The sequence below is a fragment of the Cyprinodon tularosa genome, unplaced genomic scaffold, assembly GCF_016077235.1.
Source record: "Cyprinodon tularosa strain WSP-4 unplaced genomic scaffold, ASM1607723v1 ctg185, whole genome shotgun sequence".
In the NCBI taxonomy this organism is placed as follows: domain Eukaryota; kingdom Metazoa; phylum Chordata; class Actinopteri; order Cyprinodontiformes; family Cyprinodontidae; genus Cyprinodon; species Cyprinodon tularosa.
Window position 1 is genome coordinate 556,149 of NW_024038643.1, and position 121,146 is coordinate 677,294.

Consider the following 121,146-nt stretch of genomic DNA (forward strand, 5'->3'; position numbering starts at 1 on the left):
TTGGGTTCAGGGGCTGGCAGTGGGGAGATTAAGCCTCCCCCCATATCTTTTGACCAAGCCCCCACAGGTCCCCCAGAACGGGTAACCCTTGTGGAGGTGCTGGGCATAGGAGAATAAGCCGGTGGATTCTCAACTTTAGGAGCTGGCAAGACTGGGGCTGAAGCAGAAGCAGCAGCAGCACCAAGTTCATTTGGGTCTTGCTGTAAAGCAGCTTGTGCAGCTGCTTGTGCTTGCTGTAATAATGCTGAATATGGACCTACAGGTAAATCATCTTTACGATGGGTATGTGCAAGGGTATGGGTTCTTTTATTGTGGTTCTGCAGGCTCCTGTATCACACAAAATTTAACAGGAGTGCCCTGGATCATCAGAACTTTTTCTGGTCTATATTTTTCTTTTAAAAAACAAATCTTCTAGGTTTAAGACATCCATATTTTCACCCTCTATCTCTCTAATAGAAAATGGTTGCTCATCTAGTCATGCTGAGCTTCCTGCATTTTGTGGGTTGCTTCGACAATCTCTAGCCATGTGGCCTCCTTTCCCACATGACCAACACGCTCTGGAATTATCAGTTGAGCGTGATCCAAAACCTCTTCCCCTTCCACGGCCTCTGCCTCGGCCCCTACCTCTGGACTGCTGATAAAACACAGTGTCCTCTTCCTCCTGATAAAACACAGTGGATTCTTTATTGTGATTCTTTTTACCTTTTATGACTTTTCTCTGCATGCAGGGCGTGATTTATATACTTTTGGAGTGTTGCACCACTCATCTCTATGTGGTGACGATTTACCCATTCTTGAATTACACATTCTTCCACATCCTTCTTTGGAGAGGGAATTCCTTCTACTGCTTTTCTTTGTCTCTCCTCTCTCTCTCTCTTAACTCTACGCTTTCCCTCTTCTCTCTGTCCTGCTAATTTCATCCAGACCATGGTTTGCATGTAACCTTCTTTTGCCATCAAAGTGTCTTTATTTTTGCTTTTTGTTTTTATTTTTTGTTGCAATTCTTTAATGTTTGCGGTGCTCAATTTGCCATTAAAACCGTAGTTTTTTATCCAGTAACACAACGGCTCTACCGCCGATGGGTCATCATTTTCGACTGCTTTCCAATCTTTACACTGGAGTTTCTCTAATAACTTCTGTTTTTCTTTACTTTGCCCTTTTCCCATTTTGAACTAAATTTGGGCCCAGTGGGTTTTCAACACCTGTCGTGTTCTAAACACTGGGGCTTCAGACAAGATGGTGATCAACTACTTTTTGTGGTAAAACTCACTTCAACCTTTACAGGTGGAGTTTTCTTGTCTACAAACATCCACAAAAGCTCACCATTTAACCCTTGTCTTTTTGGTATGAAATACAGATATCTAGTGATATCTATATTTCCTTTCGCACACACACTCACATACACACTGCGCAGTTAACTTTTACTTTATTTTAAACACAGAGGACGCCGCCATCCTACGCAGAATTTAACTAGTTTACAACTCGGGGAGCCTGCCCTTACAAACTAGGGGAGCCTGCCCTCCCGCGGACTTTAACTGTTTTAAAATTTCTATTTTACCTGATAGAGTCTAGAATTGTCAGGGTTTTAGTACAAAAGGGAATCTCGTTATCCCACACTGAGAGGACTTCGCTGTCCTTCACTTCTATCTTTTTTTTTTTTATATTATTATATTTTTATAAATTTTTTATATTTTTATATATTTTTCTTCCAATAATTCACTCACTCCTTATTAAAAGAAAAACTACTCACAATTCTCTGCGTCCTCGAAATGCTTCAACCGTCGGACCCCAGCTTGTAAGGGAGAGACCAGTCCCGTAAAGGGTCTGTTTGCTGCAGCCGCAGGCTTATCTGGATCTCACTCACCTGCTGGGGGTCGTCGGGTATCTTGCAATCCGGCTCGAAGGACCAATTAATGTTAGGTTTAAACACCAAACATTTTATTCAGTAACCTGTACAAAGAAAGACACAGAGAATTTAGTATGATTTACTTGCAAGGAGAGTGATCAGAGACTGTTCAATTACAATTCTCCAAACCACTCTGAAACAGTCTCCGCTTCTACCAAGCTTTTATTAAGGAACGCCCTGGCTACAATGTGGTTCCGACTGCTTAAAGGGAGGAGGGGGTGAAACCCAGTCGGAACCAGAAGTCTGCATAACATCATACAGTATCATAAGATAAGGAGAGCTTTCACTCCTTTCTCCGGTGTTAGTGCGTGCAGTTCCCCGTGTTCTTTTCCTTGAACCGGCTGACCTTCAGCAGCCAGCTCTCACAATCAGCACTCCGTCTGCACAGACTTAAAACATTAGTACAGAGCAAGCAAGTAAAATATTTCAACACTCTTTATGATATAAGTAAAATAAGGATAACAAAATGTGTGAGTATAATAATATGATCACAGTGTGTAAGCATAATAATATGATTAAAGTAGAATAACTCATGTGTAATTAATCCAACATCCGTCTTTTCTAGAGGTATCAGTTTCATGTTTTTTTTATTTTTATCATTCTGTTGACGCATGGTTAAAAGCAATGTCTGACTTTCATTTGTTCATTTTCTTTAATTAAACTAGGGGTACCTAAAATGTTATCCCCGTGTATTTTTTTCATACTCCAATAGCTTAGAATGTTTAACAAATTAAATAAACAGGAGGGGGTGAATTCCAGAGTGCTGGAGCAGAGCGAGAGAAAGCTCTGAGGTGGAGAGGAGGAACAATATGGTGAGTAGAACAGGAAGATGAGACTTTAAGTATTGAACAGCATTAAATTATGATAATTTAGCCCCATCTGCAAAAGTAAAGTTCTATAGTAATCACGTTAATCAAATCTTAAATGGTACAGATCTGAAACTTCAAAAACAAAAATTTTTTTTTGGCAGTCCATTCAAAAATTTCTGAACAAAAAGCGGATTCTCAGGACATTTTGAACAAGGAAATTCACGTGCCCTTTATTTCCCCCTATGAGTTTGGCATCAGCTTGGTTTGGGTACGCTTGTTTCTGAGATAGGAACAGTCCCTACCTTAATATAGAAATCTTCCATAAAAAAGCCAACAGTTCAAACACAGGAAGAATAATTCATTATAGAGATTCTGTCTTGACACAGGACAGAAGGACCCAGTATTCAAATCAAGACAGATAATTCAAAGAGTTTATTTAAAATTCAGATCGGGCTGTGGATCCACGGTATCAGCGGCTAAGGCAGGGCACCGCCCATCACTGGAATCTCTGTTTGGAGAAAAACTCAGATAAGCTAACATGACCATCTGACAGAGGATGATTATCCTTTTAAGTGACTAACCTGGTTTAACAGTTCAGTCCATCTCCAGAAAACGATGTAGAATCCAGCTGTGGGCGGTCAACGAGGCTGTCCAGGTTTCAGTCTATCTTAGACAATGACTCACATCCTCTCCACAACACACTGGTCCAGCAGACGAGCTCCTTCAGCAGAAGACTCCTCCTACCCAGATGCTCCACAGAGCGCCACAGGAAATCATTCCTACCTGTGGTCATCAACCTATATAACGCCTCCCTCAAGTGATTCAGCCCCCCCCCCCCCCGTCCGTAATTGACATTTATGCACTATTTTTGCACGCCACGTATCACTTTACTTGGATTTATTCACTTTAATTGGACTTTTCACTTTATTTGGATTTAGTTTTTACATATACATAGATATACATACAGATATATGTACAGAAGAGCTATATGAGTATATATATTTTATCTCTTTTTATTCTTATTTTTTATCTTATTATATTGTATAGTTGGATGTGTGTATATATCATGTAAAACTGTAACTAGAGCGTGTAACAAAAGTAATTTCCCTCTGGGAATATTAAAGTATTTCTGATTCTGATTCTGATTCTGAGATGCAGCGGGGACCGCCCAGAGTGTCCCGGATGCTGCAACCCCGGACAATAAGCCGGAGTCTGATCAGGGAAACAGACCAGAACAGGGAGGCTCAGAGGTCCAGGAGTCCGAAGCTTGATCAGGAATACCGATCGGAACAGGAACAAGGAGATAGTTCAGCCAGAATGTTCAAATGGGACCTGGCAGGCTTAGTGGTCGAGATGCATAACAGGACAGGATATCAGGAACACTACAGAACGCTAAAAAAAAAAAAACGCTTTCTCCTCTGGCCCCTGAGAACAAGCAGTAGAACAGGAGCATCAATAATCTGGCCACGATGGCTGGGACTGAGCTGTATAAATGGAAGCAGCAGAAGGTGGATTACATGAACAATAATGAACAACCGGGCCGAGTTAGACAGGTGAATGGAGTGAGCGCTATAGGCCAGCCGTCAGTGCCAAGATCATGACAGATTCAATGTGGAGTATAAAGGTGCATCCTCATAATTATTAAGATTTTTGGGTTTCTCTTTTGTCTGTTTAAAAAAAAATATTTTTATAAATTTAATTCTGTATGAGTTGCTGTGTGTAGTTGATACCAATTTAATGTGTTCTCTTTTGTACATTTGGATTGAATTCCTTATATCTACTTACCCCCTTGGTTAAGTATTACCTTGTTCACTAAGTATCTAAATGTATGCCCACTGTTTTTGATTCTGTCATCTGATTTTTAGAAATGTACATGTTTTGCTCGGTCATTCATAAAAAAGCCAGAAAGAATGACCACATCAGATAGAATGCCCTTTATTAGCAATGAATTAAAAAAGGACGCGGATGTCGGAGTCTGAGTGAGACCCTGGTCTCCTTAGAGGGCCTTCTTCTGCTTCATATTATCCTCTGCCTAACACTCCTGCTTCCTATCGCTGTCTCTACACTCCACTCAGTATTTAAAGGAATAGTACACCCAAAACATGATTAGCCTTCATTTTCTACTCACCCCCATGCTGAACAACACTCTGGAGTACTTTTTTGATATCTCAAATGCATCTGGAGATCTGGAAGGCTTCTTGCTGTCTGCTGACATTCAAATAATGGAGGTCTATGGTGTCCGAGACAGAAAGGTCCATAAAAGTCCACAAAAAACGTGTCAATATTCCTCCATACTGCTCGTCCAATGTATTCCAAGTGTCCTGAGTGGGTAGCATCCAGAATTTACTAGAAACGAAGTCATTTAGAAAATTTTTATAGAGCATAAACAGTAGTGTATAGGATTTCCTGAAAGCGCGCGCCTGCGAGCTCACAACGCTACAGAAACCGCGGCAGATCAAACCCGATGAAAGTGCGCATTCAGCTCGGCAAAGAACTCATGCTCTTCCTCAACACTGAAGTCCTCAGACATTTTTCTTTCGTTGTTTCTTTCTTTGCACAGGTAAACAGCACATTTTCTCTTCTACGCTTGCATTATCGGCAGAGCAGACGCTGAATACGCACTTTCATCTGGTTTGGTCTGCTGGCTTCCGTAGCGTCGTGAGCGCGCAGGCGCGCGCTTTCAGGAAATCCTATACACTACTGTTTATGCTCTAAAAACATTCTAAATGACTTCGTTTAGAGTAAATTCTGGACGCTACCCACTCAGGACACTTGGAATACATTGGACGAGCAGTATGGAGGAATATTGACACGTTTTTTGGGGACTTTTATGGACCTTTCTGCCTCGGGCACCGTAGACCTCCATTATTTGAATGTCAGCAGACAGCAAGAAGCCTCCCAGATCTCCAGATGCATTTGAGATATCAAAAAAGTACTCCAGAGTGTTGTTCAGCATGGGGGTGAGTAGAAAATGAAGGCTAATCATGTTTTGGGTGTACTATTCCTTTAAGCCCAGTGATCATTATTCTCTACTGGATCCTCACATCATACTACCCATAACTTTCCATTGCACCCCCTGCTAGTTATCTATGACTGCCACTGGGTAATGTCCTGTTTTCCTTTTGGTTTCCTTCCTTCCTTCCTTCCTTCCTTCCTTCCTTCCTTCCTTCCTTCCTTCCTTCCTTCCTTCCTTCCTTCCTTCCTTCCTTCCTTCCTTCCTTCCTTCCTTCCTTCCTTCCTTCCTTCCTTCAAATCAAGTAAATTGCAGAACTTTTCCTTTAAATAATCATCATGTGCATAAAAGGGTCAGAAAATGGTTTAACATAAAGTAAGGAAAAATTTAAATAGTTTGATGCAACTGGAGTTGATAAAAAAGACAGCTGATTAGGACCAGTGATTATCTTGCAGCAACACATTGTTTTTTCTAATTTACATTTTCACCAAGTAAATAAGAAGCTCTTTATTCTTATATTAATATGCAGAACATGTTTTCTTTATTGGGAGAATCCTTTAGGAGCTCCTTCATGCAGCCATCTAGCCTTTGCGTCATTGCAGCCCACTTGAACATCCCTCAGCAACAATGGGACTCATTGTGGCTCCTCTCACAGAGACATGGACCTTCTTGCAACATGTTTTGAACACAGCACTAAGGCTGTTAATTGAGGCACATAGGGAGGGGTGTGTGAACACAGGAAGAATGGGGTAGAGGGAAAGCCAAATGACAGCAAAAAGGTGGGATATGAGGAAGAGGGAGGGTGTTGGTGAGAAGAAGGGAGGGAGGATGGATGTAAGTTGACAGGATGGAAAACTGAAAATAAACCTCTTTTTAATGTCAGTTCCTGATTTTTTTTTTATTTTAAAATAGAAGTAGAGCATTTCTGAACCAAGTATCCTGGAAACTGCTTTTCTGTTCTGGTTACACCGAATGTACAGGGAAAAACTCAAAAAAAAAAAAAAAGCAACCAGGAAAGCAGATGAGTCGTTAGGATGGTAAAATGGAGGGGGAGATGCAGGAATAGTTAAAACATCTATCACTATACAGCAATAGGAGAAACGAATCTAGGTCAGGTGGGAGTAAAAAACCAATGAGATTTAGTCATTATAGTATCCAGGGATGTCAGGATGCTGTGGTTCAAAAGGCAAAAACAGGGTCTTCCGCTCAATATATTGGCATTATTAAAAAAAGGCTTCAGGTCATCTAACAAGTGCTGTGGCTCAAAGGGGCTTTTATCCTGGAGAGCACAGGGGGAGATAACTAGACAGGCTCAGCTCGGCACAGTAAGTGGTAGCAGTAGCTGAAGTATTCAACAAAAAACAATAGACTCCAGCAGCCTTAATCATGATTATTTTAGTTTCATTCAATATCAAAAAGGAAATTCATACAGTGTGCATAAGAACTAAACCTGTTGATTTTGATTACTAGAACTATTATGGTGTTGAAAACCCTAATTTCTGCTGCTCAGAGCATTTGAATGTGTTATTGTCAGGTTATGATCTTTGCAGATGAAAACAAAACTAGACCTAAGATTGTCAACAACAGGGATAGTTACGGCTTTGAGATGGTTTTCAAGCAGATTAAATTAATAAACCTAATTGCAATTTAACACAGGCTAAAGGGTGGCACAGTTTGTTGCAACAAGAAGGTCCTGGGTTTGATTCCTGGCATAGGGTCTTTCGGGATGGAGTTTGCATGTTCTCCCTGTTTATACAGCAGCAAAAAATCTGATTGCTATATCTAAATTGCCTTTAGGTGTGAGATAAGTGGCAAAAGATGGACGGGCAGATAGATGGATGGAATCTAACATGTATGGAGAAGGACCCTAAATGTAGGTAGGGATGATAAATGTAGTAATGATCTAAGAATAATAATAAAAACCAAAAGGAAAACAGGACATAAACCACAGGCAGTCATAGATAATTAACAGGAGGTGAGAGAAATGAGCTGCCCAGGGTCAGGAAGCTTGAAATCATTGCACTAACCTAAAGTAGCCTTCTATGTGTCCTAAACTCGTTTGAGATTAATCCAAGTGGAAACCTGTCATCTCAAAGAATTATCAAAATATTAGACAGACTCAAAAACCAAAAAACTTTTCCTGAAAGGTGGACTGACATCAGAATAAACTGTAAATTATTAAGAATGAGATGTCACTCAATGTTACGTGTGTGCAGGCAGAGGGGTCAACGATTTTGGCAAATACCATTTATGGTGTAAGCACCGGTTTATATGCATAATCAGTGACAGAGGAAGGAGACTGTTGTTTCTATTTCTCTCCTCTAAAGAAAACATGAATTCAACAACCACCTTGCAAAAAAGGCTGAGGGGAGAAGCGAGGAAGGGAGTGACAAATCGGCTGCCATCACAAAGCCCAGGCTACAATGGAACAGGCTGAGAACAAATAATGAATAAATAAAGTTGTCTGAAATTGAAAGAGGAGAGCAATTTGTGAAACAGCAGCTCTCTCCCTCTGCGTTTGTGTGTGTGTGTTTGAGCGGCCTTGTGCTTCTCTGTAAGACTAACAACTCTAAGAGGAGCTGAGCGCAGAAACAAAGCAACCACAGCCGGTTTTTCTGAAAACAATGAGCACCGATTAAATGCAAGAGACTGACAAACATCATCAAATATAGGGAGCGTGACTCATCTTCGCTCTCCCTAAAAATATACATTCATGCTGCTGCTCAGCTTGAGGTGAGGATCAGTGGGAGATTAGGTTCAGGGCAGAGTGAATCCAGCTCGGTATCAACAAGAGTCTCACTTTGGCGGCTCCTCTTCTCTCCAGAGGGGATGACGTATCGGAGCTGAGGTGGAAAATACAAAAGAAGGCTACAGGCTAATGGAGTTAGCAGCATGAGGTCAGATTGAATGTCATGACACATTAGGGAGAGACGGAAGGTGTTGATTGGGGTTGCAAGCATGTGTATGATTCTTGATATAATGCTTTAATATTTTTTATTTCCCTCTGGGTAAGTTAATCCCTGAAAACAATCTTATGTAACAGTTCAAGAACTGGACAAATTGAGACCCCATCGGCTCTGCCACATTGACTATCCACCAATTGTAATAATGAACACTTTAATAGAATTAAGAAAAAATGCATCTTATTTTCTCCCCTCTTTAGATACATTTACTTAGGTTGTAATCTTTGTGCAAGTCTCTCCATGTAGCATAAGTCATTTACTTTACAACCTCAGACCAAGGCCGAGACAATTTACGCTCCTTCTTGACTGACGGCTCAGTCATGGGAGAACAAGAGGTGTGGGCGGCTTGAAAGGAGAGAAATGAAAGTGAATCAATGCGATACAACCCGGGGTTGGGAAAAGGTGGAATGAGAATGTGAGTCGAGGGAGAGGGGAGGAGGGGGGATGCTGGGATAGATTTTGACTGAGATTCATGGCTCTTTGTAAAGGGGAACGATTCATCAGTCATCAGCTTCAGGTTGGATCACTGGGTTTAAAGTGAGCCGAGGGGCGCTTTAAGGAAAATGTAGGTGTTCCAGATATATATATATATATATATATCAATAGTTGTTCCCCCATGCAGGGTTGACGACAGTTATAGGTAAGTAACTTTAACAAGTCATAGCATGAAAAAAGAAATAATAAACAGCAAAAAATAATACATATATACACGGCCACTAAATAAGGCTAAATATTTGTCTTGTTACCATAAAAACATGACATACTGCTAGACCAGACTCTTAAGCAAGCGACAACTGCGGACACAGAGGCAGATTTAACAGTTTATTTCCTAGTTAAATGGAGAAGAGCTCAGTCAACTTAGACAAAAACAGGGAGAGAGAGTCTGAGTTCTGGATCCTTATCCAGAGGATTGTCCTGTGTTGGATTGAGGGTGGACAGGCAGGCTGATTGTTCCTGTATGGGCTCCCCAGAGAGGAGACAGTTCCAGAGCAGCAAGGAGGTGGAGGAAACGGACCTGATCCTGGTGAGCGTCTGATCTGGTTCTGTGGAGAACGAAAGCAAGGAGAGATTAGAGGAGACTCTGGGAGCTTAGTTCACTAGCAGAGCTTGACCTGTTTTACCACTGAGAGAGCGAACCAACTGGCAGCATGCTCCAGGAAACTGCTCCAATATAAAGGCCACCACTGATTGTCATCAAGGAGTAACAGCTGGAACCCATCAAGCCTGCCAACCTGAAATTAAGGAGAAACACAAAGACCTAACAGTACCCCCCCCTTCAACGGACGCCGCCTGGCGGACGACCTGAAGATGAGGCTGCTGAACACTCAAAGTCATTGATGAGGGAGGGATCCAAAATGAAGGAGCTCAGAACCCAGGACCGCTCCTCAGGACCATATCCCTCCCAGTCCACCAAGTACTTCCTACCCCGCCCACGAGGCCGCACATCTACAATGCGCCTAACTGTGTAGGCTGGGTGACCATCGATGATACGGGCAGGGGGTGGAGCTCTGGAAGAGGACACAGGGGACTTGAGAGGTAGGGCTTGATCAGGGAAACATGAAACACAGGATGCACTCTGAGGTGGGAAGGCAACTTGAGGCGAACAGCAGATGGACTAAGAACTGACTCAATGATGAATGGACCAAGGAATCTGGGGGACAATTTGCGGGTGTATGATTTAAATGGGAAGTGTTTTGAAGACAACCAAATCCTTTGACCAGGTGTGTAGATAGGAGCCGGGACTCTTTTGCGATCAGCAAGACGCTTATTTTGGGCAGATGTCCTGTGAAGAGCAGCCTTAGTCTGATTCCAGATTCTTTGGCAGTTCCGCATATGGTGTTTGACAGAAGGGATGATCTTATCTGGGAAAGTGTTGGGTAGAAGTGAAGGCTGGAAACCCTGAGATGCCTGAAAGGGAGACAGACCTGAGGCTGATGATATATGAGTGTTATGGGCAAATTCCACCCAGGGTAGGTGTGCACTCCATGAGGTGGGGTTGGAAGCACAAACACACACGAAGGATATTTTCCAGCTCTTGATTAAGGCGTTCACACTGTCCATTAGATTGGGGGTGAAAACCAGAAGACAGGCAAGGACGTGCACCAAGAGCTGAACAGAAGTTTCTCCAGACCTGGGAGATGAATTGGGGTCCTCTGTCAGAGACAATTTCTGTTGGGATTCCATGAAGGCGGAAGACGTGATAGAAGAGAAGCCTAGCTGTTTCTAATGCTGAGGGGAGTTTGGAGAGTGCAACTAGATGACAAGCCTTAGAAAAACGGTCAACGATGCTGAGAATAACCCTTTTATTTTTGGATGTGGGGAGACCAGTAACAAAGTCGAGGGAGATGTGGGACCAGGGCCGACTGGGGATGGACAACGGTTGCAGGAGACCAGAGGGAGGACGATGGGACGTCTTGTTTCTAGCACAGGTTGAACAAGCAGAGACATATTCAATAACATCCTTATTCAGGGATGGCCACCAGAAATATCGACGAAGAAGACCAATAGTGCGACTTACTCCAGGATGGCAGGAGAATTGTGAAGAGTGTGCCCAATGGATGGTGCGAGCACGAATGGAGGTGGGAACATACCGACGGTTAGGTGGGCCTCCGCCTGGGTCTGGTTCAGAGATCTGTGCCTCCTGGATAGCCCCTTCCAGATCCCAGGTGAGGGAACCAATGGTACATGTGGAGGGAAGAATGGGCTCAGAATACTCTGGGGGGTCATCAGGAGAGTAAAGTCTGGAGAGAGCATCTGGCTTGGTGTTTCTGGAACCTGGACGATAGGTGATATTAAGATTGAAACGGGAGAAGAAAAGGGACCAACGATACTGTCTTGGGTTAAGGCGCTTGGCAGACTGAAGATATGCCAGGTTCTTATGGTCTGTCAAAATGATTACTGGAAGTTCAGTACCTTCTAGCCAGTGCCTCCACTCCTCGAGAGCTAACTTAATGGCCAAGAGTTCTCTGTCTCCGATGTCGTAGTTCACCTCAGCAGGAGTAAACCTTTTAGAAAAGAAGGCACAGGGGTGAAGCTTGTTATCCTTGGGGAACCGCTGTGAAAGGACTGCCCCAACGCCAGTATTTGACGCATCAACTTCAACAGTGAACTGAGCAGAAGGATCAGGGTGAATGAGAATGGGTGCTTCCACAAACCTCAGCTTGAGTTCTTTGAAAGCGGAGGCAGCTTCAGGAGTCCATAGGAAGTGTCTCTTGGTAGAGGTCAGAGCAGTGAGGGGCGCAGCGACAATACTGAAGTTCCGTATAAAACGTCGGTAGAAGTTAGTGAACCCCAGGAAACGTTGAAGTTGCTTCCTGGTGTTCGGGACTGGCCACTCCTCAACAGCCTTGGTCTTAGCTGGGTCCGTCTTCACCTGTCCACCCTCAAAAACATAACCCAAGAAAGGGATAGATGAGACATGGAACACACACTTTTCAGCCTTGACAAACAGACGGTTCTCCAAAAGTCTTTGGAGAACCAATCTGACATGTAGCCGATGTTCGTCCAGGCTATTGGAGAAGATTAAAATGTCATCAATGTAAACAAAAACAAAAATATTCAGAAAATCACGAAGGATATCGTTCACCAGGTTCTGAAAAGTGGCAGGGGCATTGCAGAGTCCAAAAGGCATGACCAGGTATTCGAAATGGCCAATATGGGTTTTAAATGCGGTCTTCCATTCATCCCCCTCTCTGATACGAACCAGATGATAAGCGTTGCGCAGATCCAGCTTTGAGAAGATGGAGGCTTGGTGAACTGGTTCGAAAGCTGAGGACAAGAGGGGGAGAGAGTATTTATTCTTGATTGTGATCTGATTGAGCCCTCTGTAGTCTATACAGGGGCGGAGAGTGCCGTCCTTCTTGGAGACAAAGAAAAAACCAGCACCAAGGGGAGATGAGGAGGGGCGAATGATACCTGCATTAAGGGAGTCATTGTTCCATTGCCTGCCTCTCCGGTCTGGAGAGATTAAACAAACGCCCAGAGGGGAGAGGAGCCCCTGGGAGGAGATCAATGCAACAGTCATATGGACGATGGGGAGGCAGAGACTGTGCTAGATCTTTACTGAACACCAGCTGTAGATCATGGTAATCCTGTGGGACATTGGTGAGGTCTGGTTTATGGGTGGCTAAAACAACAACAGAGGCTGGAGTGGTTTTAGCAGATTGGAGACATTGGTTGAGACAGTATGGACTCCAAGAATCAATGCGGGCCTTGGACCAGTTTATGTGAGGATTATGCTTACAGAGCCAGGGAAACCCTAGAACCAAGGGAGCTCCCTTAGTAGGAAAAACAAAACACTGAATTAGTTCCTGATGGTTGCCTGAAACGTGGAGGAAGACTGGATCAGTCTGGTGAGTAATAAGGGCCATAGGACTGCCATCCAAAGCAGCCACCCTCAAAGGAAGTGGTAGTGTTTTGACTGGTATTTGAAGTTGGTCAACTAGCGAGGGGTGTATAAGGTTCTGTTCTGAACCCGAGTCCACCAATGCTTGGAAGGAGTGAGTACAACCCTGGACATAGAGAATAGCAGGGAGGGTTAAGTGGAGATTGTTTGTCTCCTTGGATCTGCCCGCCAGAACTCCCAGATTTACTGGCGGGCATAGTCTTTTGGGCGAACTGGGCAGGAGGAGATGTAATGTTGGGATGATCCACAATAAAGGCAGCAACCTGATGTCAGGCGGCGGTGGCGCTCTTCTGAGCTTAGCCTAGCTCTTCCCAATTGCAGGGGCTCAGGCTGATTCAGATTGGGGGAAACAGATGGCTCAGGTCTGGCAGGAGGCTGTCTGCTGGCAGTTAAGGATGGACGAGAATTAGAGGGCCAGTACCTCTCTCTAATTCTATGGTCCAATCTGATGGCGAGATTTATCAATTCATCTAGAGAATCTGGTTCGTCACGGCATGCCAGCTCATCTTTGAGCTTCTCATTTAATGAGTGTAAAAAGGCACCCTTAAGGGCTGGTTCATTCCAACCTGACTCTGTTGCAAGGGTCCGGAAGTCGATAGCAAAGTCTGCCACAGATCTGCTCCCCTGTTTCAGGCTCCAGAGCTTCTTTGAGGCAGACTCTTCACTGACCTTGGGGCAAAAAGTTTGTTTGAACAGGTCAAGAAACTCTTGGTAGGAGTAATCTGTAAGAGTACTCTGATCTATTACAGACTCTGCCCATTTAAGAGCCCTATCTCTTAGTAACCCAACTATGTAGGATATTTTGCTGACATCATCTGTGAATGAACGTGGTGAGCGGTTAAAAACCAAGGTGCATTGAAGCAAAAACCCCTTACATTTCTCCAACTCTCCTGAGAAATAATCGGGGGTGGGCGTGATGGCGTCACGGTGCACCGGCAGGGGAGAGGAAACCGGAAGAGGATCAGAAGTAGCAGCAGCACTAACCTGGGGAAGCTTGTCATGTAATCCTTGGATCTGTCTGGACAGCTGCTCAAGGTGTTGGCACATCATATTAATAGTCTGATCGTGCTTACCCAGGAGGACTCCTTGTTCAGAGAGCGCGGTCCGTAGCTGCGCTGCAGAGTCGGATAGGCCAGTTGGTTCTGACATACTGCTAGACCAGACTCTTAAGCAAGCGACAACTGCGGACACAGAGGCAGATTTAACAGTTTATTTCCTAGTTAAATGGAGAAGAGCTCAGTCAACTTAGACAAAAACAGGGAGAGAGAGTCTGAGTCCTGGATCCTTATCCAGAGGATTGTCCTGTGTTGGATTGAGGGTGGACAGGCAGGCTGATTGTTCCTGTATGGGCTCCCCAGAGAGGAGACAGTTCCAGAGCAGCAAGGAGGTGGAGGAAACGGACCTGATCCTGGTGAGCGTCTGATCTGGTTCTGTGGAGAACGAAAGCAAGGAGAGATTAGAGGAGACTCTGGGAGCTTAGTTCACTAGCAGAGCTTGACCTGTTTTACCACTGAGAGAGCGGAACCAACTGGCAGCATGCTCCAGGAAACTGCTCCAATATAAAGGCCACCACTGATTGTCATCAAGGAGTAACAGCTGGAACCCATCAAGCCTGCCAACCTGAAATTAAGGAGAAACACAAAGACCTAACAAAACAATGACAAAGGTTGTTAAAAGAAAAGAAATACATATCAAAAAGCTCGGTGTGAATGGTCTGTAGGAGAATGACATATCAGGGGTCATCAAGTCTTGTCAAATATTCTATGCCAACATCACAAATAGACTTTGACTAAAATTGAGCTTTTTAGATGTGGTTGGTAGTTAAATAATGAAGGAATACAATGAAGCTCCTCACACCTATTATTAGATAGAGACTGTTAATAGCAGCCCAGGCTCTTTAAAATAGTAGAATAACATAAATTCAACAGAGTACTAGTACAGATTATATGAATCAGCAGGTTGCTCAAGCTGTTGGAACGTCACTTAAGAGCCCTCTCTCTCTCTATAACCAAATTTTATAGAAGAAGACTGAGGTAGTTCTTTCCTAAAAACAGAGCAGACAAATATACCGTTTGCAGAATTAGGAAATGTAATGTTTTTATTTTTATTTTAAGAAGAGATTATTACTGTAATCTGAGACTCATTATTTTTAATGATGCTTTTACGAAGAGTGCCAATAACTGGGGCTGGAAATTGTGATCCAGCAGCACCACCTGCAGTCTTACCCCAGGTAGTTTCCCATTGTTTTGCACTTTTGTGCAGAAAGATCAGGTTTATTTATCTTATTTCTACTATATGTTAGATTTGGCAAATTTAAAAATGTGCTAAGGTTATTTAAGTGAAGTCATAGAAATGGTTAAGATATAAAAGAGTCCAACTAAAATCACCTTATTTGTGCTCAAACATGTACAAAAAAAGCCATACTTGAAAGAATCCCATTTCAACTCAGTCTGAGCTTCGAGGTAAGAGATTTTTTAATAGTAAGAAAACGTCTGGACATGCAAGTTTCTTAAGGAAGCACCAGGACCTTCTCCTACTGAGTTCTCTGTAACATTTTCTAGCCACCATTACAAAGCTTGCTTAACATGAGCAGCAGGTGAGTTTTAAAATTTTTATCTCCCTGTAAACAGGGAGATGAAAGTTTCTGGTAAATGAGTTTTAAAAGATGAGGTCAGGAAAATAAGGCTGTTGGTTTGAATCTGTATTTTTTGAAAAATATAAAATATTTGTCTGGAAAAAATACATTGGATGGCATAATTTTTTCTGTGTCACACATACATTAAATATTTGTCTTAAACTGATGTAATATGTAATGAAAAGAATCAGACATATTTAGATCGGACCTTGAACCAATCGAGTAACTTATTTTCCTTATTTTCTTCCTAGACTAGGTGTGTTAGTTTTTCAGGTACTGCCTGCCGGAGCAGTCCATTCACATTCAGATCTTTTATTCCCAAAAAAAGCGCTCTGCTCTACAATCATCTCAAAACTAGATTTGCAACTATTGATTGTGAACTTTTTCCACACGGTTTTCTTCCACAAAACTTTCAAATCAGAAATACCTTTTTGACCCCAAAGGCAATTTCAATGTTTCTGGATAAAGTTTTTATTCTAATGAATACTTTGTGTGGTTTACTGTTTTTGTCTTCATACTCCGACTGCAATGAAGCAGTAATACATGTAATATGAGCTCCAGCGAAATTATTCCACATAATACAACGATATACTTATACATAGGCCAACATTTCTTCATGAACAGCATATTTATTGCTCTTATGTATCGTTTTAGCTGTATGCCACCATAACAATTGACTGATCTTAATGGGTTCTACTTTTTGAATGAATAGTAATTAATCAAGTGGGAATGCTTATGCATTCCCACTTATTGTTGTTCACTTTTAATTTTTCTGACTCTAACTAGTCCCACAGTTTTCAACCGATTTCAACCATTTTGGTATCAAAACGTTCAGCTCGTTCAGGAGAATTCTGCTATGTCTTTTGGTTAAGATATTTTTTGTAGTTTTCGCGATATTCAGCTTTTTCTGCGTTTTTTTGGCCCCATTGAAATGCATGTAAAACTTCAAAAATTCCACTAAATCTTCAGCTACTTTGCCCTTTAACTACTTCAGCATACTTTCAGCTAGAAACACCATTCAACTTTTAAAATGTATCTGTATCTTTCTGCTATTACTGTTTAACTCGGCTTTCAGCTAACTTTTACAGTTTTGCTTCAGTGAAGCTTCAAACTTTTAAACAATTTTTACAAATTTTCAAATTTATAATGGAAGTCTATGGACGGAATGTTCAGCTGCTAGAGTGTGCCACTCTAGCGTTTTCAAACATTTCACTCATGCCGAACAGCTTCAACTCACTCGCTCATTTTTTACTCTATCTAGATAAATTTTACATCAAAACGTAGGGATTTTTGTCAGGATTCAGGAAATGTAACCCTCATCTGTGTGGCATTTACGGTTTTCCGACAGTTTAACCCAGACCACGAAGAAGTCCACACTTCCCCAATAGAAATCCAATGAGAGATCTCTGAAAATCCGAAATGAAAATTCAAAAAAACAGACTTCTTCGTATCGCTCCCATTCGGGAACCGTTCGACGTAGCAACACGAGCCTTGTGGAAGTTGTTCCTCAGAGCTTCCTAGCACTCACATTGAAGGAAGTGTGTCGATATCTTTTATCGTTTAGCTAGGAAAAAGGTTTGTTCGGGGGTAACAAATCTGTCCGAACCCCAAAATCAAGATTTTGACAATTATACACTTTTTTACATTGTCACCACGCCTAGACGAAATATTGTAGAAATATGAAAGTTACACCAGTTGTAGTCCAAAGATGGCTGACACTCACGGTGAAAGAATTTTTTGAATACCTAATACGGTTTTGGCTCACCGCTCGTTTGTTCGGAGGGAAAGTTTTGCTTTTGAGAGTTCTGCTCTACCGTTGTGCTGCATGGTATTCAATGAGACCAGCAGGATTTCTCAAACCTTTTTATTCCTCCTTCCCATTAAGGTTGTGAATGAGCTACATCTATGAAAGTTACCCCAATTGGAGACAAAGGATAGCTGTCGCTTAGACTGAAAGAATTTTTTAGATACCATTTACGGTTTGTCTTCAGCACTCGTTTGTTCGGAGCTGATAATCCCATTCAAAAAAGCCTGAGAACTAAGGAACGAAAGTGATGCGCATGTCTCTCTGTCACTGACAGGCTCGTTAACGTCGTCAAGGTAACCGTGTTTCAAAGAGATTTTACCTCCACCACTTTAAACAGCACATTTTAATCTAATGGAGGGAGACAACACTGATTTAACATTAGGAAGTGGATACAATATGACTACTGGCCATGACCCTTCCCTTCACACGCAACCCTGATAGACTTTCAAAATAAGACTCCGGGGACCCTTCAAAATAAAAGCCCCTACATTAAACTCATATTTTTTTCCCAGCATATGGCTCAACATTATGACCCAAACTCAACCACTTTTTTTAAAAATGAGACTCTAGGGGTTTTTCAAAACACACCCCACAGCAAATTTCAAAATAAAAGCCTCCCATTGCCACTTCATCTACTGCCCTAATAACAGGGGAAAGAATGATTTAATGATTGGAAAGTCATCAAGTATCACTGCTGGGTCTGACCCTTTTCTCAACACACTACTGCTAGACTTTCAAAATAAGACTCCAGTGACCCTACAAAATAAAAGCCTCTATATTATACACGCATATTAATTGATGCAAATGGATCAGCATTATGACCCAAACTCTACCAGTTTGTTTCTATTAGACTCTAGGGACCTTTTCAAAACATACCCCGGAGTGAAGTTCACAATAAAAGTCTCCCATTTACGCTCTAATACAGCATCTATTCACCCAATGACATGAAAAACCAGTGATTTCATATTTAGAAATGGATTCTATATAACTGCTGGGCATGACCCTTCCCTTGACACACATCCATGATAGACTTTCAAAATAAGACTAAAGGGACTCTACAAAATAAAAGCCTCTTCCTTACACACACTCATTCATTGTGCCGTGTGGCTTGTAGCTATGACCCAAATTCAACCAATTTCTTCAAATTACACTACCAAGGCCTGTTGACCACAGACCTCAGAGCATATTTCTTAACCAGGTTCTAAGATTTACACTGAGATACAGCATCTGCTAACCTCATAACATGCAGCCTAAGCCTGCCAACGGTGCTTTCATCACTGCAGCGGCTCGTAACATGCAGGTTAGTTTTTTTTTTATAAATTCAGCTCCTTAAGTGGTATTAACTCTCTTTCTATAAGCTTCTCTCTCTGTCCTTCCTCTGCTTCTCATGGTCAGTCTTGCACATAGGTTTGTATATTTTCAATCCTCTAAGGATGACACTGTTTTCTTTATGCTGATCAACCAACACATTTTAAATCATTTCAAATTGTTGTGCCAAGTCTTGACATTTCCACAATTTCAAAATTTTGATACTTATTCAATACCATCTTCCTCAACATTTTACTTCCCATCCTTGAGCTACTCATATTTTCTTCAACCAGATAAGATTCAATTTTTTCTTTGTAATTTCTTTTCTGATTCAGCTAATTTTATATTGTTCAGCCTATGCTGTGAACCTTGGCTTAATTTTGCTCTTTTTCTGGACAGGAATTAAGCTTTTCTGTTTGCTGCTAATTCATAACATGCCTGACATGTTTCTGGGCAGTAGGTGGCCCCACTTCAAAATTTCTTTAGAAATTTTTCTAGAAACTTGATAGACATTATATTAAGACCCTTCTAGTGCACATATTAATGACATTTTTGATATTATGTATGGTTTGGCTGTGCAGCTTTTAAGATGAGTTTCTTTCTGCCATTTTAGTGCCAAATAATTCTACCCTACAAAAATCTTCAGATGATTCAATTGTTTTCTGCAGTTTGAAGTTTCTGATGACTTCCTATCACATTTTCATATGTTCTGCAGTTAATTTCAGCTTTATTCATTCAGCAAAAGCATTCCCACTTGCTGTTTCTCCGAAACAGCTTTTTCTAGTTAATAATAGTAATTATTATTAAATTATTTCTTTGACTTCATGACTATTTATTAAGATGTAACTGTAGAAATCAGTAAGAAAAAAAAAAAACTGAGTGACTCTACATGATTTTGCACCAAACACAAATTCTAAGTTTGAGCACAAAAACTACAATACCTACAATAAATCACTAAATAGTTTTAATCAATTTATTCTTTATTCATGTCAAAAATCCTCAGGCTCATCTTGAACATGTACAAAATAACACGTGGTTACAAAAATCATTCACAGGGTTCCCAATAAATAACGGGTAAAAAGCGAACAAGCAGACACATTCCCATCAAGCCAGGCAGACGGCCACAGCTCTTTCCAGTCACTTGCACTTGTACGTGAGCTGTTTGCGATGGTAGTGGATCCATGCGGGCGCAACAACAAGTCCAGTCAGGTAGCCGATGATGGCGCCCAGACTGCAGGAAACAGGCCAAACCTGCAGAACATGGGCAGAGAACTGTTCAACCTCACCTTTAAGTGTTAGAAACACCCTGATGTTGTTCTTAGAAACATGTTGAAACAAGAGTGAATCTCAGTACATAATATTTCTTTTTTTTTTTTCTTTTGTGTATTTTTTTCTGCAATAATAGAAACAGTTTAGCAGATTCCTTTAAAGAAGAAAACTACAACATAAAAGAAAACTATGGCATGTATATAGTAGAAACATTTAAATGACAAACCCCCACTTAAACTGTTTTTAATCATATCACATATTTCTCTGTTATTGTTAACCTGTATTTCTTAAATACTCTTTGCAGCATGGAGCTTCTTTCTATACAAATCTTTAACTTTTTCAATTTTGTCCCAGTACAGCTATTCATATATATTAGGGTTTTGTTTTGTGTGACAGAGCAGGACAAAGTAGATCATTATGATGAAAGGATGGTGGAAGATAACTGGCTCTAGATTAGTCAGATTGGATAGAGTGTGTCTGCAGACAGCATTTTTCCTATCTGCAGGGTCTGTAAGTCTGATTTAATTTTTCACTTTGACTAGAACATTCTGACACATGAACATGCTTTGATCCAACTCTTTCTATTGCAGCCTCTGGCTGAATGTTTAACGCTGTTTAAGGCTGCAGGAAGGTGCATTATGTTTCACATGAAGGGTGGGGCTTTGACCACCGTGCACTACATGACTGTTTCAATGCTATAAAAAGAACAATGCTTTTTTTTTCACACTTTTTCAGAAATTTTAAATTTGAAAGAATCTAACTAGTTGTCCGGTCAGCAGATTTTCATACCTGATTCAAAGTAGCATTATGCTACGTTCAGAACGCAAGCAGCAGAAGCAGCAAAAATGCACTTGCTGCTTCTTTTTTGATGTTTGAACAAGTTTAGCTCTGGCACATGGCTGAAGCATCTTTGCTGCTCTAGCTGCGCTGTCGAAAAGTGAGTCTGATGCATGTTGGGCGGAGCTAACCTATCCTTTCTTTGCCTGTAACAATGGCGGATGAAATCGATGGGAGTCGCTTGGCTAATTTTAATAAAAGCAAGCACTGGAAGTGGCAAAAAAGATTCTGCTGCTTCATTTTTTATGCTTGTCCACATTAAGGTCAGACGTCCAGTAAAGTGTGTCCAGATCCGTCTGATGTTTCTGCTGCTCCTGTGTCATATGGCCTGCCTTCAGATATTATTTCGCTGTCGGAGCTGCTCAGACCCGTACACTGGCGGTCTGAGGCGTCCCTGGAACTCCCGTTTAACTGCAGCCTCTGACCCAGTTGCCTCTCCGCAGTTTTTCGCTACTGTTCGAGCTGGAAGGCTTTTTTTTACGTATTGCAAAAACAATCCAGAAATAAGTAAAAAATGGCTTAAATTAAGTAAATTTAGCCTTAATTTGAGTAGATAAATAAGATGATTTGCCAATGGAATGAGTATTTTTACTCTTAAAATAAGATAGTTAGATAATATTTACTTGAAATAAGAGGATAAAATAGTTTTTTCTTATTTTAAAAGGAAATTGTCTTGTTCCATTGGCAAAGTGTCTTACTTACCTCCTCAAATCAAGGAAAAACACACTTATTTTAAGAAAAAATAACTTATTGAGATTTCTATTTTTTGCAGTACATAATCTAAACTGCAGGCACCAGAATAATAAAATCTAACATATTTTGCTGGCAGGTTTTGACATTTTAAGTTAATTTAGGAGTTTATAAACCATTTCAGTGGACTGATCACAGCGATCTGCATCAGTGGCGCTGTGTCTGTCTCCCTGGCAGCTCCCAGATCAGCTTCTCTGATTGATTGATGTGGTGCATCGAGCACCATAAATCTATTTTTTCCGACTCCAGCAGCTGCTGAAGCTTGTCGCGCACGTCAAATGCTCAGAAGATCTTGAGGTGCTCGTCCTTCTTCTCAGAAGGTACTAGAGGACCTGTTGATGCACATCAACCATTGACTCTGCATGTAAACTACCTGCTTCTGCACCGTGCGGTCTGAACGTAGCATTAGGCAACTTGGCTGCCTCTCTGATTGATGCTTAGTTGAATGTTCATGTTCAGTAGGTTGTTGGCCGAGCATTTTTCGGAATGTTGTTTTAGCTGCTTCTTATTCACTTTATAGGCGTCTTTATCAGACTTCCAGATACTAATGAAGCAGTTTTATTGAAAAAGAAACGGATTGCTAAAACAAACCCAATTGGACCACGCTTCTGCTGAGACGCAGATGAGCTCAGGTTTGTTGCCAGAATAACTTTGGCATACAGTCCAATGTTTAACTTAATGTGTTCAACAAGCCCCCATTGTGACGGGGCCGCCTTTTACAGCTGCTTTTTGTATCTCTGCTTCTGTCTCCTTGAACCCCAGTCGGCCTCGGCAGATGGCCGCTCACACTGAGCCTGGTTCTGCTGGAGGTTTCTTCCTGTTAAAAGGGAGTTTTTCCTCTCCACTGTCGCTACAAGCATGCTTAGTGTGGGGGATTGTATTTGAGTCAATGAGTCAATGCAATCAACTGGTTTTCCTTAGATAGAAAACTTTGTATCGATTTGACTGTATGATCTGGTTGAACTGTAAAGTGCCTTGAGATGACATGTGTTGTGAATTTGGCGCTATATAAATAAACTGAATTGAATTGAATTGAATTGTCACTGGTAGGTTGTAACAGAAGCTATTGATGATGTTCTGAATTTGTTATTAAATATCCCTACTCAAGGTTTGTCTTTTTAAAAGACGCAAAATTCATTAAGATACAACTTTACAATCTTGAGCCTTTTCAAAAGAGGATGGTTTCACTCTTGTTTATTCTTTTCCTAATTATTCTTCCTGAATTAAATGGACATAAACTGTTTTTGATTTGGTTTTAAAAGCCATAGCACTTACATCAGAGAAATATTAGAAGCTCACAATAACAATGCATAGTCTGAATTGTTTTCCACTGACCTGCCATGGCCTGTCCCAGTCTAATGGGATTGGGAAAGCTCCCACCCAGGCTCCAATTAGGGTGCAGGCCACTGTTATCTGCAAACACGTGTCCCAAACAGACATAGCTCTGGAGAGAGACACAAAAAGGGAAAAAATAATGTAACAGTGATATCTAAAAGAGAGAGAATAGAGAAAAAGGTTTGAGAGCCCACCCATATCGACTGAACACTCGTATCCAGGCTTGAACGTTGGGGCCGAGAACACAGAGACACCTCAGTGTGGTCAGAGAGCTTAGAAGGACAGCCAGCGAAAAGGTCTCCAAAGCAGATCTGGAAAAACAAATCCAGTCAGATGCATAATATGGCAGCAAAGGCAGGAGAGAGACAGCCATTATACAACAATATGGTGCAATAGAAATATTAATGGGAACCGAAATGCATCAATGTTTTATTGGTTTGATTGAATCTCAGCATGCAAAAAGAGAGCCACAATCATCCTCCGCTGCCCTGTTTCACTGTTGCTCCCGTAATGCAAGTTCACAGCCGACACCATCTACTCACTCAATCAGCGGGGCTCCGTAGAGAACAACAACCGTGTGGAAGAACAGGCAAGACAGGAAGAAGTAGACACATGAACGGAACAACCTCGACAGCTGCAAAAAGAAAATACAGAAAGGTCAGATTAAAATAAATCCTACAATTTGCATTAAAAAAGGTTTTCTTTTATCAGTTCCTTATAGCAGACTACCACCCAGTAAACATATTACAGCTTTTTGTGATCTTCTTGCGTACAGTTCACATGCAAAATGCAATTTGTAAGGAAAACTAGCACTGCACATTGTCAGCCGTAGTAAGTAGTTACATTTACTTGAGTAACTTTTGGAGAAAATGTACTTTAAGTAGTTTTTCTGCATCATATTTTTTACTTTTACTTGAGTAAAAATATGATGAAGTACCACTACTCTTACTTGGGTAAAATGTCTGGCTACTCTACCCGTCATAAGTAACTTCACTCCATAAAGACAATGCTTGATTTAAACAGAAATTCAACCAGAGAGACAAACACCTGCAATTAGTGGCAAAATGAGACTTCAGTTTTGTAATCCAGTTTCTTTGTTTTAATGTCATTTTTTATTTGCTGATCCTGCCGTTTAATTTGAAGGTCAAAAGGAAATACAGCAAACAGTTTACTGACTAATGTTACAGGAAGTAACTTGCCATATTCTTTTTTATGGCAAAACATATTGTTTGTGTGTGTGTGTGTGTGTGTGTATATATATATATATATATATATATATATATACGCTTAATGGTAATTAATTGATTATTGAAATAACTAAACTAATCTAGTAATCAATTAATCGTCCACTGGAGTATACAGGTGCTGGTCATAAAATTAGAATATCATGAAAAAGTAGATTGATTTCAGTAATTCAATTTAAAAAGTGAAACTTGTATATTATATTCATACATTACATACAAACTCATATATTTCAGATGTTTATTTTGTTTAATTTTGATGATTACAAATGACAACAAATGAAAATCTCAAATTCATCATATCAGAAAATTAGAATATTACTGAAGACCAATAAAAACAAAGGATTTATAGAAATGTTGGCCAACTGAAAAGTATGAACATGAAAAGTATGAGCATGTACAGCACTCAGTATTTAGTTGGGCCTCCTTTGGCCTGTATTACTGCAGCAATGCGGCGTGGCATGGAGTCGATCAGTCTGTGGCACTGCTCAGGTGTTATGATAGCCCAGGTTGCTCTAATAGTGGCTTTTAGCTCTTCTGAATTGTTGGGTCTGGTGTATTGCATCTTCTTCTTCACAATACCCCATAGATTTTCTATGGGGTTAAGGTCAGGAGAGTTTGCTGGCCAATTAAGAACAGGGATACCATGGTCCTTCAACCAGGTACTGGTAGCTTTGGCACTGTGTGCAGGTGCCAAGTCCTGTTGGAAAATGAAATCTGCATCTCCAAAAAGTTGGTCAGCTGCAGGAAGCATGAAGTGCTCTAAAACTTCCTGGTATGTGGCTGCGTTGACCCTGGACCTCAGAAAACACAATGGACCAACACCAGCAGATGACATGGCACCCCAAACCATCACTGACTGTGGAAACTTTACACTGGACTTCAAGCAACGTGGATGAAGTGCCTCTCTTCTTTTCCTCCAGACTCTGGGACCTTGATTTCCAAAGGAAATGCAAAATTTACTTTCATCAGAGAACATGACTTTGGACCACTCACCAGCAGTCCAGTCCTGTTTCTCTTTAGCCCAGGCAAGACGCTTCTGACGCTGTCTGTGGTTCAAGAGTGGCTTGACACAAGGAATGCGACAGCAGAAACCCATGTCTTTCATACGTCTGTGTGTGGTGGTTCTTGAAGCACTCACTCCAGCTGCAGTCCACTCTTTGTGAATCTCCCCCACATTTTTGAATGGGTTTTGTTTCACAATTCTCTCCAGGGTGCGGTTATCTCTCTTGCTTGTACACTTTTTTCGACCACATCTTTTCCTTCCCTTCGCCTCTCTATTAATGTGCTTGGACACTGAGCTCTGTGAACAGCCAGCCTCTTTAGCGATGACCTTTTGTGTCTTGCCCTCCTTGTGCAAGGTGTCGATGGTCGTCTTTTGGACAACTGTCAAGTCAGCAGTCTTCCCCATGATTGTGTAGCCTATAGAACTAGACTGAAAGACCATTTAAAGGCTTTTGCAGGTGGTTTGAGTTAATTAGCTGATTAGAGTGTGGCACCAGGGGCCATCAATTTTGAACCTTTTCACAATATTCTAATTTTCTGATATGATGAATTTGAGATTTTCATTTGTTGTCATTTGTAATCATCAAAATTAAACAAAATAAACATCTGAAATATATGAGTTTGTATGTAATGTATGAATATAATATACAAGTTTCACTTTTTAAATGGAATTACTGAAATCAATCTACTTTTTCATGATATTCTAATTTTATGACCAGCACCTGTATACTCTAAAGCAAACTGATTGCGAGATCGAGCGGGGACCCCCTAATTATATATATTGTATGAAATTGTGTTTTATCAAACTGGTCCTATAGTCACTCTATTACATATGCAGTCATGTAATGAAAGTAATTTCTCCCTGGGATTATTAAAGCATTTCTGAATCTGATTCCTGGTTGATGGGACAGGTGTTGTGAATGAAACGGTGCCCAGGTTTGAAAGAGCTCCTGTGTGTCGCTGAATGTATGCATTGATGACTGAAAGACATCTTCTGCTTTCATTTATCTGTTTACTACAGTGTGTTGAATTCATGTTAATGTGTATTTAAAGACATTTTAATTAGTGCAAAAAATTGCAGGAGGGAATATAAAAAAAGTAATCAACCAAGACTTTCGCGACCCCCATGCAGTACCTCTGCGGACCCCCTAAAGGTCGCGGACCCCCTGTTGAAGACCTCTGCCCTAAAGCATGTCTTTAGCTGGCAGGGCGTCCCATTTAGAGGATTAATTATACCAAAATTGTAAAAGGTATAGAAACATTTTGCATTGAAGATTAAATTTTTTTTTCATTTGTCAATATGCTCCATCTAAAACTTACCTGTTTTAATTCTGTAAAAAAACGTTTTTTGAGAAACCTTTGGGAATCTGATTATTAATCGCTGAATCAAAGAAATAATCCACAGATTATTCGATTTGCAAAATAAGTTAGTTTTCAAATGTTGTTGTTTTGTAGGAATGTTTTTCTGCTTTTATCCCATAAATTCCACATCATCTGTGTTTTTTTATACAGCGACTAAAAGAGTCGATTTTATCTTAAAAGAAAAGTTTTTAGTAGGAAAAACTATTTAGTGAAGTTTCTTGGAGACCTAGCCTCTGTTTACCTTCTAAGACTTTTTAATAATGCATTAAACATGTTTAAGCACATATATACAGACCGATATTCATCTGAAAAAAAGTACTTTGGACCACCGAGCAACAGCCCAGTGCTGCTTCTCTGTAGCCCAGGTCAGGCGCCTCTGCCGCTGTTTCTGGTTCAAATATGGCTTGACCTGGGGAATGCTGCACCTGTAGCCCATTTCCTGCACACACCTGTGCACGGTGGTTCTGGAGGTTTCTACTCCAGACTCAGTCCACTGCTTCCGCAGGTCCACCCAAGGTCTGGAATCGGCCCTTCTTCAGGGTCCGGTCACCTCTTCTCGTTGTGCAGCATTTTCTGCCACATTTTCCTTCTCACAGAGGTGCCTTGATGCAGCACTCTGGGAACAGCCTATTGGATCTGAAATATCTGTCTGTGTCATACCCTCTTGCTTAAGGTGGGCAATGATTGTCTTCTGGGTTTTTTCTATGATTGGGGTTTTGAGTAATGAACCAGGCAGGGAGTTTTAAAGGCCTCAGGAATCTTTTGCAGGTGTTTATAGTTAATGTGTTGATTCAGATGATTAGGTGCATAGCTCGTTTAGAGACCTTTTTCATTTTGTGAGACAGGAATTTTGGCTTTTCATGATGTTATATGCCAAAATCATCCGTATTAAGACAATAAAAGACCTGAAATATTTCAGTTAGTGTGCAACTAATCTAAAATTCAAGTGTTCAAGTTTTATCATTACATTATGGAAAATATTTAACTTTATCACAATATGCCAATATTTTGAGAAGGACCTGTAATTAGGGAGCCATTTTCTACATTGAAGGGTTATAACTAAAAGCCACACTTTTCAGATTTGTCATTAAAAGCGTTTTTTTTCTTCTAAATTCAAATTTATGAGCCCCTTATAGCAGTATATATAAATATATAGACTTTTAATTTGTACATATTTCTAATACTTATATGCAGTTACAAATAAAGAAAGAAGCTATACATGAGCACCTACTAACTATACATTTATCTTTTTTTCTCCTCTCTTGGGTCCACAGGCAGCTACCTTGTATCCCAGTGTGTGCTTCTTTGTGGGCGCAGTGGCGCCGAGCAGCCAGAACACTGTCCCGCTGACAGCAGCCACAGCTGCAGACACCGAGTAGAGCCACAGCAGGTGGGTCCCATACACCGAGAAGCCGGGGACCAGCACCGTGGGGAGGACGGTGGCCATGAACACCGAGCCGGCGATGATGGCGTGAGTGGACGCCATGGCTCTGATTTCGTGGTCCCACATGACGAAAACTTCGGATTTCTACAGCAGGGTGGCGATACGATCCAGGAAAATCAAATAAAATGGCTGAAAAGTCAAAGAATATCGGATTTGGACGAATCCATGAATGGGTTTCCTCACTGCGTTTCCGTAAACAGTGAGACTCCTTCTTCGTAGAGATTATTTCCCGGTTGGCAGAAAACAGAAAAATGCACATTACCGCCCCCTACCGGTTGATTGACTTATTTTTTCCCCCCCAAAATATCTTTATTGAAATTTTAACAATTAAGACAAACCGCTTGAACATTTAACAAAGAATGCCAGTTATAATAGTAGTTTGGTTCAAGTCACAATGAAATACACAACACAGAACAAAAACAACAAAATGTCTTCCACATTCTTAGTTCCAATGTAACCCATCGCATAATCTACACCTCATCCATATACTGAAATAATTACTTCAGCAGTGCATGTCCTCTAACAGAGTTTTCTTTGGGAACCGCAGTGAGCAGAATCTTCAGTCATTTGCGCCGTCTTCCAAGAAGTTCAGATGTTGGACATACCTAATAAAGGGATTCCATATGGATTCAAACAGATTCTGTTTACCCTTTAATACATATGTAATCTTTTCCAGAGGGAGGGTAGATGCCATCTGCTGCAACCACAGTTTTATAGTCGGTCTATGGGACTTCCCCCAGAAAAGTGATATACATCTTTTTGCATTAAGCAGACCTAAGTTTATAAAAATTAATTTGTTTTTAGTGTAATTATGTTTGTCTGGGCTTAGTCCAAACACAAACAGCTTCGGATCCATAATTATTTGTTTGGAAATAATTTCCTCAATTGCATCTTTTACCTCTTTCCAAAACAATATAATATTCCTACAGTACCACACACAATGAATCCAAGTTCCTCTATCCACTGTACACTTTGGACATACATCAGGTATTTCCCCATTATATCTGTTGAGGTCCACTGGTGTTACATAGACCCGCATTAACCATTTAAATTGGATCATTTTCAGTGCAGTGTTGATAGAGCTGGTATGGGCCAATTTGCATGCTGTTTGCCACTCTTCCCCAGATAACTCTAACTGTAAATCACCCTTCCAAGCATTAAGTCTGTCATGAGATCCCTCAGATATTTGCAACATCAGTGAGTGATAGAACTCTGATATAATACCTGCCTTTAAACTATCCCTTGTTAACATTTTTTCCAAAGCTGATTTGGCAGGTTTAGCCAGCACATTATTTTGACTCGTTCTTATAAAGTTTCTGAGTTGAAGGTATTTAAAGAAATGTTTCTTATCTAGATGGAATTTTTGTTGTAGATCCTGAAAACTCATTAGTATGTCTGAGTCTGATACATAAAAATCCCGAATCATCTGGAGTCCTTTGTTTTTCCATGCTTTAAAGGTTGAGTCAGCTCTACCGGGTACAAAGAATTGGTTACCCCACACTGGGCTGAACAGAGACAAGCAGTGTGGCTCATTAATTAATTTTTTTACATCTCTCCATACGCTTATCATGTTTTTAAGAAATGGATTTTTAGTATGTTTCAAAAGCTTTGATACTGAATCTGAATAGAAGTATGAGGGGAGAGTCACTTTTAAATCTTGAGTCTCCATGTCAACCCAGTGCGGCGACTGATCACTGTAATAAAACATCATAGATCTCAACTGCACAGCATAGTAGTACAAGTGAAAATTTGGGCAATTCAAGCCCCCACGGTCATAAGGGAGATATAGTAAAGACAGACGGAGTCTGGATTTTCTGTTATTCCACAAAAAACGTAACATCCTCTTCTTTATTTGGGAGAAGAATTCAGGAGGAGGTGGAAGAGCAACATTCGGAAATATGTAAAGTAACTTGGGCAGTATATTCATTTTAATTGTATTTATTCTCCCAATCATAGACATTGGTAGAGACATCCATCTTTCAAATGAATTGTCTACTTCATTTAATATGAGATTGTAGTTGGTCGCAGCTACCCATTCCAAATCTGGTGAGATGTGTATCCCCAAATATTTAAATTCATTTACCATCTTAAACTGTAATACACCTAATGATGGGTTAATTTTTTCATTTGCATTTAATAAAAGAATTGAAGATTTGGTTCTGTTTATCTTATATCCAGATATACCACTAAATTATTTAATTATTTCCAAAATAATTTGTATTGACTGATTTAATTTTGATATGAAAAGGATCACATCGTCCGCGAACAAGGAAATCCTATGTTCTGTAGGTTCGACAGTGATTCCACTAAGATGTGGGTGTGAGCGAATAGCAATGGCAAATGGTTCTATTGCCAGAGTGAATAATAAAGGTGACAATGGGCAACCCTGTCTGCAGCCCCTGTTGATCTTTATTGATCTAGATATATTCTTGTTAGTTATTATTTCAGCTGAGGGATTGTTGTATAATATTTTCACCCATTTTACAAAATTATTACGACAGTCAAATTTTTCCATAACTTGAAAAAGATATTCCCAGTGAACCCTATCAAATGCCTTTTCGGCATCTAGTGATAAAAGAGCTGAGTCTGAGGTACCTCTATTTGATTGACTTATTTAATCATATTTTTTTTCTTGCTACATTCATAGTTTAAAATCTGTAATCAATAATTTTGGAATCTTACTTCAAAATTTTTTATAATAGTTATTTTTCCTTGTATGTTTTCTTCTATAATCTCTTTCCTTCTTTTTATTTCATATAGGGCTTGGTCGTCGTGACGTCACCACTTTGCGTGGTCGCCATGTTGACGGCGCACTTTACGGCTTCCTTAGATTATTACCTGTGACTAACGCGTACTGTACTCCCTCTCAGCCGTGTTTTATTTCGTTTAATTTCACCGTAACTTGATTTCAACCATGGTAAACCGTTGCAGTATTGTGGGCTGTAACAGCGCATCACATGATCGCCGAGGGAAAAACCTACAAAATGGGATAACTTTCCACGCTTTCCTGCCTGGAGGCGCAAACACGGAGACCAAGTTTCACAGATAACAAAGAGTCGTCGGCTAGCTTGGATCGCGGCTGTAAGACGACAGAACATAACTTTCCACAGTATCCCGATGTCAATGCGAGTGTGTTCCCTGCATTTTCATTCTGGTAAGTTAAAGATGCACGGTTTTATTTTATAGCCTACAGTATTTCCTTCCTTCATCCGTGGCACCACATACATGCATGAACGCGCGCCCAGAGACTGTTGATATAGCATTTTCATCCTCGTTGGTTGATGTAGCATTTGATATAGCATTTCATCCTCTTTGGTAGAACACACTGCCAGTTCCTACAAGGACAGGGACATCACTCTCCATGTTCAAAAAAACCCCTGAGGTTGACAGCTGTCATAGCACCACTTACAAATTTTGCTGATCCTAGCGCTTACCAGCCGTCTTGTAATGTAATGTAATCATATAATCAGGGCCGGATTTAGGAGGATGGGGGCCCCTGGGCTGGAGTCAGCATGGGGGCCCCTGGGCTAGAGTCAGCATGGGGGCCCCTGGGCTGGAGTCAGCATGGGGGCCCCTGGGCTAGAGTCAAAAAAAAAAAAAAAAAAAAAAAAAAAAATATATATATATATATATAGTATGTGTTTGTTTTGTTTTAGAGGATGAGCAGAAAATGACCGAACAGTAAGTTTTGACAACTTACAACTTTAATAAGCCAGTTGTCACAAACTACAAACAACTCTGGAGGAAATAAATGTAAAAAAAAAAGTACTTCTCTGCCAGTCAGACAGAACATGGATATAAACAATATAAAAGAGATCAGGCATACTGTAGTTTTCAGAAAATATCCTGACCCAGGTAAGTCCAAAGTGCTGTCAAGTCCAAAGCAGAGGTGGACATGAACATGAACAATTTTCATCTTCTAGACCAAGGTTTTTACAGAGAAATTTTGAAAAATATGAAGAACCAAATACAGATTTCCATTTATTAATGACACTTTTGCATTTAACTTCTTTGTAGGAACTCGAACCACAAACACGACCTACATTTACTCAAACGCAAACCAAATAAGAAAACAATACTAAACCTTGAAAAGTTTGAAACTTTGTGCATGTGCATTATAAGACAGGCTCAATCTTTGTTTTGTATCTACAATCATTTAAATTTTTACTTTAATTTAGCAGATAAACTTTAAAAAAGACCAAGTTTGTTTTCAAATTATTTTACAGCCCCAAAGTTCTTTTGAGATAATTTTAACCCTCATGTCAGAAAGTTTGGACACCACTGCCCTAACCAGTAACACCAAGCCCTTTCAGTAATGAGTGAAAGGGTTATCAGACATTTAAGCTTAGTCTGATATGAAATTTGAAAAGTTGCCCACTTTTCTGGATTTTTTTACTGCAAATTCCTTGACAAGATCACTGAAGTCCAGCTTTCTCACTAGATCACTCTCAATAGACATGAGAGTCAAATGGTTCAGTCTTTCTTGTCCCATTGTGGATCTGAGTCTATTTTTAACTATTTTAAGCTTGGAGAATGATCGCTCACCACTTGCATTTGTGACAGGAAATGTCAGGTAAAGCCTGAAAGCAATATCCACATTTGGGAAGATGTCCTGCAGTTTCTTTTCCCTAATGAATTGTAAAAGCAATCGAGCAGATGTGATGCCTTTATCACGAATAAAATCTTTAAACTGGACAATTTCTTCCACAAAGTCCATCTCCAAGTCAGCTGAATATTTACTTTGGAGATGAGATGCTTTGTTTCTTAGCTCTGGAACAGTAACACCAGAAATATTGTTCAGGAAGCCAAAAGTGTTGTTGAGGTTATCATATGCAATATACCTGCGATTGATTTCAGAAAGCAATCTGTCAACAACCACCAAAAAAACACTGGTGGAGAACTTTTGTTGAGCTGATAAGTCAACCTCTGAGGTGGCGCTCTCTCCAAAAAATGGTTTTGGAGTCTTTGATCTTCGACCAGTAACTCTGTAAGCTTGTGAAACTGTTGGAGACAACTTCTTTGCTTGAGACTCAAACCTATCAAATTGATCTCTCAGACCTCCAATGTAGTCCCGCAAGGATCCCACCAAATCCACAGCTGTACACAAGTCCAGTTCCACAGACTGCAAAGCTGCACTTGCTTTTTCAAAGCGCTGTAAAATGCTATGCCAAAATGTACACATAAAAGCTGTTTCAAGCTTGTCCATTTTTTTATCAAGTGATCTTGCTTCATTTCTTATTGCTGCATTTTGGTTTGTGTCATTTACAATATTCTTCAATGATTTTTGAATGTTTGCATAGTTAATATGCACTGCCTGTGTGGCATCTGCATGTGCAGCCCATCTAGTGTTCGAAAGGGACTTCAATGTTTCAATGAGCTTGTTTGCATTAGGCTGCAGTCCATCTGTTACCACCTTCCACCTTGCTGTCGACTTGGAGCAAAAATTAAATAAGTTTTGCACAAACTGGGAAAAATCAGCTGTCTCAAAACAGCAGTTAACACTATTAACTCCAACCAAATTCAGGGTATGTGCAGCACATGGAACCCATTCAACTAGTGGGTTGAGTTCTTTTATACGTGCTTGTAGTCCTTTATATACTCCTGACATGTTGGCAGCATTATCATAGCATTGCCCCCTGCAGTTTGCGATATCAATCCCCATCTCTTCCAAAACCTTAAGTACAGACGCACATAAAGCTTCCCCAGTATGACTTTCAATTGGTAGAAACTTCAGAAAGCGTTCCTGCGAGTGTCCTTCAGGTGACACATATCTTAACACAAATGTTAACTGATCAACATGTGCCACATCTGGCGTGGAGTCAACAGAGACTGAGAAGTATTTTGCCATTTTTACTTCACTCACTATTTCTGATAGAACACGATCACCCATCAGCTGAATAAATTCCTCACATGTTTGGGAAGAAAGATATGAGGGTTTCCCTGAACCTGCATTTCCATATTTCTCTATGTGAGACTTCAGAAAAGGATCAAACTCGCTGATTAACTCCAGTATTCCCAGATAATTCCCATTATCAGTTCTTCCAAATTTGTCACTGGCTCCTCTCAGAGCCAGTCCCCTCTCTGCTAAAAACTTGACAACAGACACAACTCTTCTCAACACTTCAGTCCAATATGAACACTCAGATTCAAATTGTTTCTGCAGTTCTGTGTCTATCCTCCCACTGGCTGCTGCAAGTGAAACATATGTCAGCATAGCTTTTCTATGATGTTCGCTGTTTTCGTGCTCTCTCATGCGTTCAGTCGCGTGCTTCCAGTCACTGAAACCAGTTTCAAAGTTTGACTGAGTATTAGCATTGGTGAAAATGCGGCATGCAAAACAAAACGCAGCTCCGGTGGATGGAGAGTAAAGCAGCCACGGTCTTTCGATGTACTCACCATTTAACATCTTGCGTTTAAAGTGAGATTTGGAGAAGTGACGCTTTTGATGCTTGTACACCCGTTCTGATGCTTGAAAGCCAACATTCATATTTTGACAGCTCTCCGGTCCTCGCTCAGCCCAGTAAGCTCGCACGGACTCGTCAATTTCCCCCCAATGCGCCGGATCGGTACTGTACGGATCCACAGTCGTCTTTCCATCTGCGGAAGAAGATCCCGCTTCCACCAACTCTGACTCCACAGACGCCAGTCCAGCCACCGACTCAGTCACGGTTAAAGATTCTGGCGGGATCTTAGTGCCGGTGTTATAGCTAAGGGTTTGAGGAGCGGGGGATAATGATGTTTCTGCTCCATCTCCGCTAACAGGTTTAAAAAACCCTGTCAGTTTAGGCATTTTGTTTGTCGCCTCTTTGGTGCGATGCTCTTTTTCCTTTCTCTTCTTTCTTTTCTGCGCTCCGCTGTCATATTTTCTGTTGTCCGCCATTGTAAAATAATATTCCCTTGGCCTTGGCGCTCTTCCTCCCCAATGCGTAAGATGCGTCAAAAGTGGACCAATAACAAGCAAGCATTCATGATTGACGTTTGTCAGAACAAATTGGAACATTTTTAATCTGTGCTGTCAAAACCATCGTAGTCATTGATTAAATTCTGACACTATCCATTCACAAAAATATAAAACATCCTTCGGGGCCCCCGAAATGCCGGGGCCCCGGGCTGCAGCCCCGGTAAGCCCCTGCTAAAATCCGGCCCAGCATATAATACAATATAATAATGTGTATATTGAGGATCATTGATAACATTATTGTTCTATTTGTTTTCAACACTGCTGCTGTGGATAATAATTTTAAATTGTGTCACCAGGAAAACCAGCAAATGAAATGTACACCTCGCATCCGGATTGGGCACCATCACTACACTTGGGCCACACTGAGATAAAGGCCACACAGACTGCACGCTATGAGAGACAGGAAAAGAGAAAACGGCAAAGGACTGACAGTACACCTGGGATGGATGAGACAGCTATTGATGACCTTGTTCCACCCGGTAAGCCTTACAGAGCCAGCAGATTCAACACCGTATGTTGCTTCTGTGGCTTTTTCAGCTGCATGATGCACATTTAGCTAAAAGATGTCCTTATTTTATCCATAGTGGAGACACCAGCTGAGGATGGAGCTGAGCAGGTTCTGTCAGCGCCGGCGTGCTGAAATCAACCGGCTGCTGGAGGAGAACAAGACCCTGAAACGTGAGCTTGGCCAGAGAAAAATGGATGAAGATTTCCTGAAGGAAGACACCGTCAAAGTGAAATACTACACTGGACTTCCACACCTTAAAGTCAACCACTTTATTCTGGTGTTTATGAATTACTGTATTAAAGAAAAGATTGATGCTCAATATGGAATTGACAATTTCTTTGTATCAACAATACACTCTAAGCAAACATTTAACAAGTGGGTTGTTTTTTAGCCATAGGTGTGTTTTGCATCCATACCCAAAAGCAAGAGGTCTCAAACGATCAGATCCTTTTCAGTGTTTATTTGCAAGTAGTGAAACTTGAGAACACAGTGTAGCGCAGAACAGTGCAGTGCAGTTTGAATGCTTGTAGGTAAATGGTTACAAATAAAAAATGGACGCAATGAAAATGCAGTGCAATTACTTACAATAACATAGTATGTATTTATACAAAATGTTCAATCCTATTAAGTCGGTCTTAATGAAACATCAATGGAGAAATGGAAAGTGGAGGTATTGCAAATTATTATTATACAAATTGTAGTTATAGTAAACATTAACAGTTAAACACTGTTAGTGCAAATTCTTATATAAGTATTTATAATATGCATTACTTAAATTGTATAAATAAAGGCTGCGATGCAATATTTCATGATATACAATAATATAATCTATAATTGTATAATAATATAACAACGTGCAATAATATGCAAATATAACAATACAATGTAATAATAAAAAATACTATGCTTTTTATAAAAAATGTCTATGATGACCCATGGCTTCAGGGGAGTCTCATTAATGCGCTGAGAGTGCAAGACCTGAGGAGAAAAAAAATAGACATAAATTATGCAGGTAAGGACACCATTATATTTCATTCTATGCAGGAAAGCAAACGTTAACCTCAACCCCTCATGCATGTGTATACATATATAAATCACAGTTATACAACAGTAAAGTATAACAACCACGCTGTTATATTGTTATATCACTTAAAAGAAAAAGAAATGAAATGAGCACAGGACATTTAAACCTGCATAATGCCTCTGACTGAATGATTTAAGCTCAAAGTTACCCGTTACAGTGTTTTATGAGGTCAGATTTAATAACCCGCAGTCAATACTGCACTCATTTTTCTAAATAGTTCACTTTGAAAGACTCTGATTCAAACTAGGAGTTAACTTGAATGGCCACAGCACTGCACTATTGTTTATTTTTTTATATTTTGCGGATCTTTGACTATTTAATCTGTTCCTTAAAATTTTATTAATAACAATGTTCAATATATGATTTTCAACAAAATACAGATGTAACACCTATCCAGTTTCTGAATGATGATAAAAAATCTTGTTTCTACCAGCAGCTGGGGGAGACTAGATTAGAAGATGGTTCAGAAAACCTGACAGGACACATTTTTTTCTAACACTAAGAATCAAACAAATGCTGATTTCTATTTCAGCAAATTATTCTTAAAATTTTTTTAAATAATTTGAATAAATGTTTTGATAAAGATTTGAGATTCCTTTCACTGAATGAATGGTCACAAAGCTAGTGTTAAGCTTGAAGTAAATCAAATGGAATGCCCCCCTCCCTTTAAGTTCTTTCTGCAGCCGGGTCTGGCTAACGTTCATGTTGATCCTACATCTGCAGCAGGAAAAGGCTCAGATACGTGAGAAACCCGGAGGGTTGGCAGTTACCGTTACAAACTACACCTTTGAAACACATAGCAGCTAGTTAAAAGAACATTACATGCGTCAGTGGTTGTCAGCACTAGCGGTTAGAAGTTGCTAAACTAGCAGTTGTCAGAGCTCGTCTGAACACAGCTTACCTTGGTGCGTATCACTGTGTTCCCAGTGTTTGCTGGCTTTATGAGCTGCAGCTCCTGAACCCATCCATTGGTGAACTGCACATGAGACTCCAAGGACTTGTAGCTTCTGTATTGTTCTGAGGTATATGCGCTTACTCCACAAACAAGGTAGCCGAAGACGTCCGAGAAGGAGAACAGTGGCAACAACTCGTCGTCGGTGCTCCACTCATTATTTGGAACCTCTTACGGATCCAAATTATTTATGATGCTGATTTTGTCAACATACCGGTCCCTGGCTTCTCTATTAAGTGTATCCCGGTAAATTCCGGATCCTTTTTGGGACTTCAACATCGTTCTTCTCTTCTGCTTTTCCTCGTGCAAATACGTTATGTCGGCGCTATGAAATTGTTAGCGTAGCCGTCAACATGGCAACCACGTCCCAGAATGCAAAGCGGATCCCGAGCCCTATTCCCATAGATATCCATAATAAAGGCCTTTATTATGGATATCTATGCCTATTCCCACACATTATAATCAAATACGGAGGCGTTCAACAGGGGGTCCGTGACCCCTAGAGGGTCCTTAGAGGTACTGCATGGGGGTCGCCAAAGTTTTGGTTGATTTGACTTTTTTTATATATATTTCCCCTCTGCAATTTTTTTCCCACTAATTGAACCTGTGATCATCAATCTCTATAACGCCTCCCTCGAGTGATTCAGACAGACCCCCTCTGTAATTGACATTTATGCACTATTTTTGCACGTCACTATCACTTTACTTGGATTTAGTTTTACATATGCATATATATATATATATATATATATATATATATATATATATATATATATATATATCCTAATTTCATTGGAATCTTTAAAGTTTTACATTTTTTCTATTGTAAACGTTACAAGGTGCAAAACAAGGAAAGCGAAAATGGTACATGTACCATAAACAGGGTACAAGAGACAATAAAGATACGTTCTCAGAGTAAAAAAAAAAACACCTGCTACAATAAGATTCAAAACAATAAAAACAAAGGGCAATCTCAAATTAAATCAAATTGTTCCAACATTGCTGATAATTTGATCCATACTTAGTTTTAACCAGTCTCAGAGACCTAGAATATACACTATATTGCCAAAAGTATTTGCTCACCCATCCAAATTATTGGAATCAGGTGTTCCAATCACTTCCATGGCCACAGGTGTATAAATTCAAGCACCTAGGCATGCAGACTGTTTTTACAAACATTTGTGAAAGAATGGGTCGCTCTCAGGAGCTCAGTGAATTCCAGCGTGGAACTGTGATAGGATGCCACCTGTGCAACAAATCCAGTCGTGAAATTTCCTCGCTCCTAAATATTCCACAGTCAACTGTCAGCTGTATTATAAGAAAATGGAAGTGTTTGGGAACGACAGCAACTCAGCCACGAAGTGGTAGGCCACGTAAACTGACGGAGCGGGGTCAGCGGATGCTGACGCGCATAGTGCGAAGAGGTCGCCAACTTTCTGCAGAGTCAATCACTACAGACCTCCAAACTTCATGTGGCCTTCAGATTAGCTCAAGAACAGTGCGCAGAGAGCTTCATGGAATGGGTTTTCATGGTCGAGCAGCTGCATCCAAGCCATACATCACCAAGTGCAATGCAAAGCGTCGGATGCGGTGGTGTAAAGCACGCCGCCACTGGACTCTAGAGCAGTGGAGACGCGTTCTCTGGAGTGACGAATCGCGCTTCTCCATCTGGCAATCTGATGGACGGGTCTGGGTTTGGCGGTTGCCAGGAGAACGGTACTTGTCTGACTGCATTGTGCCAAGTGTAAAGTTTGGTGGAGGGGGGATTATGGTGTGGGGTTGTTTTTCAGGAGCTGGGCTTGGCCCCTTAGTTCCAGTGAAAGGAACTCTGAATGCTTCAGCATACCAAGACATTTTGGACAATTCCATGCTCCCAACTTTGTGGGAACAGTTTGGAGCTGGCCCCTTCCTCTTCCAACATGACTGTGCACCAGTGCACAAAGCAAGGTCCATAAAGACATGGATGACAGAGTCTGGTGTGGATGAACTTGACTGGCCTGCACAGAGTCCTGACCTCAACCCGATAGAACACCTTTGGGATGAATTAGAGCGGAGACTGAGAGCCAGGCCTTCTCGTCCAACATCAGTGTGCGACCTCACAAATGCGCTTCTGGAAGAATGGTCAAAAATTCCCATAAACACACTCCTAAACCTTGTGGACAGCCTTCCCAGAAGAGTTGAAGCTGTTCTAGCTGCAAAGGGTGGACCGACGTCATATTGAACCCTATGGATTAGGAACGGGATGTCACTTAAGCTCATATGTGAGTCAAGGCAGGTGAGCAAATACTTTTGGCAATATAGTGTAAGTCAAAACCATTTTTCCAATGACAAAAAGTGGGTATCGTTTTAAAATACCCACATCTGTGAATAAAATTTTTCCTATCAATCTAAGAAAGTTTCCTAAATGGAAAGCAAATTCTCTTTGCTTTCTAAACCAAATGATGTAGTTGTGCAAAATGTTTCAGAGTGATGTCAAAAACTCTTTATTTGGATATATTTAGTTAATTATGTTGAATTGCACCTCTTCACCCTTATATCACTAGTTCCTGTTTTAATAATATGCTCTGTTGAAAAGTGTTTTAAAATGTTAAGATGTTAAAATCGTCTTTAATAGTAAATTGATCGTATAGTTAATGAATATATGGATAGGTTAGAAAAGGTAATAAACCTGATAAATAAAAGGGACAGAAGGAGGATTTAGTTTATTAAATTAAGAAGAAAAAAGAAGTTTAGGATATTAAAAAATAATATCCTAAACTGCCAAAATAATAAATTAGGATATAAAGTTAAATATATATGCTAGAATACCGTCATTTTGTTTCACAATGCGTACCAGTAGGTGGCGGTAATGCGCATTAAAATTGTTGCCAAACGCCATTATAGAAGAATCTACCATAATATGAAAGGCGAAGAAGAAGACCGTAACGTGTTGGCGCGTGTTTTGAAGCTGCTTGTGGAGAGATGTCCTGGGCCGTGAGTAGTGAGGAAACAGGAAGCGATTCTTGTGGGATGGAAGATGGAAATAGTGACAATGAAGGTTGGAAGATAGCAACATCAAAAAATGAGAAAAAGCGGAAAAAACAGAGATCAGTTAAAGGGGAATCTAGTTCAGAACAATCCAGTGATGAGCAATCCATACATTCCACAGCACAACGAAATGAATTCAAAGTCATATTCAAAGTCGTTAATCAGGCAGACTCTTTTACAAATTGGAATCCGGTTCACTTAACAAAAACCATCAATAAACTTGTTGGAGAAGTCAGAGGTGCCAGAATTCTGTACAGTGGAGACCTGCTAATTAACTGCAGAGACAGCGCCCAGCAAGGCAAAGCAATACGAATCAACAAAATTGACGGGATAAGAGTTCAGTGCAGCTTAATGGAGAACAAAAAGATCAGCAGGGGAGTCATTGGAGGAGTTCCTCTAAATATTTCTGAAAAAGAGATTCTGGAAAACATAAGCGGTGCAAAAGTAAAAGAAGTAAAACGGTTAAAAACAACAAGAAACGGAGAAAGATCTGACAGTTTATCAGTATTAATTAAATTTGAAGAAGAGCAATTACCAAGCAAAGTATTCATCGGTTACATCAGCTATAATGTTAAAATCTACAATCCTCCACCACTGAGATGTTTCAAATGCCAAAAATTCGGTCACATTGCAGCAGTTTGTAAAGGGAAACGGAGGTGTGGAAGGTGTGCAGGAGAACACGAATATGGTAAATGTGGAAAAGAAGCTAAAATAAAATGCTGTAATTGTGGTGGAGAACATACTGCTGCTTATCGCGGTTGTGAAGCAAGCAAAAGGTCTGAGGAAATAAAAAAAATGAAATTTGAGCTCGGAATAACCTATGCTGAAGCTGCAAAAAGGTTCCCATCTCAGTCAGAAAAACCCAAACCTACAGTTCAACACACGGCAAATTTCAGACCTCTAGAGAAATCTCCAAAAATTGATGAAGACTCACTAATTGTTAAAAAGACAAATTTTGTTCTTTTCATGGTGGAAGTGATTAATTGTACTGCACAGACAACAAAAAAAACTGAAAAAATCAAAATAATAGTGAAGGCTGCAGAAAAATATCTGGACATTAAAGATTTGAACTGGGAGATGGTTGGAAGCATGATGGGAGGACCGATGGGACCATCAGAAACTGGCAAAGTTACGATGACCTAGAGTTAAATTAAAATTATATGGGCAAATGTGATTTAGTATTATGTTGGTTTATGTTACACAGGTTTTTTTTTTTTTTTTTTGGGGTGAATCGTTTCCTGTTTTCTTGCTTTACTCCATATCAGTTGGTGGCGGTAATGCACATTTCACAAGTTTGCCAACCGCCATAAAATCTCATAAGAAGAAGAAGAAGAAGACCGTAACGTCACCGCAGCACCGGAAGTTTTTGTTAGCAGAGGAAGATAAAAGCTACCAAGAGTTTTCTTTCTGTATTTACAGTTAATACATCGGAGACATGGTTTGTGAAAAATGTAGGTTTATTTTACTCATCTATTTTTGATCTTGTATATATTTGATGCTAACGATGGTTAGTTCTGTCAACGAAGCTTATGTCAAGGCCGAGACCCGTTATGTAAAGCTAATATTCAGTTTTATTCTTTTTTAGAGACGTTTTGACTGCTTTCCCGTTCGTTTTATTTGATATATTTCGGGGTTTTCAGGTGAGAAGAAGCTTGGCAGAGTGATCACTCCGGACACCTGGAAGGATGGAGCCCGGAACACAACAGGTGAACCTTCAACATGGAAAAATAATAACAGAAAAAGTTTATTTTTCCTGTAAATAGAAGAAAAACATAACAGGAGCATAAACTGAATTTTACAAGAGTTATTTGGATAGAATAAGCTGTTTAAATACCTCTCAATTGTCACAACCTTGAAATGACTGGAAGCAGTAAAGTTGACTCAAGAATAGAATAGAATAGAAACTGCCTTTATTGTCCCCTAATGGGGAAATTCTGTTGTTTACAGCAGCAAAAAGATGATAGAAAAAATGAATTAAAATCATAATAATGAAGAATTAAAAGATAAAAAAAATTTAATACTGTACTGTATAGTGTTTTAACAATATAAATATTGTGCACCTGGGGAATAAATAACCATGAAACAGCTATGGACATTTGTACAATAATGGAAATTTGAAAATAGCAGCTACATCAAGGATGTGCAAAATGACAGCAGCATGTTATTTAACTGACTAAGGTAGAAAGTATCTTTATTTAGATAAGAATTACCCTTTAGGTCTGTAGATTCTGAATAAGAAACATAGCGGTGATGCCATCATACTGTGAGACCTTTTGTTTTTATATAAAGAGACTGGTTAGAGTTTAGGGGAAGGTAGGTGGAGCAGTTTAAATGTAAAGCTTTAAAGTTTAATCTCTGTGTTTGCATCATATGTTTTGTTTATTCTGATTTAACTATACCAGCTCTGATTTGCATTTTATTCACTGACAACATTCTGCAGCATTAGATATTTGTGACAAATGAGCCTCTCTCTCGTTCTTTGTCATGTTTTTTATTTTGTCTAGAAAGTGGAGGGCGCAAGTTAAATGAAAACAAGATGCTGACATCTAAAAAAGCCAGGTTAGTATTACGAGATAAATGATTTAAAAAAATGAAAATTACGGCATCTCAACCTTCAAAACACTATTGCATTTGGGTTTGGATTGTTTTTTGTTGTTGTTTTTTTCAGGTTTGACCCTTACAGCAAGACGGGCTTTGCTATCTGCAGGATCTGCAAGAGCTCAGTTCATCAGCCTGGATCTCACTACTGCCAGGGCTGCGCTTACAAGAAAGGTATTTTCTATAATTCCTCCATATTTTGCCACTTATCCTTCAGGGTCATGGGGAAAAGACCCACGCAGAAAGACCCTAGGCCAGTAATCAAACCCAGGAACTTCTTGCAACCCCCTTTTAATTCATTGTGCAGTGCTGGATAAAATTTCCACTTGGCAGACTGCAGATAAATGTGTTTCTTTTCTTCTTACGTTTGAAACGAAAAAGAGAAACGCAATACTGAGCCAAATTGTGCGAAGAGGGAAATTGACATAACGTTGCATTTGCTTAGGTGATTGGCTTCATTTTATGTAGAATTGATTCTTGAAGGGGTACAGCTGAAAAGTGTTTGTTTTACCTGAACTAAATAACCCTTTGAATCATTTTCCAGAGTTATTACCTGAAGTTGCAGATCTGAAAGGTCAAGTAAATAATTTCCTGATATTTGTTTTCTTTTTTCCTGGCTCCAACCAAATTAGTAACTTCAAGTCATGTAAAAATGTAATCGATTTGTCCACACTTGCAATCTTTAAAGAGCCAACTATTTCAAGAAAGGCCAGGCAATAAAACTAAGACTGTAGAAACCTGATCAATATCGGTAGAAAATAAATAAGAATATCCGATCATTTCACTAAACCCTGATCAAGAAACATGCAGGAATGTAGGACGTCAGGAAGTATTTAGCCTCCTAACCTCTCTGGACCAAGCTAAGCGAGGTTGGCTGACCTCTTTTCAAAGTATAAAGTTATGTTGAATAGTTTGACATTTAAATTCTGCCTTATTCTCCTGGTTCTTTTTTTGTTTAAATCAACAATTATTAATATCCACTGATATAAAAGGCTTTTATTTTGATACATTATCAGCCACATTGCACTAATTTAATAGGTAACATTTCTTTTTTATAGATGCATGACAGGTTGCCTGACTGAGCAGCAGGTTATGCTTTTTTTGTGTGTTTTCTATCATCCCTGGTTCAGGGGTGCCTCTAAAGATTGCAACAGCTGTGGCCTACGTGCTTATAGGGTAAAATCCTGCACTGTAAATAAACAAAAGATGCTCAAACTGAATCCAGGGCTGTTCTGATTGGTCTGTTTAAATGGTGTGTGTTGGCTGCTGCCAGCTCTGTAAAGTATTTGAGTTGAGTGATGAAATGCAAACAGCGGTACATCTCAAAGCGGGGCCAAATTACGTTGCAGTTTCTAAGTACAATGTATACAAATGAAGAGCGGGTCTAAGTACATTCATATTTTGGGTCTAAGTAAGTCGTATTTTTAGAATTTGTGTTATAGCTCTGTCACCTTCCCCCCAAAAATCTGTTTTTTTTTTTGTTTTCTGCCCCCTATGTGCACTATTTTGAATATAAATCAGTAGATGCGTTTAAAATAAAAAACATTTCCAGCTCTTCCTACTGTGTAGAGAAAAAAACATTTATCAAAAAACAAATGCTTCTGTTACCCCACATCAACATTTACACCCACTTTCTACAACTCCAGCTAGAAAATAGAGTAATCTACAGACATGCTCACAGTTTTACCATTTCCTCAACCACAAAAATATACTTTTTGGGCTACTTTTATCTGCTTTAACAACAGATAACATAAGCTTTTTGTTAATGTCTTAACTTCTCTGGGTCACCGGCGCATTGTTTTGTTTATTTACATCAAACACAGCAGTATACTTGAGAATAACACCAGTTAAACTTTTATCAAATTAGACATGTAATACATCTTAAGAAAGCTTAGATTCTCCACATTTCAACTGCCAAGTTGAATAAAAAATTAAAGAAACCATGAGCTCCAAAGCACAATTAATAAGATATAGCAGCATGTTAAATATGAATTTTTAAAGTAAAGCTTTGTCGTCATACTTTGAAGCGATCCTGAGGTCGTACTATAAATCCAATCTTAGATTGTTTATATTCCATTTGTCTGTAAAGGTCTACGGATAAAAAGTAATCCAGCATACATTCCATGAGGAGAAAATCATTGTGATCAGAGAAGTTCGATCCCTATAGCTAATGCTAACCGTCTTGCTAATTCCCCTAGCTTCCACAAACTTTTCCGGTTGATTTTTGGTATGTTTGTTTTCCTCACCTTCTAACATAAATATAAAATTGTCCCTGTCAATTACATTTTGAGATATGACGCCAAGACAGTCTTTGCAGCGTCAAAGCATTCCCTCTCAGCAGCCATCTTTACGCGTGTTCCCCTTATATTATTCCTCATAAAGTCCGACTGCTATTAAGTCCACATGCAATGTTTGGCTCTATAACCAATAAAATTGGCTAATTTGGCTAATTTGAATTATGCATCCCGGACATATATAGCGGCACATTAGTGACTGGATCGTTGCACACTATTAGATAATTAGATGGAAAGTTAGAAAAATGAAAAAAATATTTGCTTCAAAAAGGTTTTGTGGCCTTCAAAATGCTCCAGTGGGATTGTTGGGGTAAAATTGTTGTGTTAAAGCAATAAGCACAATTTGGCATTATCTGGCGCATTTGCAGAGGTTTGGAGATGCTGGTGAAACCAGAGGTTAAAAGTCCCGTAGCTGTTGACCCGTCATACCTAAAGATCTGAAATTTTCAGCAGTTGTTGATGTTAACACGATGTAGAATGTAAATGTAAAACAAAGACACATATCTATTTTCAAACATGTCTTTGTTACTGCTATTCAAATAAACCCTATAATTTTCTAGAATTAAAAAACCCAATTATGAGTCATGTTTTAACTGCTGTAGTTTAGGCTGTGTTTTAGTCACACTATTTTAATTTATATTTTTAGAAGCTAAAAGGTGTTAGCTTTCAAATGGTGCAAAATGCACAAAATTTGAGCTTACAGTTCCTTAGTTATTTGCTTTTCTATTTGGCTATGCAAAAAGGCGAGGATTACTTAAAACTAGGTGGATGTTAAGAAAAAAAATGGAGGGTAAATGATAAGTAAAAATCTAGTACATGGTTTACAAATACATGTCATACTCTTCACTTTTTAACTTCTAGAAAAAAAAACTGAACACCATGTCTCATTTCCCTTCTTTTTCTCAGTCATCTACAGCTTTATGATTACCTTTTTTCATCTATTATGTGGGGGAAAAATCACAAAGCTTTAAATATTCACCACAATCTATGGCAATAATAATAACAGGTTTAATCTGTTTTTCCCTTTTTATCTGCAGGAATCTGTGCGATGTGTGGAAAGAAGGTTCTGGAAACCAAGAACTACAAGCAGACGTCAGTGTGATGCGTTGCTGGTTTGCATGAGTGCAGGAAGAGAAAAAATAGACTGAGAAAGAGGCATCAGAAGTGACACCGTTCTCTTTATTTCGGATTATTGTATCACATCACTGGAAATGTTCCATTCACATGCAGACAGCGCCAGCTCCAAACAGATCACCTGACTCTAAAATAATGGATGCTGAAGATTTTTGTCCGATTTGTAAATCCAGTACCTAAACTAACTTTTCTTCCTTTTTTAGTTTTATGTGCATGTAATATATTGTGTTAAACTTGAGTGAAATAAAGTTGCCAGTTTGGCAAAATGGTTTGTTTCCCTCCAGCCATAACGGAGTATAATTTTAGCCTCTTACGCAAGCAAAGACAAATTTCCTCTTTGTGTCGTAATAATTGGTTTACTCTGATATAATCATATTTTGAAACTGCCTGCCTCAATGTCAGCTGTGACCCTTCTCAATCCCCAACATGGAGGTTGTAGTTCATAGCGTTCCCTCTTTGATATTTAAAGGGCTAACTCTGCCTCAGGCCTAGGAATACATGGACACACTAATATTTTAATGTTTCAAGGTTTGTCATGTTTTTACGAGCATGGTCAAGGCTCTACCGAAGATGGGTAATATAATGTACAGTGTAGCAATGTGTGATTAATGTTACTAAAACATTTAAGCTCATTTGCAATAACAAGGTTTCTACACAGTAGTGAATTGAATTAACTCACATTCAGTTAATTAAAAGGTAGTAAAATTTCACTATATTCTGACTTTTCCACTAATGCTGACTTGTTTCAAGTTCATGTATAAAAATGATAACTATATACAGCAGGACCTGAGCTGATGCTGATTAAAATTTATTGTTTCCAATGGATGATCTGCTTTTCTCAATGTGAGGCGTTGAAATCACATAATATATAGAAACTAGAGCCATTTTGCTTCTTGCCTCTTATTGTAAAAGTTAAATAATTTGAACCGCAATTATTTGATGAAACTGATTGTCTTAAAAACCTCTATTTTATTAACTAAGACTTTTAAGTTGAATAGAATAATCCAGTTAAGTACATCTAATATTTTTGTTATAGCATCATGGGTATATATTAATGAACCGTTTTATTCTGTCCTTATAATTCAGGCATAAGATTTCTGTATTCAATTGAATTTCTTATATAGAGCTCAATTAAGTTAATTGGATTTATTACTACTTAGCCTCTAACAACAGCAGCACTTCAAATTTTTTTTAAATCATAATGTAAGATATACAGGTGCTGGTCATAAAATTAGAATATCATGAAAAAGTAGATTGATTTCAGTAATTCCATTTAAAAAGTGAAACTTGTATATTATATTCATACATTACATACAAACTCATATATTTCAGATGTTTATTTTGTTTAATTTTGATGATTACAAATGACAACAAATGAAAATCTCAAATTCATCATATCAGAAAATTAGAATATTACTGAAGACCAATAAAAACAAAGGATTTATAGAAATGTTGGCCAACTGAAAAGTATGAACATGAAAAGTATGAGCATGTACAGCACTCAGTATTTAGTTGGGCCTCCTTTGGCCTGTATTACTGCAGCAATGCGGCGTGGCATGGAGTCGATCAGTCTGTGGCACTGCTCAGGTGTTATGATAGCCCAGGTTGCTCTAATAGTGGCTTTTAGCTCTTCTGAATTGTTGGGTCTGGTGTATTGCATCTTCTTCTTCACAATACCCCATAGATTTTCTATGGGGTTAAGGTCAGGAGAGTTTGCTGGCCAATTAAGAACAGGGATACCATGGTCCTTCAACCAGGTACTGGTAGCTTTGGCACTGTGTGCAGGTGCCAAGTCCTGTTGGAAAATGAAATCTGCATCTCCAAAAAGTTGGGCCAGCTGCAGGAAGCATGAAGTGCTCTAAAACTTCCTGGTATGTGGCTGCGTTGACCCTGGACCTCAGAAAACACAATGGACCAACACCAGCAGATGACATGGCACCCCAAACCATCACTGACTGTGGAAACTTTACACTGGACTTCAAGCAACGTGGATGAAGTGCCTCTCTTCTTTTCCTCCAGACTCTGGGACCTTGATTTCCAAAGGAAATGCAAAATTTACTTTCATCAGAGAACATGACTTTGGACCACTCACCAGCAGTCCAGTCCTGTTTCTCTTTAGCCCAGGCAAGACGCTTCTGACGCTGTCTGTGGTTCAAGAGTGGCTTGACACAAGGAATGCGACAGCAGAAACCCATGTCTTTCATACGTCTGTGTGTGGTGATTCTTGAAGCACTCACTCCAGCTGCAGTCCACTCTTTGTGAATCTCCCCCACATTTTTGAAGGGGTTTTGTTTCACAATCCTCTCCAGGGTGCGGTTATCTCTCTTGCTTGTACACTTTTTTCGACCACATCTTTTCCTTCCCTTCGCCTCTCTATTAATGTGCTTGGACACTGAGCTCTGTGAACAGCCAGCCTCTTTAGCGATGACCTTTTGTGTCTTGCCCTCCTTGTGCAAGGTGTCGATGGTCGTCTTTTGGACAACTGTCAAGTCAGCAGTCTTCCCCATGATTGTGTAGCCTATAGAACTAGACTGAAAGACCATTTAAAGGCTTTTGCAGGTGGTTTGAGTTAATTAGCTGATTAGAGTGTGGCACCAGGGGCCATCAATTTTGAACCTTTTCACAATATTCTAATTTTCTGATATGATGAATTTGAGATTTTCATTTGTTGTCATTTGTAATCATCAAAATTAAACAAAATAAACATCTGAAATATATGAGTTTGTATGTAATGTATGAATATAATATACAAGTTTCACTTTTTAAATGGAATTACTGAAATCAATCTACTTTTTCATGATATTCTAATTTTATGACCAGCACCTGTATATTCCATTAATCTTTTCTGGTACTATTAAAGATTATCTGAAAGGGCACAAGTTAAACAATCCTCATTAAACCTAATTGCAATCTCACATATGGTGTTGCAACGCTAACCACACCTACTGTCAACTAATCAACTAACAATGGCGTCTAATGTCATTTGCAGAAGTACTTCATTAAAATTAAGTTGTTCCATTGTATGTTCCCTTAAATTATGTTCGATTGATACACCATTAATTCAGACTAATCCGTAGAGTTAAATCTACTAAACAAGAACACATTAGACTACGTCAACACATTTAAGTTAGCAGAGTTTTTCAAAATAATAACTCTTAAGTAGCCTGATAAACCAGACTAAATGTGAGATAAAATGTGTAATTTCGTATGCAAAAATGATTTTGGCCGCTGGGGCTAGTTTACAAGGCTAAGTCTTAAGTACTCAGTTCAGTTAATACTTTAAATGTTTGGGTTTACAGTGCTTGATGACCAGACATACAAAGCCTCGATTTAGCCAGTTATGGAGAATATTCGAGAGGCTTTTGGCAAAACATGCAGAAAAACTATAAATGTTACTATAAAAAGAGTTCTTTTGATCAAATCACACCTTGGTTGCAAAGCAGTATTACTAGTAACAGACTGCAGACCTTTCTGGCACCAACTGAGTGCTCAGAGCTGAGGTTTTCTGGTGCCTGAACATGGCAGCCAAACATTTAAACTGTTCTACTATTAGTAGTGGTATTAAACTTTACATTGAGATCTCTGTATTAACCCTAACACAAAACTAATAGATGAATAAAACCAATTCGTCGGTTAAGTTTACTTTTTAACACCACCTTTCTTTTCTCTGATGGTAAATGCTTAACTGGGAGAAGGTTTCACACGTTTTACCTAGAAATAGTGCAGCATCCAAAAGAAGAATTTACTTATGAAAATAAATATTAAAACAAAATAAAGTGATTTATTATAAACGTTATAATGGAGAAAAACTATCTTGAAGATGCCACTGATTCTTTTAAAGGGTGGTGTCATTATTCTAGAGTTATGTCCAAAAGCTGAGCCTGTTTTTCAAAAGGCACCAAAAGAGAAGAAGAAAATAATAATTGAAATTTATTTTTCTGACATTGGAGAAATGTATCTCTGCATTTAACCCATCCCCTTTGGGAGCAGTGGGCTGCCATTGTCTGGCACCCGGGGAGCAATCAGGGGTTAAGAGTTTTGCTCAGGAACCCAGAGCGCAGGCTGTGGGGATCATACGGTTACTTTCAACCTTCTCAGAGCACAATCGCACTGCATTTACTACTAGGCCAACACTCCCACTGAGGGTTTTTCTATGGTGGTGGTAGTGTCATGCTGTGGAGATTATTTCATCAGCAGTAACAGAAGCCAATTAGGTCTATGAATAGATGTATGGATGTAACTACAAGACAAACTCTAAGAAATCCTGTTAGAATTAAAGACAATAATATTCTAGTACAACAACTGTAAACCTAGAGCCAGAGCTAGAATGGTTTCAATACTTCTGCAAGGCAAGGTAAGGTACTTTAGGGCACCTGAGTCTCATTTGTTCTAACTTATAATACATATTGTTGCCTAGGAGACATGTTCCTCTTCTAATAGATCAATTAAGCTTGGGACCGATGGGTTTTATAAGAATTATTGGATAAATTTAGTCAGAAGTTAAAGGGATAGTGGAGTATTTTTGCAATAAAAAAAAAAACCTCTCCACTTGCACATGCACAACTCTTTACTCGTTCCCAAGAGGGAACACCTATTAAAAGCATGCGAGAGTATTCACTAGCCCATTTCTCCTCATGCACACTGTTTGCATCGCTCATGCAAGCTTACTTTCCTAAAGAAGAGTTGCAATTTCTCCACTATGTTAGACCGGGCGGTGAGTGAAATTGGGGACGAGCATATAGGACGGCCTTATATAAACACCTCACCAGAATGATTGACAATTAGGAGGACCACTTATTTTGATGAGCCACCCGGAAAAAGAACATACTCCACTATACCGTTAAGATGTACTCATCTAATCCTGGGATATTAATGATGCATCTCTAAGTACTTTTTCCGTGGTGAAATGATAAAGGAACTTACTTCCTTTTTTTTCTGGAATTCGTTCATTCTCACGAACATTTAACTCGGTTTTCCTTTGCGAGTTACTCTTCAATGACATGATTTTTGTTATCCACCATTAAGCCTTGGGGTGACTTCTTGACACACTTCTTAGTTTAAATGAGGTGTGAACCATTTCCCAGAATTGGAGCCAGGAACTGTTTGGTTTCTTGGTTGCAGCGTATAAACTTGATGTTAGCATATATCCTCTATTCCAAAACCCCTTCTGATCTCTATTCAGGTTAACATAGTGTGAAAGTCCTATATTAAATATAATGTGTTAGCTTGTTTAAGAAAACCCAGGAGCTATCAAAGCAGAAAATAAGGAAACATCATTATCCCCAGTGAAATAAGCTGTGCATGACTAAAACGTTTAGCTAGATTTAAAACAAAAAAAAGGAAAAAAAGTTATATGATTATAGAAGAAAATGACAAAGTGAAGGATTCAACCTTAGACATCATAGCGTCAGCTCATTTTGCTCCAAGTGGTGTTGGTACATAGTAAGAAAAAAGGATGGAACATGAAAAAAAGGAATAATTCTCAAATTTTCCCTCAGATCGACAGTTGGTTGAAGCTTGGAAATTATGAGCTTTTTAAAAAAGGACAATGATCCCACAAACACACCAGAGCTAATTATTTTTAAACGGCTAAGACAGGCCAGCATGAAGTTTGTTAAAGATTCTTCGCAATGCTTCAATTTCAATCTCTTGAATAAATCTAGACCGTGAAGCAAATTTGTTGCAGAAAAAAAAGTTTATATAAACGCTTCCATTTTTTTTTTATAATAACATTCATTCATCTGCAAGTCTGTCTGCAGCTTGTTGACTGCAGGGCAGAACGAATGGGCAAACTCAAGGAAAATTGTAATTCCATGGATGGCTCCATGATCAAATGACTGAAATTTAAAAATAAGTTAATAACTGATGCATCAAAGGTATGTTTGTTTATAAAACAAAAATGAATATTGCAGAAAATAAAGGGTTCAAGGGTCTTATTGTTTAGAATGCTTTATTAAAGATCTCAGAACACACAACATCATCTCTGATCACAGATTTACAATAATTGGCTTTACTCTCTGGATTTCAGATATAATTCGTTTGGTATATCAAAATGTCACTAAACTGAAAAGATTAAAAAAAAAGTATTTATAAATGACAGTGTGTTGCATGGATGAAGTCAATGAATTCTGAACACAGTGTTAAGGTAAGGAAATAACACTTTGGAAAAGCACCAATGGAATTCCACTTAGAAAAAAACTAAACAGAAATAAAAAGTGTTATGTGTCTTATGTTGCCATGTTACAGTATTGCACACGTTTCACAACTATATTTCCATGTAAGATTGTATAATAGGTATTAAAGGCACAAGGAATTTGTTGGGTTCACAGTGATTTCAACAAAAATCTTTCAGGCTTCGGTATTATGAGGTTAACTCAACAGGCTGGAGGTGGAGCTGCAACTTTTGTCTCTCTTCCCCATCTGGCCCTCTGTCCGCTGTGGCGGCAAAGGAAGGAAGAGCATTTCGTGGTCAGTTAGGCACGCATTGTAAGAGCAAGGAACTCCTCCCGAGTCTTGGGGTCCTCTAGATAAACTCCCAGCATGGTGCTCGTCACGGTGCGGCTGTTCATCTTCTGGACACCGCGCATCACCATGCACATGTGGCTGCAAAAAGAAAGAATGCAATTGGTCAGATTTCCCAGGCTGAGGTTAATGCAATTAAAGGGGACACTCACAGAATTGTCCACCCCTAAAAGCGAACCAGAAGAGCTTTATTGCCTGTGACAATACATTTTCATTTCCTGTCAATGGTTTTCTGTTGTACTCACGCTGCTTCTATAACCACAGCTACACCTCTTGGCTGCAGAGCTTCAGATATTCCAACAGCAATCTGCTTGGTCAGACGCTCTTGAACTGAAAGATAAGGAATTGAAGCATTAATTTCTTTTAAAGGTTTATGATGGTGCTGCCACCGTCTCAACAAAACATTCTCTTCACTGCTTGGCAACAAAAATATCTGAAATCGTTATGAAACCTCTTCTGTGCTTTAGTGGCAGAAGCCTCCATCAGTCTATTTTCTATTTTATTATTTTTTTTATCCAATTCAACTCTAATCCTTTATCACAGCTGCACGGGGTACTGCCTACCTTGAAGCCGTCGACTGAAGATCTCCACAATCCTACAGACAGCAAAGCAAAGAGGAGAGGGTTGATTACAGATCAGGTGTAATAATGATTAATCTTTTAGATAAACACAGACTGGCATCGATCCTTGACCAACAGGGCCTCCGAACTGTATAGATCCTTTATCTGTGAATGATTCACCATGCAGAATTCTCAGAATGAGACTAGCAAAAGCTCCATTGCAGTCATCCTAGGTTTGTGAGTTCTGATCTACTCTGATTTTTAAAGGGAGAAGATGGAAACAAAAGAGGCTGTGATAATAACTACGAATCCCACGCGTCTGAAAGGATTTTCTCATGGCTGGAAGCGGATAGCTTTCAGACTTTTGACTGTCATTCTGCTAGATGAAGAGACTAGATGATGGCCAGCGGGCTCAGACTCTAAGCCTCCAGGTCAAAGCACTAAGATAACAGAAGAATGCAGTCACCCGGCACTAACAGCAGTGACAGCAAGCGGTTATGATGAGCACTGTGTTACCTTGCCAGCTTGCTGAGTCCGACCACTTTTTTGTTTGGAATGTAGCCAATGTGAACCTGGAGAGAGGAGAAGAAGAGCAGAGGTCAGCGAAGGACCTAGCAGGTCTGTGGTGGGTTTTTTTTTGTTTCTTTTCCACCTATGCATGCAAAAAGAAACCTTACCTTTCCATAAAATGGCACTAGATGATGTTCGCACAGGGAAAACACATCTATGTCCTTCACAATCACCATCTCGTCGTGGTCCTCATCAAATATAGCATTGTTCAGGATGTCTGTAGGGCAATGGAAAAAAAATTCTAAGAAAATTGGAATAACACTAAAGGAAACATCAAGTTTGACTTGAAACTGTTTCTGGGCTAAGGGAGCCCTTTCTACATGGGCTGTCCCCAGAGCTTAGAAAGTCAAAGATTTCTTTTTGCCACTATCTACAAATAATTTCTATGGCTAAGGTCTGGCAGTGAACTAAAGAGCCATTTAACTGTTTTTTAAGGTATATCTAATATTTGATCAATTTAACTCCAAATTTTTATTAGTTGAAGTGATTTGGGCTTTTGATTCCTTAAATCCCTGTTGTAAATCTTTATTTATTTTTGGGGAAATGCAAAAAGGGCCCTCCTAATGCTTTTTCTGGCATTAGAGCGACTTTAGATTTTTTAAAAATCATAGGAAATCTGGTCATACTGTTCAAATGTAGACTGATTTTTAACTGAATTCATAATTCAAACAGAATTTTGACTTGGTATAAAATAACACAAGAAGGGGAACACTTTTCTAAAATCTCCTTTCTTTTCATCCTGATTAAACATTTTAAATCCACGCCAGGTAAAATAAGGTAGTAAATAAGGCAGTAATTACAACAACATATAAAAAAAGGAGGCTTAAATCTAAAAAAAACATGCCAAAGTTCAAAATGTAAAACAAAAAATGGTGAAAACATATTTGCATTATATATTTTCACATATTATATTCATCTTTGAAACACATGCAACAAATTAATTTAATATAATATAATGATGGCCTGCAAAAACAGGAGACAAATAGATACTGAAATCCTTCTGTATGATTTTTAACACAAATTTTGTTAAGAGGCAAAAATAAAAATGTTTTAAATAGTACAACTATTAAAAACTTTGAGGCCTGTCTCTTAGTTTAGATTAGGTGGGATCTGGGAGAAAAGGTGCAGTTTAACTTGCAGACCCTAAAAGCAATCATGAATTATTAATAGTTTGGATAAACTGATCAAAAACTAAAGAAAACACATTTGTAGCATCAGTTAGTTAGAAAATTATTTCCCAAATTAAGAATTTTCTTTTTTTACTTTTTTAACTTGTGAGCTTTTAATTTTAATGTCTTTTTATTTTGAATGCTGAAAGCATTCAATATGATTTAATGATATGCTCCTTCTGTAAAGGAAAGTTCCCAATTTCAAGAAGTGATTAAAGGGCCCCTGATGGTTTAGGGGCCCTTAGCAATGGCAATTAGAGTATTCTTTAATTGGTCGATTTGTTTCTAGTACTGTTTTATTATTATGGTTTTATAATCGTGTGAAACTCACCCTCGATGGTCTCATGGTAACCCTTGGTGAGGAACTGGATGGCCTTGGCGGCACGCAGCGGCGTGCGCAGCAGCCCCTCCCGGTCCGTGTCCTCCCCCAGGTGCCGCAGGATGCTGGTGTAGGCGGCCTCCAGCGCGGGCAGGCGGGACTGGTCCTCGGCCTCCTTGCGGGATGTCTCGTGCTTGCGGTGGACCGCGGCGGACTTCTTGGTGTCGATGATGCGGTCGCTGAAGCCGTTGTTGCAGTGGAACTCCTCCACCGCGGTTTCTCCAACTTTCCCGTTGCAGTGAGAGTTCATGTTGGCTTCCAGGTGTTTTTTTTTTTCAGTAAACAGGAGAAAGGGCAGAAGCTGAAGGGGCTGCTTGGCTGGGAGCGCTCTCTGTGCGCTCTGCTTTTATAAAGCCTGCAGGGAGCCTTTTGCAGGTTTGCAGCGTCAAACCTCAATCCCTCCCTCCTTCATCACAGAGACCGCAGCCCTTCCCCTCCTGTATTCGTGAGGCATCACTTGACACAGAATTCATTAGGCGTATCTCCAAGTAATTTGTTTTGGTTAAATTATGAGACTTTGCAAAAAAAAAAAAAAAAAAGTCTCTTAAAAATCTCTCAAGGCTCATGATACATTTTTTTCTGCTTCTTTTTTGGAAAGTTAAAGTGAAAATGCCTAGAGTCACAGTGAGAAGCACTCCTGACCAAAATCTCTTCTCTGTATATAATTTGAAATGGTTAACGAACTTATCTCTAAAAGACTTTTTAACAAAGAAACCAACCATCTTTTGAACATTCAGGTCTAGATTTAAAGATTTAGCGCTTTAATTATAAAGAGGTAAACACATGAATTCACCTTATGACCTTAAAGAGATCTTTAATGCACATTAAGTGCCTTACAAAAGTTTTGGACTCCCTTGAACTTTTCCACAATTGAGTCATTTCACAATTACACTGAGACTTTAATTGATTTGCTTGATTTCACCGACAAACGGGAGGTGCATTACTTATCTATTTTTACAGATTAAAATAAAAAATTATGACAGGTGTTTTTGGAAAAACAAAAAAAAAACAAAAACATCTAATTTAAATTGTTTCTTCTAAGCCAAACTGAAATCCAGATATCTAATAAATTGCTGTCCACCAGTTTCAGTTTTAATCTGGTTCTTTAGTAAGGCCATTAAATGTTTATTGAAATATCTTAGTGAACAAACAGATTCAAGAAAAACAGCCAAAACAATTCAGGTTATGGAAGTAATTGTGAAGAAATTGACAGTAATATCCTTTGCAATGTCCACCTTTGAACTTCCCACAGAGCTCTCTGAACATCAGTCATGTGAAATTGGAAAGATTCTGATTTAACAGCAAATCTACCAAGATATATCAATCAGGAAACTGCTAATTAAACTGAAACTAGAATGGTAGCAGGGAGCAACATGTGGAAAGGACACCGGTCAAATAGGTCAAACATTAAACTTCTTGGAGATCCTGCAAAACTAGCTTTGCACATCACTCTGAACACAGCAACCCCATGGTGAATCATAATGGTGGACGTGAATGATCAGTGTTTAAATGAAGTAGGACCCACTTATATCAGTTTTAGGCTGTGATTAATCTTGTCTTTACCTGGTTTTGCAATGAATAAAATAAAATATTCACACCACAAGCCCCATGTCATCATGTCTCAAAACCCTCAACCTGAAATAAAGAAAACCGTAGAAATTCTGTGCAAACACTTAGGAGAGAGTAGCAGTTCCATGTCAGAGAGTTAGCGAAACAGCCCCTGGCCCCAAAAACAGATTAAATAGTCAGAGGAATGACAGAAAACAAATTAGAGCGTTGAAAGTTGAAATGGAGTCTTTATAAATTGTTTCTTGATGCCTACATGTGGTTAAATTGATTTAGGGTTTATCAAATTGGCAAATCAAGTCTAAGTTTTAGAAAAGTAATAGGCAACAGAAGACAACCATAATAAACTAAACTAACCAAAGGAAATAATGTGCAAACCATAGTTTTTATATAGTAGATGTTGTTGCATTTTTTAAAACCATGCAATCATTCTCTAGGTGAGAATCTTGCATACTCCCATAATAACCAATAAATAGTTAATTTTGAGCTTTTTAAGAAAGATTAATTTTCATTTTCGAGGGTTCATTGATGATTCAAACAACGTCAATTAAGAATTTGAAGGGGTTAACACCTGAACGCCGGGCTAACCACTCTGCAATGGTTTCTGAATATGTGGGTAATCACTGTTACTGTTGTTCGCTAAAGTGTCAAATAATCTGTACTGAATCCTGTGCATAATAGCTGTTTTTAATGTTATTTTGCTTTGCAAGGCAGGTCTAATGAACTAATCTATTGAGTTTACAAGTCAGGAAGTTCGTAAATAATAAACAGCCTGTATTTATATAGAGCTTTTTCAAGTCAGAAAACTTGACCAAGGCTTTTTACACTACATTCAGTCATTCACCCATTCATGCACACCGTCACACACTGATGGTGGTGAGCTACATTGTAGCCACAGCTGCCATGGGGCGTACACTGGCACCACCAGGCCCTCTAACCACCATCAGTAGGCAATGCAGCTTTCAGTGTCTTCCCCAAAGACACAAAGACACTGAAAGCTGGAGCCTTGAACCATCAACCCTACGATTTCAGGGCAAACTATTAAGTTGATATTTAGTTGAGGTGGTGGAGGAGTGAAAATATCATGGTCTTCCTTCCTTAAACGTAAAAGACTGGACTAAAGATACAATTGTGAAGCTGTCTAAAAAGAGGGCATAGAGCTGATTCCCTCCGAAAGCTTAGGTTTGGTTTGAACCAACACATTACGAGTCCTTCTGCCATCATTTGTTTGGGTTGCAAGGTCAGAGCAAAGCGACTTCAGAATATTTAAAAAGCTGACAAAGAAGGCTGGTTACTTTCTATAGAAAAAAAGGATGATCACTTTCATGTGGATTGCTCTGCAACCTCTGAAAATGATAGATGTGGGATAGTTTTAAGGCTGTTTTATACGACTGGAACTGAACTTTTTACATTGCTGAGTGTTATTATTATTATTTTTACGTTTTTACAATAAAAAAAAAGAAAAGTATAATTTGTGTTTCTCCTCTGTCCTTTTTTTATCCGATACCCTTATAGGAAATTCAATCACCAAAAAAAAAAGTCTACTTAGGTGTGATTTGATTTTACTATAAATCCAGATGTTCTGTGATGACCTGGGAGGCTTGCTATCAAACTAAAGTGAATAAACGGTAATTATCTAAAGACCAAGAGACACAGCAGAAAACTCAGATGGAAAACTGTTAAGTAATTTAACAGAGGATTAGGTTATATTGTTAAACAATTTGTCAAGCTGTGATGTCTCACCAAAAATTTTCTAAATCCATCATATGCAAATGCATAAAGTAAGCCACCACCTGGTTAGGAGAGCATTATTTAGTGCAGCCAATCGGCTCATGTTACCTCAATAAGAGCTGTAAAATCCCTCAGATACAACCCTAAACTTACACTCCACATCCCATTGAACACAGCAATTCCACAGTAGACTGTGGTAGGGGCTGCATCATGCTGTGGGTATGCTTTCCTTCTGCATCTGCAGGGAAGCTGATTAGTGTTAATAGGGCAATGAGTGGATCTAACTTCTTCTAGGAAATCCTAGAAGAAAAGCTGTCAGAGGATTACATTCCAGACAATTACCATAAGGATAAGCAACTGCTATTGAGCCCTCAAGGCTTTTTCTAGTGTTAGAATTGCCTAGTCAGAGTACAGTTGAGAATCTGTGGCAAGCATTTAAAATAGACTGTGCTAAACATAGTTGGCAAAGTGGGTGGTTGCTGATTATTGATGTGGCAACCCTACAAGGCACAAACTCAAAAGGACTCAAAGCTGAGAGGAAGGTGGGAGGCGATAGAAAAGACTGACTCTGGAGGAAAGAGTCTTTTAAAATTTATCTAAGTAAAGAAACAAACTATCTGTAGATTTTCTTCCACATCACAAACACGCACTACTTTATGTTGGTCTATCAAATAAAAGTGAAATTTTGAGAGAATATATTGATACATCCTTAATTGCTTGATGTTTTTTTTGTTTTTTGTTTATTTTTAAAGATACTCTGACCAAGCTCTTCCTTACTTAAAGCAGAATTCACAGAAATAGTGCATGATATCTAAAAATCATTTGGGCTCCCATTTTAGTGTCAGGAATTCTCATAATAACAAATTATGTTATACCTAATCAATACTTACAAAAACGTTTACCTAAAAAAAAAACAGATAACTGTATTTTGAGGATGATTAAAAATTTCACTCCAATTTTGCTCATAATGCAAAAAAAAAATCTACATTGCAGCATTTTAAACTGAATAACTCTGGGTGAAGGGATTCAAAATCAAAAGATTGTGAAGATTATCCAGAAGAAACACAGACAGGTAAGTGGACAATACACTACTTTCTTATTTTAATTTTAGCTGTGATGTTTCTTATAAAATTATCAACATCTTAGACTTATGAAATGACAGTCATCATAACAGCTTTATGAAAGACACTGTTGTCGTGGTGCATCACTAGAAATCATACATTATTCAAATAATCATACCATTCTCCATGGCTAACCCAGAGTTTTTATGCAACAGTTCAGTAAACAATAGAGAGAGTGGCCTATTTTTCCTGTCGACATGTCTGAAATTTTAACGTGCTGTATCTAATGGCATTACTAAGTTGATCAGCCTGTTCTCCACAAACACTATGGGAAAAGTGCACATTTTCTCATTCACACGTGGTATCATACCTCAGTTTTTTTTATTTTGAAAGCAGCAAACGAGACATAAACGCTACAGAGAGGAAATAAAAAACATGCTGTGACGTTAGTATTTGTTTTACTTCACGCTCCAGAATCTTCCCTGTTAAAGATGTCTACAAGTTTTTTAAATAAATATATCTTTTATAGCAGTTTTATAATCTCACACTGAAAATTTATGACTGCATTGAAAATTTGATCATATTTGTTTTGATAGTTCCATAGTATAAAATAATTGATTGCAAATAAAATCAAAGTTGCTATAATTATCAGCCCCACTGAAAACCCCTATGAAATGAATTTCACTTAATTTTACAGTAACAAGGAACTTTTATTTAGCAATCCATGACGTTTTGTTTCCATGGGTTATAAATGATACAGATGCCCTGATTGCTTAGTTACTCTATGAAATACAAAAGAAAATATACTAAGGATGTGGGACAAGTTGTGATGCTTTGGGTCTTTCTCTCCATAAAAAGCCATAATTTCCAAATATTTGCTTATTTCTCTCATCATATCTTTCAAAATATCTTTAAATTTTCCTCTACTATGTTAAGAAAGATGCTTCAGCATCCTGATGTAATCTGCAGCAGTATGGGTTCTTGCTGTGGCTGCAGGATCTATGGCAAGTGATTTCACACAGAACTAAGTCAGGTTGACTTACGGATTGGTTTATATGTAGCAAGAGCTGATTTAGAGTGGTTATTACTCCATTACTTGTAAACTCAAGGATCTGGTTTTTGTGAAATAAACTTTTCAAATCATCAATTATTAGAAATTGTTTTAAAGAACCATATGTTTTTCAAACAATCAATTAGTTCTTCATCTTTCTCATGTGGGTCACACCACATACAACAACAGTATTTGCAACATCAATCCCATAGTTTACAACAGAGTCATTTTTTAGGACCACAAATCACACCAAAATATGCTAATCAATATTTCATGCGTTCACCAAATTATTCTCCTGGCTGGCTCGCCACTTGTAAAATGTATTTTATTAGGACCATCAATGCAATATGAGTTAATGACTAGTTTGGCATAGAGGCTGAATGATGTGAATGACACAAGAAACAAAAAGTAAAACTTATACTGAATTTTTTTTAAATGAATAACACAGGATAATTGGGAAACAATATAAACAACAATATAAACATGCAACAAGGAATCCAGACAACCAATATAAAAAAAAACAAACTCATTTTCATTTTTAACATTTCAGCTTTATGATATTCACAGCACTTGCTATGCAGTTCAAATGTTTTACTCCGTAGGTATTCAGTCTTTGTTTCAGAAAGTTCTGTTTGTATGGAAAGTTTTCAATTTTCAACTTTGTGGTTAGGGTAAAAAAAATTTAATTAAAATAAATAAATAAATAAATGAAATACAAAATAAAAATATTATCAAATATAAAGAATCATTTAATGGACTCAAAAGAATTGCATTGTTACAGAGGTACCAATAAGGCTGCATTGGGGATTTTGGTGTAAAACAATGGATACCCAATCCCCCCCACCCCCCCACCCCCCCCCCCCCCACCCCCACACACCCACACTCACTTCATACATGTACATAAATGGGGGGAGTGGCAGCCTAGTGGTTAGGGCATAGTGCTCACACTGCTCCCCGGGCGCCTCATAATGGCAGCCCACTGCTCCCCAAGGGGATGGGTTAAATGTAGAGAAGTAATTTCCCTCTGGGACTATTAGAGTATATATATATAAAAAAAAAATTAAAGGGTGGTTTTTCTGTTATTTCTACTGCAATAAAAGCTCAAACTAGTTGACGCTTTCCACTGATTTTGTGTGCAGGTCACTGTGTGTAAACTGACAAATACAACCTTCATCAAATCTGGATGAACTTGAGGTATTTGTTTTACAAAGAGAATAAATAGATATGTCTTTTTCAAAGATGTACAAAGGTATAAGAACCGAATCCAAAGAATCAATGAATTTGTAATTGCATTAAATTATGATTGTAAAATTGTATGAAGAAGCCAGTGGAGCTAAAGGCAGATGTTTGCCACCAGAACCATATTTCTATAGTTTTAGTGTTTGGAATCTCCTGTTTTATTTTAACTTAACTTTATTGGGTCAATGCATTTTTATTATTTAGAAATACTTTGAGGTTTTAATATGTAATTAAGGGGATGTTTCTAACATAATTGACCTGACAAATATTTTTTAGCAAATTTAATTCAGTTCAAAAGTACTTTATTAAATCCAAATGGAAATCAAATGTAACAGTGACTCATGTATTTTTCTCACCAGTTGTTGTAAGTGTTGATAGCTGTAGGTAGGAAGGATATTCTGTATTTTTATGATAATGTTTTTATAATAGGTTTTGATTTTCTGACAACACTTCCGGTTTGCAATAATAGTTTTTGACCAATGTGATGATTAAAAGTCAGAAGGGGAAAAAATATGTTAAATTGGAGAAGGCCTGTAAATGTTTGGAGCCTGAAACTGGTGGGGGGGTCTGTAGGGGGCAGCAGAGCGAACTGACTCTCTTTTAAAGAAGAGCGGAACCGTTTCCATGGTAGCGCGCCTTGGCCAGTGACTGCTTCCTGTTTTGGCTCCTTCTGTGGCGGGAGATTGCAGCATGGCGGTGCAACCGAAGCAGAACCAGAACCTTTCTCTGGACAGGGCGGCCGAAACCGGCTTTCTGAATTTCATTTTTTCCATGAAGGAGAAACCGGACACAACTTTCAGGATATTCGACCGAAACGACTACTACACCGTCCACGGAAAGGACGCCATCTTTGCGGCCAAGGAGGTTTTTAAGACTAACGGAGTCATCAAATATCTGGGTTCAGGTAACCACGAATAACTTATCTTCTCAGCACCAAGTGCATGAAACGGTTTGAGGGAAACACTAATGGATTAGCTAGTTCATTAGATTATATTGCAGTAGAATATAGCTACAGGTGGCTAATACTTTAGCATCTGGAGCAGGTTGGGTTAGCTCCAAATTATCCTGCACATGTGCATCTTTTAGAATAACTGACTGTCTCATTATATGGCTTACACACTAAGAAGAATGTATTTCCATCTTAAAACTTTACATCGATTGGCATTATTGTTGGTTACTGCATGTATACTTAACCCTGACACCTACCTACCAGTGTGTGTGCTTAACTTTAAGCCAAAATTATATAAACCAGATTTAAACCGACCCCTTAAACTAGAATTGGAGGTTTGTCTATGAATACTATAAGGTCAGTCAGTTCTAAAAGATTCAAACTTTTATACTAGTGCTGTAACAAACCAAAGGTTCTTTAAAGAATATTTTTTACGAAATTAAAGCAGGAGAAACTTATACTTGTCATCTTGAGGAGTTCTGGATAAAGTATATTGACAGATTATTTTTTATTTTGGTATAATAATTGCTCTAAGTGTGTTGCTTTGTCAGCTAAAGGCATGGTTTAGGGTCTATATTACACTTAACGATTAATTGATTTCGATATTAGTTGACAATTATTTAAATAATCCGTTAATCACAATAAATCTGATAAATTATTTCAGCTCTAATAATAATAGTTGAATTTTATTGATCTCACATTGGAGAAATTTTACCTCTGCATTTAACCCATCCCCTTTAGGAGCAGTGGGCTGCCATTGTGGGGTGCACATGGAGCAATTGGGGGTTAAGGGTATTGCTCAGAGACTCAGAGCGGCAGGCTGTGGGAGTGGGTTTCAAACTCACAACCCCAGGATTCCAAGCTCTACGCCCTAACCACTTCCCAAAGTGTACACACTCGTGCATTGTGAAAATGTATTCACAGATCTGACCATTATGGCGTCCAGCCAATAAAACACGATATTACCTATTAAAATCTAAAAAATTTAAAGTTAAATATTTTTAAAACCTTTTTTTTTGCTCCCTATTTGAGTAATGTGCCATGTACAGTCTGCCATAGTGTTATGGTGACCAGGTATTTCATATTTCTGTGACTATTTATTGAAACGAATTGAATCTAGGGGTCAGGAGAGGGGGAATTTATTTATTTACCTCATCCTTCTTTTTTGTCGGTCAACAGGGACTCGTAAGCTGGAGAGCGTGATCCTGAGCAAGCTGAACTTTGAGGCCTTTGTGAAGGACCTGTTGTTGGTGAGGCAGTACAGAGTAGAGGTCTACAGGAATCACAGCAAGAGCAGCAAGGAGCATGACTGGAGGATCGAGTACAAGGTACAAAAAATGAATTTAATGTTTATTCCTTATTCATTTTACCCTTTATGCATTCATTATTTTTGCATTTATAACCTGTAAAATGTTTTAGAGATATAAATAACAAAAAAGTTAGAGTAAAATTATATGAATCTTTTTGGAAACTATAATAATAAAAAATGAGTCCCCTTATATAAAGCTTTACTTCGTAATGCTGATTATTTTGCCATGAAGTGATCCATAGTTTCGAGGATATAATATGAAACTATTAAAACAAATACGATCAAATTTTCAATGCAGTCCTAAATTTTCATTGTTAGATTATAAAACTGTTATAAAAGATATAGTCAAATTTAGTTAGACGTGAGTTGGTAGAACAGTGGAGCACGTGGATACTTCGATCTACAGAACTGAATTCAATGTCCCTAACTCCAGTGTGTCATAAAGAAATCACACAAACTGTTTCTAAATATACAAAATATATAAATTGTTTAATATGATTTATTTCAAAATTTTACAAAATTAAATAAATATGGTGCTTTGTTATTAAAAAATAACATGGCACCAAAAAAAAAAAACGAGAGACCGCATGTCCAGCAGTTTATTTTTGTGACTTTTTCTTCACACAGGCCTCTCCTGGAAACCTGACCCAGTTCGAGGACATTCTGTTCGGTGGTGGAACCTGGGGGGAGGGCTGCGCGGGAGTGGTTGCCGTGCGCTTCGCGATGGGAGCCGATGGCCAGCGAGTGGTCGGCGTCGGCTATGTTGACGCGGCTCAGAGGACCATGGGGGTGTGCGAGTTTCCAGACAATGAGATCTTCTCCAACCTGGAGTCCCTGCTTGTCCAGATCAGTCCCAAAGAGTGTCTCCTGGCTCAGGGTGAATGCAGCAGCGATGGGAACAAGCTGCGGGAGGTAAGTGTTCATTCAAACATCTGCAGCTTGTAAAGGTTTAGCAAGGCAGCTTAATGTTTGTTTTTGGGAATTCATCAAAAATCCCAAAGAATTTGCTTTCTTCTATCATTCGGTGTCATTCTGCTCACCTCTTGATAAGAGATCACACACATAGAAACAGTGTTTTGGTTTTTCCACACTGAACCAGAGAAAATTCTCTACCTATTTAAGTAAACCTTTTCTCACCTAATGTTAAGCTCAATGATAATGCCGAGTGGTTTTGCTGCAGGTGGTCCAACGTGGCGGTGTGCTGGTCTCCGACAGAAAGAGAGCTGAGTTTAACAGCAAGGACATCGTCCAGGACCTTAACAGGCTACTGAGATCTAAGAGGGGAGATACTGTGGCGAGCAACACGCTGCCCGAACTGGACAAGCAGGTAACCAAATCAGAAAACTAATATTGAATCACCCATCAGTGAGATCGTCTCTTTGATCACTTGGTATTAACATCGAATGAGCTGTAAATACATTATTCTGTTGATCATTTCATTTAAAGAAATCTGTCTTTGACATTTTGGGGGGTTTTCATGTTACAGATTAAGTATTGATCAATATGTTAAAGTTCTTATAGCTTTTTTCCTCTATCGTGTATGTATATGATATGGGAAACTGTCCAAAACAATGTTTAACATGCAACAAAACATCATCACATCAACATCAAACATCAACACATATAAAAAAAAAAAAAACAAATAAAAAAAAAACCCATAAACTGGTGGAGATGTATGAAAACTTGAGTACAGCAGATTCAGAAATGCTGAATTGGAAAATTCATAGGAGCTCTGTGACTTTTTAACCTGTAATTTTTACAGGTTTTTATTTATACAGGCGGTCTCATTAAGATGCAATTCCTTCTTTAAGAGAGACCCATTTTATCTGTTTAATAGCTTGAATTAAATTCAGAAGGTAAAACACAGATGCAGTTTTTCCTTCACTAAAATGTGCTTGAAAGACCATGATCTTGGTCCTGACATAGAAACAGGTGGATTGGAGGCACCTGGCTGAGAGGTGAGAGCCACTTAGGCTTAGTATGTGAGCCTCTGATGTTTCCTCCAGGACTCCAACCCATGCCTGTTTCTTTTTGACTCATTTATGCTGGGAATTAATTTCCACATTCTTTGGTCACAGTTCTCGTCATTCACCTGAGGCTTATGCTGTTAGCGCCACCAGAATTTTTGAAAACTGTGTAATGGCTCCAGTCAGTGTGTCCTAACCCCCCCTCCACTGGTTTTGTAATGGTTGCTTGTGATCACTGTTCTCTCTAAGACTCCGGGGCACTTTTAGCACTATATCATCCAAAGGTCACTAAATTAGTTGCTTTCAATCTAAACTACCGTTAAAAGATAGGAAACTGAATGCAGGACCAGTTCTCTTCCTGTTGATGGTTCTGTATATGAACTCCAGTGTAATAACTGCACTAAAATGTATTTAAATAGTCTTGTTTGAACTTGGATCATCTCTGAAAATTTATCACGATAAATGTTCTGCTCTTAAAAGGGTGACTGCCTCAGTGGGTAGATTAGTTGCTTTTGAATCAGAAGGTTTTTGGATTCCAGCTTGCCCCATCACATGTCCATGTGCTCCTGGCCAAGGCATTTAACCCCAAGTTGCCTACCGATCAGCGTGACGGCGTATGAATGTGAGCACTTACCTTTCAGAAGATGTAGGTAGCAATATTTAAACAAAAGGATCCAGATAAAACTTGACATCTGCCTACAGCTGCAATAATTCTTACCTTAAACTTTAGTAAATGGAGAAGCTTAACATGCATTTCTGGATATTTTATATACATTTAAGAGACTCCTTCCTTCACAGTCATCAATGATTTCAAGAATCTGGGATATTTGCCAGAAAAAAGAAAAAAAAAAGTGAAACATTTGTCATTTGATATGTTAACACCTTTCTGAGCAGCTCCTTTAGTGAAAGGACTTAAATGCCCTGTTTGCTAAAAGGAGTGCTACCGCAGGTTATTCACCCCTGCTGGCATTAGATTGTACAATGCTGCACCATAACTGCAAAAACTGATGTGCAATCACTATTTAATACCATGTGCAATAACACATATATGTATGTGTGTGTGTGGACGCACTGTATATACCCCCAAGGGCGTAGGAATATGTTTACTATTGGGGGGGACACATGTCGGAAATCTGAGATTCGTATTCAACAGAAACATATCTTAAGTACGCTACTTAAAAAAAAGGCTATTTAATCTTTTACTTTATTCCTTTATAAATGTGTCTTGCAAAAATAATGCATTTAAAATGAACATAATGCATTTGTTCATAAGATGTGAGCATATCACCAAACAAAATGACTGGAGTCTTTTATTAAGCAAAGGGAGATGTCTTTCAAGGGCTTCAGCCCTTGGCATATTTAGTGTCCGCATACGCACTAGAAAATGTAAATATTTCAGTTTGATTAAAAACAATTCAGTAGGCCACACAAGTGCAAAGTTTGATATGTTTTATTTTGTCAAACTTGCAATAATGGTCAAAAATGAATTTATACAGGTTGACTGACAGAGGGAGCAGACAGTGTGTTGAAGAATTATGGACAGGCGCTTTGAAGCATCTGGTTCAAAAACGCATTCTAAACCTTTGGTATAAATCCATCCATCCTTCCATTTTCTGTACACCCTGTCCCTTAGTGGGGTGGGGAGGTGCTGGTGCAGGGTACACTCTAGACAGGTCGCCAGTCTGTCCAGACCTTTAGTAGAAATGGCGCCTTTAATTCCAGTTCGCAGTACAGAACAGAGAAAACTACAGATTTGTCAATGTTGTGTTAATCTGTTTATAGTCTAAAAAGAGGAGCCAGCAGTTTATTTGAGGAAATAAAGATTCAGAAGTTAATTAGTTGGTTAATTAGTGGTTGTGCCCCTATGCACTTTTTCGTCCTTTTGGAACCTTCTTTTTGACTATTGAGCTGATGTAAAAGTACATCTCTCCACTGTGAGATTAATAATAATAACAATAGAACTTTATTGATCTCACACTGGAGAAATTTACCTTTGCATTTAACTCATCCCCTTTTTTGAGCATTGGACTGCCATTGTGGGGGACACAGACCGCACAAGCACACTGCCCCCCCCTAACACCCCCTCAAAAAAAATAATATAAAATAAAGTCAATCAATTTTATTTCTTATGTTTTTCTGCATGAGAAAAATGATTGTGTTTTTGTTCACAGGTTGCCATGTCTTGTTTGGCTGCGGTGGTGCGATTCCTCGAGCTCCTCTCTGATGAGTCCAACTTGAACTCCTTCAGCCTCACCACGCTGGAGCTGGGTCAGTACATGCGGCTGGACAACGCCGCCGTCAGGGCTCTCAACCTTTTCCAGGTAGGTGATCATAACCAAAGTTGAGGGATTTGATAGAGATGGGAAATCTTTGGGCTTTTTTTGTGTTAAGTTGGACAGACTTGGAATATTTTTAAGGGTATGATTCACCAGCTCTTTAAGATAAAAACTGGGGTAGGGTACAAGTTAAGAAATGATTTAAAAGTTATAAATCATAAGTTATTTCCCAAAAAAAAAGTCTTTCAGGAAGAAAATGATTTAGCAATAACCAAGTTTACTTATAGTAATTTAACGCTTTAGAGAAACAACATAACCTACAGAGGGATGAGAAAAAGTTTTTCATTTATTAAGGCAGTGGGAGGGAATACAGAATTTAAAGCCAGTGTAAAGAAGGATTTTTCTTAATTAATCGACTTAAGCCACAAATGTACTTTAGTTAGGAGGTAAGGCTCGGTAACTGGTCTCAAAATATATTGAGGTTTTTCAAAAAGTTATGTCTGTGGTCTGCAGACCTCAGACTGTTACTAAATTATTTATAAAATATTCACACTGAAATGTTTAGCAGCAATAATGCCTACTATTTATTTATTTTCAATCAAAAAGATACATATTTTCCATGTGTTGAAATGGTTCTCTTCAGGGTTCGCCTGACGACACCAGTGGAGCGCATTCATTGGCTGGTTTGTTGAACAAGTGCCGTACGCCTCAGGGTCAGCGGCTGGTCAACCAGTGGATCAAACAGCCACTTATGGACAAAGCCAAGATAGAGGAAAGGTACAAAAAGCCGCAGCTTTCCAATCTTTACCTCACATCAAACCCTGATGTTGGATTTTTATTAAATGATCGTAAAGGTGAGCATCTAGTTACTGGATTGAGAAGCTTGTTGGTGAATTACATTGAGTTAAAATGCCCAAATAGATTAATTAATTAGGGATGTAAGATTATTTTTATGATGAGAAATGACTAATAAAGGATTTAAATCCTTACAAGTCTTGGAGACGACAGTTCCTCACTAATAATTGATCCTAGAACTGTTTGTCACCTACCGGGGTAATATTGCTTCTCTTTTTTAGTATACTTTTTATGTTATTAGACTAGACCTCGTGGAGAGTTTTGTGTGCGACTCAGAGCTGAGGCAGACTTGTCAGGAGGATCTTCTGCGACGGTTCCCAGACCTTCATCGCATGGCCAAAAAGTTTCACCGCCACACAGCCACACTGCAGGACTGCTATCGTGTCTATCAGGCTGTGAGTCACATTCCTGCTCTCGTCTCAGCCTTGGAGAGTTACTCAGGTATGCGCTGGTTTTTTGGAAAAGCGGCAGATATAGGACCATCAAACCTGAGCGAGGTTCATTATTTTGTGTTTGCAGGCAGCTACAAGGTGCTTTTCCTCGCCGTGTTCGCCTCGCCTCTTGCAGACCTGCAGACAGATTTTATCAAGTACCAGGAGATGATTGAAACCACTCTGGACATGAATCAGGTTTGGTTCTTTGGAGAGGGAAAAAAAACAGATCTGCTTTCTGTTATATTTAATTATAAAATTATTTTTTTTCCCTCCCCAATACATATAGATTGAGCACCACGAGTTCCTGGTTAAAGCCTCATTTGATCCTGTCCTGAGCGAGCTCAGAGAGAAGATGGACGCACTGGAGAAAAGCATGCAGGCTGTACTAAGCGGAGCAGCCAGAGAATTAGGTGATCACAACACATATAAATTCTCAGATTAAAGCAAAGTATCAAATTTATAGGGTGTGTGTTTAAAGAGGGATAGTCGTCTGAAGGGGGCTCTCTTAGGTTGCCTGTGACAAAAAGCCTTTGCAAATCAATTTCCCCACATGGTCCTCATGTGCCGTCATGTATTAAAGCTCTAAATTGGTCTTCCAACTTCCTCAGTGAGAGATTAGGAAAAAAGCTCTTTGGAGCTGATCTTCTTTTTCTTTATTCACACTGCTAAGTAAGTTTGCAAATGTAAAAAATTTTTCTCATCATATTATGTATTTTAGGGATGCAAGTTAAAAATGGTGCAGAAAGGCTTGTCCAATAGGGATGGTCGTACCATTTGACTCATGGGGGAGTATTCTATGAGCCAAACAGCAGGGACATCGTGTGGAAAAACTAAGTACACTACATATTTCATTAGATTATGAACCATATTTAACACTGAAAACTTGAATCTACTTTTGTTTGGCCCTTTTCCGGGTTTCCTTGCATTATGGAAAAACGTTTCCATCCGTTTAGGGCTGGATTATAAATCAATTTTATTGACTAATCAAATTCTTCAGTATTGGAAAATCTGGCTTCCATAGTTCAGACTCACACCAGTTCGTCACAACTGATAAACTAGCTGACTGTGTTGTACCACTAGCTTCACACATCTCATGTCATATTTGCATTGTTTAAGGACTGGAAAAATTAATTGGATTAATGGTGACTAATCGATTATTGAAATAACTGTCAATTAAGTAATCAATCATTAACTGGAGTATAGAGACTGTTAGCTGACAGAGCAACCAACTTAGAGCAGCAATTAAACCATTCTTGTATAAAACAAAAATATATGAACATTTTGCATGTAGGAAAGAAAAAATAAAAAATCTTTTCTCTCATTCAATATGTTATATTCAGAACTTCTCAGGTGGAAAAGTTTTAGTTTCACCTGGTTTGATTTAGTAAAAAGTCTTTAAGAAACCTTTGGCTGTCTGGTTATTAACTCCTTTAAATGGTTGACAGATTAATCGATTTGCAAACTAATTGTTGCAGCTATGCATTATTTACAGCAGCATTTTTTGGCGACTTTTTTCCCTATCATGTTTCACAGCTTGGATTTAATTGCATTGGAATTCAGGTCAGCTCTCAGAAGGGATGTTTGGAATGAAAGCTAGTTTATTAAAGTAAGTTCTGTCATTAATTTTCTTTAAAGTCATAGGGAAGCGGCTTTTCCAACGGTGGCAGTTTCTTATTCTCCCGAGTGGTGCCCGACTTTACACGAGTGAATAAAGTGAATGTTATTGCTTGTTAATCAAGGGGGCTGGATTGTTAGACAGATTTATTTCCGATTTTGTACACACGAGTGTATACAAAAAGAAATATAGTTTAAAACGGCTCTCGACAATTTTATTTTTTAAAGTGCAGCCTTGAAAACAGTAACAAATACATAAAAAAAGTAATATAAACATATGACTGTATATTTACAGTTCTAACTGTTCTTTTTTTATAAATAAAATAACCCATTTTACATAACATTTAGCAGTCTAATGGCAGTGGGGAAGCTGGACCTGCATCCAATGCTTCGAAGCCTCTTCCCAGAGGGCAGCGGGGAGAACGGACTGACTGAGTCTGTTTGTGAGGAAGTCTAGCCGCCAATTTCGAAGGGTTGTATGTAAGCCCAGCTGTTCCAGTTTGCCCATGCTGTGTGATGATGGTATTGAAAGCTGAACTGAAGTCCAGGAACATCATTGTTCTTCCGCCACAACAATGTTGTGGCAGAAGGTTCGCAAGCAAGTTTGGTTGTGACCGGTGTCTCGGAAGGCTCTTGCTAAACCAGTTAGCAACTTTGTGCTAGTAGGTTTCCAATGGGAAATTACATTGGGACCAAGTAGCACTTAGAAACGACACTGTTAAGGAATGCTATGGACAGCGTAAACATGCAAGAGGAGGAAAGCGGGGACGAAGATGTTGTGGAAGAGGACGCAAGGGCAGCAGAAGCTTGGTTTGGTGTAGAAGGCTTACAGCCGTACATGTTTGAGCCCTTGCCTCGCAATGCTGGCAGTTCTGTTAGCTCTACACCTGCCGAAGACACAGGCGTCCATCCCAGTGAACACTGGAACGGAACTCGAAAGTAAAGTAAATGATTGTTATTTAAACTGTTGCGTCTATTAGCTGCGACATATGAATCGAGATGCTATCACTGAAAAAAACTGATTGACTGATGACCGTTGATATATGATTGGCTGAATTTAGGTGTACAAGCTGGCACATAACTAACTGCCCTGAATAAAATAAAGAAACAGATTTTAAGACAGGATTTTTTTTTTTCAAGTTGAAATTTTCTAACTTTTGGGACAATATGGTCTGATAAAGAGTACATTTATATATATGTTTATGACAGAATGATTTGAAATTTAAATGTGACTTCCCTACGACTTTAAGTATGAAACTGATAAGGCAGAAAAAACCCCCCATCAAAATCTATTTTTTTTTTTCTCTTTATTACCAACCCTACATCCATTTGTCTATATATTAATAAGCAGTAATGGGCAGTAGTGCCGCTACATTTAGCGAAGCTATTAGTTTAACTACATTTTCCAGTAGACCGTAGCTAGGGTTGGGAATTGAAAAGATTTTCACGATTCCGATTCCCTTTTCGATTCTATGAAATGATTCGATTCTTTATCGATTCTTTTTTCGATTCCAATTTGGGGGAAAAAGGAGAACAAACAGTTTGATTATCAGAATCAACTTTGTTTACTTAACTATTGCACAATCTTACAAACTCAACAAGATCAAGATGTCCACAGGAAATGTGAAACTGGAGTAACATCTGTGTTTAAATGAAAAATAAATATACAAGAACAAACTTAATAACCAACAATGTCTAATAACAAATGATGGGATAATAACCTATTTTAAATAACAAAAAATACTAATTATAAAACAGTAGTAGGAAAAATTAACAGTTCTTTTGCAGAAAGATGAGCATATCTGCTTTTTCTGGAAGGATACAGGATCTTTCAGGGCTTATGGTGTCTCCAGCCGTGGAGAACACCCTCTCAGATGGGGTGGAGGAAGCCTGCACACAGAGGTAGTTTTCAGCCAGTCAGATAGCAAGGGCAGCGTATCTTGCTTGTTCCACCACCACAGTGTGGCGCTATCCCTGCAGGGGATGGAGGGCAAGCTTTTATAGAGCTGGATTTCCTGATCTACCCTCTGGGCTAAGGAAAGACGGGGCTTTGATTCACAAAGTGACCGCAGCTCGTTGTCTTCCTCCTCGAATAGTTCTTCCAACTTGCGTAACTTGCGTAACTTGCGTAACTTACGTAACTTACGTAAAAAACGTGACGTAAGTCGTGCTCCCCAGAGCCGGCGCTCTAGGCTCTGGTGCTGCGGGAATCGAAAAAAGAATCGTTCAGTGAGCTGCCAAACGATGCCATGGAATCGGAAAATACGGAACCGGTTCTTAACAGGAACCGGTTTTCGATTCCCATCCCTAACCGTAGCGTTGGTGCTTTATTTATCAAGTAACTTTCCAGTAGTTTCGTTATTATTTTTATCAAGTAGCGACGTAGCGTCCACAAATGCTACAAAATCCAGGGCAAAACTAAGTAATGAAAGCAGGTTTTCTATTTTTGAAACAATAATCTGAGTTTTTCGTTGGACATTCATGCATGAGCCTCTATTCTGCCTCTCCTGTCTGTATCTACGAAACATGCGCATGCGCACTGCAGTGGAACTCCAAGAATGACAGACACACAGAGCCACACACACAGGATGGAGGAGGAGACATAAGCAGAGCGCCTTATCTTCAGAGATTCTGAAACTTGTTGAATCCTCTGATAAAAAGTACGTGTTCAAATTTCGGTTCTTGGCCATAGGGAGCTCATGTGGCCAAGACTAGCCATTTGTTTTACATAGCCAAACACTCATTAAAACAGTCAACTGCAGTCAATTTTTTTTTAAATAAAAATGAGAAAAATATCAGCTTTAACTTTATTGGCGCCTTTAATTTCCAGATAGTTCAATCTGATGAGTGCCACTAAGATACTCTAATTAGATAGCAGTAGCCAAACTTGAATATTGTATTTTCATGGCCCAATTTACCAGACAGGATGTTTACATAAATCTGTTTTAAGGCTTATTTGCACAGATAAGATTTTTTAGGTATGGAGGAACAGCTCTCCCATATATATAAAAATAAATACATGCTCAATAAATAAATAAGCATTCAATTAATTACCCCCCAGAATACAATGAATAAATATGTAGGTAGAAATTAAATTATACAGTGAGACATAAATGTATATATATATCTCTTAATTAGCTTCTTTATTATTTCACCTTTTTGTAAACAGTTTCATTTGTTACTTGAATCGACTGTTTAATTGAGGTCTGAAGAAGTTTTCTCTAAGGGAAACCCTAAAGAAATAAGATGCCTTTTGTAGGGTTTTGTTTTCCCTAGAGATGTCCATTGAATATAAACTCATAGCCATGTCTCGATGTGTAGAACAACACACAGTACCTTTAATTTGGTTCTAATAACAGCAGATTGTTTACTAGTTTGTCTACTAGTAATTACTTCTGTTTTTATTTTAATATGCTGATCATAAAGCAATTTTTACACTGTGTTATGTCATTGGCTAATCTTAAATAAATGTTTTGACTAGTGTGTCAGACTCATTTTGAATTGACATTAGCTTGGTACAATGTTAAGTAGCTTCTGATGTAGTTAAGCTACTTTTCACACATTAGTGTAACTTAGCTTGCTATAATTCTTTAGGTGGTAGCTTTTGTGTAGTGAAGCTTAATTTATTGTTGAGTAACTGATAGCTAAGCTCACTACACTGGACAAGTAGCTTGCCCAACACTGTTAATAAGTCTCTCCAACTACCAATTGATCCATTTCCATTTTTGTATTTTTCTACCCATTTCCTGTCAAAACATGAACTGATGAACCCATTTCCTGTCATGTTTTGACAGGAAATGGGTTCATCAGTTTCTTCATCGGTTGATCCATTTTATGAGCTGTCCTCCTCATTATAGTGTTTGTTAGTGTAATACTTTGAATTGATGTTGGTACTGAAATTTAACCTAGGAGAGCTTCTTGTGTTTCAGGCCTGGAAGCTGGAAAGACCGTGAAGCTGGAGTCTAACGCTGTGCATGGCTTCTACCTGAGAGTCACTTGCAAGGAAGAGAAGAGTCTAAGGAACAACAAGAAGTTCACCACCCTGGATGTTCAGAAAAATGGAGTTCGCTTCACAAACAGGTCCATGTCTGCCCCTACCCCAACCCCCCCCAGCCATCAGATGAGACGGTAACCCCAGAAATTTCTCCCATCACGTGTCTGCAGCAAGCTAAGCTCTCTGAATGAGGAATACACCAGGAGCAGAGAGGAGTACGAGGAGGCCCAGAACGCCATTGTCAAAGAGATCATCAACATCGCCTCAGGTGGGGATTCTAATCTTATGCTTCACGTGGTGTTAAGGCGACATGGTATTAACTTAACCAGCAGAAAAATCAATGGTGTCTTGGCTACGTGGAAACGATGAATGCTCGTTAATTGCCCGAGGTGCTGTTCAGTAATTGATTTCCTTCACATTTCATCCTAAGGTCACCAAACTCTACAGTGCTTTTAAGTCCTTACCATTCCTGTGGGCGAGGTTTCTGTCTGCTGGCTTTTTTTCATTTTTTTTTTTTTTTTTTTTATCATGCGGATCTAGTTTTGGAGGCTGCACATGATTCAAGTCTTTCATCTGTGACCATTTGTTCAGGGTTTCTGTTGCTCATGTGCCAACAGGTTACGTGGATCCTCTTCAAACGTTGAGTGACGTCATCGCACAGCTGGACGCCATGGTGAGCTTTGCCGTGGCCTCTGTGTCTGCTCCGGTGCCGTACGTGCGGCCCCGACTCCTGGATGACGGCTGCAGGCGCCTGGAGCTGCTGCAGGCCAGACATCCTTGCATGGAGACAGATGCAGATACCGCTTTCATACCCAATGACATCATCTTCGTCCAGGGGGAGAAGAGCTTCTATATTATAACAGGTGGGAGATGCTGAAGGTGATGACAGATTTTTTTTTTCAAATTTTTTTTTTATCTCATGCATTTTGCTTTTCAGGTCAACCTTGATTACTGAATTGATTTCTATTAGCGAAATGCCAGAAATATTTAGTTTCTATGACAACAACTAATGTTGTTTTTGTCTTTTAACAGTTTGAGAAGGTCCAGATGATGTGTCAGGGCTTTGTAAGCTTCAAGTATGTTATTTCTAAACATGAGTTAAATAGAGCACCACCTATGGATGCGTTTTAAGGAGAAATATCAACTGTGGATCATCCTTGCATTCGTTTTGCCAGATGTCTGAATATATCTTGTTTGTTTGCTGAACATCAGTAGTGATGTTCAGCAATCGTTATTGCTCTCTATCCCGTGTTTTAAGTGGAAAATTTTCTTATTCATTACAGAGGAAAGCAAAAAACCTTTTAGGTTTGACAAACTCAGCTGTTGAGTATGGAGGTGGTTGTAGGAATGTTGTGCTGTTAAAGGGACATTTCAAAAAATAGATTTTCATGAGAAATGTTCCAGAGATATTGGGGCAAAGATTGAGGACAGGAATTTTAAATTTAGAAGGAAACTCTTCTTTAAAGTAGAGCGTGACCAAGGGCAGGTAAATAATCTGTTTATATAGCGATATGATTTTATTCAAAATGGCAACATGACATTTGAACACAATTTCAGTATTTCAATGTAGCCTGCAATCTGTGGTTACAGCCTTTGTCACTGGCTAAGGTCCTGGGCTCTACTGTTACCCCAGGAGTTGATGGCTGAAGAGATGCACTCTCCACAACAGAACTATAGGAGATATGGCACATTTTACTGAAAACACTGAAGGACCAAACCTTCCTGAAGTGGTACAGTTTGTTAGCCATCCCTTCTTATGGATGGTTTAGCAGTTGCATCTTCAGTCAAGTTTGTTGTCCAGGTGAATACAAAGGTGTTTACACTCATTCACCACCTCAGGTTATTTAATTTGGATCTGACCTGGGATTTATTCAGGAGGAAGCACCTCCACGCGGCTTAAATACATCAGCACTCCAATTAGAGATTGCTCTGGTGCGAGCCAACAGAACTGACAAAGACTCCTGGATATGTGCTGAAACGTCTTCAGATAATTAGCAAAAGTCTGGTTGCCTTCCAATTTAAGCCTGTTTGTGATCAGATGATTGTTTCCACACCATGCCATAAAGTTGTTCACCAGCTCTGTACTCAAATTCTTGACGATCTTTGATACATCCAATTATTGCAGAGTCATCAGAGTATTTCTGCAAAGGACTGGAAGTCTTAGATGACCAGAGTAAAAAGCAATGGTGAGAGTACTGTCCCCTGTGGTGCTGCTGTCTTTTTGATTAGACAGCTAACCCATCAGTCTAACAAGCTATGGTTTGTTTGTCAGGTAGTCTTTGATCCAAGTGATTGTCGATGCCTCCATCTGAGTTTTCTGATGTTTCTCACAAAGTAAGTCAGACAGCGCTATTAGGGTCATGTTCTTTGATTTCTCCAGTGCATTTAAGACGGTTCATCCTGTCTTTTGTAAATGACAGTGAGTTTGTTGAAGCAGGTGTACCATGGCATCTTCAACTCCCAACTCCAATGTGTTAAGCAAACTATAGAAGGTCCTGGTAGCAGCTTGTTTGTTTGCTTACTTACTAACGGAAGTGTCTCTATGACCTTCATGATGTGGGATCTAAAGTAATCGACGGCTATTGACTGAGTTTTATTTGATGCTGAAACAAGGCAGGAGGATCCGGCTAAGATTGAAGAGGTTCTGTAGAATCCCACTGGGCTGCCCTGCCCAAGCCTTCAGGATTTTGGGGCTGATGCCATATGGACCTGGAGACTTATTGCGATTCAATCTCTCTAGTTGCCTCTTGACTTGACGTCTAGATACAAGGAACTGAAAGGCGGATGGAGCAGTACCATTTTCAGATTTTCCTGAGAACAAACGCATAGAAGCTGGAGGGTCCATGGCAGAATGTTTTGATTAAACCTTTAAAATGTGAGATGTAGGCTTTAGGTCAAAGGAGAGCTGGATGAACATGTGACTGTGTGCAGTACAGAGGAATGCTGAGCCTCTTCCTGAACTGAACCTATTAAAGAATGTATTCATTTCATTGGCTCTGTCCAGATTTCCATCTCTGATCATCCCTCTGCTTGAAGCCTGTGATCTTCCTCATCCCTGACCACACATCTCTGATATTGCTCTGCTGGAGCTCGTTTTCCAGCTTCTTCCTCTATGCCTCCTTGCTTTCTCTTATCTTGACCTTAAGTTGCTTCTGTACACTCAGTGATTCCCCATCTCCCTTCCTGAAGGCTATTTTGGAAGAATTTCACTGTTCTGGTAGAGATAGACAGATGTTTATGTAGTCCGTCACATTGTAGTAGTCAGTCATTGCATTGATGTCTTCTCCATGTGGCTGACGCGGTGCGTCCCAGTCTGCAGCCTCAAAACAACCTTGCAGGGCTTCTTCAGCTTCCTATAAAAATCTTCTTATAGCTCTCTTTAATGCAGGCTTCTTCTGAGAAAAACAAGATGGATATCTGAATGCCCAAGTGGAGGTCTAGGATGTAAGAGTCCTGGTCATTTGCATTTAAGAAGTTTAAAGTTGTGTATTCTATGTTACAACAATTGACAAACTGTTAGAATGATGACAGTGAAGCGGGATGAAGAAAACAGGCCGTTTCTCAATATTTGTACTTCTGTTTCTGTTGTTCTATAAAAGTACGTTTTAAGATCATTTGAGGCTAGAACATTATACTTTTAAGTGTCACTATATGTCCCATTTACTGATTTAGTGCGTAATTTAAAAAAAAGTTTTGATGTTGAGAGGACCGTGGCAACCAGCGAACCTCTGAGTCTGACTGCAGCCAGGGCTCACCACAGCCCTCTATCAGCATAGCCCTGTGTGAAGTACCGCTGGCGTTTTTTTTTTTGCCTTTGTTTTATTTATCAAAACGTTCATTTTTTCTTTGTATATCTGAATGTTAATCATTATTCCGCCACTAAATGAAAAAAAGTAAGAATTTATTATCTAAAGACTATTATTAACAGGAGGTGAAATGCAGCTCCAGACGAGCTGAGCATGTGGTGATGTCACGAGTACGCTTCTGTTCCAATTGACCCAGATTTATGCTGCCTGCTCCCGTTCTCCCAAAGTCCATACTTTCCTATGTTCTTGTCAAAAACATACTTGGCGAGAACACAAGTCCGTACTCGTGTTCTTATAAACTGAGAAATGGTCCCAGTTATTTCCATAACTTCATTTGGCTGTTGTTTCCTTAGCGTAGCAACAATGAAACTCATGGCATCAGATGCAGTGTTGGTGACAGCAGAAGGAGGAATCTAAACTGTTGCCAAAAAGAACAGGTACATTCTTTGAACAAATGATATGGTGAGAAACCATTTGCTGACAGATCAACATTTGAGAAAAATATTCACAGTAAAATGCTCTAGATAATTCCATTCGTTATACACAAGCAATGCCTTCACCAGCCTTTTTTAAATTTCTGTCTGCCTGTATGGTCAGAAAGCTTGGCAAAGACACACTTGAGTCAGGAAAGTGATTCTGCAGCGAAGGATCCCTGCATCACATAATCCGGCATTGCCGATGTTCTGGCGGGGTTATAGCTAGGGCTTGGTATTCTTGTAACCAGTTTCCTAAAAATATCTAATTGCCTGTAATTATTGATGGAATAGGTGGCTGGAATTCCCTGCTCCTCTTTCTAATCCTTCCTCCTGCTCTTCATCCTTGGCACCTTCTTTATAGCTCAGCAGCAACTTTTTATGGTTGCTGTGGTTTGCATCATAACAAATGTCCAAAAAGAATCAGTACCAGCAGAGCTGTCAATGTGATTCCACCTAAAGTGGAGTAATTATAGAATAGAAGTACTTGTCCACCTGAGCGCCGCAAATTCTCTTTTTCAACAGGCAAGCTTTTATAAAATTTACAATGTTAAGAAAACCTTAGTTAACTCATCACAGTTCTTTAAAAAAAATTTTGTTTTGTTCTTTACTAACAATGCTTGAATGAATGAGCAAAAAGTGAAAGATTGAACATCTTCATGCTTTTTTTTTTTCATGCACGTGTTATTGTAAGTTTCTTTATATGGTGAATTTAGATGTGCTTTTCTTCTTGGTGTTTTTAGGGCCAAATATGGGTGGAAAGTCTACCTTTATCCGGCAGGTGGGTTTGATCGTACTGATGGCTCAGATCGGCTGCTTTGTGCCATGTGAGAAGGCGGAGCTCAGTGTGATTGACAGCGTCCTGGCCAGAGTGGGAGCAGGAGACAGCCAGGTGAAGGGAGTGTCCACCTTCATGTCTGAGATGTTGGAAACTGCTGCCATCCTGCGGTGAGAATAGTCACATCTCAGAACCATCAAAATAGAAACGCGACTATCTGTAGTTAACCTCCTCGTCACTGCAGGTCTGCCACGGAAAACTCCCTCATCATTATCGACGAGCTCGGCCGTGGAACCTCTACGTACGACGGCTTTGGGCTGGCCTGGGCCATCGGTGAACACATCGCCTCCAAAATCGGCTGCTTCTGCCTCTTCGCAACGCACTTCCACGAGCTGACGGCCCTGGCAGCGCAGCAGCTGACCGTCTACAATCTGCACGTCACCGCCCTGACGTCCCACAACACGCTAACAATGCTCTACAGAGTCAAACCAGGTCTGGATAGGACAAGTTCATAATCTGCTTTAATTAATAGACAGGTTTGCAGAACAGGGAAGGCAGAACGTCACCTTCTGGCAGGATAAACCTAAACATAAACATACAGCCAGAGATACAAGTTTAGTCTTGTTCACAACATTACTCTAGTTTTGTAGCCGTCACATAATATCCGAACAAACCATTCAATTAGGTGGCCATAACATTTAAAAAAAATATATAATTAATTGCCAATATAAAATAAACGTTATCATTTTCCCTTGTTAGTATTCTAGATGACTTATCATCTTTTAATGGTAGCTTGAATTTTAAATGAAACCATGCGCCTGTTGCTGACAGTGAAGGTGGCGGCTGACATACCTGCTAGAAACGTGTTTATTTTTAAGGAGCGACGTACAGCTGTTGTGCTTTATTTGTAAATTCAGATATATTTCAGAATGATCCCCTTCTCTGTTCTCTGCTGAGTTAAAACCTCATCGGTCGAAACTTGCTGTCGCTAATGCAAATTAGCCACTTTCCTGTGAAACCATTATCTGCCCAAAACAATACACCCTTTAACTGCATGGCTATGGTGCATTCAGTGTCCCGCAAACATTTTTTATCTTTGAGCCGGTAAAGCTGATAATTGGCAAGTTCCTTTCTCAAGCAATTATCTCATCGTAGATTTCAGTACATGAACAGATTAGCAGTTTTCTGCACCTATTGACTGCAGTAAACATCAGCAATAGATTTCATGGTGTTTATCTTGTTCAGTCACAGGGAAAAGAAGGTTCACATGACCATCAATGAACTTGTGAGAAACAAAGTAAATACCATGATTTTGTAGATTTCTGAATCATTTTGGAAAATATTTCTAGTTTTCAGTCTCCTGAAATGTGTGTGGTGTAGGGTGGCATTTATATCTAGCTTTGACTGTTTTCATTTTGGGAGGTTCTGTTAAAGATTTACTGATTTATTTGGAAATATTAAGACTCTGCTTCAACTGTTAGACTGATAATATTGAATTTAATTCCCTAAAAGGGAACACCGTTTTTTTTTCTTCCATTGGGTCCTTGATTTTACATTATTACATCATGTTCTACTCACCCATATTAGTTTTGTGTCATTTGGAGCTGTTCTGAAGATATTCGGTTTGTTATATCCAAGTAACGTCTTCCTATGGGCAACGAGTTGAAGGCACAAACTAAACTGTTCATAATTTATCATTTATGGTACGCCAGCATTCATTACATGTAGGCAAATCACGGTCCCCCAAAAATCCGTGGTTATATTTTTTATATTTATATTTTTTTAAAACAAAGCGGAGTGTGTATGATGTGAGACAGACACATCGCTGATGACACAGAGCGCTGGGATCACTCCTCTGAAACAGTTTATTGACGCATAAATGAACTTAAAATGCAGAAATCTGCCGGCAGAATATGTTCGCTTTTATTATCCTGGTGCCTGCAGTTTAGATTTAGATAAAAAAACACCTACCAGCTGCTGCGGTGAACCGCAAGGAGGTGACCCGGCCAGAGGCTGCTGTTGAATGGGATTCCTACTCTAAGCGGCTCCGACAGAAATAATATTGGAAGGTGGAATTGTATTCTGGATGAAATGACTGCAATGATTAAGTTTTCAGGTGGATTTTCTCACTTAAAAACATATTAAAACTACTTTATTCCCACTGATCACAGCAAATATAGCTGCAAGGCAAAGAAAGGATAGAGTAGCTCCGCCCAACGCGCGTCACACACACTTTTGCACCGCGCAGCCAGAGCAGCAAAGCTGCTTCAGCCGCGCGACAGAACTAACTGGTACAAGCAGCAAAAATGAAGCAGCAGACGCGTGAACGTAGACTTACTTTGAACGGCCGGTTCACACCGATGTCGAGCGGTTGAAGTTCCTTTGTCAGACCTCCCAGAATAACTGCAAGCACAGCCTTCATTTGTCTCACCATGTTTTTCACATCGGTTGTGAGATGGGCACGCATTGAGTCACAGATTAACAGCAATGGTGATGCGTGATAAAAACCACCTGGTCTCCCTACATACACCTCCCTCAGCAACTCTTCTCAATGAGGAGATGAGGAGTTCTGCATAAAGCACATACCTGTTCTTTTATACACAATCCACTCCCACACTTCCCCCTTTAACGTTCTCATGGTGGCTCAACAACGTCCGCAGTAACAACACACATAGGGCGCACCGCACTATAGGGCGCACCGCACTATAGGGCGCGCCGCACATTTTGAGGGGAGAAAAAAAAGACGTTTATATGCGCCTTATAGTCGTGAACATACGGTAATTAAAAAAAAACACCCGCTTAACGGCACTCTCTATGCTCAGTGATTGTCACTGATAGGGGAACAAAGATCTGTAGGATATCGTTCTGTTTACAACCATGCTTCTCTTTTCTGGGTAAATGTGTATCAAAACTAGGGCTGAAACAATCGATTACATAAATAACTGCACGGATTTGGTAATCATATCTTTGACTAGTGGAACACAGATTCTAAAACAATTTGCTGAAAAATGGCTTTTTCCTAGCAGTAATTAAGATAAAACTCTACAAAGAAAAGAAAATGCATTCTTTCACGGGTGCACTGCTTTAAAAATGTTTTTAATCAGTTAAAAAAAAAAAGGGAACAACCCTGCAATTTTTCAACCAACACCTGAACTGCTTCCCCAGGTGTTTGTGACCAGAGTTTTGGGATCCATGTTGCTGAGCTGGCTTGCTTCCCTCAGTCAGTGCTGGCGGTGGCAAGGGACAAGGCAGAGGAGCTGGAGGAGTTCCAGGAACCAGTAGGGGATGATCCAAACCAGGCGGAAGAGCCAGAGGCCAAGAGGAGACGAACTGAGAAGCAGGTTAGTCTAAATTTTCCACAATTTTTCTGCTGTTTTATTATATAATAATTATGTAATGGCCTTTATTTCCTTCTGTGTGGCCGCGGTTTGGTTTAGGGGCAGATTAGGGGCAATTAAAGTTTTTAGGACTGTATGTGCAGCCATATTATAGCAGAAAACTAAACGCATTCATTGCCTTAATTGAAACAGCCCCACTGTGAGTCATAGTGGTGGTTGCATCATGCTGTGGGAAAGCTGGTCAGTTGGTGGGGAAGATGCAAAGAGTTTAACATTGGGATGAAAGTTTCCTTTCCAGCAGAGCTCTAACACTTAATCGTACAGTCTGCGCTGCAGTGGATCAGTGGATCCCATTCCCAAAACCTGGTCCTCAAGTACTCCTGCTCTGCAGGTTTTAGATATGTCTGTTCTAGCACGCCTGATTTAGATGATTGTATGACTTCGCCATTAAGTGCTGCATAGGGATGGAACGGTTTATGAAAACCGTCCGAACCGTTCGGTTCGACTGTCTCTGTTCGATTCGCATGTGTTGCGTTCGGTTCTTGCGCTGCTCCTTTTTCTCATAGGCGAAGCGTTTACACACCAGAGCAGAAGGTGGCGGTACTGCAACCAAAGCCAACCACCAGTAGTAAACAAGAAGAAGAAGCGAAGCAGCGTAGCCGGGTGTAGCAGAAAAAAATCAGTTGTTGTGAAGTTTTGTGTGGGTATGGCGAGTGGGAAAGAACAGGAGTTGGAAGACGCGCCAGCAGCACTTTATAGGTCTGCTGTATGGGACCGCTTTGCATTTAGAGTGACCTACGCTGACAGCGGAAAGAAAGTTGTGGATAAAAGTGCAACAGTGTGCAAGTATTGTGCAACACCCCTTTTGCACTAAATGATGTCATTTTTTATGGATGTGGACCATCTTCCCCAGCCTGTTTCTTATACTATTAATATCCTCCTGCTGTTGGGTAAATATCATATCCACTGTGCTAAAGGAGAAATTTTAAACCTTCCTTTCATTGGTTTATGAATTACTTTAAAATCTATTTTTCTTCTCTTAAGAAGATAAAAAGTGACAAATAGGCCAAAAAATTGAGACTTGATTTCTTCAAACATCTATTTTAAGTGCATTCACCCTTTTTGTTTTTATTATTTCTATGGCTGTGTCTGTTTGTTTTAAATGTTTGCTGAGATAAATCCCCTTTTAGTTGTTTTACTTCTTTGTTTTTCTTTTATTGTAATTGATCTTTATCTGTTCATGTTCAGAGTATTTTTTTCATGCAAATGTTTGACTTAATAAAAAAAAAAAAAAAAAGCATTGTGCAACACGTGTTATACTATACAAGACATAATAGATTTTCCTAACAATCAACTTATACCGTACCGAACCGAAGACCGTGACCACAAAATCCGTGAACCGAACCGTGGATTTTGTGAACGGTTCCACCCCTAGTGCTACAGAAGGTTCATAGAGGTGAGGTCTGGAACAAAGAGGAGACGCCTAAAACATGGAGGACAGGGGTTCTTGGGGAACAGGGTTTGGAACCACCAGATTAGATCAAAGTCCAGACCTAAATCCAACTGAAGATACTTTAAAAATGTAGACTCTCCTCATGCATTCTGAGCTGAGTCAGTCATGAATTAGAATGATAAATTTTTAAACATACATAAATACTTTATTACATAAAATTACTCAGTTCTCAAGTTGAGGGGGATGGCATCCCCCTTCTTAAAAAAAAAAAAAAAAACAAAATCATAAAAATCATCCCCCTTGTTAAATGGCCATCCCCTGTGACTTTTTATCACTGAATGTGTAAATTTCTATTATATATTAGCAGTAATGGCAATAATATTGCCCTTTAAACATTTAGCAGGCTATGCGCTTACGAGTAGCTGACCAAATTATGGTGGCACAGAGGGCACATGCGCTCTCATTTTCAACCTCAGTTGCGCTACGTGCGGAGCAGGTGAAGGTGTTCAAAATCAGGAAATTGGCATCCACTGAGCAAAGAATTTATTCATCGCACACTGACTGTAGCACATCGACTGAAACATGTCTCCATACAAATTAAATTCTATTAATTCAAATTTATCTGTCCATCAAAACTATAAATTTAAGGCATCCATGTATAAGAATTATGAAAATATTAAGAATATGTTTAAAATTTCCCCTTTTCGTTCATATTTCAATCCGTTTTCTAATCAATGGGTGAGTTTGGGGCAACAGGGGAGTTCATTCTCGGCACAACAGGCCTGTTAACCGATCAATGGTAAATATAGTTCGACGGACCTGTTATAATAGTTTTAACTCATTCATTGCCAGCATGTAGCCTAGTTTACTTTAAATACGCCAATAGAAGAAATAAACAGTATTTCTGATAAACAGTATTATTTTATAAAATAAATACTTTAAATGAATATTTGAAAGGTGAGTGAAATTATTAGATTTTATATCGGCTTATTTTATTTTCAGGCTAATTCTAATGTATTTGATTTTGTAAGCATTTTTTTTTTCAGATTTTGAAAATGATCTCGGCTGTTTCAGTTTAATTGATTGAATTTGAATAAAAAAATACTTGAGATACTCAGATATTAGTGCAATGTTTTGTGAGGTTTGTTCCAAATATTAATAGACTCATAATTCAAATTCAAAGATTTTCCAAAGTAAATTCAAAGAAGTGGCCTACCATGACTATGAAGCTGATCTCAGTGGGAAATTAGTCCCCTGCATTTGTCCCTAACTGTGATAGTGGTGATAGCCATGCCTTCTGGGTATCTGTAAACGTGTAAAATTTCACGTGAAACTGCGGCCAGTTCAACGGAAAGTGGGATATGAGGTTGAAGTTTGTGGTGACATGTCTATGCATGGTTTCATCATTTGAAATTCTTTTGCGGCTGCAAATTTCAGAATTTTACCCTTACCGTATTAAAGCTGCTGAGTCTTTTGTAACTGATGTGTAAATCTGAAAGGAAATCAACCCAAAAGCCTCTAAAACAAAAACGGCAAGTATTGTCTGAAAATGGCTAAACTAATATAAGCTACACTTTCACATTTTGATTTCAAAAACCCTCTATAAAGGCCATTTATAACTTCCCTTCCATCTCACAACGGTAGACTCAGCAAATGTTGCTTTAGTTTAATTTAGTCCTGCTCACATTTGCACATGCATTATTCTTTGGCCTCTTCCAGGGTCCTTCCTTACATTTTATACCTAATAATCTGCCCTACATCTTCCTCAGGTGGGAGAAAATCTGATCCAGGACTTTCTGCTGAAGGTTAAGGCACTCCCTGCTGCTACCATGTCTGAGGAGGAGGTGAAAGTGGAAATCAAGAGATTAAAGGATGATTTGGTGTCCAAAAACAACACGCACATAACTGAGATACTCGCTCGCTGCGCTCCTGTGAAAACTGCCTGATTGTTCTTTTGTTTCTGTTCCTGCCACACTTTGAGCTTATGTATACTGTATGAAACGACACTAGAGCCTCTATATAGTTTTCAATAAAAAAATTCTTCCATTTGCCTTTGTGTATTTGTGATGCAAAAAGATGTTCACAGAGATTAGTTTCCATCGCTTTGAAATTGAAGCTGATCTTCCTAGAGTTAAAATGCTGCATAGGTCTGAACTTCATTTTCACATTCTTCATATGACCTAGATTTCCAAGAATCCAACCTCATATAGAGCAGATAAGGAATAAGCATGTCTAAAGGCGTGCCACTGTTCATGTGTCCCTCCCTGCCATCAATGTTTCTTCTGTTGATCACATTGAATAAAACTACAGCACATGTTTTAAGTGTGCATAATCGAGATTACCCCCTGAAGAGCGCCGATTTCATGAATGGGAGGGGCTGGCTTAGTTACTTAATAATTCTGACATGAGTGAAAGTTATGTTTGATTTGACCCATTTTTTGTATAACTTATTTAGCTTTAGAGTATGACATCCATGTTTTTTTTTATATATAAATTAATCTCCATTAGATTAGCATGATTTGGCTTTTTGTGGGATCTTATTCATTATTAAAGCAAATCTTTGGCAAGCCAGTTTATCATTAAATCTTTTAGTTCTTTTTATTAGAAAACAAAAGTGTACCTTGAAAAAAGGGAAACCTGAGAGACATCGTCATCAGTGATAGGAACCTAAAAGGGAAATTTTTCCATGTGCTGCATTGACCCTGCAAACAAGACACTTTAACATATTTCGTAAAGAAAAACATGAAGTTAATGGTTTGCCAGCAGGAAAACGTCTAAAATATGCAGAAGAATGCCTCCAACCCTGAGTACCAGGTTTGCATTACACATTGTCACTTGTGCAATATTCTCTCACTGTGCAATAACACGTGCCAACTACTGTGCAGTCTTTCCTTAGCTCTTTACTGTGTCGATATTTTTATATTAAAAGGAAACATATTCCAACTTTCTTATGCTTTCTTGTACTATATAGACTCTATATTGTCTGTTGTATGGATTTCTCAAACTTGCAACCTTAATTTGGAGATGCAGGAAAGCTGAATTTGTTGAAAGATTTAATAGAAGCTCAAAAGGTTATCTTATTATTCTGACTATAGCCAATAATCTTTTTTTTTTTCTCATCCCAATTGAGCTGTGTCAATGTCAGAATGGGATTTAAACTGCAATACAGAAGTGGATGGGTTTTGCTCCCATCCACTTCTGTGTTGGGATCCTGCAGTTACTAGAAAAGGCCCTCTGTCACATATTTGCACACTTAACAGGAAGTCCTGGATTATTAAATTCCTAGATTAACACTGAAGTAGAAATTACAAGAAGCTTTAGCTTGAACTGTTTCCCAAGGGATACTAGGGGTACCAACAGCTATGCTGATGTTGGTTAATTATAAAACTTCTTTTTTTTTTTCCCCCTGCTGTATACATGCACTTAAACTGGGAGTCTGGTGTTTCTATGTTTATTAGTGTGAGATTATGCAACTCCAATAAAAGAATGATTTAGTTCACAACACTTCACAAAGCTTTTTCAAAGAGTTTTCAATGAATCGGAATATAGTGCCCTTGGAGGCCAAGTTTTAAAACAACAATGAGTTACAGGCAGTCATGCGCTAAAGACACCTTAGTTACCTTAAGAGTTTGCATAACATATACAGATGTCACAGACAGTTAATGTTAGAAAGGATTGGTATGTAAAAACCATCTAGTTTCTAGAGGTTTTAAATTAGGTGTCAGCGTCTTTTATAACCCTTAAAGCCCTATTCAACAAGATTTTAGTACAGATGTTTTCTTTATGATATCCCTGCATGAATTTGTTTAGATTTTCAACTAAGGAAATTAAATTAGTGTTTAACGCAGGTAATTTAATATAATTTACAATAAGATGCAGCAGGAATATGTCTTGGTGGAAATCAAAAATAGTCCAAAAGCAAACAGAATATTTGCTCACGCTTGTATCTGTAGCTTTCTACTGATGTGAGCTTTTGGTCTGAAAGACTGTCATCAGAGCATAAAAGGTATAATGAAAAGGCAGGTTAAAACAAGTTAGTCCAACCCTGAATACTGACATTATGCAGTAACCCTGCGAACAAGCATTTAGTTAAAGCAAAGTGTTTGGCACTTAAAACGGATTTGAAGATATAACAAAGCGAACCTGTTGGGATTTACACTTTAAATGCTCTTTAAAGGTATAGCTGACAATCTTTTATTTCCGGGTGGATCATCAAAATAAGTGGTCCTCCTAATTGTCAATCATTCTGGTGATATGTTTATGTAAGGCTTTCCTACGTGCTCGTCCCCAGCTAGCTATATTTTTTCTGTGTATGAGCACTTTTAGGCATATATCTGTAGTGAGCTACGGTTTCAGCCAGTAATAGAAGCTCACCTTTCTCATGGGGGTTCTTTGAAAGTGGCAGAGGGTCGTAAGAAAAAAAGTGTCTACGAAGTGTATGAGAAGAAAAGAAAGGCCTCAGAAGAGAGAAACAAGACCAGAGTGTTTTTGGAGATACTTTCACACAATGGCATACACTGAAATTTAAACCAGGGAACCACAAGATCCAATATGTTTTTTGTTTTTCTATGGTACATTTAGGTTTCCCAACCATGACATGATTATCAAGGATACAAATCCCAGTAATGTGCTTTCCTGGACCAGGGCTCTGTGTCAAAACAAGCATTTTCAGCTGATCGATTCAAAGAGGCTCATTATTATTCAGGCTCTTTGGTAACAGCAGTGTCTGCGTGGTTGCCAATTGCCTGCCTGGTCCCGTTCATCCATTCCTGTCACGCCTTCTGGCGTCAACCATGTGTTCTGCATTGTTTCTACTACTGGTCTCATTTATAAAATTACAACACGAGTTTTACTCTGTGTAATTGGGTTTATACCCCAAAGACCTGTGACTCCATGTGCATAATAAAGCTGTTTCAGTTTTATCTGTGAGGCACATTTTGAAAGAAAACCAGCAGAGTTTTGACTTCGTTCTGAAAAGGTCTTTTCTTCATTTTCATTCAAAGGTCATTAAAAAAAAACAAAAAAAAATGTTTTTGTGAAATTTTAATTTGTTTAATTCAGTTAGGTGAAAATTTGATAGAATAGCTGCACACAGAATTCTGATTTCAAGTCATATTTTTGTTGATTATGATAATTTTCTGGATACATCTAATTAAGACGATATTTAAAATGTGAATGTTGTATTGGAGCAGTTTAAAACATTTACAGAAAAATGTATGAGAAATGTTAAGTGCCTGATTCAATGTTTTAGTTTAAAAAACGACAACCTGACAAATAAGCCTCGCTAATACAATTATTGGCACCTGCCATAGCAATGCAAGCCCCATGCATTGTATGGTGGGCACAGCTCCACAGGAATACATTTCTTTGCTAAATACTAGCAGAAAAAACTGCAAAATAGATTTAGTATTGCATCACAGTATGCTTCAACAAACTTCACATATTGTTTCTGAAATGAAGTTTAGAGGCAAAGAAAAATTGGAAGACTCCCCCAAGCATCACCTGCATTCAGTTGTATGCATGTAATCTGAGTAGTTGATGTATGTAATCGAGTAACCTGTGTATGTAATCAGGTAATCTGAGTATGTATGTAATATGAGTAAAGGGTCAGGGTTTGTTCTCTGTAGCTGTCTTCTGTCTGGTTAGTATTAGTTACTCTCTGTTGCCCCCTTGTGCCTGTTCCTTCCCTTGGCTCCCTTCTAGTTAGTCCTATTCAGACCTGCTCCATATCAGCTCATTAGCCATCCTTCGTTCTATTCCCTATATATACGCCACATCTGGAGTTAATGCTTGCTGGTTTCTTGTTGTTTTTTTGTTGCTTCCTCGTCTCTTGCTCCCCATGTGTATTTTCCCTGACGTTATTGTTTTTTGTTTCAGTTTCAGTATTTTTGCAGGGTTTTTTTTGCCTCAGTTGCCTGTTTGTTGTTAATTAAATCAGCAAAACTCATCTCTGCCTACTCTTCTCTGCATTTGGGTCCTCAAAGCCTCCACCCTACCTGACATAAACCTATGTATGTAATCTGAGTAAATTTATGAAACCTGGAGCAATAGCGTAAATATGGTGAGCAGAGACAGCAGTTGCTTATGGAGCCCCTCTCACTGACACCTGGTAGGCCCCCTACGCAATTGTAGACTAGCACGTCTCTTTAGAGATGTAATGGTGCGAAAAATTCCTCTTAAAGCCGCCTGAGGTTAATAACTGGGTATAGTTCATTAGACAGTTGGTAAAAAAAAAAAAAACACTCATATGTGTTTCTAACTGCAATAATGATCTTAAAAGAACAATGTATTTGAACAATGCATATATCTGGATTTATAGACAGATATAGCTGGGTATCATCAGCATAACAGTGGAAATTTATCCCATGCTGTCTAATTATTCTACTGATTGGGTGCATATATATATATAGTAAAGAGAATTGGTCCTAGCACTGATCCCTGTGCTACTCCACGGGTAACTTTTGAGGATGAGGAAGATTTGTCATTAACGTGAACACACTGAAATTGATCAGATAGATAAGATTTAAACCTGTCTAGTGCTGTTCCTTTAATTCCTACAAAATATTCAACTCTTTTTAAAAGAGCATGATCAACTGTATCATATGCAGCACTGAGATCTAACAGGACAAGTACAGACACAAGTCTATTATCTGACGCGATGAGAAAATCATTAGCAACTTTGTCCAGATCTGTTTCAGTGCTATGATGAGCTCTAAAGCCAGACTGAAACTCTTCAAAAAGTTCATTATGGTGTAAGTGATCACACACTTGTTTGGCAACTACTTTGTCAATAATTTGAGATAAGAAAGGAAGATTTGACATGGGTCTATAATTGACCAAGTCATCTGGGTCAAGAGACAGTTCCTTAAGTAAAGGCTTAATTACAGCAACTTTAAAAGCCTTTGGTACATATCCCTGTAACAGGGAGAGATTAATCACATCTAAAATGGAGGATGAGATCATAGGGAATACTTCCTTAAATAACCTGGTTGGAACTGGATCTAACATACAAGTTGAAGGTTTAGATGAAGACAATAGTTTTGTAACTCTTAAATTTCAACTGGATCAAAGCTAATCTAAACCTAGTTCAGATTGTATAGCTACCACAGATGCTGCCTCATCTTCCAGAGACAAACCAATCATAGTTAGGGTGCTAAAAATCTTATTTTTAATAACATCTATCTTATTTATAAAGAATCTCATAAAATCATTACTGCTAAGAGCAGGTGGGATGGCCGGTTCAACGGAGCTATGGCTCTGGGTGAGTTTGCCAACTTTAGTAAAAAGATATCTAGGATTATTATTATTCTCCTCTATTAATGAGGAGAAATGTGCTACTCTTGCTTTACGAAGGGTCCTCTTATACAGCAGTAAACTATTTTTCCAGACTAGGTAGGATTCCTGTAGGTATGTGGAGAACAATTTTCTCTCCAGTTTCCTAGCATTTTGCACTCTGAAGCAAAATGCTAGGAAACTGGAGAAATTAAACCAGGGAGCCAGCTTTCTGTTTTTAAAGTTTTTCTTTTTCAAAGGGGCTGTGTTGGCAGTACGCAGAGAACTAGCAACCCCATTAACAAAATCATCAACATGTGAAGAGGAATAAAGTAGTGATGTTAAGAGTTTAGCCGAGGCTTTGAGGCGTGTGTCAAGAAATAGAGGTGGTGTTTCCCTGATGCATGTGTCGAGGCGTGGTTCATTTAGGGGAGAGGCCAAAATTCATGACGTCCGAAGCCTCTCTACTGTGATACCATGAGACCGCTTCAGGAAGTGGTTTGGACTTCGCGAGAACTTCGACAGGCATTTAAACAGCCTCACTACTCAGTCAAGATGTGGGAGTTTTTAGGGGATACACAATCACCAATTTTCTTTATTGTATTTTGTTTATTGAGTAAATGAATAACCCAAACAGGTAATGGACACAGTATTTATATCTTTGTAACCAGCCATCAGGAAGCAAGAGCTGGATGAGCTCCTTGTCGGCCTTGTAGTGAAGGATACGCAACCCTTCAGCATTGTGGATGGGGTTAAGCCATGTGGAAAATCCATTAGTTTTCGGAGGGGAAAAAACTCCAGTACCCCAATTTGTACAGACTTGCACTTGTGTTCTTATGCACATCAGCCTCTTCAGTGCCTTGTTAATGAGTGTTTTCAAAGGTCGGTGAAGTTTTGTTGAAAAAAAAAAAGAATAGTTTGAGGCTAAAAACTGTTGATAAAAATGACTACTCCTGAACAAAAATGAATAACACCTTTCATTTTACTGATCATTGCCCAAGTTGCACAAGCACTTTTACTGTCTGTTTCAGCTTATGTCACTAAAATGACAGTGTACCTTTAAGGATTGTTCTAATAACTTTTACGGACACAAAATCTTACAAAGGATTTTATTATACACACCAATCATGGACAATTTCAAAGGAACTTAAATGGGGAAAAAAGCATAAACAGTTGTAAGCATAACAGATTATATTGCTGATCGTAGTTATGCACTCCACCAGTAGGTGAGGACTTGTTCACATGGGGCCTCATGAACTGTGAGGATCGTTGAAGCAATTTGGCCAAACAGTTCAATGCCCCATGAGGCTTCATCTCACATCACTAGAATAAACCAAACTTTTGCCCCCTGGAGAGAGAAAGTGAAACAGATTCTTAAAAAATTATAACTGCACTATCTGATAATGATCTGCTAAAGTGAAACCTTGTCTTGGGGGAGGAGAACTCTGTTAAAGTAATCCTGAATGTTCTTAAAAAGTGGCCAGAGAGGACAGGGTTGTGAGGAAATACTGTTATTTCTTCACATTCTATGCCATGTGTCAGCACAAGGTCCAAAGTATGAAGGTGAGAATGTGTGGAACTATTCACATTTTGAACAAAGCCTATGATAGCATTAAAGGCTGCTTTTAAGCCATCACCTTTAATGTCAGCATGGATGTTAAAATCCCCCAATATGATGAACCTGTCAGTATTTAACACCAAATCAGATAGGAAATCTGGAAACTTCTAAAAATTCAGAGTAAGGACCTGTTGGACGATACAAAGTTACAGAAAGAAGAGGTTTTCTTGCCATGGGTTAAATGTTCAAAAGAGTTGGAATGAACTGCCTTTGGAGTAATCAATAAGTCAGACTGAACGATTGTTGCTACTCCTCCTCCTCAGAATTTCTGGGTATGTGATAAATTCAATAACTAGACGGAGTTGCCTCATTTATACTCACATAATCCTCTTGCTACAGCCAAGTTTCTGCAAGACAACATAAATCAATGTGATTATCACAAATCAAGTCATTAACTAGCTGACTTTTTTAAGAAAGAGATCTTATGTTAAAGAAACCACATTTAATCGTTTTAACTTTTCCTTTAATTAGATTATCATGATTTAATCCATAGGAAATCTTTTTCTAATTAAATCGATTTTGGTCGTGGACAGGACACTGTCTGGGTGGAGTAATGAGTGGCTAACGGTAGAGAAGCTGCAGAGATGTGTGTTAAACTATGACTCTGCGTCCTGGTCTGCACCCTGGGTTGTCAGTGTTTTAACCAGATTCCTACAAATAAGAGCTGCACCATCCAAAGTGGGAGCCATGCAGGCTCTCCGAATCAGACCAGGCTTTCCCCAAAAGCATTGCCAATTATTAATGTAGCCCACATTGTTTTCAGGACACCACTTAGACAACCAGTGGTTGAATGATATGGGCCTAAATATATCACTTGTCAGATCAGAAAGGGGAACCAGAGAAAATTATGGATTACGACATTGTTTTGGAAATCTTACACACCGAAGCAACAGTAATTTTAGTTACCGTACCTTCGATTGGCGTAACCAGATGTCATTCAAGTAAGAAACTAGGGACTCTACAAAATAAAAGCCTCTCCATTATACACACCAACTCATTGTAGCATATGGATCAACATTAGGACCCAAACTCAACCAGTTTCTTGAAATTAGAAAACAAAGTCCTTTCATGATACACCTTAGTCCACAAATAAGGTCCTAAATAAAGCTTTCCAATTCAAGTGTAATAAACCATCTATGAACCCAACAAAAAGTAAAAAGAGTGATTAAACAAAAGTTAAAGGATTCCATATCACTCCAAAGTCTCACCATATGCTAAAGACAGAGCACTGCTAGACCTTCAAAATAAGATACAAGGTACTCTACAAAATAAAAGCCTTAACAATACACTCAGCAATTTATTGCAGCATAGGGATATGTATCATGACGGCAGTCACCACTAGGTCTGGCGACGAAAGTCGTCACAAGTTGTGGCAATGACAGTTGCCATGCCATTCCCCATAAGGTGAGACCACACCAATTTCCACTAGGTGTGGTAATGTCAGTTGGCATCTGGTATGTCGAGATGTAACCACAAGGTTTCACACACTTGACTGTTGTGAGCTGAACCCAACCAACCCCATACAGCCTTCGCTGGAGTTAAATAACTACAAAACAACTTGCAGGCACCTCCAAAATTTCCTTGGGGGATTTTGTAGTTCTCATTTACCAATTCAGATTTTTAGAAATGTTTTTTATTTTCCCTAATATGGTTTTGATTACATTTAATTGTTATTTATGTTTTTATATATTCATAAGAATTCAGCTTTGAAAAGTAAGACATTCACTTTCTCCTGTAATGAAAATGCTTGGATGAAATAATCTATTAAAAAGCTGCTGATTGGGAATAAGATTAAAACTGACTGAAAGTATGTTTCAGTACCATTAAAAAGGCTGTAATGTATCTCATTGTGAATATAGTACTCTGTACTGCATACTACTACAGTGTACTAAGTCGAGGTCGGCTTTTATGGTGAATACCCATGATCAGAAAAATGACAAAAAAATAGTATTTTTCTGCGACCGGATTGCATCTGAATAACATTGATATATCTCCAACATTGAGCTAGAAGCATGTTTATATGAATAAATTAAAAGGTTAACATGATACTGTAGGTCAGTGGTCTGCAAACTTTTCAGCACAAAGGCCAACATTATAGTTGATTTTTCCCCATTTTCCCAAAAAGAAAAAGCTAATTTTATTAAGAAGTCAAGAATTAGCAACTGCTTTGCAATAAAACACAAAATGTTGTAATGAAAAGTCTAAAAAATTGAAATCACCCAAAAGTTGAAATTGATGGCTATAAACAATGAGTTTTTGTTAAGAATTTTGGTATAAATAGGAATGAAAAAAAATGCACATCCCAATTTCCATATGTAAAAAAAAAAAAAAAAAAAAAAAAAAAAAACTTCCATGTAGATATTCTCAATTTGCTATAAATAATATAAAAACATGTCTCTCAAGTTCCTTTTACATTAGTTACCACCTCAACTGATCACCTGGGGTGTTTGTGAAGAATGAAAAAAATAAAAATAAACTTGACCATATTTTATATATATATATATATTTTTTTTTTTTTAGATATCTACATTTAAAATTAAAGAAAATATTTCAATTACTGTGACATCCTTTTAACTCAGCAGAATATTTTCATCATCGCAAATCAATGAAAACAGACATATTTGATCTAATAAAGTTTTATTTTCTTAGAAATGGCAAGTTTTCAGTTTTCTTTTGTCTTTCTAAGAAAGTATACCCCTTTTTGAATTCCAACTAGCATCTACTAATGGTTATTGAATACTTCACAATATATTAAGTCTAGATGTTATGGTACATGCATACGATTCAGGCTGCATGAGGAGCCAAAGTCACCACGATACACTGGCAGGGAGGGGACTGGGGGGGCGGGAAGGGGGCTGCAGACTGACTTCAGTTCCAGTTAAAAAGGAGCTGTGGCGCCTCCTATCGAAACCCTCTCCATAAAACACTGACTGCAACAACATAAACACACACTCACACAAACTTTGCACTGTACATAACACACATTTACACACACCTCTTTATACAAATGCGGACCCGCTCCAACTGCCATTTAAACTAACTCACAGGAGAGGGTTTATAGTGTTTAACAAGGTTCTCTTTCACAGAAAGAAATTCACTACTGGAACTTTTCAGCTTCTGCAGTTTGACATGGTGGGGGGGAATAGGGAGGGACGCTAACTAAAGAAAAAAAGTAATTATTATAATATATAATAAAATAAAAGACATTCAAATACAGTCAGCTTTTTGCTTGAAAATACAAAACTACATGAGAAAGCATTGAAATAAAATCCATTCATCATAACATATATATATTTAAAAAAAAAAAATAAAGCCCAAGTGCTCCATCTCACACACACACACACGATCAATCTTTTCCATTATTTTTTTTTAAACCAATAGGATGGCAGCTATGAGGAAGCATGAAGTCTTTAAAACAGCAGTTCTTGAGGGCCAGAAGGATTAGCCGTGTGAAGATCTTCATGCTTTAAGTGCCGCCAGGTGGACCTCAAAAGCTCCTCAGAACAGGTTCCAAGTCTATTGTCAGCGCCACAGCTCCCTCTAGTGGTCCGCTGCAGCTGCAGCCAGATGAAGCCGCTTCCTCTGCAGCCTTTTCCATTTGGGTCCCATCTGAGAGCGCTGCGCTCAGTGTCTCTCTGGGTCCGTATAGCTGCAGGCGGATGCACGTATAGAACTGTGTATGTGTGTGTATGGCTATGTGTAATGCAATGTGTTTTCTCATCTGTGAGCGCTGGCTTGAGAGGACCCCTTCAGTTATGCTGTAGCGTGTTGGACTCGATGGGCGGCGCAGAGTCATACAGAGTGTCTGTGTCATGGGTGGGCTCTCCGGCCAGGGTGCACGGGTTGGACAACGTCCCTGCTCCACAGTCACAGAAAAATCTGGAGGAAAATGCGTATAAGATAGACTATTAGGAAATGTGAAACAAATCAAATTAACAGCTAAATATTTATTTTTTAGTATATAAATATTTTTTTCTAATAGTCCAATTAAAGCTGTGACTTTTGCCTTTTCACCCATCAAAAACTTGATTTAACAACACTTTATTTAAACAAATCAAACAACGTAAAACAACTGTCAGGTAAAAATGATTAAAAGAGGAGCTTGTTAAAATGTAATTCATCATCTGACGTCGCATAAAATGTTAAAACCCCACAAATGAATAAAATCCTCCATGTTCTGTGTCACTCTGTAGAAGTAAAGCTCCAGCCTTACTCTGGCTCTAATTTTGCACTTCCACAAAGCCCCTGCAGTCTGTCTCTACGGGACAGGTAAACGGCCATCTTTGCTTCACTGATTACAACATTTAAAAGTCGGGTCTTAGGCTTATTTCTTCTGTTTTGGGAAAATCCTCCTATAAAAAGAGTGTTTGTGAAAACCGTCCCAAAAAGGCTAAAAACACAAATTAAAACGCTAAAAATTGTCTCTAGTCTTCTGCATTTCATAAAAAACATGGAACAGACAGACCGCAGAAAGGACACTTGTTTAAAACACCCCGATTAATAACGAACAAAACGAGTTTGTGGCGATGGCGCTGTGTAAAATTACCAGTTCGTTTTTTTTTTAATGGAGGCTTGTATAAAGTCCTCCACTGAGGTGCTTAAAGGAATCTTTAACCATCTGACTAATTGGGTCCTATCTGTAAGGCTTGAATAGCAGTGCATTGATGTTTTACAGTGCTTAAACACATTAGTAACAGGATTTGAATCCATGCTTTAATGGGCAACTGCTTTCTAGCACACAAATGGCAATCTTTTGGGAGAAGAGGAGTCCAAGTAATTAGAAATCACAATGTCTGAAGTGGGGTTCGAACCCTCGCTTCCATTGGAGATTGCGGCCTTGGACCGCTCCATCCTGACTATCAAAAAATGGAGAAGCCTCATTTAATTTCCTTTATGAATCACAGGAGCAACATTGTTGGCATAGAAAAAAACTAAATGTAACTTTTCAATAGGGAATTCAGATATGTATTACGACGAACTTTAGAAACTAAGATATTGATTTATTTAATTTCCAAAACCTAAAAAGGAGTATTGAAAACACATTAAAAATTTTCATAAAAAAAGACTTCAAAACTTCTGCAAACTTGTGTTCTAAACAAACAACAGAAAGAATACAAAGTCAAATCTTAGAACAAACAAGAACAGTTTGATTCGGTTGACTAAAATGTAGGAAGCTTAATTTAAAAGTAGAGGACCTTACCGATCGTGTCGTATAAACTCTACATCATGTCCTTGGTGACACTTTTTGATGCAGTTAACACAGATGGCATTCCTATCTGTGGTATTACATGTGTGACACCTAGAAAAATAACATTTTAATAAAAAACTTGGATGATAGCAAATAAAAAAAAAAAGCAGAAAAGATCAAGCTGGAAATAAATATGGTTATTTACCTGTAGAAGTCATGCATAGGGTAACTAGTGTAGCTGGAGATCTTGTAAAGACATTGTCCCCTGCTCACCGCCTTCTCAATAGCATCCTGATTATTCTGAATCTTGTTATCTGACAGCAGGTACATTAACGACAGTTAGTAGACAGCTAAAGAACCATCGGAGCATTAATAGATATAAAGCTGCCTCCTACCTTTCATGGTGACATTAACTCCTGAGGCCAGAAAAAGCCCCCCAAAGCGATTGTTGAAGATCTGGTTGCCCTCCAATGTTGCAGTTGCATGGTTAGTGATTTCAATACCTGTTTGGGCGAATAAAGGGATCAGTAAGAACAAATTAGACAAACCAATGTTTCATTGTTAAAGAAAATGTCTTTAAAGCCAACCTGCAGCAAAACCATCAAAAATGCGGTTCTTGCGGAGTGTGGGGTGGCTGTTGGTGCTAATGAGAACTCCAGCCTGTGCGTTCCTGAAGATATCATTCTCTTCAAGCAGACCTACAGAGAATACATTTTTTTCCCCCATAAGTTTCCCCTTCAGAAGAAGTGCACATTGAGAAATACACTGGATCCTGCGACCGTTGGTATTTCCGATGATGTACGCTGCGTTTCTGTACCTCTGCCTCCATTGAAGATGCAGATGCCCCCATCTCTGCCATCGTGGATCTTGTTTCTCCGTAACGTGGGGTTGCTGTCTGTCTTGATCCACACTCCAGCCATGGCGTTGTCAAAGATTTCATTGTCCTCGATAAAGCCCAACCCTGCAACATAAGAGCAGAGTTAGAAGAGGCTTGGACTCCTCGTCGTTCATCCGACTGATGTGGTGTAAATACAAACCTGAGTTGTAAACTAAAATCCCTCCATTCTGCCCTCCCCAGATCTTGTTGCGCCTTATCTTTGGGTTGCTTCCCGTCCTGCAAAGATCAAAATGATAAAACAATTATTCTCCAGTTTGAATGAACGCTCTAGGAATAAAATTTGACAGATAAAAATAATCCTTTTCTAATCAACCTTAAAGTATGGACCAGAAAGTTCCCATGGATTCATATAGCACTGCACAAGGATACTACATGCTAGGATAAAATCTTCACACCTCAGTCTCACTTTTTTTCCCCCTCGCAATTAAACAAGTGAAACAGGTCATCACCTTATCTGTACACCAGAGTACATGTGATTGTAGATGTCATTGTCTTCCAACACCCCATGGCCATTATCATAGAAATACACGCCCACCTGAGGGAGAAAGGAAATAGTTGCTAAAACTCAGGTTTCTATCTATGTAAATATAAAATCATGAGCTACGACCGTCAATAAAAAAAAAACTACTAGTACTGATGACAACTGATAGAGTTTATGAATAGTTTGCTATGTTCTTTTTATCAAAATGGGTAACAATTAACTGCACTGAAGAGGCATTTTTTTTTTATCCCACCCATTGCATCTTTAATTTAATAAAACAAATTGTAGCATCAATAAGTTACTTTATTGATGCTTTTAAACAGTTAGAAATGAATAAATTAGAGTTGTATGTTATTGTTTTTCTTTTGTCTTTTTGTACTGGTAAAAAAGGGGGATAGTGATTGGACTATGTCCTACTTTCAGGTTCTTCAGGGTAAAGTGATTTTGTGACTCCCATAAACAATTACACCAGGAGACTGTTTACATTTGATCACTGCTGCACTTAGAAATGTAAATGTTAATTTTACTCATAAGCTGTTGCTCATTTACTGTTTGAAAGCTGTACAATACGAAAATTTAGTTTTGTATAAAAAATAAAATAAAAAAAAAGACAATAAAAGTAGTCTAAGTCTAAGACTGTGTTATTGATTGTGATTAAATTGTGGTTCCTTGTCAGGTTTCTGGTTTAAACCATGATCAGAATGGGAATAGAATAGTTCAGTTAATCAGAGGATCCTTCTTGTTTACAGCTATTAAAAACAACTAATTTGCAATAATAATAATAAAAAAAGTTAGAACAAAATGTTATGTTCCTTTAGGATCAATGACGTAATTTTTAATTGAACTGAATTTGGTTAAACCTAAATCCAGCAATTTTACCATTATTACGTCTATATCAGGGCATTTAACAAAGATATACAGAATATTGTTGCCTTCTTTCAGATGTTTATTGTTTAGATATTTTCAAAATGCTATAAAAGTAATCATAAAGGTTTTTCAATAAAAATAATTCCACATTTTGTGATGGTAAAAAAAAAAGTCAGTTTTAGGTATTTGGTACAATTTTATTTTTAAATAAGATTTTCTTCAACTTGCTGCTATGACTAGTCAAATAAGTTATTTTATTTGGCATATTATACAATTTATTTATATATTGAGTTCAGAAAATATTGACAAATTAAATATCTGAAGTGAAGAAATGTAATTTAAAGTGAGAACACCTAGATCAGTTATCAGATAGGTTAAGCTTTCCCTTGGTTTGAACAGTGAGGCTGTTACCTGTTTGCCGCTGTGGATGCGGTTCTTGCGGAGCACTGGAGTGCTTCCTGTGGTCACCCAGACTCCAGCCAACGTGTTGCTGTAAACCTCGTTCTCCTCTATCACCCCCTGGCCTTTCTCATGCTGAAATGAAGGAAATGGTCACTCATACAAACATATCCCCACTTACTAGAAAAGATTTAATTGTAAAACAAATGAGTAGAAGATTTACCACATAGATGCCTCCATGCTGCCCATCGTGGATTTTGTTGTGCCTTACAATGGGACAGCTGTTTGTTCGGATCTGAATCCCAGCCAAGGCGTTACCATAGATGTCATTACTTTCTATTAAACCCCGCCCGTCTCCAAATATGTACACTCCACCTTGGTTACCGTTAAATATAGCGTTTCCCCTGAAATTAAGAGGAAGGGATAAGGTTTAACAAGCAACCCAGCGATGGTTCACACCTTCAGCCTTCTTACCGTATCGTCGGGTCGCTGTTGGATGTGATCCAAACACCAGCAAAGTTATTGGCATAGATTTTGTTCTCTATAAATTGACCCCGCCCCTTTTCATGGACGTAGATGCCTCCCGTTTGTCCGTGGTGGATCTCGCAGCGAACAACTGTAGGGTTGGCGTATGCCTTCACCTCAAAGCCAGCTATGCGATTTCTATGAATGTTACAGTTTTCGAAGTAACCCTAAGGTGATCACAAAAGGACAGGTTAGCTTCTCTGCAAGGTTTCTTCAAGTAAGGTGAAAAACAGGATGTAGGTAGCCTTACTCACCATGCCGTGATCGAACGTGAACACTCCTACATCTCGTCCGTGGTGAATGTGGTTACGCCTAATGATGGGATTACCATGGTTCTTCACCCAAATTCCTGCCAGCGCATTGTTGCTGATTTCATTATCCTCATAAATGCCCTGCAAAGACAAAAGGGGGTGTGGTCAAAGGGCCTGTTTGTTGTTTATTAAAACAAACTTAGATTTTACCTGTGCATGGTCTGTGATGTAAAGTCCCACGTTCTCACAGTCACTGATGTTGCAGTGTTTGATGGTCGGACAGGCACCTTGTCCGCTCACACACACAGCTGAACCCACTGGGGACAGAGCAAGGAAGGCATCAGGCAACCAAAATGCGAACAGAATATGCGATACCAATATACAGGTGCTGGTCATAAAATTAGAATATCATGAAAAAGTAGATTGATTTCAGTAATTCCATTTAAAAAGTGAAACTTGTATATTATATTCATACATTACATACAAACTCATATTTCAGATGTTTATTTTGTTTAATTTTGATGATTACAAATGACAACAAATGAAAATCTCAAATTCATCATATCAGAAAATTAGAATATTACTGAAGACCAATAAAAACAAAGGATTTATAGAAATGTTGGCCAACTGAAAAGTATGAACATGAAAAGTATGAGCATGTACAGCACTCAGTATTTAGTTGGGCCTCCTTTGGCCTGTATTACTGCAGCAATGCGGCGTGGCATGGAGTCGATCAGTCTGTGGCACTGCTCAGGTGTTATGATAGCCCAGGTTGCTCTAATAGTGGCTTTTAGCTCTTCTGAATTGTTGGGTCTGGTGTATTGCATCTTCTTCTTCACAATACCCCATAGATTTTCTATGGGGTTAAGGTCAGGAGAGTTTGCTGGCCAATTAAGAACAGGGATACCATGGTCCTTCAACCAGGTACTGGTAGCTTTGGCACTGTGTGCAGGTGCCAAGTCCTGTTGGAAAATGAAATCTGCATCTCCAAAAAGTTGGTCAGCTGCAGGAAGCATGAAGTGCTCTAAAACTTCCTGGTATGTGGCTGCGTTGACCCTGGACCTCAGAAAACACAATGGACCAACACCAGCAGATGACATGGCACCCCAAACCATCACTGACTGTGGAAACTTTACACTGGACTTCAAGCAACGTGGATGAAGTGCCTCTCTTCTTTTCCTCCAGACTCTGGGACCTTGATTTCCAAAGGAAATGCAAAATTTACTTTCATCAGAGAACATGACTTTGGACCACTCACCAGCAGTCCAGTCCTGTTTCTCTTTAGCCCAGGCAAGACGCTTCTGACGCTGTCTGTGGTTCAAGAGTGGCTTGACACAAGGAATGCGACAGCAGAAACCCATGTCTTTCATACGTCTGTGTGTGGTGGTTCTTGAAGCACTCACTCCAGCTGCAGTCCACTCTTTGTGAATCTCCCCCACATTTTTGAATGGGTTTTGTTTCACAATCCTCTCCAGGGTGCGGTTATCTCTCTTGCTTGTACACTTTTTTCGACCACATCTTTTCCTTCCCTTCGCCTCTCTATTAATGTGCTTGGACACTGAGCTCTGTGAACAGCCAGCCTCTTTAGCGATGACCTTTTGTGTCTTGCCCTCCTTGTGCAAGGTGTCGATGGTCGTCTTTTGGACAACTGTCAAGTCAGCAGTCTTCCCCATGATTGTGTAGCCTATAGAACTAGACTGAAAGACCATTTAAAGGCTTTTGCAGGTGGTTTGAGTTAATTAGCTGATTAGAGTGTGGCACCAGGGGCCATCAATTTTGAACCTTTTCACAATATTCTAATTTTCTGATATGATGAATTTGAGATTTTCATTTGTTGTCATTTGTAATCATCAAAATTAAACAAAATAAACATCTGAAATATATGAGTTTGTATGTAATGTATGAATATAATATACAAGTTTCACTTTTTAAATGGAATTACTGAAATCAATCTACTTTTTCATGATATTCTAATTTTATGACCAGCACCTGTGTGTGTATATATATATATATATATATATATATATATATATATATATATATATATATATATATATATATATATATATATATATATATATATATATTCACACACACACACATACACACACACACGTGACTGTCCTTAAAAAAAAAAAAGCCTTTATTAGGACATGGCTAATAGTAATAATTACAAAAAATGCACCATTCAGCCATGTCCTAATAAAGGCTTTTTTATAAAAACAGTCACCTTTTTAATTGCCTCAGTTTGACAATGATCACGACACTAAAGAACACCAAAAGGAAAGCACCACAAATAAGTTTTCTGACTTACAAACAGCACCCCTGCATACTTTGACAAAAACAGACAATAATCCAAACCGCTCACTAACATTTTGCACAGTTGAGACATATGACTTCAAATAGAGGGATTCATTCCAGTAAAATCAAATCCACTTGGCCAATTTGGTTTTATTAGCGTATGAGGAAATATGATTAACCATCACCTGACGGTGAGCGGCAGGTTTACCTGTGCATGTAGAGCGGATAATGCAGTGGTCGATGTTGGGGCTGCAGTTGACTGTAATCTCCAAACAATGGTGGGCGTTGTGATGCTGCGCTGATTTATCATCTGGATTAAACTGAGAAGAAAACAGAAACTGGAGTCAGACAGGCATAACTACCGAAAACACTTGTCTGCTCAACCCTTCCTTACTGCTTCTTTAAAGAGCTGCTAATGGCTCAGAAAACAGGAAAGAGGAATATGTCAGTCTTATTTAGTTAGCTCTGTGCAATAGACAGTTATTCTTTCTAACCATCTCTCCCAACTAACTCACTGTCATTTGCTGCTCTTGCACACCTTTTTATCCTTGCAAGATTCTGTAGATAATTTTATTTTATATATGAATATAGGTTGCACATTGTATTGTTCTGGAATGTAATACATTTTTAATTAGTTTACAGCATTTTATTTATATACAAATCAGAATGACAAAAGGTTAACAGAAGTGAGAGGTTAAGGTTTTACAAATTTATAAACCAAAGAACTTAAGCTCTCTACACACTGCAAGATAAAAAAAAAAAAGAAAGTCATACAGGACTTCAATATGTCACACTGAACTGAGGCGGATGTCAGACATCACGACTTATCAGTCTAAAACTAAGAAATCATTTTATTGTTCATTTTAAATCAGAAATAACAGGGTACTACCATATTTATTTGTAAAACACTAGAGGTCATTTGTTTACCTTAATCGTCATGTATCCCACATACGCATCTTCTGATCCCTCCATGAAGACGAATGTTGAATCTCTAGTATTCTCTATGACAACCTTGTCTGCTACTTTACCAGGTGCTGAGAAGATACAGATAGCATTAATTAAACTATTCATAGAGAGTTTAATACGATTTGCCTCTCCAGGACAGGTATGGACTGCATGTAAGTGTATAAAGATCTTCAGCATCTCTCTATGGCGGTAGCATACTTACCTGCACCGATCATGGTGATGGGAGACTCTATATAAATCCACTCATCTGTATAGATCCCAGAATGAACAAAGATAAGACCGTCAAAGTGGGCTTCTTGAACACCTCCAAGCGCGTCCTCAATGGTGTCATAATACTGCCAAAGACAAAAACACTTTCAGACTTCATCAACGCTGAGCAACCGTTCTTACTTCCTCTGGCAGGTTTGAACTTACCAACATGTTCTCTCTGCCTTTGTATCTGGCAGGGTTACTGTAGAAATGTTCAGCAAAGCCTGGCTTTACATGTGCACCTTTGTACTGCAACACAGAGATATAAACGCAAAATTGATGAATGCAGAATGGTAAACACATATTTTCTGAATATCAGACCAAACCTCAGAGCAGAGAGATTTTTTTTGAATAAATAAAGCTGGTTATTTTGCCGATTAGACCATAGAAGTCAAAAAGACACAGATACTGATATGAAAGTGGTGTCAAACCAAAGGAGAATACATATAAAAAGTTAATGAGTAACAAATACAGCAATGTACTCTGTGGTGGATGCAACAATGATCTGCATTCCTTTATGCCCAGACTAAAGAAGAGCTTAGCACGCTTCAAATATGCAGTCATATCGTTCCGCTGGTTTGGCCATGAAAATCAGTCTTTATAAAGAATAAAAGTCTGGCTACCAGAGCAGGTAGTCAGACTAAATAGCACCGTAACTACAGCTTTCTATAATTATGTATCTCTATACATAGGAGAAATTCTATTGTTTGCAATAAACGCTTAAAAAATGAAAGCTCATTTTAGCCAGAATGTATTCTTTAGTTTTGGTTATTATATGAAATTAACAATGAATAAACAGTGTAAAGATAATTTTAATCAAACAGGGGTATTAAATTCACAAAAAATATAGAGTTATTTTTTTCTCTATAAACTAAGGTAAACAAATCATGATGATACATTTATATTTGAAATAGAACATTAATAGAGTGAAACCAAAGTAGTTTACCCTTACAGTGAGAAACTCATGCCACATATAGATATTGCAAACAAAGCTGACAGAAAAAAAAAAAAAAAAAACTGAATTTTTTGCAGAAATACCTTCACATTTCTACTTTGCCATTTTGTGTTTTGATCTGTTTTTCCCTGATTTCTTTAAGTTTCTTACCCATCCTGCATTACCTCACCTCTACCTCTGATAGAATTAATTTAAAGTTGTCTGCTGCATCCTAATATAGGAAACCAATTTTATAATTCAAATGATGATTCCCAGCAAAGCATTGCTCAGGTAATTTTGTGTGAACAGAGGTCATAATATCTCCTGTCATTTAATTTGTTGGGCCCAATAATTTATGCAAACACCTGAGAGAAATAAACTGATCTGTGATGGTATAGCAGGATTCTGTAGTAGTTTATTTAGGGCTACAAACTGGGAACATAACTTTGGTTACATTCTAATTAATACATTGATACAGTCATCAAATAAACACAGCACTAGTACTGATGACCATTCAACTTAAAGTAACTTATAGACTTTGCAGAACCTTTAGACCAGGGGTCTGCAGCCTTTCATATCCAAAGTTCTGTAGAGCCGCAGGAAGATTGTGTGTTTTTTTTTTTTTATCTCGTATAGGAAATTTGTTGCCAATAAACAACCAATAACTTATGTATTTTTATCTTTTAAAATAATTATAAAACACAAAAATTCCAAGCTAATTAAAAGGATAATGGCTCTAAAAACAAATTTCTGGTACTTTTAATGTCCATTTTATCAATCTTATAAAACCACTAAAGCTTTTAAGACTGGTATTAATTTTAAAGTACATTATTTAGCTCTTTATATTGTTAAAGATAGGATAATTATCATTAAAACACAGAGCCTAACAATATACATTTTAACCACTACTAAGAGCAGCTGTAGAGGGTCTAAAGAGCCAAATGTGGCTCTGGAGCTGCAGGTTGCAGATCCCTGTTTTAGACCTTCTTTACACAAACAGGATTTAAACACTTTGGTTAATTAAACTTAACCAGCTAAACCTAAAGACGTTCGACACAGCAAAACCCGAGAAACATAAAACAAGTCAAGCTTACACCTACAGCATTTTTTTATGCTAAATAGGTCTAACTGCATTGCTAATAAAAGAAGCTTAAACAAAGTGTTCCCTATAATAAAAAAAAAACATTTTCTTTCAGCAAGAGCTGTTTGCTTGTTTCTGAGGTTTGAAAACTAAGCATGAGCATTAAATGACTCAGTTCCATTTAAATTGAACTTTTAACCCTAAATAAAAACAGTACTAACCAGCTGCTGGAAGCTCTCTTTCCAGGGGTTTGGATGCTCGTGTTCTTCAGGGCTAACCTGGTAAAACCTGCCTGGCTCAGGATGCATCATGGGACGTGTATACTCAAAAACCTCCATGTATAGCCGTTTCCTTGGAGGAAGAAAACGTCAAGTACAGAATCTTAGTGAACCTTTTTTTTTTAATATAGTTTAAGACACAAAGAGCTGACAGCCCTTACCATAGGATGGGATCGTTTGCCAACTGGCTGAATCTCTTGCACACACAGGCTGCCTGGCAAAGGTCCTGCTCCAGCAAGTAAGAGAAAATCTTCAAAACAACCTCATCTGGAAGCTTCTGTTGCAGATATTGTTCTGCTGGGGCTGCTAAAAAAACAAACAAAAAAAAACAGTCCAAGTCTGATATTATAGTAAAAAGTGACTTTACCGCAACAGCAGAAGTCAGCCACGGAAAAAACAAAACAAAAATCAAACTTAAAACACTGCTCATCAAGCTGAAGAGCTTAAACACACCTGGAAGGTCGTGGGTCTTACCGGACACTCGTGCCCGCTTGGCTCGATGACCGAAGGCGTCTGTTGATGAAGTGGAAGCTCCCTGAAAACACAGCCACAATTTAAGCTTGAAGGGATTCATTGGGAAAGGTAAAAGCTTTGTTGAGAAAAGACAGTTTAATAAAACGGATAAGTTTTCCCCCCAGGCCACATTTACCATCTTCACTCTGCAAAAAGAGAGAAGGATGTAGCAAAAAACAGACCCAGCAGCTTTTAATCTCACCTCCATCGGGCCCTTGCTGGGGCAGGCAGAGGCGGTGGCAGAGGCAGCGGTGGTTCTCTTGGGAAGCAGGGTCTTGCGTCGAAGCTGGTAGGGACTGTTCTGAGCACCTGGGCCGGACTCCTCAATAGCCATTTCTGCTGCAGCGGCTGCAGGAGCCTCCTCATCTAAACAGAAGAGTATTGCAGGTCTTAAATAAAAATGCCGTAAATCAATCGGTCAAAGATTTATGTTCTTTATATGCCACTGAAGTGACGAAGATTTTGACCCCTCCCCGTTTACTATAAAAAGTGCCAACCAATCATAAGTGCTTTGATGCACTTTGAGTATAACAAATAAGATACATTTAACTGAAGCCTATTTTAATTTGCCAGCATTTTTTTTTTTTACTTTTTTTAATGACATACTCATGAGACAAACAGAAAAGACTCACTGAAAAAAGGAAATAAGTATCTGCTCGATCAGTGTATCTATTATTTTAAACATACAACACCTCATAAAGTCAGTCTGACGTGAACAAAGCCGGTAGAGATATTAGGATACTTTGTTTTTCCTGAAAGGTAAGTTTTCAAACTGATTTAGTTAAACAGCAACTAAAAAAAACAAAGAAAGAAACCTGAACTGATGCATTAGCAAAAACTTTTGCACTTTGTCCATGTCAAAGTGTAAGAGAAAGTAGGCAATATACATTGTTGGTAGGCGCTTTAACTAAGGTACTGCATTTTTTTTTAATAATGTTACAATGCCGAATGTATAAATTCAATCATTTGAGCATGTTTCATAAACTCTGCAGATCACTTATTAATAGTTGGTTCAAGAGGCATAAAAAATACTTAAACTAGGTTTCATATTCTAAAATATTTTTATGTCTAAGGAAGAAATTATTAAAAAACGTGCCTCACGTAATTTGTGAGAAATAAACATTTCAGAATTTGAGGTTAACGCAAGTTTAAATGATTTCATCTCTGGAAGTTCTTTTAATGCTCTTTAACAAAGGATATGTTATTGTTTAACAGAATCTCTGAAGGAGATTTTGCATGTACACCTATGGCAAACAATGCACACCTTTATTTAATTAAGCTAAACTTATAAAAACGTTTCTGCTTTTTTTCCTGTAAAAATGGACAGAATTTCTTTTGTTTACATCTTCATGGTAAAATATCAGATTTTGAAATCCAAAGTGGGTTACAGATGTCATTTTGTATTAAGAAAGTTAGAACAAATGTTTTCCTATTTTAAACAAATTAGGAATTTGATCGTGTCAGTGTAATTATATGCCTCTATATCAGCAACAAAACACAAACAAAAAAACAACAAAAAACACCTCAGAAATGTTGCCAGGGTTTGTATTCATTTAACTACGGCTGAAACATTTAATCAAATCAATTGTTATAAATCGATTATTGAAATAATTATCAACAAATTTAGTAATCGATAATTTGTTGCAGCTCAGAGACTTAAAGTGGAAAACTTTTATTTTTAGGTGGTTTAACTTTGCAAAAAGTATTCTTTAAGGAACCATTTGCTATCCGATTATTAATAATAATAATAAAAAAAAAACAACAGATTAATAAATTTGCGCAAAAATAATTAATAATATAACAATCATGAATAATTGCTTCAAAGCAGCTTTTGGTATCTGAGGCATATACACACACATATATATATATATACCTATATATACACACACATATATATATATACCTATATATACACACACATATATATATATACCTATATATACACACACATATATATATATACCTATATATACACACAAATATATATATATACCTATATATACACACACATATATATATATACCTATATATACACACACATATATATATATATACCTATATATACACACACATATATATATATATACCTACATATATATACACACACATATATACACAAATATATATATACATATATACACACACATATATATACACACACATATATATACACACACATATATATACACACACATATATATATATATATATATATACACATATATATACACATATATATATACACATATATATATATACACATATACACATATATATACACATATATATATACACATATATATATACACATATATATATATACACATATATATATATACATATATATATATATACATATATATATATATACATATATATATATACATGGTTTATTAATCACCAGTTTGATAACTAATGTTAAAAAATAAAAATAAATAAAGATTTAATAAAGGAAGACATTCAAAATATACTTTTCTTAAAATAACTTTGGAAATCTGGATAAGAAATTAAAAGATTAGATATTATCCAAAAGCTAAATATTCTATACTATTATCTATAAAGGTGAATAAAATAACTCTAATAAGTCAGATAACTGATAAAACTGAAACTGAAAAATAAAAAAAATCACATAACAGGATCTTTAATAAGCCAGTTATGTTTTAGCTGAGAAACATAAACATATCTAGACATTCACCTATTTAAAAGCAGTAAATGCCTCAATACTCAATCTTCACACACGAAATTAAACTAAGAACTTTAGAAATGAATAGTTTTGTTTTGCAAATGTTACAATGTTTTTGAAAGATGTTGCCACATTCAATTTAAGGGCAAATAAATCAGACAAAGGTCTGTGATTCATTATGGCATATTCGCTATTTGCAGCTAAAATGCCTTTTTCCAGGTCTAGCTATCATGAAAAGACCCCAATCTGTATGCATTTGTCGTTATCCCATCCACAACCACACTGCTCTTTTATAGTGCTGTCAAACCAGACGATGCCGATTAAACGTGCGGCTAATAGCTAAAAACTGAACTGCGTAGCTGGTAAATCCGCGGTGTAAACAAATCAAGCCGCGACTAGCATAGATCGGCGGTGACAAGCCGACTGTGTGGATATACAGCTGACACGGTTTAATTAGCTTAAATCACACTGTATGCCCAGTCACAGCTGATATGCGTGTCATCTTGAGGCGAGAGCAATCAGCTAGCACTGCCCCTAAAACCACTGCTAATGTTTTTGTTAACGTTACACCCCAAAAATGGCAGTCCAAAAGGTTTGCACACGGAGAAATGGCTGTGAACAGCTGGGAATGCAGCAGCCGGGTGGTTGTGAAGCTTGTGGTTACACGGTGCTAGGCCGTCCTTTGAGCTTCCAGTTGAGGAATATATGAAGCATTTATTAAGTCCGCCTAGCTACATACGCATTAAGCGAAGGCAACCCCCAACCTCCTCCTCCTAACCCAGTGAGCTAGCTATAGCCTCAATCACTCAAGCCAAACAAAGCGCGGCCTGGCCTGTGCCACGGAGAGAGAAGCCTCGGGTTTTCCTCGAAAAACCAGCCGGCTCCGAACCTTCTAAGCAACTAGACAGCAATAAAGCAGGTTACATAAAAGAGTAGCTTCGCGTAACAAGGCTTTGTTTAAAACCTTTAGCCGGCCGGGGCCTAGCTTACCTCTATCCGCGTTGATTCGTTCGGGCTGCACCGGGCGCGGCCTCGATACTCGCCTGGGTCTCCTGTTGGTGGCTCTGAGGGAGTTCATCTGGGGAGTTGGTTGTCGAAATATACGCCGCTATCCTCGACTACCCACTGATCAAACGTAGCCCCTCGACTGGAACAGCCACCCAGACGACCTTTCCCCCGAATAACCCCACCGATACGAGCTAAAATCACCCGACTCTGGGATGTAATTGCTTATTTTTTCACTCTGCTCCGTGGTATTTCGGCTAACCCCCGTTTCACTGCTCTGTGCCAGCTCTGTCTCTCTCCGTAGCAGGAGGAGCCATTAACTCGCACGGGAAACAATCGACAGGAAAAAAATAAAACATACCGTCACCTTAACCAATCACAATTTGCGTTTCAAGATATTGGTTTCAATGGACCAATCAAAAGGCTCGTATCAAGGCAATGTAAAAAGCATTTTATCAAAGTATTTCTGCTGCAAAACTATTTGTGCTTGTAAATGTGAAGTTGAAAAAATGCTTTATATATATATATATATATATATATATATATATATATATATATATATATATATATATATATATATATATATATATATATATATATATTCAACACCACCTCATATGTCTTTGACTTTACTAAAGTAAAAAAACAAACAAAACAAAAAAACACTGCCATGATTTATCTGTTATACTTTTTCTCTTAATTTATCTAAAAGTTAATGAATGCAGCTTCAAAATTTTGCACCTTAGTTTTCAACTGTACACCTATTTTGCTGTGTTCCTGTCTTTCTCCATCCATCATACCACTATGTGGAGCAAACCTTTTCACAGAGTTCAACAGACCTGCCAGAAACCTGTTGGAAACACCATAATTAATTGTTACTACATTGAAGCTTACCAGTTGATAATCATCTTACAATAAATGTAAAATACCTCTTGGCTGTTTAGATTTAATGTAGTCAAATATAGCTGGTAAAAATATTAATTTGATCCACAAGCCGAGGCATCTTTGCAACCTTTGAAAAGACATGTCAGAAGGTGATGAAGCCAATAACAACAGCATCACAGAAAGGAATTTTTAAATCTAACATTTCTTTAGTATTTTTGTTAAAAAACAGGGCCCTTGCTGACATAATCAGACAGAATCCCTCAATTACCATTGATCAATTAAGGGGCTCCTACTGTAATACATTAGAAATTTTGCAAGAGGGGTTGCTGGCAATTTAAGAGTAAAGAAAATCATATTTTGTAACATGTAAGGAAAAAAAATAGAAGGCTGAACAGAAGACAGATTAGTGTTAGTGGTCATAAAGTAAACCGGTGCTGATATTAGTTTATAAAGACATTTTTTTTCTATTCTAAGGTAAGTGATGCAACTAGATTTCTTTTGATCAATCATAGCTAAATACCTTTTTTTTTTTTTTTTTTTTTACAAATTTAAAAAAGTCTTAGTAGTACCTGAAATACTTTGTCTTAATGTGGGAAAAAGTTGAAATAGAATTCATTTGTTCAAGAAAAAGCTAATCTGACTGTAAAAATAAAGGGAGACAAGTATATATATATATATATATATATATATATATATATATATATATATATATGCTAAATTGTTTTGATAAGTATACGACTTTATCATAAGAAGAATAAATCACCAGTTTATGATTTCTATTCATTTTTCAAATGGTTCATTTGTCTTAAGTGTAGGCATGTTTGCACAGTTAATGTCTGTTACTTAGCAATCTTGCATTTAAAAGGGAAATGTTCAATTCCAAATATTTTTGAGGAAGTTAGAAAGTGAAGGGTTGGAATCACTTTGTTCAATTAGCTGATACTGCCAAGCTATATTTTAGCTATAGACTAGGATATCTGACTACAATCAGTAGGCAATGCAAGTAAGGTGTCTTGCTCAAGGAAACAGTAATCAAGTAACTCTGGCAACCCTCGAATGCAGGACAAACTCCTGCCTCTTGTAAAAGCTTAGCCTTTTTTCAATTTTGGCGACTCAATATTACACTGGATAAAGACGTTATATAACAAAACTTACTGTAAAATTATAAATAATGGACACATCTCAGGGACTATACCATTATTAAGAGGTCTAAAACAAGGGTGTCCTTTGTCTCTGTATGTGTTCATCATTGCAATAGAAATATTTGCAATTAAAGTCAGACTGAATGAAAATATTGAAGGGCTCATTGATAATAATAATAATGAAAGTAAGATAACAATGTATGCGGATGATACAAGTTTCTTCATTAGACCCAATCCCCATTGTTTACAGAACCTTATAAATGTTTTGGACATCTTTTCAGAGCAATCTGGGATTAAACTTAACTATGATAAATATAAAATATGAAGGATTGGAAGTTTAAAGAAAACAGCCTTTCCAATGAAATGTAAAGTGCCTGTTGTGTGGACAGATGGACCATACTTGGCGTTGTGATCCCAGAGAATCTGGAAGACTTAAGTTTAGTAAATTATGATAATCGACTAAGAAAGCTGTATAAAATTCTGCAATTATGGAAAGGGAAATATTTAAGTTTGTATGGTAAAATATCTATAGTTAATTCTTTAATCACTTCTTAATTTATTCATTTTTTTCCTGTCTTTACCAGCTCCATCCCATTTTTTCTTTAAGTTTGATGAACAGAAAATCTTCGATTTTATCTGGGATGGCAAGCCAGAAAAGATAAAAAGAAAAGTTTTGTACAATGAATAAAAATATGGAGGTTTGAAAATCCTCAGTCTTGAAGCTACGTGTTTGTCTTTGAAAACATCAATTGTTCCAAAGATGTACACAAACAATAAGTGGAACACAAATGTCCCATTGGAAAAAAAAAAAAATCTACATTTTCCATATGTACAGAGTCTGCTGGGAAACATTTCAGGGTTCATAAAGGAAATAATCCATTTATGGTGGTGTTTTCAATTTTATGTACCAGAAAAAAGAAATTAGATTTTGCAGCAGATAATATGGATGAATTCCAAAATACTAAAAGATGGACTGCCTTCCTTTTGGAAAAGCATGTTTGAAAGAGGAGTTATCTTTGTTAATGAAGTTATTAATGAGAGCAGTAAAATTATGGAGTATAAGGAATTTAGAATTATATATGGTGATGCTTTTTCAAACTTTTATCTTAACAAACTCACTGGAGTAATTGTAAAAAAATAGAAAAAATAATTAACAATGGAACTACTAAACTATATGTTTGTAAACCTCCAACAAAAAATCTAATTGGCAAAAGGCAATTAAAATAAATAGAAAAATATATACATTTTATTTAACAAAAAAAATCACTGATGGTTACCTCATATAACACATATGGAAAATGGGAGGACAACTTTTACTGCCTGCTGCCATGGGATATAATATTTCAATTAATTTATAAAAATACTATTGATGCGCAAAATCATTAGTTTTAAATTAAAATTATATAAAAAAATTTACCCACTGGGAAAATGTTAAAGCTATGGAATATGACAGAGTCAGATGATCACCATTTCTGTTGCCAAGAGTCTGAATCCACCCTGCATTTGTTTTGGTATTGTCAAATTCTCTTTTTTGGGTGGAAGTAAAAAAAAAATGTGTTTAAGGATTGGTCTGTCTATGAAGCTTGATGTGGTCTCTGTTTTACTGGGAGAGTTTATCAACAGTCACCACTTAGTTAATTTAATCACTGTACTTGGTAAAAGGTTTATCTTTAAAGCCAAAAATAGATTTTCACTTGGTATTAATTTCTTTAAAACACTTATTCAGCATTATTTAATTTTAGAAAGTTATATGGGTGAAACCAATGAAGCCAGAAAATATAAAAACCGATGGGAACTTCTCAAATGTTTATTTTATAAATGTAATTTATAGATGAACACAATGGGTGAATGAATATGAATGAGTGTGGGAGTGAGGCTTTTGGGTTGGTATATCATCTCTGTATCCTGTGTTGTCATTGATGTTGATTTAATAAAAATCAACTGCCTTTTATAAAACTGTCGCTCTTCAGTGGTACAGAAGACAGAAATGTAGTATTTTGTGTTCTATTTATCGTAAACTCATTACTGAGAGTATAATTTGCATTAACTACTTCATCAGTGACATAAAGGAGACCCAACTGTGGCTCTACTGAGAGGTGCAAAAAGCTCAGGTTGTTTTTAGAGCTTTAGTTTATCTACATTATGGGGTCTGGTGTGTCTCTTCCTTTATACAAAACCCCAAAGATAGGATACTTAAACCAATTGGCATAAGTGGCATCTCTGGTTTGGAGACCAGGATGCCTCCATATTAAGCCATGACTCTTTTGAATCTCCTTAAATCTATTGAATTAGCTTTGCTCTATAGATTTCCCATTTATCCCAAATGCTTTTGCACATTTCTTAAGCACAATTTTTCCAAAAACTCATCTTTCCATTAACATGCTTTACTAAAGAAAGTGAGTAACTGAGAAACTGAGTAACTGTTTCAAGGTCATACATGTTAAGATCTGAACATATGTATTAGTCACATGGATTTACATACCACCAAAAAAGACTTTTTGATGCTCAATTGTACAGTTATTTTCAAAGAAAGCATATGGCTTCATAAAAAGCATAATATATCTGACTTGCATTGAATGTCTTGCCTAAAGCTGTTATTTTTGCCTAAACCCAGAGACCTTTTTACTGCTCTTTTTGCAATGGTGTATTCTTTGTCAATTACTGTTTAACCAAAAGTTTCAGAGAAGGGGGTAAAGGTTGTCTCAGAGATTAAACTGGAGCACCAAAAAAATAAAAATATTGTTTTAACTACTAGTTTATTTTACTTCAGATAAAGTAACAAAACCTAAAGTGGCAATATACTGCAATCATTTTGAAGATGACTCAATAATGTATCCCTAACAGGTCCATTGAACATTTGTAATTTAATGTATTTAGGTTTAGGCTCAGAACAAAAGGAACTAGTGTTTGAGGCGGAAAGACAGATAGATTTAACAAAACATTTCTTAGAAACAGAACTGCAAAGCGCAGCATCATGGTCTAAGGCAGGAACCTCTGCAGGAGAAGACAACAGTTTAGTGACCTTGTATATCTGGCGGACGGGGATAATTAATGTGTGAGCCCTAACGTGGTCTTAAAGCTCAGTCCGAGCCCAGAGGATGAGGCTGGTTCTGGCCAGTAGGTTGTCAACGAAACATTGCGGGTGCCACCCAGAGAGTCCCAGGCGCTGGTCTCTCGTAGGTCATAGGACAAGCAGGAGATCAGAGCCAAGCAGACAAAGAAAGGCAGGACAATCCAGAGCCAAAGCTTTTCTTGAAGGCATGCTAGGGAGTCAGAGCCAGGAGATCAGATCTCAGAAGAGGTGCTGAAAGGAAATCCAGAACAGTGTCTGGAAACAGTTCCAGGTTCGGTACACAGACAGGCAGAAATCAAGCAGGAGTCTGAAGACAGGTCAGGCAAACAGATCAGAACATCTACAGGCAGGCTCAGAGGTCCAGAGGTAGAATGGGTCAGGAACAAGTAATCAGAAACACTAAGAAATGCTAGAGAACTGTTACCAAAGACTCAAATAATCTGGCAGTGATGACTGGTCTGAAGGCTGGTTAAATATAGCCTGAAGCAGGTCGATCAGATGATTGATAATGAGAGCTGGGTGGAGATAGGCAGGTGAATGAAATGAGTTATCAGGCCAGACATCAGCACCAATATCATGACAGCTCAGGCTCTTGCTCCACATTTCTTTATTAGTCCAATAAATCCCTAACATCTAGTTCTCAAAATAAACTATCACAATATCATCTCTGTTTTGTGCCTCAGCCTTCTTCTTGATCATTATGATCTTCAGATCTGCATCTTTTCAATGAATTTATTGCCTATACCTGCTTGTCTTTGCTGGGTTATCTGGATTTATGCACCATGTTGCAAAGCTGAAATCATCTCAAGCTTGTTTCTCAGAAATGACAATGAGTTTGATGAGCTTTAACTGCCTATCTAGTGACCAGACCTCAATCTAATAGATCAAAATTGAGAGAGGAATGAACAGAAGATTTGTGTAATAGATTCTCAACAAAAAAAAGAATCCTCATTTACTATGTAATGTTGTTAGATAAACATGAGGCAAAAGCTCTGAGAAATGTTTTAAACATAACATCAAAATACAAGAGTATTTGTAATACCTTGTACGAACACTAGGGGGAGCTTTTTAGCTACAATAGTATCTGCACTCTATGCCAGACAGAGTTGAACTGTTCTGTATTTATGAGGTTAGGCATGTACAGTTATGCTTGGTTTGAGGGTACAATAACCTGCTTTTTATTTCGAAAGAACTATTTCTGTAAATATTGTGATTATTCTGAATACGTTTTTCATTTTACAATATAACATTTCCTTTGATAGCTTCATGTACCTTTTTATGAATTATTCTATAGATTGAAATGTTTAATTACCCTTGATCTATTTCTTAGCCCTTTTCAGGATGTGAATTTGTTGCCCATGCAAAAAAAACGTAATCATTTCCAAAACAATACTATGTATGGAGACATGCATACTATGTGTGTACATATTTTTATTATTGTATGTGGGTATTTCATGGTGCTACATTTGTGCTACAATCTTACATTCCCGGAGCGAACCCCCTAAATGGGCTGATTAAATCTGGACCTAGCACAATAAATGGAAGTAAAGTGTGTGAACATGTTTAACATGTAGGAGGCAGTGCATCCATATTCAATGAGAGGCAGGCAGATTCTTTGCTGCAGCTGCAGCCTTGAAACTCAGGGTTTCTCTCTGGTGTTTGCGCAGGCTTTATCTTGCTGCCGTTTTCATCCACCTGTAAAAAGCAGAAAACGCAGCTGTCTTTCCTCCTACACACACCCACCCACCCATTTTTAGAGTGGAGGTTGCTTGGGTCACTTTGTCCTTGAAAGCTTTGGTTGATCTGAAGGACATCATTGCAAAATAATGATAACACTAAAGCGGGACACAGGGGTGTGTTTCAGAAAATATATTTCATAGAAAATGCTCAGTTAGAAACCTGCATGAACAATTTTATCAAACATTGTGAAAAAAACAAAAATTTTTTTGTATAAAAAGGTTACATTATTACATCTCAAGATGATAGCATGACCTTCATTTTGAGCAGGATAGACTCTCATGAGTTGAGGAGGGTTTGAAGGTGTGAAGAGCTACAGCAGACACTGTGTATGAGCAGATTATTAATCAGCAGGTCCCTGCAGTGTTCTTTTTAATACATATCCCTCACTCATAACATTAAACATTGAACAGATGTTAAATTCTTTATGTAGTCATCCCATGTGTAAAACGACAGTCCAATGTATTTTAAAGTATCTCAGTTTGCAGCACATCTTGTCATATAGAAAGACAATACGAAAAATGAAGTCATAAGGTTACTTTTACTCTTAAACAGTTTTGTTGCTGGGAAAAATCTCCCATCAGTTGCTGTTATCTAGCCATAATAAAAACAACTGTTTATGGGACAGTTTTTATGATCCAGATTGAAGCACAAATTATCTGCAGTTATTCTGTGCTTGCATTGACTCATAATGAAGCAATCCATGCAAACATGGTTTTCATTTAAAAAAAATTCAGTTTAAGCTGAAAAAAACAGAAGTTCATCAACAAAACCCTAGCTTTGCACCCAGCATGGCCTCCATGGATAGAAAACATAGTAGAAATTCCAGGAATTAACTATTTGTTGGAATTTTTGACAGTTTGTATCTTATTAAATCACAAAAAAAAAAACATACTAACATATATTCGTGAACATCTTTCTGTAGTATTAGACCACAAAATGGGAAGAAATATGTTTGTACTCGTCTTTTACTCCAAAACATCAGTTACCACAACAACAGTTAGCATGTCCTTGTTTTTTTTTGTTTCTTTACATTCACCCAGCCAGCACTTTTATCAGATAAAACATAATTTTTACCTCACAGCTCTGAGTTTAGAGACAAATTTATTGCAGAATTTA

At 38.4% G+C, this 121,146-nt stretch overlaps 5 protein-coding genes across 8 annotated transcripts; 2 read left to right on the top strand and 3 right to left on the bottom strand.

The window, feature by feature from the left end:
- Nucleotides 1-19,836: 19,836 nt before the first annotated feature.
- Nucleotides 19,837-28,254, bottom strand: pigf (phosphatidylinositol glycan anchor biosynthesis, class F). The gene is made up of 5 exons (XM_038282509.1): nucleotides 27,868-28,254; nucleotides 23,520-23,611; nucleotides 23,172-23,288; nucleotides 22,978-23,086; nucleotides 19,837-20,037 (listed from the first exon to the last, which is right to left on the bottom strand). The coding sequence occupies exons 1-5, from the start codon at nucleotides 28,093-28,095 to the stop codon at nucleotides 19,924-19,926; spliced, it is 660 nt and encodes a 219-aa protein (XP_038138437.1). The 5' UTR covers nucleotides 28,096-28,254; the 3' UTR covers nucleotides 19,837-19,923.
- Nucleotides 28,255-41,881: 13,627 nt separating this feature from the next.
- Nucleotides 41,882-46,874, top strand: cript (cysteine-rich PDZ-binding protein). Its single transcript, XM_038282507.1, has 5 exons — nucleotides 41,882-42,012; nucleotides 42,202-42,267; nucleotides 43,066-43,120; nucleotides 43,230-43,333; nucleotides 46,491-46,874. The coding sequence occupies exons 1-5, from the start codon at nucleotides 41,997-41,999 to the stop codon at nucleotides 46,553-46,555; spliced, it is 306 nt and encodes a 101-aa protein (XP_038138435.1). The 5' UTR covers nucleotides 41,882-41,996; the 3' UTR covers nucleotides 46,556-46,874.
- A 5,646-nt stretch (nucleotides 46,875-52,520) lies between these two features.
- gch2 (GTP cyclohydrolase 2) lies at nucleotides 52,521-56,120 on the bottom strand. Its single transcript, XM_038282568.1, has 6 exons — nucleotides 55,740-56,120; nucleotides 54,347-54,456; nucleotides 54,186-54,241; nucleotides 53,673-53,704; nucleotides 53,355-53,439; nucleotides 52,521-53,190 (listed from the first exon to the last, which is right to left on the bottom strand). Exons 1-6 carry the CDS (start codon nucleotides 56,035-56,037, stop codon nucleotides 53,061-53,063), a joined length of 711 nt encoding a protein of 236 aa, XP_038138496.1. The 5' UTR covers nucleotides 56,038-56,120; the 3' UTR covers nucleotides 52,521-53,060.
- A 6,949-nt stretch (nucleotides 56,121-63,069) lies between these two features.
- On the top strand, nucleotides 63,070-87,719 carry msh2 (mutS homolog 2 (E. coli)). Its single transcript, XM_038282565.1, has 16 exons — nucleotides 63,070-63,339; nucleotides 64,564-64,712; nucleotides 65,321-65,605; nucleotides 65,874-66,020; nucleotides 68,832-68,981; nucleotides 69,580-69,713; nucleotides 70,033-70,232; nucleotides 70,311-70,420; nucleotides 70,512-70,635; nucleotides 75,769-75,919; nucleotides 76,004-76,101; nucleotides 76,451-76,696; nucleotides 80,856-81,060; nucleotides 81,135-81,382; nucleotides 84,056-84,231; nucleotides 87,451-87,719. Exons 1-16 carry the CDS (start codon nucleotides 63,126-63,128, stop codon nucleotides 87,625-87,627), a joined length of 2,814 nt encoding a protein of 937 aa, XP_038138493.1. The 5' UTR covers nucleotides 63,070-63,125; the 3' UTR covers nucleotides 87,628-87,719.
- Nucleotides 87,720-97,191: 9,472 nt separating this feature from the next.
- fbxo11b (F-box protein 11b) lies at nucleotides 97,192-113,519 on the bottom strand. 4 transcript variants are annotated; one of them, XM_038282520.1, is made up of 22 exons: nucleotides 113,176-113,519; nucleotides 109,705-109,868; nucleotides 109,464-109,524; nucleotides 109,151-109,292; nucleotides 108,933-109,062; nucleotides 106,862-106,945; nucleotides 106,650-106,782; nucleotides 106,409-106,515; nucleotides 105,690-105,801; nucleotides 103,391-103,497; nucleotides 103,184-103,321; nucleotides 102,879-103,096; nucleotides 102,628-102,808; nucleotides 102,417-102,539; nucleotides 101,107-101,192; nucleotides 100,797-100,873; nucleotides 100,577-100,720; nucleotides 100,347-100,457; nucleotides 100,155-100,262; nucleotides 99,965-100,073; nucleotides 99,772-99,870; nucleotides 97,192-98,450 (listed from the first exon to the last, which is right to left on the bottom strand). In XM_038282520.1, exons 1-22 carry the CDS (start codon nucleotides 113,261-113,263, stop codon nucleotides 98,321-98,323), a joined length of 2,652 nt encoding a protein of 883 aa, XP_038138448.1. In that variant the 5' UTR covers nucleotides 113,264-113,519; the 3' UTR covers nucleotides 97,192-98,320. The 4 variants fall into 4 exon arrangements, with proteins under 4 accessions (XP_038138448.1, XP_038138447.1, XP_038138446.1 ...); XM_038282519.1 differs by having other exon boundaries at nucleotides 109,151-109,295; XM_038282518.1 differs by having other exon boundaries at nucleotides 109,443-109,524.
- Nucleotides 113,520-121,146: the final 7,627 nt, after the last annotated feature.

Coding starts and splice junctions, on each gene's coding strand:
- pigf (XM_038282509.1), bottom strand. CDS start 28,095: ATGTGGGACCACGAAATCAGAGCCATGGCGTCCACTCACGCCATCATC. Junction 23,289..23,519: donor TACGGAGCCCCGCTGATTGA/GTGAGTAGATGG, acceptor TTGTTTTTCCAG/ATCTGCTTTGGAGACCTTTT. Junction 20,038..22,977: donor ACTGGGACAGGCCATGGCAG/GTCAGTGGAAAA, acceptor CATGTTCTGCAG/GTTTGGCCTGTTTCCTGCAG.
- cript (XM_038282507.1), top strand. Junction 42,268..43,065: donor TGGAGCCCGGAACACAACAG/GTGAACCTTCAA, acceptor TATTTTGTCTAG/AAAGTGGAGGGCGCAAGTTA. Junction 43,334..46,490: donor GGGCTGCGCTTACAAGAAAG/GTATTTTCTATA, acceptor TTTTATCTGCAG/GAATCTGTGCGATGTGTGGA.
- gch2 (XM_038282568.1), bottom strand. CDS start 56,037: ATGAACTCTCACTGCAACGGGAAAGTTGGAGAAACCGCGGTGGAGGAG. Junction 53,440..53,672: donor CTTCAGTCGACGGCTTCAAG/GTAGGCAGTACC, acceptor CTTATCTTTCAG/TTCAAGAGCGTCTGACCAAG. Junction 53,191..53,354: donor GCTGTGGTTATAGAAGCAGC/GTGAGTACAACA, acceptor TTCTTTTTGCAG/CCACATGTGCATGGTGATGC.
- msh2 (XM_038282565.1), top strand. CDS start 63,126: ATGGCGGTGCAACCGAAGCAGAACCAGAACCTTTCTCTGGACAGGGCG. Junction 65,606..65,873: donor ATGGGAACAAGCTGCGGGAG/GTAAGTGTTCAT, acceptor GTTTTGCTGCAG/GTGGTCCAACGTGGCGGTGT. Junction 70,636..75,768: donor CGGAGCAGCCAGAGAATTAG/GTGATCACAACA, acceptor CTTGTGTTTCAG/GCCTGGAAGCTGGAAAGACC.
- fbxo11b (XM_038282517.1), bottom strand. CDS start 113,263: ATGAACTCCCTCAGAGCCACCAACAGGAGACCCAGGCGAGTATCGAGG. Junction 103,322..103,390: donor ACATCACAGACCATGCACAG/GTAAAATCTAAG, acceptor TTGTCTTTGCAG/GGCATTTATGAGGATAATGA. Junction 102,540..102,627: donor AGCATGGAGGCATCTATGTG/GTAAATCTTCTA, acceptor CCTTCATTTCAG/CATGAGAAAGGCCAGGGGGT.